We start from the raw sequence: 140,839 nt of genomic DNA, 5'->3' as shown, positions 1-140,839 counted from the left end.
GTTGGAACAAAAAATTGAATCAATTAATATATATGGGTTTTTGTCACTTATGAAAAAATGCATTATATTTACCAAATAAAAATAATCTTTTCAAAGTCAAAATATCAATTTACTTTTATCAAAAACTAATCTTTTAAAGACTAAGGTGGTCATTTACTTTTATTTTTATTATCAAATTTATATAATACGAGATAAATAATTTTTGGTTAATATGTAATCACTAGACTTATTTACTATATTTTTTCTTTTTTTTTCATTTTTAACTTATTATTTAAACGAAGGTATGAATGTTAATCTAATTATATAATGGTCAACGATCTATTGATCATCACCTAAAAAAATTCATATAAAATCATAAATTTTGAAAAGAAAAAAAAAATCCACAAATTAACCACAATAAACTATAACTTCCAATTTATTTTTCAGTCAACAAGCTGAACAGTGTTTTATTTTCCTAAATTTGGAGGAACACAACTGGGTAGATGAATTAAATTAAAAGCGAGGCTGATGGCAAAAGTTACAAGAATAATTAAAATGGTGATTAACATTTCAATTATTTTTATTTGAGCAAAAACTTAATATATATAATTTAATTCAAAGATGGAACGAGATGATAGAAAAGGAGGATAATAGTCCCCTAATTTTAATTTTATACATATAAATTATATATAAATTTTAGTTTAATTTTTTTAAAATTTTATTTTAATTTTAATTTATTGTATAAATATTTTTTGGCCTCTACTAATATTTTATTTAATTCTGCCCCGATTTAATTAGTTATGTTGTGGTGGTGTGACGATAATACCCTGTTGCAAAACGGCAGGTAATCTTGCAGCCAAGCTGCGTTTCAAATCAGGAGAAACGGCGTGCTCTCCAATCATGGTCTCCAACACCGCCGATGACAATGGCTTGTTCTCAATAACCGCCGCCTCTTTTTCCGGTATGTTGCCATCTTGGGAGAAACTAAGGCCCAAGTGTCCAAGTGGTGATTGGCGGTAGAAGACGGAGGCACCAGGTTTGAAGTTGACGTTCTTGAAGGCTTCAGCAAATTGTTGAATGGCTTCAGCTTCTGCGTCGCCATAAGTCCCAACGGATTTCATGTGTGCCACACAATTCTCCATCACCTTCCTTGAATACTCCACTCCACTCAGTGCCAGGATCTTCGATCCTCTAATCAGTTTCTCAAACGGCCCTGGAAATAAACAATTTGTTAAGGAAAAGTATAGGTACTAACATATTATATTTGTGTTTTATGGGAGTGTGTTCGTAAATGTGTCTAATAATTAATATATTTTAAATATATATATAAAGAAATACATCTAAAAAATATATCTATAAAGACATTTCTATTAAATATAATTATAAAAAAAATATTTTTATTAGACACATTCATGAACACACTTCTATGAAACACAATTATAAATAAAAGTTGGCAGAAGTTGGCAGATATGTTATAACATAGCGGAACCGATTTGTTAAATTAAGTTTATGCAAAAAATTACTACATACTAATTAACTAGTTACGTCGCCAATAAATATTATTATTTTAAATTAATAATTTGTATTTATATTTAAAAATATTTATACAGAAAAAAATATAATTTATATTTATATTTTTTAAAATTTATATACATAAATTTATAAAATTTATTTATTAAAAATAATTTAATATTTATACTGATAAAATAATAGACAAAATTACTAAAAAATAATAGTCTCTAAAATTTGTAATTTTTAATTAAATAATTAATCATTAAAATATTTAATCAAATTTATTTATAGTACAATAAATGTTTTTGATATATATATTTATATATATTATATTGTTATTAACTAATTTTTTTATATATATGTAATATGATTGATAATATTATTTAAAATTATGTCATTACTATAATAAAAATTAATTATTAAATTAAATATTTACATAAAATATACGTTAAAATATAAAAATATATGTTTTTATATATAAATATATAATAATTAATCACTAGTTTTTGGTTCGTCTTATATGTTATTTATTGCATTTCTCATATTTAGTTAGCATGCTTTAGTTGGCCTTAATTTTGTCCCACTTGTAAATAAAAGTGCAATCCAAAATAGTTTACGTATACGCAATATATTTGATGACGCCTTTTAATCCTATCAATATGATTTTTCAACGTTTAATAAGCAATTTCATCACGAATAAAAACTGATGAATCTAAATTAAAGACAGTAAACATGGCGTTTTAACTCAAACTTTCCATTACGGGTACATGCGTAAATAAAAATAGAGGAGTGTTAAAGACCACCACTTTTGTTAAATTTTGGTCACCACTTAACTATTAAAAAAAATTAAATAATTTTATACTATTATATATAATTTCACACCATTAAAAATAGGAAAAATTCCACTTCCCTCCCCTGTGAGATGTTAAAATGACACTCCCCTCCCCTCTATTTTATAAATGTACATTCTCCTCTCTTCTAACTTTTAAAAAACCTCTTCTTTAATCCATTTTAAACTTTTTGTGTTAACTTTATCCATTTTAAAAAAAAAATAAATTATTTTTTGAAAAAATATCCATTAACAAAAATTTTTATTTTTTATCATTAAATTTTACTTACCAAAATACCCTTTAATAAATTATTTTTTATTGATTAAATTGTATTTTTATTAAAATACTTTTAAAAAAATTAATAATTAAATTATTTTTTTTTAAGATATCTATCCTTCAACAATTTTTTAATTATTAAATTTTGATTTTACCAAAATTTTTATGAATAATTATTTTTATATTTTACTATTAATTTTTTGATATTAATATATATTATTTTAACATTAAATAAAAAAATTTTACCACTATTAATATATATAACAATTAATATATATTGATATTGAAAAATAATCTTACTAAAATTTTTTATTTAATGTTAAAATAATATATATACAGATATAAAAAATTAATAGTAAAATATAAAAAAATCGTTAACGAAAATTTTGGTAAAATTATAATTTAATAATTAAAAAATTATTAAAGGATATTTTAGAAAAAAAATAATATAATTATTAAATTTTTTAAAAAATACAATTTAATCAATAAAAAATAATTTATTAAAAAATATTTTAATAAAAAAATATAATAATAAAAAATAAAATTTTTATTAATGGATATTTTTTTAAAAAATAATTTATTTTTTTTTAAAAAATAATAAAGTTAACATTAGTTAATACAAAAAGTTTAAAATGGATTAAAGATAAGGTTTTTTAAAAGTTAGAAAGAAAGGAAATATACATTTATAAAATAAAAGAGAGAAAAATATTATTTTAACATCTCACAGAAGAGTAGAGTAAAATTTTCTCTTAAAAATATCATTAATAATTAATTGATAGCTAAAAACCACAATATCAAAATCTGCTGATATTTTAGGCTTTTTCATAAAGATAATTTGACTCTTACTTTGATTATGTATTTAAGCATACCGGAAATGATATCTCTGTAGAAGTGAAGGGTTTGGAGCAATTGTTGGGAGGACTTGTCCTTCCACTTTCCGGCGAGTGATGGCACCGCTTTGTCCTCCAAGTATACTCCGATTCCGGTGAACTTTATGAACTTTCCATCAATCGTCAATCCTCTCTCCCCTACTCATTCATCACCAACCAATAAACTATTTAATCTAGATTATTACTTTTTAATTCATTATGACAATTAATTATTAGTTAATTTGTTCTTCATACTATAATATAAAGGATAAACTTCCTTCAAGGAACGTATAATAGATTATAATAATACCTGCGCCGGCGAGGAAATAAGACTTAGAGGAGCCAGGAGGAGTAACCACCGCCGGGAAGACAAGGTTCTCGAACTGTATTGCCGTGATGGATGGTTCCGCCGCCATACTCAAACTATAAATTAAAGATGTCTTAACTGGCAAGCTACAATTTTCTTGTTTTACCCAGTTGGTATTTGGCGTATAGAATATGTTTATACCATATATATATATATGTGAGAAATGCTCAAAATTTACGTGTTTATATTTAAGAATGGTTAAATAATTTAATAAATTTGATTAAATTATTATTTAATAATTTTTAGTTATTAATTTAAATACAGAAAGAAGTGGTTTTTCACTTTTATATTTATTATTACATTATGCAACGAGATAAGATCAGTTTATTTAATTTATCACATTAATATTTAATAAAATAAAAATATTTAACAAATAATAAACATACTAATTTTAATTTTTTTTTGCAAATATTAAATTAAATACAGTGATTTAAATTATTGTTTTTCTAATATTATTATAATAAAATAATTTAACAGTGAAATTGAAGTAGATTATTTTAAAAATTATTGGATTAAATAATTTTTTATAAAGATTAAAACTAGAAAGAATAAATTATTAAAATATTTTATAAAAACTTGTCTTTTAATTAAATTAAATACAATGAAAAGTAATTTAGTTTAGCTTGACTATTAAGTTGCTTTACTAAATATTAATTCGTATAACAAATCAAATAATAACGTAATAAACTAAAACAATTAGGTTATTTTTATACTTATATATTATAATAAAAAGTGTTTTTATTCTAAAGATAAAAATAAGACTTAAATTCATGATCTCTAAATAAGTATAAAAATATTATGTCATTTGATTTATAATTTATTGGTATAAGTTATTCTATACCTACCCACCTAACTGGCAGTCATCATTACATTTTTAAAACGATATCACTAATCTTCTATTTTTGCATTATTAGAAATTTTATTATTCCAAATCATACAACCATCTCTGTTCATGCCCCATATTGGGTAAACGGTCTTGCCGGTCTAGTTTGGTTTACTAGTAGTCTTATTATTGGACTGTATTGAACAATGATCTATATATGAACATCAAAAATTCAAAACATGTGAAGTTCCTTGGCTATGACTATGACTACGCATATATGACACAATCTCTTTCTATTTGTTTTGTAATCGTAGAATTTGTCAAATTATAATGCTCCATTACTTAATCATTCTGCTATCTCCAAACTACGTCGTTTCGATCTCAATCATTACATGCTATCAAAACTTTAATTCAAAATAAAATGTCACATAATTAAAATAAAGATATAAAGAGGAGTGCTACACATACAAGTTATTTTGGCCTACAAATTTTATAAGTTAGGTCAAATCTAATACGCACTTCACTGAACCATCTTCGCGTGTTTCATCTTCGTTTCCTTTTTCGAGTTTTTTGTCAAATTTGTTCGATCTCCTTCGTGCGTTCTCTCTGCCTTCGATCTCCTTTTATTTTTTTCGATTTTCGTGGTTTCTGAAATCAAGTTTTGAAATTGTTTTGAAGACGATGGAACTTCAGAAATACACCCGAACGATTACAAAAATGCTCTCAAACGATTACAAAAATACATCCAAAGGATTACAGAAATCCACCCAAACAGTTACAGAAATAAATCAAACGATTACAAAAATACACCTAAAAGATTACAGAAATACATCCAAAGGATTTAAGAAATATACCCAAAGGATTTAAGAAATACACCCAATATAGGAGGGAGACAGTATATTTCTTCTTGAAATCTTTTAATGTTTTGCTGGTTAAAGATGAGGCACATAGCAGAGACAATCTAGAAAAAAAATTTAGAAGAACAGTAAAACAGTACCTTGAATAATGTTTCTTCGTTTTTTCTGGTGATTTTGATGAAGGAGAAAGAGAAAACGAAAAGAGGAGAAGAAATTTCAATAAAAAAAGAAGGAGGAAGAGGTGGTATTGATGATGACGATAACGAGATAACGATTTAAAAAAATTACGAAAAAGAGGAATAAGAGACACGGAGAAAGAAGAAGAAAAAGAAGAAGAAGAAGAGGAGGAAGAGGAAGCACCAAGAAAGAAGAAGAAGAAAAAGAGACAAAAAAAAAAGTGAAAATAGCGTGAATATAAATGACTTATATGATTTGTATAGAAAACGCTTGTACGTGGAGAATAATCCAGATATAAAATAGTTATACACATTTCTTTTTCTAAAATATTTTTCATCATTATTTCTAAGGCTCAAACAAGATCTTTTAATTAAGACATAAGATATTTATCATTTCGTACAACAACAAAAGATATTAGTCATTTTGACTAATTACATATTTATTATTTTAATACAAATTTAATAAATAAAATAATATACTTATTAACCCCCTCCCCCCGGGTTTGTGATATTTGCAGATATTTCTTTTTTTTTTTTTGTGCACTTCATTTTTGTTCGGTTGGAGAAATGAGCAGAAAGCCCAACCATATTAGCCCATACGATAAACAGGCTATTCTATTTCCGAAGCCCATTAACTTATGCTTTGGAATATACGTACGTATACGTATAGTCGTATACATACACATTGAAAACTGAAAAACGACAATCGAACGGCGTCGTACGTAGAGATTTGACGTCTTCATCGTCTCGAAATCCAAAAACTGAAGCTTTAGACACATGCTGGTTCTGTATCGATTCCAATTTCCAAAACCACCTTATTCTTGTTATCGTCACGACGTACCAACTATTCAAACCCTAAATTTGGTGCATGCATTTCTGTGTTGAGTGTTGGCATTCGTAATCTGAACTGTGAAATTAAAGGGAGTGACAGTGATAGAAGATGTCGTGGCTGAGATCTGCGATGACCAAAGCAGTGGAGGTTGGGAACAACACCAACCTCACTCGCGCCGTCAGGAACTATGCCGACACCGTCGTACAACACGCCGGCCAAGCCGTCGCCGAGGGCGCCAAAATCCTTCAGGATCGCATTGTAACTTCACTCTCCCCTCTTTCTGTATTACTTTCAATTTCGCCTGTGATTGCTACCCTAATTCCCAACTAGGTCAAAATTTGTGTCCCCTTCATGTTTCTAGTGACTTATTGACCTCCTTTTTATTCGTCTCAGCTGTTTGTTTTACGTATCTTCTAAACTGGTACTTGTTTTTCCCCATTTGTAATTAAATGAATGAATTGTTGTAAAGTTACTGTTTTGGAGCTAAATTAAATTGTAACTGAAGTGTTCTGACGTGAGGTGATGAGAATGATGAGGATACTGATTTCATGTTGTGTACTTGTGTGTATGCATAGGCTGCTCGGAATTATAGAAGTGTTGCGCAGACAATTAAGAGATTGGAAGAAGCTGCTATCACCTACAGGGGACCTGAAAGAGTGGAGTTGCTTAGAAGATGGGTTGTTGTGCTTAAAGACGTTGATAAATTGTCTCGAGCTGCGGATGAAGGTAAAGAGAAGACTTTTGAGCATCACCTTGGTGTTGAAGAGTTAAAAGATAACCCAAGGAAACCATCTCTGGTAAGAAAGCCTTCGTTCCTTGCCTTGCATCTGAACATTCTAGTTTGGTATACATGATTTTGGGATATAATACCTACCCAAGTTTTAGGAAATCATTTCGTTATACTTTTAGTCTGCTTAGCACTGACAATCTATTTAAGAAGTTCTTGTTATTTGTATTTTAGATGATATTGTCAGTAGAAAAACTGTGGTTAATCCTTCCCTGTTTTTGGTCATAACAGGATTCTTTGGTTGTTGGCTTGTCTTTCTCTCAGTTTAATTATAGAATGAGCCTGTCATTTCTGTGTTGCATTATATTAGAGCAGAGTGCTGGGGTGGCTGTTCTACCCTATTTCACTGCTTCCGAATTCCATGTTTCAGAGTTTATTTTTTATTTTCATTTTCGACAGTGTGATGCCTTATATTAGATTTACTGAAGTGTTGTGTACTTGTTTATTACTTGTTAGCTTAGCTGAGGAGCCATTATGTATCAGTGTTTCTATATTGTTGATGTAATGATATCTGTGTTCAGGGTATTATTATTATTATTATTATTATTATTATTATTATTATTATTATTTCCCAATGTTGATGTGTAAGTTTTTCAGTTATTGATGTAATCCTCGAAATAGTGAACATCTTGATTTAACATTCTCTCACTTTGTTGTTTGTGTTTTTCATACTTTTGGTTTTTTCAGGTTCTTTATTATGATAGTGATTTTGGAGGTGAACCGTTAAATTTCCGTGATGTTTTTCTTCAAAGTCAGGCATTGGAGGGTATAACATTATCAATGGTATGATAATTGATGTCATTATTAGGTACACTAATGCTGAAATTCCTTCTGGTATGTTAATGTTGTTAAGAGTTAGTAACTTCTTGTAAACTTTTATCAATGATATTTCCATCTAGTAAAACATAAACCCTTGCTTGTTTGTTTTCTCTTTTGATGTATAGTTATTTCAGCTTTATTGTTCTAATTCTACTAGTGTTTCATACTATCATTACAATGGTAAAAGAAGATCATCCTGCATATGTCAGTCTTTTAATTGCTGATGATGGAGGTTAACCGCAGGGTTAACTCTTTTCTATTCCTCAGATTATCGAAGCTCCTAATGAGGAAGAGGTTTCCCTTCTCCTGGAAATGTTTGGGTGAGTTTGCCTGTTTCAAATGGCTCATGGTGATTTGCAATTCTTAGCATATATTTGCTGTTTTACCTGCATGAAAATTCTTATTCGGCATGTTTGATGCGAGTATTTATATGGCTATACATATGACATTTAATTTAATTTGATTGAATCCTTCTGTTCCTAGATTTCAAGCCCTTTGGTGCATATTTGTGTGAGACATTTTGTAACGCTTTTATATTTCAGTTCAGCCAAACATTGGCCTGATCATGGTTTAATTTGTTTTATATAGGCTCTGTCTGACTGGAGGGAAAGAGGTTCATAATGCCATAGTAAGCAGTTTACAAGATCTCGCAACAGCATTTTCAGGCTATCAAGATGAAGTATTGGTAAGTATGATAGTTACACTTGCATCTATAGATAGAAGTATTCCTAGTACCAAAATGTTGCTGGAACTACTTGCAATTCTCACCACTTATAGGTATACTGCTCTAGGCAATTCTGCTTTTTTTTTTTTTTTTCAGCTTTACATGACATTATTATATATGTTTTGCCCGTTTTTCAGGTGAAGCGAGAGGAATTACTTCAGTTTGCACAGGGTGCCATTACTGGGTTGAAAATTAATTCTCAAGCTGTTAGGTCAGTATGAACCAAGGGTTTGTTCCTGTTGTCATTTTTGTCGTACAATTTCTGCTACAGATCACGAGGTTTTCTCTCTGGTTAAAAGTCACATTCTACTGGTGTCACATAAGATCAAAGCTACATAAACTTAAAGAATTCCCATGATATAATGTAAAATGGGAAAAGTAGGCTGCAATATAGCTGTCTTCGTTGTGAATCTTGTGTTGCTTTCTGGCTGCAGAATAGATGCTGAAGCATTTAGTCTTAAGAAAAAGCTCAATAAGATAACTTCACAGGGGACTGAATACCAAGTTGATTATAAATCTGCTGAGGAAACAATGGCAACACTAGAGGTATGTTATTTTATTTCTGATGTTTGTGTTCTATCATAATTAACAGAAAACTAGTGCACTTTCATAAGGAGTGCAATCTTTTCCCCCTAAACTTTCTTAAATGTGTACTATTTTCATAAGGACTAACACACACAAGTAAGAAGGCTAAGGGATCATGTTGCACACTGTTTTAGTTTAGGACTAAAGTGTATGTGATCTCTATTTATAGGGGGTAAAGTATAGTTCCCCCCCAATTATTAAAATATAATGTTGGGGAAGAAGCTAATTTGAGCCTTTTTGGAGTTAGTCTCTACCCTGTAATCAAATACTAGTCAATTTGGCTGGCATGCAGTCAGTGCACTGTTGTATTTTGTACTTATCTTCTTAAGGAAGAGTTGCTACCTGTCTCTAATATCTTGATTCTTTCTTGAGTTGAATGGGAGATTTTCATTCTCTGCTCTTTGCCCTTCTTCCTTTCTCCCTAAGAGCATATTCAACTATTTATTGTGTTTATGAAACTTTATCGATGTTTTGAAATTTGAAATATGGAGTATAACCAACCAATCACTTTGCAGGCTTTAAAAATAGCACTAGCGCAGATTCGGATATGCTCCAGGTTGGAAGGATTATTGCTGAAGAAAAAAGGTTTAACCAATGGAGACTCTCCTGATGTTCATGCCCAAAAGGTACAACTATTTCATAGTTTCGTTTGGAAGGTAAAGAGGTTGGAGAGCTAGAAAATAGAGATACAATATATTACCAGGCATTAAAACTAGAATGGTTTACCTTCATTCAACTAAGATAGATGATGGAGACTTGCTCTTTGCTAGTTATCAAATATCAATAATCTCAACTCTGAATGAAAACTGAAGAGGTAGTGGCTTGTAGGTATTTTGTTTTGTCACCATTTAGCTGACATCCACAAAAGGATGAAATTTTCTCTTCCGGTGATATACTTCCACAAGTACATGACTATATGTCCTACTCCTAGCTTTTGGTATTGGGAATAGTATAGGACTACAGAGTAGGACATGCATTTGGGGTATTTTGGAATGTTCAGTTTTGATGATCTTCTCTAATAATATTTTTAAATGTGTCTAGATCTGTTTTTTCTTTATATTCTAGTTTCTAACAGTGTTATCATTTTCATGTCTACAAGTAGGTTGATAAGCTAAAGGTTTTAACAGATTCTCTTGCCAACTCTGCTGCAAAAGCTGAAAAGCGTATTTTAGACAACAGGTAGACTTTCTGTATTATGAAATTTTCTGTTTAGTGCTCTCTCTCCCTGTATCTCATTTCATTTAGTCTGGTTATATCAAACTATAAATTGAGAATGGAATTCCTAGGCATGACAATATGACATGAAACTATGCAAGAAAGGCAGGATGGTTAATTATGAAATGTTTCATTTAGTTATTTTTGTTAATGCATGCAAAGAATCTTGTAGCTTCTAGATCAGGTGATTTTGAAGGATTTATTTTGCTGTATAATATTTTTGCTTCAGATACAGGGAAGTAACCCAATCCCCTCCCCCTTCTCTCTTTTTCTTACACTAAATAATGACAGAGTACAAACAGAGGAGGCATTAAAAGTTCGGGTGGCTAAAGATGGTGAAGTTAGTGAAAAGGAGAAGGTAATCTGTTCTGTTCAGCAAGGCAGCATTGTATTTATTGTGTAAATTTTGGCTGACAAGGAATTAACAATCTTTCACAAGGAAACTTCATAACTGACTAGGTCTGTTTTTGCTTTGAAATGTGTAATTTATGTCTAAATTGTCAATATTAAATAATGTATGGACAATATTTTATTTTGGTTTGAGGGAAGGATATCCTTATAGGAGCATTTTTGTTTCACCATCTGAAGTTTTTATATACACTTTGTCCTGTATTATATTTTTGTTTTATATTGTTTAGGTGACACTAGATTGAAAGAAGTTAATCATTGATCATTACTCAATAGATATAGAAGGGATTTCAGTATGCAAGCTCTATTAAATTTATCTCTGGTCTGGTGTGTGTACTAGGTGTTCCATCTTTTTCGTAGAGGGATTGCTGATTTTTTCCTCCCTCGCCCTTTTCTTTTTTAGGAATTGACAAGTGAGATATCAGGACTCCAACAGAGAAAGGAAGAACTTGAAGCTGAATTAAAAAAGGTATTTTGTTGCTATCTATATTCTCAATGCTTCAGTATTTTTCTCAGTTCTTGCAGAAGAATGGTTTCTCATGTTGTTAGTCTAGAAACCATTGAAATTTCTAACTGAAGTCTTTGACCCTTTCCTAGAATTTTCTTCTCTTACTATTCTGTCTTCAAATGTTGATCTTCATCTATAATTTCAACTAGTTACACCTTAAAGTAAGAGAGATTATATCATTCCGGGTCTTAATTGATAATTATTTGTATATGATTGATTTATTTAGAAACAGACATTTTATAATTGATTGATGTCTGGTTTACACCCTGTAGGTTAATACATCTTTGGCTTCTGCTCAAGCACGATTGTGGAATGTGAGGGAAGAGAGGGATCAGTTTGAGGAAGCAAACAATCAGATAGTTGAACATCTGAAGACAAAGGTTTGAACTTTGAAGTTCTCTCTTTTGTGTTTGGGTTATCATGCTAATCCACTTTGCTGCTTAAATAATTCTCAGCACCCAGTTACAGTTTTCTGAAGTATTCATTTGACCCAGTTGTCTTAAGTATTCATTTGACCTTGATTGACAGGAAGATGAACTTACAAAATCAATTAGGTCCTGTAATGTTGAAGCAGATGTTATCAAGACCTGGGTTAATTTTCTCGAAGATACTTGGGTTCTGCAGCGGTCAAATGCAGAAATTTACGAGAAGCAGGTCAAGTATGTATTAAACTTGCTGAACTTGAGTTGGTGGATTTTCTTATATGAGATTTATCATGAATTAATACTGTTGCTAATTGTTGTGTTTTTGAAGTGATGAATTGGAGAGCCATGAGGACTATTTTGTGAATTTGGTCATTCAGCTTCTTGCTGGTTACAAGGTATTGATTTTCCTTTACAGAATTGGATGTTGGATTTAAAATGGTGGATTCCTTTCTGCTTCCCTGCTTTTCCTGTGTAATATTACATGTTATGTAATTCACAGAAAGAGTTGGAGCCTTCCATCGACCATATTGCAACGTTCGTTGTGAACCTCAAGAATCTAAGTCAAAGGTAACCTTTCTGTGTTATTTCTAATGTCTACATGAGAATTTGGCTGATTGGAAATTTTCTTGAGAAATCAAATTATTTACAATTAAGAACGAATTTGAATTTTAACACACTAAATTTGTAAGGAAAATTTGAACCAAAATAAGTATGTGATCACATGAATAAAATTATATTTATTTTAGAAGTATTTGCCCTTTTTTTTTGTTTAATTTAGTTTTTTGAAACTAATGTTACAAGAAGATGGGGGTGAGAACAGATCCTCCAAGCAAAAGCAAAGCATAAACAAAAGATCAGTGGTGAACTGCACTTGTCTGAAAAGGAAATTCCTCTAAAAAGTACATAAGCTTTATACTAGATAAAGGCCAAATATCTAATTTTATCCCATAAAGCTTGTTTATCTAATATGTTGTTAAGGGTGCGTAAGTTTCACTCTAACAAAATACTCCAAATTGTGGCGTATACTGTGCAATACCACAAAGATTTTGCTCCTTCCGTATTCCCAAAACCAGCAAACTTAGTCAACAAAATCTAGGTTGCAGCATGTGCCTAAATGTGTGCATGTTTATTTTTCTTATTTTCTTAATTTTCTTGGGGAGATAGGTTAGAGAAGGTAGCCTCCAGTGGAGATGATGAGGATACAAAGCTATTAAGTCCAAGGAGAAATCTTGAGGAGGAATATTTAAGCTATGAAGCTAAGGTATACATGTGACTTGAGAATAATTTTAGATCACTGTCTTCTTTATCCAGCAGTTCACTTATTTGTCTTCTTTTACCTTGAAGCATGCCCAAGTGCCAATTCTTACCTAGACAAAAATGCTCTGGGGTGTTCAATTTGCTTGTATTTTTGAATACCCGGACTTTGGATCTTATTGATGGTTCTGTTTCCTTGTTTCAGATTATCACCACTTTCAGTGTAGTGGATAACATGAAACAGCAGTTTTATGCTCAACATGAGAAAATTTCGAGGTTTTGTATTTCCTTTAAAATCCACTGTTTGACCTTGTTTCAGTTGCTTCATATTTTCTTTCTAAATCACATTATGGGTTCACTCATCCAGGAAAGATGAAGAAAGAGTTAAAGAGCTTTTTGATGCCATTGAAAAATTACGGACTAAATTTGAGGCCATTGAAAGACCAAATCTGGAAATTGAGAGCCCGCCTGAAAAGTCTGAATCACCCCTTGCCGAGAAAAAGCTTGATGATACACCAGCTGCTTCAGCTCCAGCTCCAGCTCCGGGTACTGAGATTTTAAAGACAGAAACAGAGAAACGGTCAAAACCACCTTCAGCTAAGGGAGATGATATATTTGACCATGAAGCGGAATTAGCTAAGCTAGAATCGGAGTTTGGAAAGGTTAGCCAAGACTACTCAGGAGAGGAGATTGGTGATTGGGAATTTGATGAGCTTGAAAGAGAATTGTCCTCTACCAAGTAATTAGGTGAATCCTTTTGGACCTTAACGCTTGCTGTTGTAATTTTTAATCAAACATATGCAAGTATGATATGAAATTGTAAGCGTATATATAGGTTGGCTGTTAATGAACCTGCAGCATGGTCAGATTTCTTTGAATTTGTAACATAAAAACGTGCATAATTTCTTCATTCTTCTGTAAAGTACTGAACTTTAAGTTATAACACGCACTTATCAACTGATTTGTCAGAGCTTTTTTCAATGGGTCCAACTTATTTCAGGACCTTGATTGTCCATATGCCATTGTTTTTTTTTTTTATGAAATTAGAGGTATTTAACTGTGTTGTCTTCTTCTGCCGTTTATCATTTACTCTGTTATATTAACTAAGAAATATTCAAACTTTTTTCCAACCATTTATAAATGGAGTAAAAAATGTAGATTATCAAGACTTTAGAAGCATGTAGCGAATACTTTATTTTTTCTTTTGTTCAGATTTTAACTTGACCAAAAATGTAAATAACTATGGCCTAATAGCATAACCAAACTTGGATATCGTTTAGATACAATTTTATCACAACAAAAATTGTGAAGTAGTTTCAAACTTTCAATTTCTTATCACTTTCATCCGTCTTAATAGTTTATTATAATTATTCTAGGTGAAATAAATAGGTGTGTAATTGCTTGACAACCTAACTTTATTTTATAGCAATTCCTTATTACAAGTGACGTTGCAACTAGATTAGAATAGCTAGGGAGGGACCTAATACTATACTATACTATTAAGTCTATAAAAATCATAAAAGGAAGGTTCCTATGAAGCAATGCATGGTTTCTCAATGTTGATGATATACTTCACATTAGTGTTTGCAAACACAGGCTCTATTAATTAGCCAAATAAAAAAAAATGCTCATTGGAGGAAACAAATAGGACCTTGCACTGTCTTTTTGCCTCTAACTAGGATTTAAATTGAAAAAAATAATAAGGGAGAAAAGGGTAAACCCAAAAGTAGGTAAGGAGTGTTGAAAACCAAAGTCTAGAACTTTATTTTGCAGGCATTCCGGTCTCAGTTCCCTTATCCCACCAATATTTGTCGGGTCATTTTGTTGCCTTCATCTTGTTCAGTGTGTTATGATGCATTTATTCACTTACAATTTGGACTTTTTAAATGTTAATCTTAATTATTAACTAATAAACACAAAGAAAAGTAACATGAGTTATGTCATGTCATGTCATGTCACCACAACATAAAATTAAAAAAACAAAGGCATGTAATGTAATTTAAGTTAGCCATAAAACAAATGAAAGAATAACAAGAAAAGACTGGAAAAAGATGCTTATGTTCACAAAAAGGTCTATCAAGACTTTTCCCGTGTGTAAGTTTATATATAAACTAAAGTGTGTCAATAAAAGAAAAAAAAAAAAAAAAAAACAGAACCTCGAATCCGGTAAAAGAAAGTGCATTAGTGTAATCAGTGCAAAGTTATATATATTTTGCTGAGCTGTTATTTCAACATCAACTTGATTATGGTGCACAAATTACTTATATAAATGCAGAAAGAATCAAATAAAACATATCTTTGTTCAGAAACCCAATTTCTTGCATGAGAATGTATAAGATTTCAAAAACATGGATCTTAAGGCACAAGATTTTCCTTGAAGATCCTCTGTCTTATTCCTTCATTTTTTACCACCAATCACTATGAAGTTACAAGGATAACAATTATTCAATAAATTCGTGTAATATTTCTAGCTTTTCAATCATACTAGACTTTGCCATCCCTACTATTATTCTATTACAGCTAGTAACTAGACTATAAAGGGTGAGACAGATTTTCAGGTTAAAGTCAATTTCTATTCATCAATAGAACTCATGTTAGTTACCATTAGCAAACAGAGATACTAAAATAAATTAGCAATCCCAATGAGAAATAAATAATCCAGAGTTTATGTAATGTGGGTCAGTGCTTAACCCCATAAGAGAAAATAAAAAAAATGGTTTAACTTTCACATTTGGATGCTTGCTTGCAGACAAACTCCTTCAATAATGATAAATGATAAGAGACAACCATGAGATTAAAATAAAAAGAAGCAATAAATTAGAATACCACTAAACTACACTAACACTAATTAACACTGCTTTTTATTTTGTGTATTTTTTTAATATGGCATTGTCTAACCCTTTTAAAAGCAGCATTTGGTCTTCAATTCTCCATAATATACTCATAGGAACAAGAACTAGAGAAGTGTGCCTAAAATCAATGGCTTCAAAACTCATAGCATTTGATACTGCAGATGATGATTACATTGATATGGAAGTAACCTCATATTCTAACTTCTTCTGCCATTCTCATCCACAACCAGGAGAGTTTGAGTTCCAAATGTCCTCCATTGATCAAGAAAAGGATTCAACAACTTCCCCAGCTGATGAGCTTTTCTACAAAGGAAAGCTTCTTCCTCTTCACCTTCCCCCAAGGCTTCAAATGGTTGAGAAAATCCTCCAAAACTCTGACCCTCCTTTTGTTAAAGACAAAGTTGAAGCCTTTGAAGAGTTTTTTAGCACCCCATTAACCACAACCTACACAACACCAATCTCAGGCACCCCATTTGAGTCCTGCAACATTTCTCCTGTTGAATCATGCCAAGTTAGCAGAGAGCTAAACCCTGAAGACTATAAGCTTGAGTTTCCATCAACAGGCACAAGTGATGAAGGATTCACTGTTGAGAGTACTCATCATCAGAAGAAGTCTTGGACCAAGAAACTGAAGCATTCATCAATAGGATCAAAGTTGAGAGCTTCAAGGGCTTATCTCAAGTCCTGGTTTGGAAAATCCAGTTGCTCCTATGAAAACTATGCAACTTCAACAAAAGTTGCTGATGAAGGCTCAGTTTCAAAGGCTAATAATAATAACTTGTCCAAGAAGAAGAAGAAGAATAATAGTAGTAGCAATCCATATGGTCAAATTCGATATGAGTCCTCGAATTCTGTCATGAAGAACAATGGAGATGATCCAAGTAGCAATCACAGAAGGTCATTCTCTGTGGGAATCAAGATTCTTTCAGGAAACAAGTCGTCGCTGTCCACCGGATCATCTTCATTTTCGATTCCAAACAAGTCATCAAGGCAGCATCTTAAAAGGTGCAGCAGTGCAAGCTCAGATATAGAGAATGCAATCCAAGGAGCCATTGCTCACTGCAAGAAGTCTCAGCAAACGAAGAAGAATTCAAGTGAAGTAGGATTCTACTCATTTAGTGAGGATCAAGAAAGAGTAGTGCTTTTGAGGGGCTAATAGGGACAACTTAAGTTTTGATGAAAGATAACTCTAATTCACTACTTTAACCAAATTGTGATGATGAGTAGAAGTTCAATACTCTACTCTTTAATGTTGGTGATTAATTTGTATTATCAGTAATCTTAGTATTTTTATTTGAAATCAACTTGATCAACTTAATATGAGTTGGAATTTCAATTACTTGTGAATAAGTGTACTATGATATGCATGACAACATTACAAACCATGCATTTTGCAAGATTTCCTTATTTTAGTTTGAATTGCAACTGATTTGTGAGACATTTTCCAAAAGTTAAGAAAACCAAATTGGTGGTTATAGATTCAACCATAGACAGTGGTTTTCTTTGTCAAGAGTTGCTTCTTTTCATAAAAACTATTCAAAATTTATGATCCACAAGTGGGACTATTCAAAGAGTTGCATATATTTTCATTCAAAGACTTCCATCTGTTCAACAAATTCAAGATATGACAATCAAGTTGCATACCGCACTTTTCTTTTCATGAGCATATTTTCTAAATATATTTTAAAAATTAATAGTTTTATAAATCATCTAATTAAATTTATGTGTTTAGATAACTTTTTAAGTAGTAAATTTAAAAATTAGTTATTTTTACTGATATGACAATATACAATTGATTATTTGTATAAAATTCATTTAGATTAACGGTAGTGCATGAAAATAAAATCTATTTATAATATATAAAAGTTGATACTAACTTTTTTCGTAATAAGTTTAAGCAATCTTTTTTCTTGCTAATAATGTCACATGAGCAATTACTTGACAAAAAATAAAAATCAACTAATCATCCTTTATAGTAAACGATTTTTAAAACATTAAAAGAAAAAGCTCTTATCTATTATTTTAAATAAAATACTAATTAAATATATTAAATATACATTAAAAGTGTCATACTAATTATTATTATAAAAAATTCCAGTTACAAATATTCAAATTCTACAACTTATATATATATATTAAGACTCTTATTACTATACTATTTGGTCTATTTATACATTCGGCATAAGACTCTTATTACTCTTTGTTTTTTAATCTCTCATACCAATTATAAAAAGCTCCTCCAAATAAATTCAAATTTAATATATCTTCTTATTAGATTTATTCAAATATGTCATGATTATAAAATTAATTTATAATTTTATATTATATTTTTTATATTTTTCATTCTTATTCATTCATTTTCCTTTAATTATTTGTAAACTAAAGAATACTACATGAAAAGATAAAATATGACAACTAAAACGAATATAAAAATAAAAACAACAAATAAAAATGTAGCTTAGATAACTCTAATATAAAAAAATTTATGACTTTTTTAAAAATAAATGAATTCAAAATCTTAAAACAATAAACTAAATTTCAATTTGTATTATATTTTAGTTGAATAATTATATCATTTATATGGAATGATGTACAAATTATCAAATAAATATAATCAATCTCTAAATAACATAACATTTATTAGAATATATTATATAGTATATAGAATAAATAATTTATCTTTTTGCACATCGCGAAATCACACTATAATTTATTTTAGTTAGTGAGAACATATAACAAATTTACCTTTGCAAATATCATAAGAATACTTGCGCCATATAAATCTTATAGGGGTATCAGAAAACAAAACTTCGAATTATTATCAATATTAGTATTATTGTTTTATTGCTCAAATTCGATTATATAAATTAGGGATGGAGCTAGAGCAATTTTTAAAAAGGGATCAATATAAAAATATAATTCTAAAAAAGAAAAAAAAATAAAATTAAGGGATGCTAATATAAAAATTAAAAAATTGTTACAGATATTTATGTCTTCATTCATCTGCAACAAATTGGCAACAAGTTGCTGCAGATATAGATCTCAAAAAACTAAAGTAACGGTGAAGTGAAGAAACACATTAATGTAAGGGTAATAACTTGTGCAGAAATCTAACTGCTTTTAATTTTTTTAATGCTGTTAAGTGTCAACTATATACTATACAACATATATAAGTGACAATAATCATTTGATTCTGTTATCTATAAATTATAATTCCTTTTAACAATCATGAAAATAAATCTCAGGATAAACATCATAGTACATTATTTAGTACGAACTTAATGAGTGGAAGAATGATAATAATAATAATAATAATAGTGTTAACAACACTTAATTGACTTCTATATATAAGATTTTGATATTTAAATTAAACACCGTCTTAAGTATATAAATAAATTCTTCTTATTAGTGAAACAAACATCTTAAATATTCAATTCTATGTAGTATATATCACTTTAATTACTTAAGAAACTCAAATACAGAATTGATTATTATGGAATTATGTACCAAAATACACTTTCTTTTAGTAACATGAACATGAGGGAGCTTGGCATTGACTCAATCCAAGTGATCCCTATAGTTTTGCGAAATTTTTAATTAAATTTTTATATATAATTTTTTAATTAAGTCTTTGCACTAATTTTTTTTTAATTGAATCTTTATATATTTTTTTTATTTGAGTTTCTGCACCAATATTTTTTTTAGTTGGATCCCTATACAATTAAGCCAATTACTATTAAGAGGGACCTAATTGAAAAAAAATTGGTACAGGAATGAGGAATCCAATTAAAAGAAAAAAAAATATAGAGATCTAATTAAAAATTTCGTAAAACTATAGAGACCAATAGAGTAATTAAACCTATATTATATAAATATTTTAGTTAAATATATTAAATTATCTAACAATTTTTAATTAATATTTTCATATAAGAATATCTTTACATAAATAATTACTTTAAATAGATATTGCCTTTAATTTTAATTTAATGTCTGGTGGAAAAAAAAAATTCATGGATCAGGATAACTTAATTAAATTAAAGCAAAGGTATTCTATAATCTATGGTATTGACAAAAAAAAAAAACTGTCAGAGAAATAGAAAGACAAAAAGAAGTTAACTTCATACGTACGAGAGTTATGTTAAATTAATCACATTTTATTTGAAATATATATATATATAAATAGATATAGATATAGATATATATATCCTTCATCATAGCAGACAAAGTTAGGAACAGCTTTTCAGGTGATGCTTCTTTTCCGATTTGTTTCTACTTTGACAGTGGCTAGTTATATGATTAACCAAACATTAAACATTTAAACTTAATGAAAAAATAATAACAATAATAATAAAATGTTGTCATTAGTAGTTTCATAATATCTTGGAAGCTAGACAAAAACAATAGCATTCCCCAAGGATTTAAATGTTAACACTAAAAATCTTCTCTTTAATTATATTTAGAAGAACTTTATTTAAGGTGACAATGGGAATTTCTTTAATTATGAAATGGAAATAAAAAAGAGGAGAACATGGTTAGCAAGTAACGCAATAAGCTATAAGAAGAAGCAAGCATACATCATGATTTCCGTTTGCTTTCATGTGAGTGTGTTTTGAAATTTTGATAGTGCTTTCATGTGTGTCTCAGATTCAGTTAGTGACTTAGTGTTTGTTTAATTATGTTGTAAAAATTAAAAAAAAAAAATCCAATTGCTGCTCCTTATATTTCAATACCCGGTTCCAGTGGTATGATTTCAACCAATGTATTTTCCTTTAATTTCTAACTAATTCAGCTTCTTATCATGATCACTGATTTTTTTTAAATTATTGGCACAATTGTAACAAGTTATTTTTAGCTATATATTCTAGGGGTGAGCACGGGTTGAGTTGGTTCGGATTTAGGGCGAAATTAGAATCAAACCAATTGAATTGTAATTGGTTCGGTTTGATTCGGATTTATGTTTGTTTTGTGTATGTATCCGAATCAAACCAAGCCGATTAAAAATAGCTTGATTCGGTTCGGATTCACGGATTGGTTCGGGTTCTGCCCCCTAAAACCGTTATCTGAACCAATTATTAGAGAGAGTTATTGGTTTGGTTTGAATCGGACTCGATTACCCGTTGGTTTCAGAACCAATTTAATTGGTTTGATTCGGTTTCGGACAGGTAATCGGGTACCCGCTACCCGTGCTTACCCCTAATATATTCGCGAGTTTAATTTTGATGCACTGACAATGTAAAGCATTTTACACAGTCGTGCAATCAAACCTGTTCTTTTGGATGACTATTCACGCGATCAATGTAAAAGGTAGTTATTTTTATTGATGTGGCATTATGTAATTAGATGCACGTATAAAACTACTTTATACTAAGAATGTATTAAAATTAAATTATATATTCATAACAAAAGGGTGGTTTACTAATTTTATTAAAAATAAAATTCCTTGATCATGATATATATCAACTTTTATGTGATTTTGTCATTCTTATATCTACACATGCAATGATCTTCGCTTTGCAAGGGAAAAAAAAAAAAACAGCAAAACAACAAAAACTTTTCAAGTTACAACCACCCCAATTGGCCAGATGCCATGCCACCAATTCCAATCATTTAGACAATGCCAACTCAGAACATATGCTACTTCTGTTTGGATTGGAATTTCAAGTTCATAATTTGGACATGAGCTTTTTCTTAAACCATAATTTGAAACTTTTCAGACATAAAAACAAGCATGCTATCAGTAACAGACCCAAAATTTATATATTATACTAAGTTATATCCTCATCAGCCAACTGTGTACTTATTTTCGTATAAAGTTGCTACACATACAAATATTTTTGATATACAAGTTCATATAAGTTGGTTTAAAATTAACAAAAACAATTCTCAATTTAGATTGTGTGAAAACACGTGCTTCTCTAACTCTTTAATAGTGCAAACGGTTCTTCTCCTTCAATTAAAACTGCAACGCTCAAAATTTAAACAAGGATCAAAATCTCTGAAAAAATTTTCAAAATCATTGCAAAAAGTGAAGGAAGTTACAAAGCTGAATTCGAAAAGAATTATGAAAGGATGAAATAAGAAGATGAAGATGAAGAAACAACAGAACTTATCAGCACACATACACTAAAAATTCTTAAACAATACACTTAAATATCTTTGTGTTACACCGAAATTTGCTGCAAATACAGAAAAATATTTTCTTTAATGCAAAACTCTTACATTACATTCAATTCAAACCATCAACGATGAACAATTTTCACAAACAAAACAACATTATTCACCTACAAAATCATAAACTACTAACGAAAACATTAACTAGAATCGAACCACATCTCAGCCATTTGATTTAATTCAAAACAATAATCAACGAGATAATTGTTCAAAATTAATTTTAGAACTTGATTTCAAAAACATAGAGAACGAACATAAAAAAACGCAGAGAGATGAAAGAGAACGTAGATAAAAAACGTTGAGAAAATTTGAAAATGGAAATGAAATCCTTTTAAAAAAGGTAGTTATATATTCACACGATGATTGAAAAGTTGGTTAGATAGTGACGTTGAGGTGAATTAAATTAAAGAGACTTGTATAGATTTGTATGAAATAATAACTTAGATGTGGAGAATATGCTTTCATATAACCAACTTATCGATTAATTATTGTAAAGTTATATAGGGAAAAGTGTAGCACAAATATTTTTTAGCAAACATTTCTTTATAGTGAAAATATTTGGGTTAATGATCAGAATATTTGTTTAAAGAAATGATCAAAATAGCTCTTGAAAAATCATGAATATATCAATTTTTTGGTCCTTAGTAAAAATTAAATGCTTCAAATTTGTCTTTGAAAAATACAACATTTGTCAATTAAAGGATGACATATTGCAAACTAATTTATGTCATGTGTCATTGTTTAACTAAAGGATATGTATTGTTTTGGTCCCTAACGTTGAGGGTCAGAATCGAAATCGTCTCTAACGTAATTTTCAATTTAGAATCTTCCTTAACATTTTTTTTCGTTTTAAAATCGTCATTTTTTTTGGACAAAAATACCCTCACTACTACCAGCACAATTACTTCCTCCACCAACACCAACACCAACACCAAAAACACCAAACAACAGCAACAACACCAAACAACACCAAACCAAGAAGCATAAATAGAAAGCAAAAAAACAGAAAGCAGAAGCAAGAGGCGGCGAGACGGCGGCAGTGGCTTGCGTCTCCTCTATCCCTCGCGATCCCCAACGGCGACGGCCACGACGGCTCCAAGCTTCGCCGCCGCCGTCCCCCTTCCCCTCTCCCCTTCCCCCCACCCCCACCCCCGCGTCCTTTCCCCTTCCCCCCTCCCCATCCCCCTCTCCTCTTCATTTTCTTCCTCTTTTTCTCCGACTTCTTCCACTTCCCCTCCTCCCTCTCCTCCATCACCACCACCACCAGTAGAAGCGCTCGATTCACTCCCACTGCTGCCACATCGGAGCCATTCACCGATCTGGTGGGAACGTTCAGGAGGTGGGACTCGAAGGTGGGGTGCCAGCGGTTCAGGGAGAAATGGGGTAATGGGTTGGCGCTGGGTTTCCTGAGGGCGACGCCTTGGAGCCGTCCCCCCTCCCCCCTTCCCCTTCCCCCCTTCGTATACCCTTTTCCTCCCCTCCCCCCTCCCTCCCCCAAAATGCGTTTTCTTTTATTTTTTTAAATTTTATAATTTTTTTATTAAAGTAGGGTAGTTTAGGAATAAATTAAAAAATTTTATTAGAAAGAACAATTTTAAAATAAAATGCAACATTAAAGACGATTTTAAGTAAAAAATTACATTGGAGACGGTTTCAATTCTGACCCTCAACATTAGGGACCAAAACAGTACAGTGATCTTTCAAGGATCATTTTAACTATAAACCGAAAATAGAAAAAAAATTATACAGCATATTTCCTTCATATTCCCATTATATATAATAATAGTAAACTCGGAGAAACATATGTTGACTATGGCAGAGTTAAACCCCAAAATGGTCCCTGAGATTGGCGTTTTGCACTGAAGAGATTCCAATTGCATCAATTACGTTCCTGAGATTGAAAAAAATGCACCATAGTAGTCCCTGACCCATTTTCCATTAACGGCGTGATGACATGGCATGATGACGTGGACTGTAAGTGACACGTGTCACTAGTCACCGCATCATCCTACCATTACACGTGGCCAAATCATGAAGTGACACGTGTCACTTACAGTCCACGTCATCATGCCATGTCATCACGTCGTTAATGGAAAATGGGTCAGGGACTACTATGGTGCATTTTTTTCAATCTCAGGGACATAATTGGTGCAATTAGAATCTCAAGGACGATTTCAGTGCAAAACGCCAATCTCAGAGACCATTTTGGAGTTTAACTCGACTATGGCATCTAAAATTTGTGTAATTCTTTCTATGCACTTGTCTCCATTACAGGACAAAGCAGATAACTTGCATTACTATCACAACCTCTTGTCAGCAATACAACATTTTGATGCGGTTATGAAGTCTAGGTCAGGGGTGGTGATGACTTGTCCCCAACACATTTCTGGTAACAAACAGGGATGGTAACCATAGATATTTTGACAATATATTGATACATAAATTAGAATTAGAGCACAGTTCTATTGATTTTTCCCACAGGTACACACTCAGAAAAGTTGCATTGCTTCATGATCCTACAACAATTGCTAAGAGAATAAACAAAACTGTACAGTGTGCAACACAAGAAGCATTAGAGTTTTCTTGGTGAACTCTTACAGCATTAATGACTTGGAAGGTGCAAATTCAAAATACCGGTCAATGTCATCTCTTTTTCTTGTGATCCTCCGGGGTTGCCGGTTGCGAGTTCGAACTAAAAAAAAATCAAAGGGCATATATCCGGTCAACCTCGGAGTTGGAGAAATCTGAATGAGGCCAAGAGTTGGATCCGCTCCTCCTAGCTAGCTGCTTCTCCTTCTTCCTCATTGATCTGGTTCTCTTCGACCTCACGACATAGAAAGTCATGGTGCCAAGGACTCCGGATATTATCACTCCTCCAACTACTGTAACCAGGATTGCGGCCCACTCGTGCTTTCGACCCACGATAATGTACGAAGAGGCAATAAATGCCACTGAAGTACATACAGAAGCCAACCACATCAGCTTGTTAATCACCTCCACCACCCTTTTTTCTGCTTTAGTTTCACCTCTAACCAAGGTAATTTGGACAACCACAACAGCCAAAGATGTAAAAAGTGCAATAGCATTGAAGATGAAGAAGATTTTGAAAGTAGCATAACTTGCTACCACTGCTCGACCACTATCATCATCCCCACCAGGCACAGTGAATATCGCGGCGAAAGCAACTGTAGCGAACAATACAGCCACTACAGTCACCGAGTTTGTGGCATTGTTGATTCCTTCCCTATGGAGCTTCCTTAGCTCTTTGGAAATATTATGAACATTCTTGTTGGTTTTTCTGGTTTGTTCAAGTTGCGTGTGAACATCTTTCTTAATTTGAGTAACAGTTTTCCTCAGTTCATCCCTTGGTTGGTTGAGCTCATTAGCTCTAAGCGCACCATATCGACATAAACAGTCCTTCATGTCTGTTGACTCTTCAGAGAGGGGAAGATTTTCAGCAATGTCAAGGGCTGTTTTGTGGTCCCTGGTTAATGCGTTAACATTGGTGTCTGGCAGAAGCAATAACTCATTCACTATCTGTGGAGTAAAATGAACAACAACTTTGTCAGATTTTTCATTTGAGAAAATATCATGGATGGATGGATGGAATGTATGTAAATTCAAGAAAGAAAATTTAAATACATAAGACCCTATATTTCCAGACAAATTCAGGCCAAACTATACTAAATCAGCAGCTTCATTGGCATTTTTAACAGTTTATAATATTTGTACCCGATGTTCCAAGGTGGACAAGTAAGTAAACAGCTATAAGGCATATTCAAGTATCCTACTAGGGGGATAATAACACATTTTTAGTCATGTGTGTGAATCCCATAAAACTAAAATCATTTGTGTTTCTCATGACCTCATCTATACGTAAGGTGCTTGTAAAGTTGCGCCAGTTTTGACATACCTCAACTCGCTTTTTCCTGGTAGCTACATGTAATGCGGTGTTGCCAAACTTGTCAGGAAGCATAACGATGGCAGCATCTGCATCAAGAAGCAATTTTACCACATCACAGCTTTGCCCCTTTACAGCCATATGCAATGCCGTCTGTCCTTTCTTGTCGGTCCTCCGTGCCAATTGTGGATCTTTACTGAGCAACGCTTTTACAATCTCTACATGGCCCTGGCGGGCAGCTAAGTGCAAGGCATTTTTTCCATTGGACCTAGCAATTTCCAACAAGCTACAGTCCTTTGACAGCAATTCTTTCACCACTTCTGTGTGGCCTCTTGTCGCTGCTGTTATAAGTGGAGTAGCATTCGATGGACCAACTGTTTTGCTTAACCCGGGATCATAATCTAGTAAAACCTGGACGATGGCTGCAAAAGAAAAACTATATGTATTAAAAAGGATGAGTAAGAAAGGAGTACGCACATATAGAATTTATGTTTAGACAAAATACAACAATTAAACCCTTATAGGATTAGCACATAACCCATCAATTAACTTGTGAAACTTATCTAAACATTTGGCCTAGAAGGCTCCTCGACACATATCACCACAGAACATCGACATCATATACATTTCGTCTCCCACTCCCTCTCCTATTATTTTGTTTCTCAATTACCACAAGTGCCATAAGACTTACTTCCAATCAACCATGGGAGTCCAAGAGCTATGCAGTCTCCGAACAAGAATACCTTTCCTAGAATCAGAACTTCCATTGTTGCCTCAGAGGTCTAAATTACTAATTACTTCAACCAATTCCTTGTGTGAATCAAGAATATAACTATTGCTTTTCTTTAGTTAAATAGCCAGTACAACTCACTTCATAAACAAAAGATCTACCCTCGGATGCAAAACAACAACAAAACTGCTTCGATATCCTACACCTACTCACCTAATTGGACTAACCAGTTGTAGCAGAACAACTACAATTAAAATAGCATCTAACAATGCAATGAAATCACAATTCAGAATTCAGAAATTACCATGGTGGCCTTGACTAGCAGCAATATGCAAGGGATCAAAGCCAGATCGATTCTTCTTGGAAACAGTTTCTTTACTCGAATGCATCAACAACTCTTTGACAACATCAAGGTGACCCTTTTCAGCAGCAGTGAAGAGAGGAGTCTCTCCGAGCTCGTTCTCTTCGTTAACAACAGAGGCCCTCACCTCAGCGATCTCAGCGTTGAGTTCATCGCCGCTAAGAGTCCCAATAATCTGAGAATCGATGTCCAAAAGGATCTGCTTCACCGCACCAAGATCACCCTTTTGAGCCGCCAAGTGAAGCTCCGTGTCGTTGTGCCGCCCAGTCACCTGCTTCACATACTTCTTCTTCCCCGCCTGGTCGATTCGCTTCCCGGAGTTTGATAACACCAGCGCCGGCGCCGTCGCCGACGAAGGAGACGGAGACGGCGATATCTCAGAGATAGCGCTGTTGATGCTGTTCTCCCTTTGAACTTGAGCTCCTGAAAACAAAAACAAACACGAGGAGTAAACAAAAGAGGCAAAAGGGTCTCAGAAAAACGAAAGCTTTGTTGATTGAGAGCTGCAGATAGCGAAAAGCAAAGAACTTTGAAGTAAAGTAACAGAAGAAAGAGAAAAACCTGGTTGGTTGAGGTTGGAAGCCATGGAAATTGTGGAAGAAGAAGAAGATGAAGGAGAGAACGTTTAGCAACTCATACAGATGAAGGAAGAAGTGATTGGATTCTGTGATTAGAGAGAGATGGTAAAGAAAAATGATTTGGGGAAGCAGACACACAGAGGAAAGTGAGGGGAAAGAGAGGGAGACAAGAAGGAGAAACACATTTTGGATATTCCTTTTTCTTTTTTTTTTTCTCTTTTTTTTTTTTTTTTTTTTTTTGCTAATTCCATTTTTTTTCTGCAAATTATTCAACTCCGAAAATTAATCTGAGAAAGAATGTAACGTGAATTAGAGTTTTCAATTCTTTACATATTGGGATATTAGTATTATTAGGGTTTAGCTAACATATAATATATAAGGACGTATAATAAATTTATTATTAATAAAAAATTTTAAATTTTTTATTTGATAAATACAAAATAAATATATTAATAATTTAAATTTTGTATTTTTAATAAAAAAATAATTTATAATTTTAACATATATGAATAAGATACAAAATAAATAAACTCTTATTATTATTATTATTATTATTATTATTATTATTATTATTATTATCATCATCCTTTCATATTTAAGACAACTAAATATGATATTTTATTGAATAATAAAGAATATAAAAACTCTATTGGATAGTCATCAACATTTTCTTTCTAGCGATGAAGATTTTCAGTTTTATTGGTAACGGAAGCTAATATTTGTTACTCAAAGAGACAAAGACTCTACTCTGAGAGTGACATAATAATATAGAAATTTGGATGATTCTAGCGATGGCAAGTGAAGAAAAAATTATTGATAAATGGATGTAAATTTTCAACATAGATATTTATTTAATGTAAACTAGACAATATTAAAAATATAGAATCTGACCCCCAAAAGAAAAAGAAATGTACTAATATACATCAGCGTTAATTTATTTAATGTTAAAGAACACAACAATTAATTAATTTGATCATGATAACCAAATATATCTAGATTACTGTAATTTATTTTGTGAAGAAGGAAAGGAAAGGTGTTAATACTTAATAGTCAATAATCGGAGTTTGATGAGATGAGAGCATCAATTGAACTTAGCTGACCCATTTATAATGCTTTATGAGCGTGCGCCGTCACAATGGAAGAGTCTTAAGTCTTTTAATCTTTTAATTTACTTTATCTACTCCAAAACATCACAAATCACACATGCATATCCTAATTGAAAAATGAATATTAGTTGAACTCATGACTCCATACTCCTCACTCCTCAGCTAATTAAACATGACTTGATTTGTTTGTAGCTTGAACCAGATAATTACAAATATAATAAAATTATCCAACCGGTTTGGGGACAAAAGACAAGGAATAATTGAAACAAAACCTGTGGGCTGGAGCGTTAGTCAATTAGTCATACACTATTCATATTGTGCTCTAATTCTGCACATTCGACAATGAATTAATCATTAAGAAATTTAGTATTATATTTTATATTTTATATTTTATTCTTTGATATAGCCTACATAATTTAAAAAAAAAAAATCAATTTTCAAGTGCTAGTGTTATACAGTTTTGGAAAGCCCAAAAGCGACACTGATCACAAAAATTTTCTTCGAAGATTACGATTTTAATTTGCAATCTATTATGTCTCCGTAAAATATGGCGAATAAAGAATATCTGGACACACCAAAATCAATTGATATATATTATTCGTAATGTATATTTTATATTTCGATATATATTTCATATAAACAATTAATTATTAATTAGTAATTAATACATCTAATATGATTGATTTTGAATTCAGGTAACATATGAACATCACAGTTAATAATATAAAGTAAAGACTTAAAAAATATATTCAGTTATATATTCAAAATTTACATGCAAATTTTACTAGAATGCCTTATTTAACTTTAGGAAAGCTTCCAACCATGATTTACACAAAATGTTATATCTCTAGAAACTTCTTGTCTGAGCAAAGCCATAATATTGTAGTTCCAAATAAAATCCAAACATTTCTATACGCGAAATACTAAAAAAGAAGTAATGAAGTTCAATCATTTGCAAGAAGAAACAATGCGTGTGTATTTATATTTCGTGAGATTTACATGCAACACAAACCCAGGTTTGACTTCAATAGCACCACGCTTTCATTTTAGGGTGTTGGAGTTGGAGGGTTTAACAACATAACAAACAAACAAATAGAATATCATGTGTATCAATGAAGGGAACAAGTCTTCCAACATAAAACTGGATTCTGGAGATGGAGCTTTCATCCTTCAAGGGTAAAATCAAATGCATCTATAACTATTTCCTTATCTGAATAAAATATATAAAACTGCACCGTCATGAAGAGAAAGAATTAAGAGAAGTAATACACTCCAACATAAGAAAACTACAAAATGAGTGGATTTCAGTTCATAGAAATGGCAGACACCTGAAAAGCATGGAGTCAGATCAGGAGAGATCAAATCGAACGACGACACAAGTGATGTTGTCTGAGCTTCCTCGCGCATAAGCTTCTTTAATGAGTTCTCTGGACGCCACTTCTGCATCTGTGATATTTTGTACTAAAGACACCGCCTCCTGAAATAGTAGGGATGACGGCTAAATAATTGAAACTAAAACTGAAAATTCAAGTTTGAATCTACAGTGTTTCAAAATCACATGTGCCATGGGAAATTTCATGCATTGACTATGAAAAATTGTAAACACATATCCAAATTCCATCTCCCCTCTAAAATCAAGAAGGAAGGGCCTTGACGACTGCTACGAGTGCACATGTAGAGTAGAGAAATTTAAACATGAGACTGCTATAAACCTTAATACGAACAACTTCATTCACTTGGAACACAGCACAATTTTGGCTGATTGGCATATAAAATTATATCATAAAGGCCAAAAGCCTCCAAAATTGCATCTATACTTGCACTACCAAGGTTGTATGCAGCAAAAAAAGATGACACACAATGAAGACGCAAAGCATGGAGACTACCAAGTACAAGGTGCACACGCACATGTAAACATAGTTCAGCTTTGGTACAAAGTAGTGGCACTCAGCAGTGATTACCAAAAACATATGGAAGTTCACAAGATCAAGTGTGTCATTTATGGTCGAATATAGTATAGCTTGTAAGATGAACTCACCTTGTTTGATATGACATTCCAAAGACCATCACTGGCGATTATGATAAAATCCACACCATCTATTTCTTCTTCCTAAGCCAGAACAGTTGCAAGAAGGGGGGGAAATCAGCTGACATAATATCTATACATCACTGGAATACAAATGGGTGATAATCAGATGTATGAGGTTAACAACCTTAATCTCTGGGTCAGCAACAACGTATGGTTTGAGAAGTTTATCTCCAAATGCACGGGAAACAGCAAGAACACCACCAACCCTCCATGTCCCTGAATCAATAACCAGCTAGTAAACTATTTATTGCTATCATTAGTTTATTGTAAACCAAAATAAAAAGAATGGATGTTAACACTAGTGCATAATGAAACTCACCTGCCCAAATTATGAATCCCCCTGCCTCCTCAATCCTTTGACGCTCATCAGATCTATCAGGTTTGTGATCGATAGACAAAGGAACAGCTACAGTAAAACAATACACTCATATGTCATAACAGTGAAAAGCAGAAGAATAAAATAACGGGGATGAGGGAAGAGGGAATTATTTTGCTTGAGCTATTTTAGAGTGGAAATTTACTATGTATTTGACAAGCATATCACCAAAATTGGGCTAAAAGAAATACGCTGAATAATCCCCCTTCACTCAGCACCAAATTCAGATAAATCCCGCACATAAGTGACACAGTACCAACCTGTACCAGCTCTGGATGCAACTACTCTGGAATCGCCAACATTTGCAACAAGAATTCGGTCGCCCAACAACATAGCTGTTGATGCAGTGGACCCAGCATCCCTCTGATGGCCCTTTTCCTCATTGAGATAATCAACATCTGTTTGTTTAAATGCTTCAACTGCAATAACAAATCAGCAGGCAATAAACATACTATGTTTAGAGACCATCCATGTGGCAAATCAAACCACTATAGTGGCATATAATATTTTGCACTACAAGGTATATTTTATATGATAGTATTTCATACCAATAGCAGTCTTTGTGTCTTTGATAAAGTCAGGATGGCTACTTAAATTTTTAAACAGATTATCCTTCAGGTATTCTGCAGTTCGGGAACCTCCATGACCTAAAAAGAAGAAAAGAAATAAATTTAATAGATGCATGAAAAGAACATGTCAATGAGGCATAAACTGCACATTCTTCAATTTTAGTACAAAATTTTATCTACACAGGCTTAAAAACTTTCCAGTATTACAATTACTTGCTCCGTGCTACAATGAGCATTGGTGAATTTCTGTTGATACATGCTACTATTTAGTCTTTAATATGGGTAAATTCCTAATCCCAATCTTATAGGAGTCTTACTAGCTGTCTTTTGCCGGTATAAATAATATGCTTTTCTCCATTTGGGCTAACCTATACCATGTATAAGTCCTAATTATGCTGCTCACTAACAGTTCAAAATGGAGAATTTCAGCAGATCATCCAACTGGCTCATTTCAAGTACTCTACTCTGTCTCATCACTTAATAACTGAACCCTAAAGGCCTTTTCCAAAAGATTCGAGACAACAGTCAAACAACATCAAAGCTGTAAAGACACACCATGAGTCCATAATTATGACAACAACATCTCACCAACGGATAAAACCAATGGCCTGGACAAGATCGCAATAGTGAGCATACAAGTTATAAAGGTAAAACAGAATCACCAATTTCTTAATGTTATGTCTGACAAGTAAACATCCTACAATAACACTGCAAAATGGCTATATTGCAACCGAAATCAATAACGCCTTTGAAAAAAATGGAATGACATCAAGGCTAGGCTTCAGAGATATAGAACAGAAACATTACACATACCATCAAAAACACCAAAAAAGGCAACAGTCTGACCATCAACCTCTGATATCTTGGTCTCAAAAAAATCCTCCATTGAAGACCTTTTACCCTTGAAACTGGAATATCCATAGCTAAATCTTCCATTTCGACTTCCAGAGAGAAAGCTAAAATAAAAACCAAGCAATTCACTCGTTTAAATTTTTTATTTCCAATATTAGAGAGATCAAAGGCCATTAAACAACTTCACTAAAAAAAAAATAAAAAGATAAACAGATGGTGGCAAACAGAAATTAACTGAATTTCAAGAATCCCTAGTTTTTTCCTCCAGACCAAGATAACTTATAACTGTTGTCAATAACTTTGAATAATTGGACTAACTACCACTCCTTTCCATGACCCCTGCTCTACTCAGACATGCTTGCCTGGTATAAGATCAAATACCGTTTATGATTTAACCAGGAAACGTTTTCCAAATTAGATAACGATCTTTTCACATGAGCACTTACTAAATCGTCTGTTTTCCCAATTTTTTCCATCCTACATCCCTGTTTTGGATCATGGATACACACTATATATCCCATTTTAAAAGCAAAGAAACTTATGGCTTATCTTAACAGCAATAGAGTCTGAAGTCATTCTATACATGTAACTTACAAATATTGACCAGATATTTATACCTAAATATTGTGTGATAGAAAAATTGGTTTTCAATGCATCGGTTATTTTCTTGAGGGATTTGGCAAAAAACTGGTGCAGAATTTCTTAATTGCAATGACAAAATTGTAACAATAAAACAGTTATTAACAAGAAGCCTAGTTGCAACAACCCGTAGAAAATGCTATAACCTAACATAGAGTCACATACAAATGAAATAAAACGTCAATTCCTTCCATGAAATTTTCAGAATGGTGGATAGGCACCTATCTTATTACATTTGGATGCGGTGAATTATGAATACAAATTATTATTATTATTATTATTATTGTTATTGTAGACATGTTAATTCACGTCGAAGCCTTTTGTTTTTTGGTTTTATTTCAAAGTCGAAGACATAACCGGAAATTGAATGAAAGACGGGAATAGAATGAATGAATAAGGAACCTGATGCCACCACCGCTGAAGAGAGAATCGTGATCCTTCGACGACATCACAATGTTGGGTGCTGCCGGCGGTGCGGGCCGATCATCACTTGAAGAAGAAGAAGAAGAAGCTGCAGCTCGGGCCGCGGTGGCGGAACGGTCTCCGTTATTAGAAATCATTATTGTTACTATTCGCTATTTTCATCCTTTTTATTTATTTTTTATTTTTTTATTTTTTTGGTTCTGGTTGTTCTTTTTAGCACCACCCTCTTCCTACCTCATTCATTCTTGATTCTACTACCCCCTCCTCTTTTTTTATTCAACATTTTCCGGTTTTCCCCTCTTCTTTTCTTTCCTTTATTTATTTATTATTTTTAACTTTTTTTTTCTTTGTCGCTATGTTCTGTTTTTTTTTTTTGGGTCAGAGTGTCGCTCTGTCTAAAGCTAAGGCTATTACTGCTACGTGGGCCTCAGTCCGGCCCAATATTTGAATATGAGAAATTTTAGAGAATTAACATAGCATAATCTCTTTTTGTTACTTAAAGGTCTCGAGTTCGAGTCTCATATGTTGTAATCGATGAAAAAAACTCCTAACTACTACTATAAAGTGTGAATAAGTATGTGGGTATGTTATGGTATATAGGATTAAGGGTTGTCTAATTTATCTGACAAAAAAATAATTATAGTATAAACTAATTTAGTAAACTTTTTTTTATTTCTAATTTTAAAATTTAAAAAATAGATATAGTGAAGAGTTAAAATTAGTTAACTCGTTCTGTTTTTACGGTAATTAAACTTGACAGTTGACTTTAACTAAAAAAACTTGACAGTTGACTAATAAAAAGAAAAAATGTAAATATTAAAAAAATAATTATTTTATTTTATTTAAAAAATTCAGAGTAATTCCTAATTCCGAAAAATAAAAACGAAACACAATGTGATCATTTATATATAAAATTTAATATTGATGTTATATCAATATAAAATCGTTTTACATGTGTATTTAATTACATAATATCATATTAAAAAATAATTATCTTTTAATTATATTAATTATATAAATAATTATCTAAAAAATTAATAATAATTATATAAAATATTTTACAGCGTTAATACGTTAAAATTAAACTCTTTATATGTATATTCTTAGAAATTGTACCTTCAACGATCATCCTTATTCCTTGATGGTCGCTAGACTGCCTAGACATACATATTATTGGTCCATGCAAATTATATTTTAAGTCCTCAATTGCACATTGCACAACGTGCATGCCCCACTTTGTTGTGTTTTCAAACTTGTGATCATGAACCTAACCTGTGAGTCTCTCTTTGGGAATTTTTTTTTCTTTCTTTATGTTGGGTACATTTCTGTATATAGTCCTTGATATTTCGTCTAAAACAAATTTAAAAACAAAACTATATATAGTATACATTGACATTTTATAAATATATATATTTAGGCAAATGCCTATACAGGACATCAATCAAGCGGTGTACGTACATGGACATAGTACAATAGATTAATTTATTTCGCCTCTAAAATATGTAGTTAGTTGGGGTTTTAATTCACTCCAACTATAATAATAAAATATATTAGCCACTTATCCTTTTAATAGAAATATATATGTTTTAAGGGAATTAAATTAAAATGGGTGATATAGTGGTAGCAAGTAGCGATCGTACGTGGGCCCACAGATTCTACATGAGATAATTATAGTGCCATTCATAGGCATGCATAACCCAGTGAATCAGCAATAATAATCTATCTTCATTCATATTAATTGATTGGGCTAACAAATACATAGAAGTAGAAGCTATTAGATGCTATTTTATATCTTTCCCGGGCCACCCTCTTTTTTTAATTAAGTGGTGACACATGTATGTGATAATGCACAGTTGAAGTAGTTCTAAACCAATTAATTCGACATATATATATATATATATATGCTGAGTAATTATATTGGTCACATTCTGATGCCGAATCTATTCCATAAGATCTTCGAATAGCCATAGGCACATAATAATAGTAATAATAAAAACGAATAACAAAAAAGAAAGCTCCAATAAATGTGCCAATAGGGACATGTAGCCTTAATTACCTTTGTTGACTTGGCTTCTTTTTGTATTGTATATTTCTTCGTCAATTCATAGGGCCACCACGAAAATAATGTAAATGTGAATGAAAATTTATTGAGAGTTTCTATTGATCTTTTTTCCTGTGGGTAGTAGCAAAGTACGTACGTAACCCATTAATGCTTTTACCATTCTTTGGTAAAGCCGTAAAGGCAGTAATATATATACTGCGTGCGCCTCATCATGCTTGTATCGTCTTTTATTTCTTACCAATGATTTTTAATGTAAGAAATTAAAATATATAAAAAAAGAGATGTACACAAAAATAATATATATCATTCTACTTGCTTTCCCTTTAATTTGATGACCAACAATTACATATATATATAATAATAATAAAACTGTATGTTTAGTAAAAAAAAAACTACTCACATCAAAATATTTTTTCACGTAAAAATAATAGTAAAGAATCATTAGATGGATTAACATGTGCCATCTTTAAATTCTTAATGATCGTCTTTACACGAATTTATATTTTTACATGAACAGAAACTTATTTGAATAATCAATAATAATTAAGCGACATTAATGGTGTTTATCCCAAAGAAAACTTGGTATAATCAAACCTAACAAAGCTAAGATCCTCATCGTTGATCCAATCGTACTTGTCCTTGAAAGGGTTGGCGAGAGAAGCAGGAGGATAAGAATCAATGGAGTCCTTCCACACATTCTGATCCGACAAATCTTTCATAACTTCCCAAACGCAGTTATTACACTTGAAACCAGCACCAAGGCTTATCATCAATATTCTATCTCCCTTCTTCAACCTCTTCTTCGCTTCCATGTACCCAAGAACGTACCACAATCCACCGGCCGACGTGTTCCCCCACCGGTGCAGCGCCATCCTCGCCGGCTCAAGGTCATACTCATTCAGCCTCATTCCTTTCCCGACACCGTCGATAACCGCTCTCCCTCCGGGGTGCACGCAAAAATGCTCTATCCCCGCCTTGAAATTCAACCCTCCACCGCCAAGAACGTTGTTCATCAAGCTTCCCTTCTTCGTCTTATTCTTGTTTCCGAGAAGAATCTCGAAGACTCTCAAGGTTTCGCCTTTCTTGATGCTTTTACGAACACAAACCAGGAAGAATCTGACTCGTTCCCAGAGAGGGAGAATCTTTGGCGCCATTTCTTGGAGGTTAACGGTCAACGCCTGAGCTGCTGACTTGACCAGACTCTTGGTTAACCGGAAACCGGCGTGGCCTTGCTCGTCTTCTACCTGTATGCAGCAACTGTAAGCTTCGTCGTCTGCACCGTACTGTGTTCTCTGCATGTGCTTCAGTTTGAGGATTGCGCGGTTCTTCATGCTCGGTTTGTTAGTGAAGAGCATTGAACAGCCGCCGGATCGGAAGAGGCAGTTAGAGAGCATCATCATCTTGTCCCTTCCGCAGTACCAATGAGCACCGAGATCCTCCGTGCTAACCACGACGGCGATGGAGTTGGTGTATGACTTAAAGATCTGTTGCACTAAATCAATAGCAACCACGCTGGCACTGCACCCCATTCCAGAGAGATTGAAACTCTTAACATTCTCCCGCATCTTGTAGCGGTTGACGATTCTCGAGGTGAGGGAAGGTGAGGGGGAGAACAAGGAGACGTTGACGACGAGAACGTCGACGTCGGAGGGAGAGATTCCGGTGTTTTTGAAGAGGTTATCGAGGGTTTGGAACATGATCTCGTCGATCTCGTCGTGAATGTCTTTGAGAGTGGGGCATTCTTCTCTGCCGTCAAGAACGATTCTTGGGCAGTAAGTGTTCTCGCCGATGCCGGAGTTGACGATGGTTTTGAGGAGGAATCGGTACTCCTCTAAGCCAAGGTTTCTGTTGCGCATCACGATTCTTGTGCAGGAATCTGTGTCGAGTTTTGTGTCCTCTGGTGGCATGAAGCATTCATAGGCCACCATATAACATGATTTCCCTCTTCGATTGATAATGAGTAACTTGGAGAGGACATAGATTGAATACAACATTGGAACGGAGAGGCATAAGATGAGAAGAACATCCATGGCTGCTCAAAAAAGAACAATGAACAGTTGTGTATGTTCTTTTCTTTTTATGTATATGTGTGTTTTCAAGGTGCAAGACTGCTACCTCTATATATAATAATAACAACATGCAAAGAATTTTTAGATCATCTCCTTGCAAATTATATTTTTTAAAAAATAAATTAAACATTACATGTATTTAAATATAAAATAAAATTTTATGTATAATTATTTTTATATATAATTATTTTTTTATGAAATTAAGAATTTTAAGATACTTTAATAGGTTAGACTAAATTATCATCTAATGATTCTCACTTATCAACTTCACATGAATATTGATGGAAAAGTATGAGAAATCAATGAAATACTTGTATAATGTGTACAATGGAGGTTTATGAAATATTAGAGATATAACCATTAGTGTTATTTTTTTGGGGGATGCTCCCATAAACATGCGTAAAACGTCTTTTTGTAAAGACATTTACGTGTCGAATTATTATTGGACGTATTAATGAACCGGTTATTTTTGAATTTTTTAACAAATTAGAATAAAACCGTTTTTTTTTTAACAATAACAATAAATCAAATTTTTTTAAGAATTTAATTGTATTTTTAAATTTTTAGGGATTTAAATGTCCGAAAAACAAAAAAGTCAGGAATATAATTGTCTTTTTATCAAAAAATTTAAAGATATTCGGTTTAAATAGTATAATTCGATCGGATCAAATCGAATCTAATAATTATAATGCAGACAATTGGGTTTATTATTGTTGCTATAATAAACCGATTTTGTTCTAGTTTATTTTTATTAACCGGTTCAATAATAATGTCCAATAATAACATGACATGTGTAAACGTCTTTAAGAAAAGACATTTTTAATGTCTTTATTAAAGTGGTCTCCTATTTTTTTTCATCGACTGAAACTTTTGGGATAAGTGGTATCATGACATGATATTAAAGACCTAAATCCAAAAGGTCAAAAATTCTATCTTTGGTGAACCCAAAATCAGTTTAATATTTTTAGAAGATGTTTATTATTCTTAATACTCAAATAGTATAGGGGATCCTTTATTGATTATTACTCATATGATTTTTTTTTACAAGAAATTATGATATTTACTTGTGGAGTGTGCAATGCAAGTTGTACTATAGAGCCAATCACATTTCCTACACTCGCATTCACATGTACAAGTTGCATGAGTTTTCAACCAAAACAAATTAAACTCTCTTATTGGACCAGACGATATTGACTTCTGCCTATTATACCTCCATTTGGGAAAATATATAATTAAATTATTTGAATATAGTGCTAGTTATTATTCGTGCTGTACAAACAGGGTTCTCGTTGGAGTAGGTCAAAAAATTATAAATATTCTAGCAGGTGGACCATCCAACAAGGAGCTAGCAGCACAATTGTATTTGCACTGATCAATTTTTTATAATAATGAAAAAACTCTGTCATCTTTATAGTTCTTTACGGACACTTTTGATTCGCATCATTTCAACTAACATCATCTATTGGGGTTCAGAAAATTTAATGACTCCCTAGGTTAAAACAAGAATCAAATCAAAATAAATTAACCAGCTTCAATTCGATCTTATATTAGTCTCTAGCTAGGTACTTCAATTGTTTCGTTCAGTTAGACATGGCATGTGCCATCTTACTTAGCTTTTAATATTGTTTGCTCTCTATTAAATTACATATATAGAAGCAGAACACCTTCACCATTAGGGTTAATTAGTTCATTAAATTAAATTACAACTGATCAATGTCGCAAACAAAATCAGTTTATCCATTGGATCGAGAAATTAAATACATGAAGTTGATAAATGATTTAATTGATTTAACTAAATTTTTATTTAACAACTTTTAATTATCAACTTTATATAAAATTGATTGCAATTCAGTTTTCAGGTAAATGCACATGCGAGCAAGTTGTATTCATTTCATTTCTTGCAATAGATCTTACTTTTGTGTATAAATTAACGTTAGTATACGCTAGCCAGTGCATATATACTACTCACGTAGAGTTATATATATATATAAAAGACAAAGAAATGAAAACAAAAATGAGCAAGAATAATGGAAGAAATGGCATATGGCAGACAACTTGGCCTCAGTCACCGGATAAACACATTTATTACGAGTTATATGATCTTCGATAGACCAGCCCCGTCGGGACTAAATAAAATTAAATAATTATATATATAATCTATTATTAAATTAATTATTTATATAAAAGTATATATCTATGAAGCACGGACACTTTGTTGAGTTGCTGTGTCCGCGTGTCGGACACATTTCGGACACGACATTCGTCTGACACACGTGTCTACTGTGTCCAACTGTGTCTTAATAAAAAATAAAAATTTTTTTCCGAACACACTTGGACACACTTAAATACCATCACGTGTCTGCGTGTCCAACCTTATTCTTAACATATATCGTTGAAATGAGTTTAGAAATAATATATATTATTATTTATTAAAACAAAAAATATTTTAGATACTTTTATATAATTAAAAAAACATTAAAAACAGTTAGAAAATTATTTTATATTTTAACAGCAATAAAATATCAAAAATTCATTGTAATTTATCTAAAAAGTACTTTATATTCTATATATATGCCGTGTCCCGTATCTTATAAAATTTTAAAATTTGTGTGTTCGCGTGTCTCGTATTCGTGTCAGTGTCCATGCATCATAGGTATATATTGTCTAATTTAATAATTATTTTTTGTATATTATAATATTTTTGAAGATAAATACTCTTATAAAAACACATTTACGTGAAAATAATATTATGAATGGTTAAATAAATTTGTTAAATACATATACTAAATTATTTAACTGTTTCATAATATCATCTTTATCTAAAAAATATCATCAATCATACGAATATTCAACATTTTTAAATAAAATATATAACCATATTTATGTTTACTTTCCACCAGACACGCATCTAAAAAACTAAAAACGGTTTATTTTCGATATGGTGGAAATATATATAAAAATGTGAAAGACAAAGGTATCATGAACACTTGTCCAGTACGCCTAACTCTGCTTAAAAAGACAATAACTAAGACGATATTTTCTGATATTTATACATATATCCAGTAACAATAATTGAACTTACTCTTTCCTTTAAGTTAGTTTACATGCATTGAGATATTGATGACTTCGGTGTAAGTGTTAATATAGGTAGTTAGGTACCGCCAGCTACTCCATTATTAACAAGCTTATTCAAATTTTTCTTTTTCATTTTATTAATTAATAATATGGACCAGCATAATAAAAGTTACTAACATGTTCGATCATATAGTGAAGGACAATTAACATTAACAGCGTCTCCTTTAAAGGATGCATCAGATCATTAGAATAGGGCCCCTATCTCATATATAGCTCATGATGAGAATTATTGATTCTTTTCAAGTTTTAATTATTAAATTGGCGAAATCAAATACCTAGGCAGGTTGCATTAAATGATTATTTAATTAAATATATTAATAATTTCATTTTATTTTTTTACGATATTTTTTAATTTAATAAATTAAAAATTAACTCATTGTGAATCTTTCATTTAATTTTACGGTTTTTTTCTATTCGAATTTTCAACACTTATTTAATTAAATAATTAGACTAACTATTTAATTAATCCAAATTATTGATATTAATTCTATCTTGAAAATGCGTAGTTGGAACAGAAGATAATAATAATGTCCTACAATTCATCAATGTACATATGATGCACGTCGTACATCGCCAACTAAAGAAAGAAAGAAAATTAATTATTAAACACTGTACTCATTTCTTATATATATTCATTAATCGATCACTAGCTAGTAGGTAAAGAGCTTATATAATCAAAGAAAGGTTTGACAATTAAACGATTATGTCTGATCACTTAATTAACGGTCGTTATTATGAACTATAATGTACAGGTTGATTATTAACTTAGAATTTTTCTCATAAAGTTATGATGCATAATACAATAAACATAGTCATTATCAATTGAAAATTAAACTTTTATATTAATTAATCAACTTCGGTCCATATATATGCACGGGTAGTGACAAACACATCAAACACAACAAATTACAAAGTCATATATAGCTGTAACCATACATTATTATTATTGTGCATGCATGCAGCTTGAGTAGTTGTGATGAGGTTTAGATTGGAATCATGTAGGTGCAGTGGGTCTAAGAAAGTGTCTCTGTCCAGATGCATCAAACTCACTGAGAAAAGAGCTCACCCGATAAAATCAACCTTATGTATATTAAAATCAATCATTAATATATAATATATATTATAATATAAAATAAATTTTAAATAAATTAAATAGTATATATATTTATATATAATTATACAATAATTTATTATATAAATAACATTTTTAAATAATAATACATGTGCTTAATAAAAAAAATAGGTTTAATTATTCTGTTAGTTCCTATAATTTCGCAAAATTTTCAATTAGATCCATATACTTTTTTTCCTTTTAATTGGGTCCCTACACCAATTTTTTTTCAATTAGATTCCTACCGTAACAAAACAGTTTGATTTAACAGAATATTTCATTCCTACATTGAATATTCTCTCAATTTTTTCTAAATTCATAAATTGTGTCTCCCTTTTTGTTTTAAAAAAGACAAAATTAACCTTTTACTCTTCTTCCACCTTTCCGTCTCCCTCCTCTACTCCAGTCCCTCTCTCTCACCTTCATTCTCACCATTTTCGTTCTATAAAAAAAACAGAACAACGAGCTCTCTCTCTCTCTCTCTCTCTCTCTCTCTCTCTCTCTCTCTCTCTCTCTCTCTCTCTCTCTCTCTCTCTCTCTCTCTCTCTATATATATATATATATATATATATATATATATATATATATATATCTTTCAAGTTAGTAGTGCTTTTTCCCGACTAAATTTTTCAACCATAGTCAGAGATAGAAGCTCTGAAATGTCGCCATTATTTGGATTTTAGACATAGATTTGCATTTCTGCAGAGTTTAAGAACTGAAATCGGAAAGCTTTCTCCATTTCATGCAACAGCAGAACCAGATTTAGGTGAGAAACTAAATAAAGTTAATCAGAGCTAGAATTGTGTGCGTTTGATTCTCCTCATCGCAACTTTGCAGCGGTGAATCCAATTTTAATGTTCATTTCTATCTACTGGCTATAACTTCTCTGATTCATCTCTTTTTCTCTCCTTTCTTACGTTTTCTTCTTCTGTAGGAAATCGAAAACTCACTTGTTTATTTTCTTCGATTGCGGTAGTTCCAGAAGGAATTGATTGTTCATCAAGTGTAAGTTTACGGTGAGAGACATCGATTTTCATTCCCCTTTTTTGTATTTACAACTTCTTCTTCTACCTCCTTGTTCGATTTTTTCACATTGTCTTAGTTTCAGAATTGGGGGAAAACAATTTGAACTTGGAGGCTCCGATTTTCAATGTAAAACTGGATTACCAAAAATATTTCAATAATATCTGTGCCTCCCTCATTTGTTTGCCATCGTCCATCTTTCGATGCTGACTCAGTGAAGCTGTAAAATATGCTCACGTCTCACGCCTCACACAATTCTCATCTCTTTTATCCTTTTTCTATTCATTGAAAATCGTAGACACTTGAATGCACATCTCATAGACTATTAAGTTCAAAATCAAAGCCAATCTCAATTGCTTACATGAAAAAAGATGTAGCAAAATTGATTGTGTAAAAAAATTTTGATTATGAGTTCAGATTATATATGTGTTTTGTTTGTAATTAAATGATTATGTCATGACAAAAATTTTATTTTTGATCATGTTAAAAATTAATTATGACAAAAATTTTAGTTTTGAATTTGTGTTGTATGACTATTTCTGCCATGAAAGAAGGGAGTTTGTTAGTAGAAGAAGGGTAGAGATAAAAAAAGAAGGCAAAAAGATGATGGAAGTGAAGGTGAAAGAAAGAAGAGAAGGGATGAAGGTAAATTAGTAAATTTATATTTTATAAACGTTTTTTTAACTTTTACCATTAATAAAGACTTAATTAAAAAATTTAATATGATATAGGGACCAATTAAAAGAAAAAAAAAGTATAAAAATCTAATTAAAAATTTTACAAAATTATAAGAACCAACAGAATAATTAAACCAAAAAAATAATAGAAGAAAAAAGCAGCATATGAACTAATTTGTTGAAATTGTGGCATGGGCATTTAAACTCATCTTATAACTTTTAGAAAAAATAACACTCTTTTCTGAGAAATATTTAAATAATATTTTTTTATTTGTTGAATGTGCACTCCTCTTTTCTTTAAGATTAACATATATTTTATTTGACAAAAATGCCCATCAATTATCATTATAATTATATACATAAAATAATAATTATTATTTGATTAACTCAAATATTGATAAGAATTAATAATATTGTAATATAGATTTATTATTATTTCAATATATTTCTTTTATTTTTTATATTTTATCACATATAATATAAAATATGTTTACTTATTACAAAAATATTTAATTTAAAAATTTTAAATATTTTATAATTATTAACGTAATAAATTTTATTTATTTTAAATTAATCATGAGATATATAAAAAATTTAAATTATTTTATTAATTTTATTAGAATACTTTAGATTATGTAATAAATATAAATTTTACTTAAATACTTTATATCATGTAATAAAATATTAAAATAAACAGAATTTATAATAACAATAATAAATATAAATTTTGTTTCATCGTTATTATTATTATTATTTAAATCAACTGGCAAATAAATTATATATATATATAGAGAGAGAGTGATTTTGGTAAGTTGGACTAATAAAGTTAATGTATTTTAATTTTTCAACAAAAAATATATATTTTATAAATAAAAAATATTATTTAAACATAAAAAAATCTCATTTTTTCTATAATTTAGTTTGGTATTAGAGGCGCATTACATACATATACATATATATCATTTCAGGTTATAAGTTTCACTTTTCTTCATCAATCATCACAAAGAAAAATTATCAGATGCTTTGGATATAAATTATAACTCTTACATTGATATATTAAATAAACAATAGGTTATTAATGAATGCTTATAATAAAATCAATTATACTTAACTAGCATAAATTGATTATGAAGAATATTTCTTTTCTATTTTATATATGTTCACATCACCTAATAGTGACTTTATTGCAAATCTATAATCTATTACTAATTTTATAACGTCATATGTCATTTTTTAATTGTAATTGAAATTAAATAATTTTTTTTCAAAATTTAGAAAGTCTCCCCTCTTTTATCTTTTTCTCTTTTTCTATCTATCTCATTCTTTACCCACTCTATCTCTCTTATATATTATTATCAAAGACCAATTACAAATTTAATAATCAAAATATACAACATGACATTTTCTAATTGTATCCAAATCTATTATCTATTACTAATTTTATAACTAAAATGTATCACATGTCACTTCTTCATTGTAACTAAAATCAAATATTTTCTTCCAAAATTTAAAAGTTCTCCCCTCTTCCTTCTCTCTTTTTCTATTTATCTCTCTTATATATTATTATCAAAGATCAATTACAAATTTGACAATTAAAATATACAACAGGACATTCTCTAATTGCATTCAAATTAAATTAAAATTATAATTAAAATATTAAAATTAAAATATAACTATATTATATATTATATATTACTAACTAATTTAATAATCAAAATATGTCACATATTTTATTATTAAAATTGAAAGAAAATATTTCTCTTCAAAATTAATAAACTTTCTTCCTACATTCTCTTATTTACCTCTCTTTTTTTTTTATTTCTCTCTACCCTTTTCATTCTATATATAACTTATAATTTATATTTTATATTAGTAATTTGATAAATCAAAATATGTCATTAGATATTTCTTTTATTACAATTAAAATAATTTTTTTTAAATTAACAAACTTTCTCTCTCATTCTTCTTCTTTATCTTTCTCTCTCTTTTATTTCATTTTCTATTTTTCTCTATCTTTTTGCTCTACAACAAATAAAATTAATAAAATAATATAATTTAAATAAAAAATATTATTATTATTTTATGCATATAATTTTATTTTTTATTTAATTTTAAATTTTTACTGCTTATCTTTTTAATTTATATTTTTACTTTTCTTCTTTTAAATATTTATTATATATAATTTGGAGGTAATACTAATATTGTGATTAAAATTTAGAATTGAGATTAAGTTATTTAAAAAAATAATTTTGAGTTAATCTTATAACTATCAATATAATTTTTTTATGCTAATATCTAATTATATTTTTATATACATAGAGAGAAAAAATATTATTTTTAAATAGTAAGTATAAAAATTAAATATTTTTATTTATACAACAGACGTAATACCTAATCAAATGTAAAAGTATACACGATAAATTCTTTTAAATTTTAGATAGAGAATGTTAAAATTAATTATTAGTAAAAAATTAAACTCTTTCATATAAAAATAATAACTAAAAAAATTATTATTTAATTTTTTTATCTACAAAAATTTTGATCTTTTTAGTTAACAAACACTTTTATCTCTTATAATATTTTTATAAAAAAAAATTTAATTTTATAAATATTTATACCATAATCTATAATGCTAGATTTTTAAAAAAATTATATTTCCATAATTGAATAAAAATATTAGTTGTTACTTATTTATTATTAGAGTTGATTTCATAAAGTAACTTAATTAGCTTGCTTTGTTGCATGAAGATCACGCATACAAAGTGTCTAAATCTTATCCCCGTCACCCTTAATATATCCATCCACCATTATTGACTAACTAGTAATAATTGGAATTTGGAATTTAGTAGCAGTAGTTTGACGATCATACTGAAAATGATTCATACTAATACAGATGTAGACTTGAGAAGTAGCGAAGTATTTTATGGTGGAAGCAGCCTGAGGGCTGTGGCAACTTGATAACATTCCTCCACTCATTTATTTAATTAAATTTTGATCCCTTACCCTAAAATATCATCCTCTACCCTAAAAGAAAATATATAGTTAGGCAATTATATCAACTTAATTATGGATATATATATATATATATATATATATATATATATATATATATATATATATCATTTATTACTTGTTGACTTAGATCGCCTGTTAGTTGTAAGGTTTATCACATTAAATTAATTAAAGAGATGTTATTTGCATATTCGCTTGTTTTTGTCTCATGATATCTAAACAATGCTTTTGAGAAGACTAATTGTTCCTTTAAAAAAGGGTAATGCTAAAAAGATCACTAAAAATATAATATTTATTAATTGTAACAATAATTAATAAATAAGTTTGGATTGTTTTGACTTTTGATTTGATAATTTTTTATTGTTTTTTAAATATTTATTGTTTAAAAAATCACTAAAAGAATATTAGAAGCTAATATCTTTTGTATATTAATATTAATTAACATTATTTTAAATTAATATTTTATTTTTATATTACTAAGATTTAAGATTTATAATTTAGCATAAAAATATATTAATTGACCAATATTGACAAAATAAATCTTGGCAAAAAATATTAATTATTTAAACAAAAATTTACCACTTTTAATTTAAAGTTCTTAGCTATTTTCTTTTTTAAAAAAATATTGACCAATAATTTACTCAATTTAAAATTTATTCATAGTTAAAAATCTTTTTTCCTCCAACAAATAATATATTTTGTAGAAATAAAATAAATTTAAAAACTCTTTTCAGATATGGAACATATCTGTTGTTTGCCAACTAAACCAAACCACTGTGGTAACCAAATCATTAATGTTAGTTGTTGATGGTCGTCATAAAAATCATCATTTTTATAATATTATTTTATTGAAATAAGATAAACTAATTACAAGCATAAAATTTTTTTATATATAAACAAAAACTAAAAATCATTAAATAATAAATATTATATATTTAATCAAATTATTTAATATAATATATATCAAAACACTATATTTTATTAATTAATATTTTCATATAAAGATACAGTTTCATATGAATTAATAACGGTGTATGAAGAGCTTATGAATTATGATAGCTACTAAGCTGAAGGCATGCATAGAAAAGGAGACAGATAGGGTCACACACATGCATGAGTTTTCTCAATTTCCCATAATACTTATTTTCTTTGTTATTGCAACTAATCAATCTTTCAATCAACCACCACAACTTAGGCAATTATTGTTGTTGCAACCATTTCATTTATTTATATGTTACGTTTACGCATCAATTCTTCAATTTTAATTAGTCAACTCAACGTCAAAGCTGCCTCTTATCTAAGGAAATCTTATCCTGTAGAGCAGTCTACTAACAATTAATTCGGATTGGCCAGAAAATTAAAATAAAATTTTTATGTAAAATTATTAGTTAAAAATTATTAGGTAATTTAATATGTTATAAAATTTTTTAACTATTAACATCGCACTACAACAATATAAATTATTTTTTAGGGTTATATGTGTAAAAAAAGAATTAAAATTTATAAAAAAAAATTTAACACTATTTTAACTATAAAAATATGTTAATAAAAGTTTTGTCAAAAATAGTATTTTTAACATATAAGTAATTGTGAAAAAAGTTTGAATCTTATTTTGATAAATATTAGCTGTTAAAAATAATTTATTAAAAAAATTTGAGAATATATTTTGTAATACTTATTAACTGTCAAAAATACTATTTATTTTGACAGTTATTGACCATTAAATATTCTCAACAAAAATTTTTAACAAAGAATGAGATGAGATCTTAAACTGAAGAATAAATTAAGATTTTAAAGATAAAAAATGAGTAGTATGATCCCAAACTGAAAAGAGTGTGATGTCAAAATTGAGTCCAGAAAAGAAAAGAAACAGTGGAGTAAATTGAAAATAAATGAGTGTCAAAATTAAAAAGTAATTTTTTACAGTCAAATTATTTATCAAAAAACATAAAAAATTTGACATTTGTAATATTTGTCAAAAATATATATTAATTTTAATATTTAATTATAATATTAAAAAATAAAATATTAAAATAACTCTTTTTTTTGGTAGTGGTCTTCATAGAAAAATAAGTGCAGGTGAATATTTACTTTAAAATAAACGATTTAAAAATATTTCGAAGGCTCATTAAACTTAAACTTACATCTGAGATATTTTGTGATAGAATGAAGCACAGATGTTTTTTAATTAAGCCACCAAATTAGGTTGAAGTTGGTGTGATCTTCCAATAAACACATACATATATCTCAGGTAATATGTTATGTATTTATTTGTTTGCGTTCAAGGATATTCCAGCCGAGTTTTTAATTTTATTTTTATTTTTCCCTTGAATTATTGGTAATGTTCCTTAGTCTTTGAAACTATATATCTAACTAATTTTGTGGGCATTAATGATAAGGTTAAATGCATCTACTTAATTTAATGACGGAAATGATTTGTCTAGTAGACTAGTAGTACTTGAGAGAGTTGATAACATTAGAGATATTAAGAAAATATACACGATAAATGATATTTGCGTGTGTGTATATATATATAAGAAATTTTTTATCTTGAGAAGTGTTATATGCGTTATCTTTATGCATATTTCTATTTTCTATATTAAAAATAAGATAAATTTTAGCTAACTTTCTCTCAAATAAAGGATATGTTACTTTTTATAATATATAATATATTTCATGGTTATTAGAAGAATTTGATTGTTATCATAATTAATATTAATTTAATTAACTAGAATTTGGATAACCATATAGTCATCTATAATAAAATTATTGACTTAATCTTTTTGTTTTGAATTCACCATTAATTTATTTAAACAACGCTAATAATCTATTAGACATAAAATATGTGTGTGAATTACACAAAATTTTAATTTAAACAAATTAATGTGGATTTAAATTAGATTAGCCGTGAAATGAGGCTCCCATAAAATTTTAACTGCAGATTAGTTGGATAGATATCACTGAGAAACAAATTATTTTGGATGGTAAAACTTTTTTGGGTCAAAAGTTCCTTCAATAATCACGGTAAAACTTATGGCTTCAATTATATCTTGCAGTCATTAATATAATTAAAAGGATTATTAATTATACACAATTGTAATTAAATAATATTTAATTTAATGGTTAATCTTTTTGTTTCTTTTTTTTATTTTGGCTGGGAAAGATTAAGACTTAAGAGATCGGGTAGTTTGAAAAAAAAAATGGTGAAACTGCAAAATGGAATTTTATTAAAAACTTCTTGCAATTTGAACAAATTATTTTACTCTTATTAGATGATTTGGTTATCTAATAAACTTAAGTTAGAGAAATAGTTAATATTAACTAATAATTATGATGACTCAATCAAATTTTTTAATAATAATGAAATATGTTACAGAAGCTAATTAATCCTTTATTTAAGAAGAGGTTAACTAGAATTTTTCTTAATTTGATATACTGATATTGTAAAATATTTTACATATTTGTTTAATTTTATTTGTTTAAGTATCAACGCAGTTAATGTAAAATATAGTTATTTTTATTAATATTATATTATATAATTAAATATATTTATAAAATTATTTTATATTAACAATGCATCTAAATTAAATTTTATTAAAAATAATTGATAAAAAAATAATAAAAAATATTTCATACCATAAAAAAGAAGGAATATAAAAGAAGAGTTAAAAAAAAAAAACAATTCAAACATATTTTTATTTTATCTGTCACTTCTTATCAATAATTTTTAGTACTATTAAAAAATGTATAAGAGGTACATACATAAATAGTGTACATAATATTCCTTGATTTATCCGGTGTGTATATGTATGTTGCAATTTCTTCCATAAAACAGAAAAGGAAAGAATAGAGAAAAATACTTGTGTATTAAGAAATCAGATACAGTAATTGTGACTGAGAGTTGAACTATATATATTTGTTACCTTTATAAAGCATGCATGAGAGCAAGGGTATTCATAAATGAGTTTTGGAAACTTAATTCTCAAGAAGGTACCTAACAATATAATAAAATTGTGTAACAGACTTGTTTCTCTATTAATACTTTAAACTATAGAGAGAATTTGTGATTTGAAATGCATAAGATATAAACATATGTAAGGAACATGTGCAAAACTAAGCTTAAATAATAAGGCAAACTAGACCTAGATATAGTAGGAGCAAGAATCAAGATATCAAGAAACACAAGTTGTAAAGAGAATTTATATTCAATTTGGGATAAAAAAAAAACGAGTGAATATATGTTTGCGTATGGAATTTATAGGTATATTACAATGTTTTAAGACAATCTTAATTATAGAAGAAGAGAGATGTTCTAATCTCCTATGCCATAAAATAAGATTTATTTTACATGCTGTAAGAAAAGATTATACAGCATATTTATCATTTAAAGAAGTTAGAATACATAAATTATCAAAATTATTTCAGCCATTTCTAACAATCCTTAAAGAAGAGTTTGTTTGTTGACATGAAATTTGATAAAAACAAAAAATAGGTGAAATTCAAAGAACATATTGTTGTCCAAGTACTTATTAAAATTTAGCAATTTTAAATATGTACAAGATGTTTTTGAACAAAATATTTTATTATCATGAATATTACTTAGAACAGAAGCCATAATGAGTAATAAGAAAACCAAATTTTATTGTATAAATAATAATTTTGTTATTATACTTTTATAGAACTTTAAAATTATCAAAATCTTAACATAACTTTATCTATCATGTGTTCTAAGAGCACATGTTAATTTTATAAATTAAAATTTTTTTATTAAAAATATATAAAATTTAAATTTTTAATATATTTATTTTCTATTCATTAAATAAAAATATTTAAAATTTTGTACTAAAGATAAAATCTTTAAAATATTTAAAAAAATATTTTGAACATTTATAAACTTTAAAGCTAGTTAAGATACATATTTTATATTTAGTATTTACTAATTTAATTGTTTGAAATTTATTCCCAAAACCAGGTTTAAAAAAATAAAAGAATAAAATGAAGTAATGAACAGAATAGTTTAAAAAGTTAACCAAAAAAAAACAGCAACAACAAAAAAACAAAAACAAAACAAAAAACAAGAAACAAAAAACAAAGAAAACAAAAACAAAAAAAAAAAAAAAGAGAAGAAAGGTTGTATTGTGAAAGAGGGATTGGGTGTAGCAGAAGCATTGAAGACGAAGATGGTGTCGGTGCTGCCGTATGCAGATGTTGATTCCAGTTTGAGGGCCCTTGCTGGTTCCGCCGAGGGCTTCGGCCGCCACGCCATTGGTGGCCTCCACGGTTCTCTCTATGTCGTCACCACCCTTTCAGGTTCTTCTTTCATTCCCCTCTTCCCGCCCCATTATTCTCCTTTCTCTCTTTTCTCAATGGATTTGATAAAGTTGCACTCTTTTCCAATAGGGTATTCTTATTTTTCCCATTTGCTTCCATGTTTGTAGCTCAATTTTCAATTTTTGATCAATTTGACATGTGTGATCAGGTTCAGGGATTAACATGGTTTTATTTTTTATCTGGGAAAATAAAAATTAGGACTTTATTGAATGCCCTTGTTAGGTTAGATATTTTCAGAATCATTGTGTTGTGTGGTTGCTTTGATAATGAAAAAGGAGGTTCTGTTGACAGCAATGTGTAGAGATAGGCAATGGTTTGATGGGAGGGAAGTGTTGAACCCTTGTTCTGTTTTTGGTTAACATGATTGGGTACATCATATGCTGATGCCTGATTTATTTGTTCAATTCAGTGGAAGCTATATACATGTAAATTTAACATTTTTGTGTGTTCTTGTGTTGTTTATATGGATTTTTTTTTTCTAATAATCGATTTGTTTTGCTTTCAGACGATGGTCCGGGGTCCCTTCGCCAGGGGTGTCGTGAAAAGGAGCCACTGTGGATTGTTTTTGGAGTCTCCGGTACAATTCACCTTTCGTCGTACCTGAGTGTGTCATCTTACAAAACAATAGATGGCCGAGGGCAGAGGATAAAACTAACTGGAAAGGGTTTAAGGCTGAAAGAATGTGAGCACATAATTGTATGCAACCTTGAGTTTGAGGGTGGTAGGGGTCATGATGTCGACGGCATTCAGATAAAACCAAATTCCAGGCACATATGGATAGATCGATGCAGCCTTCGTGATTACGACGATGGGCTTGTAGACATTACAAGACAAAGCACAGATATTACTGTATCTAGGTCAGTTCATTGTCTCCACTTTAAAATGAACTAGATGATTAATTGATTGTTCTGTATTTATAACCAGTTACTTCACTTTTGGCACCAGATGTTACTTTGCGCAGCATGACAAGACCATGCTGATCGGAGCTGATCCATCACATGTTGGTGATAGGTGCATCCGGGTAACAATTCATCATTGTTTCTTCGATGGAACACGGCAAAGACAACCTCGTGTGAGATTTGGAAAAGTTCATCTGTACAACAATTACACCAGAAATTGGGCTATATATGCTATTTGTGCTAGCGTCGAATCTCAGGTCAGTTTCATTCTTTCATTCTCAGCTTTTAAAATTGCAAGCATGTCAAAAATTTGGTTGTTTAAATTTTAAAATCATTTACAGATATACTCCCAGTGCAACATATACGAAGCAGGAGCTAAGAAGAAGACTTTTGAATTTTATACCGAGAAGGTAAATTGATCTGCTCCTTACTTCATAATCCATATCCATGGCCTATTGTATTCTAGAATTTACTCCTTTTGAATCCATTTTCCATCTCTAAATTCAGATCACGATACGAATGGTTGTGATTGAAAACGGTTTTGTAGGCGGCAGATAAGGAAGTGGCGAGGTCTGGCACTATTGTATCTGAAGGAGACATGCTTCTGAATGGTGCTCAACCATGCTTACTAACACGAAACAATGAAGAAGCAATGTTCCATCCAAGTGAATACTATCCAACATGGACAATGGAATCAGCTGACCACTCTCTCAGAGAGATCCTCCAGTTGTGTTCAGGCTGGCAATCCATTGCTAGGCCAAAAGACAATCTGGTTCCCAATTAAGGTTAATTGCATTTACAGGACCTTCTGGTTTGTGTCACCATTGACATATTACACATAATACAAGGTTTAATAGGTTTCGTTAATGGTTCTTTATAGAGTCTAATACTGCTAACATCACTCTTGTATACATAAGCATGCGTTGTGCTTGACACTACTTTTCGTTCTCTGTATCAATCACTATTCAATTTTCATTAGTGAAATGTTATCCAAGCACGGACATAATATATAAGATGAATTTTGAGGTCTGACGTGCGTTTTTAGTTTCCCCCTCGCCATTTCTTTTGGCCACATCTCAAATTTCTTGACGTATATGGAATATATAAACCAAGTATGAAAATGAGGATGATTTTTCTCGGCTCATAATTTGAAAAGGTTGTAAAGTAATTGTTGTAAATCTTTTTCATCTTCATAAACGTGGTTAATGTCTACGCTGTCACCGACAGTAGTACATGAATTTTATCATCAAATTCACATGCCTTACTTTTCTTTCTAAATGATTTAAGTTTTCTGAAAAATTTTGAGTAGAGTATATAATTTTGGATAAACTATATTCAAACTCATGCATCTCAAATAGCACAACTAAAACCAGTGGGAACAACAATGTTCTATATTGCAGCTTATGTATACAAGTCTGGATCATTTGTAATTCAAGCTTACCTTTTGGATTGCTGCTTCCATTTCTGAAAATCTTAAAAATGGGATTTCATGAACTCAATTACTTTGGATACGGGAACCGCTTGTGTTAAGGGCATCTTTGCAATTTGCATTCAACCAAAGTAAATATATAACTCTTGCAGGTTATTGAATCCCATTTTGATGAAGGTGCTTTAACAATACTTGTACTTGACGGCCATGTAACCATATTTCAGATTGGAATTGAATTAAAAATGGCAGGCATCAGGAAGTTAAAATTCTAATTAAGCAGTTGACAAACGGTGCCTTGACACAAGCTAACTTTCTTATGTATTTTAAAATGAAGATTAATATAAAGTGAAAACTCATGCTATTGTCATCACTAAAGTTGCTAGTTAAAAATCATTAGATGATTTAACATAGTTGACTAAATTATTATCTACCAATTCTTCCAACTTCACATTAAGACAATTGCATGTGAATCTTCTTCACCTTAATATAAAGGTTAGAAGATATTCACAAGGTACTCATTACAATACTAAATCACTATAAACAACGAATATGTATGTCATATTGGATTTTACTCATATTTGAATATTTAATAATCAACGATAATCATTCCATGTTTCAAGTGTTGCAGGTTACATCAAGATAGTAGTTAAGCAATACTATGCATATGAAAAGACAATGCCATTTGGCTCACTTCTCAATGGTGAGTAGGAGGAAGTTTAATCTTTCATGCAGCGATCTCAACAAAACAGCAAAAAAAAAGAACAGAAAAAACAACAATGCGGATAAAAGTCATGACAAAACTCAATGTAATCCTCAATTTTGATCATAAATCCATTTCAAAGAGAAACAAAAGGTCCAAATAGGTAAAATTTGAAGACAACAAATAACTCCAACATGAAACTACCTCAAAATTTGCCAACTATAACTGGTAAATGCGCAATATAAAATTAAATATGCATAGACTCCTACACCTTGATGGCATATTTCCTCATTGGGAAATATGTTTCCTTCTTCTTCTCCCTCTCGGTCTTCAAAGATGCCTGTGTAAACAATGTCAAAACTAATGAGCAACCATGGATGGACAACGGAGTAAACAAGAAGGTGAAGAAAACCAACATATCAATGATTATAACTCCTTATCATAATAGTGAAACAAAGAACACAATTGTATGTAGAGGCATGTTTTATCTATCACAGAAAGGATGGTACTAGAAATTTCCAGGCATATTTTCCTCCGAAAGCAGCAAGTCCCTAACGTACATAAGCATAAACATATATTCTACCTTATACATAGCATATATTGGCTGCCATTTTATCAAACACTTCGACATCATGATTTCAGAAGCCAGACACAATAATTCATTAAGAACCATACAGATATATTTCTTTTGGTTGCATCTTACTAGAAATTAAAACAAGCCATCGTGTGACACATAATCCTCTTCAAAGGGGACAATATCTCGTTAGATTACAATACCAGTAAAAGAATATATACAAGAACAAATATCAAAGCCAATTAAAGAATTTAAACAGGCACAAAATGATACAAGGGGGATCGCATTACATCAAACTTTATAAAATCAAATCCAGAATACCTAAGAATAAACGAAAAATGAACACAAGGCAAGGCAAATACCTGGTGCTTGGTGAGCCTTCTGCGAATGGCTCTGGTCTTCTTAGGACGGAGATCAAGAGGTGTGTACTTCTTCTTCTTATAAACTTCCCTCAAAATAGCCTTCTGCTTCTGAGAAATCACAGTCAACACTTGTGCAATGGACAACCTCACAACCTTGATCTTGGAGAGCTTGTTGGGGGCACCACCAGTGACCTTGGCGACACGGAGCAAAGCAAGCTCGGCTTTCAGATCCTTGAGCTGGTTCAACAGCTCAGTCTTGTTCTTCTGCCTCAGCTCGTAAACCTTGATCCTCGCCATTTCTGAATTCTCGAGCTTCTTTCTTCTCCTGATGTGGCTGCTGCGCCTCTTTCTTTACAAACCCTAGTTTCAAATGGGAGGGACAAGGCTCTGTTTTGTGGTGTTTTAGGGTTTTATATATATAGGGTTGTTTGGGCTTCTCCCTTTGGGCTTCTAATGGGCCTTATTTTATTTTAGATTACTAAAGGCCCTTTTTTATAACTTAGCATATGCTTAAGCCGTATTTAGCCTGCTTCAGTCTATTTACCAAAACCCATAAAAGCCCAATTCAGCCCCCAATAACATTTTTTTATAACCATGACTAAAGAAAAACAAAATTTATACTCTGTGTTCTTGTACATTGTATCGATATCTATATTACTACACTTAAATTTTTAAGGGGAGTCCTATTTACTGAAAGAAAAAAATTTTAAGGAGAGTGTTAGGTAAACAATGACCATTTTGAACAACATGAACAACTACCAATCAAATAAAAACACACTACACCTCCAAAATATCTACTTAAATTTTAATATTAAAATAATCATCTATACACCTCCGATATATCTATTATTCACATTATTTAGTATTTTCATTGTCTATCTATACTTTTTCAATTTTTAATTCATGCTATACTCAATATTCCTTTAATAATTTTTTTTTTATTTCTTGCCATGTAATAATGTATATCTTTTTTATATAGACCAATAACATGAATATGAAGTATATGTCTTGTAAATATAACAAATTAAATATATAATATCATAATATTTAGAAAAATTGTTGATTAATATAGATAGAGTAATCGGCTATGGACGACATTTTGATTTTATATTAGAATATGGAATCGGATGTGTATACAGCTACTTTATATGATCTTGTTTGCTCTGTTGCATGGCTCAAGATCCATTTCTTTATTATATAGTTTAATTAGTTTGATATCAATAATTAATATTGTGTTCATGCATTGGAAGCAGGCTTTAGTCCACCAAATCTGATCTATTTCTTGACTTTTAAGACCTTTATTATTTGATTTCCCAAGATATCATTGGCCACGATACAAGAACATATAGTTGTATACAGATCATAGGGGAATAGTACATACTAATATTGTGTATATTGACAGCTATATAATATAATATATAGATAGAAGATGATAACAAATGTTGAGAGGCCATGATTACACCTTCGGAATTATTGAAACAATCTGAATGCATAAGTACAGAGGCAACAAGACTAAAAATCTCTTTAAGAATCTTTGTATTAATGTATTAAAAATAATAAATAATTGATGAATCAAATAATTCTATTGATATAGTAATGATATATAAACCAATATTGCCATTTCCATCTTGCAATTTTAGTCGTTATTGCAACATTTGACTTTTTTGTTCTCTTGACTTTCTGTATAAGCCATAGGACTTAAGTGAGAACTAGTGGGAATAAGTTTAAGTTTGATGTATTAATTATTTAAAAATTTTAAACAATTATTTAACTAAATTTATATGTTTAGATAATAGTTTAAGAAAATAAGAAGTAAATAGTTATTTCTGACTATAAAATATTCGAACGCTGCCAATAAAATTAAAGTTATATCCATGAAAGATCGACTTTTTACAATAAAATTATTCAAACCCTAAAAAATTACCCAAAAACCCAAAAATTACTCTTCCTTCACCCATCATTATCATCGTCATCACATTACTCTCACTCTCTCCCTCCTCTCTCAGAACAGGCTTGCGGCTCCAATTTCTTTCATCCTCTTCTATTTACCACTATTATCTTCGGGTTTATTTCCACATGTGCTCATTTTCACCACCGCTATCTTCAAAACCGATGAGTAATAGATTCCATTTTTTTTCGATCTGAGCTCTTCCTACAACCTCCAGTGACGACTTAGGCTTGCTTTGCGATCTTGTGAAGCTTGAAGAACTCGCCGTTGAAGCTAAATGTGAAAACTTTGAAGGAAGAGAAGATAGTTCTATTTTTCGGTTGGAATTCAGGTCAAGTCAGTTGGTATTAGGATTTTGCAAGTGGGACTGAGAATGCGTTGTTGAGGAAGGCAAAGGCGGTGGCTTTTTCAGTGCTCGAGACGGTGACGGCTCTGAATGCAAGTGGATTGAACAGTATCATCCCAACTGATCCTCTGTAACCAGCCTCAATCACATCCGCACCAACGTCAATTGAAGCTTCAATGCAAGCTCTGATCAGGGAGCTGCAGAGAAAAAAAAAACAAAATCAGCACCAAAAACAAATTTAAAACCATAATCCCGACAAAAACGAAGATGAGGACGAGTTTATTGTACCACGCTAATCCTAAAATTTGAGAATCAGGCTTTATCCTTCGACGAGGACGAGTTTGTTCTCTATCGCGCTGCTTGCTGACGTCAGTTTGGTGGTGGTTGACGACGACGGCCATCGAAGGAAACCTAAATCGGAGCTCTAATCAGTTGTCACTCTGGTTGAAGCTTTGCGGCGAGAAGGGTGCATTTGCTGCTCGATTACGCTCCTCTGATGGTGTTTTATGTTGTTGCGATTGTGAGATGATGAGAGATTTGAACGCTCGATGGGACCAGAGATTAGATCTGTCACTGTGGCCAGTGCTAGTAACTGTGGTTTCTCTTTGCTGCAAAATGTGCGGTGTATGCGGCTATGGCACAGCCGCAGCTCTGGAAGCAATGATTATAATGATGGGAGAGGGAAGAATAATTTGGAGTTTTTGAATAGTTTTTTAGGGTTTGGATAGTTTTGTCGTACAAAACTGATCTTTCACAGATACAACTTTAATTTTATTATTTTATGGTTAATTTTGTCAGCGTTTAAATCTTTTATAGTCAGAAATGATTTTTTACTCTAGTTTAAGTAATGAGTTTGAAAAACTAGTTAATTTTGCCAATGTAATAATATGGAAATCTTATATATATATATGAGTACTGCTATACATACAAGTCTTTTTGGCATACAAGTTATACAAGTCATTTACATAACGCACGCGTGAAATTATGTTGTTCCTCTTTGTATCCCGCGTTTCTCCTCCTCTTTTTTCTTCTCCTCCTTCTTCTTTACGTTTCTTCTCCTTTTCTTTCGTGTGTTTCATCTTCATCGTTGTTTTTTTTATTACTGTTGTTGTTGCTGCATTTTTTTTCTCCTCCTCTTTTTATTGATTTTGCAACATTATGTATTTTTTTTCTTTATTTAATTTTTTCCTCCCAATAAGAATTATGAGAATATGAAATAAGAAGATAAAAAAGAAGAAGCAGCAGAAGATGAGGAGGATGAAGAGAAAAAATTTTGAATTATGCGTGCAGAACTTATCAGTACACATACACCGAAAATTCTTAAACAATAAACTCAAATATCTTTGTGTTACACCTAAATTTGCTGCAAATACAGAAAAATGTTTCCTCTAATGCTGCATTTTTTTCTTCTTCTTCTTTTTCATATTTTTGTTTTCTTTTAGTTGAATGAATGTAAGTCCATCATCTTTCAAGTGATTTTATAGCATTATGTGTTTCTTCTTCATCTTTATTTGATTTTTTTGTTTTTATTCGTGTTAAAAGAGTAAAATAAGAAGATACTTGAGAAGGTAAAATAAAAAAGAAAAGATGAATAAGAAAAAAAGAAGAAGAAGATGATGATGATGATGAAAAAAAGAAAAAGTAGAAGAAGATTATGAGGAGAAATATGAAGAGTTTTGAGTTATGCAGTAGCACATACACCGGAAATTCTTAAATAATACACTCGAATATCTTCGTATTACATCCAAATTTTTTGCAAATATAGAAAAATATTTTCTCTAATATAATGTTGCATTTTTTCTTCTTCTTTTTCTCTTTATTTCTTTCTTTCTTTTAATTGAATGAATGTAAGTTCATCCTCTTCCAAGTAATTTTGCAGTATTATGTGTTTCTTCTTTTTTCTTTATTTGATTTTTTTCGTTTTTGTTATTGTTAAAAGAGTAAAATAAGAAGAAACTTGAGAAGGTAAAATAAGAAAAAAATATGAATAAGAAAAAGAAGAAGAAGAAGAAGATGATGATGAAAAAGAAGAAGAAGAAACAGCAGAAGATGAGGAGGAGAAAGAAGAAGAGTTTTGAATTATGCAGAACTTATCAGCATACATACACCGAAAATTCTTAAATAATACACTCAAATATCTTCGTGTTACACCCAAATTTACTGCAAATACAGTAAAATATTTTCTTTAATGCATAACTTTTACATTTTATTCAATTAAAACCATCAACGATGAAATATTATTCAGCTATATAATCATAAACTACTAACAAAAAAATTAACTAGAATCGAACAACACCTCAGCCACTTGATTGGATTTAAAACAATAATCAATTTCGTTCTGGTTTAATTGACAATCTGAATTTGAATTATTTATTATCTTCAATAACGAGTTAACTGATGATGAAGGAGAAATAGAAAAAGGAAGAAGGAGAAGAAATTTCAATGAAAAAAAGAAAGAGGAAGAAGAGGTGGTGTTGGTGACGACGATAACGAAAAAGAAAAATAAAGAAGAAGAAGAATAAATATCCACACCAAAAAGAAGTGAATATAAATGACTTATATAGATTTGTACATGGAGAATAAATATCCCTGAGATTGGCGTTTTGCACTGAAATCGTCCCTGAGATTCCAATTGCACCAATTACGTCCCTGAGATTGAAAAAAATGCACCATAGTAGTCCCTGACCCATTTTCCATTAACGACGTGATGACATGGCATGATGACGTGGACTGTAAGTGACACGTGTCACTTTATGATTTGGCCACGTGTAATGGTAGGATGATGTGGTGACCAGTGACACGTGGCATGCTGACGTGGATAGTTGTGCCACGTGTCACAATGTTATTTGGCCACGTGTCCGGTTGTGCCACGTGTCGCAACAGTATTCGTCCACGTGTCATGCATTATGCCATCGTTGTATATGCACCAAATTAGTCCCTCACTTTGCATTAAGTGACTCATTTTAGTCCCTAAAATTGAATGTCGTGCACCAAACTAGTCCCTTCACCAATTTTTTCTCATTTTTTTTTCAATTTAAAATTTTAATATCTTGGATACACTAATTTCAATTCTATTTTTTCATATATCGTTTAAATACAAGAGCTTTTATAAAAAATTTTAAGATTTTAATTTTAAATATATAATTTTTTTAATAATTTAATATTGGTAAATTTTGTAATATATAAGTATGTTATTATAAAAAATAATTATATGATTGATTAGACACATTTTTTTCATAAAAAAATATATGTTTTTAACAAGAAATTAATAATTAAAATAAATATTTTTTTCTTATGAAATACACGTTTTCGTTATGTATAAATGAGCTAGATTGAAAGCACTTCAACCACCCTCACTACCACTTTTGATCTCTGCAATCTAGATGAAAGAAGTCAGAGATGATAATGAGGGAAGCTTGAAATGCCTTCACGTCAACTCCAAGGCGGTGGCTATTAGAGGTATCCGCAAGAAAAAAAATATTTTATAAAAGTACTGAAAGAGGTTGGAGATGGTAGTGAAGGTGCTTGAAAAGCCTTCACTTTAACTCCAAGTCGGCGAATAGGGTATTCGCAAGAGAAAAAATATTTTATAAAAACACTTTTATTTGAAGAACGTGTGAAAAAATAGAATTGAAATTAATGCATTCAAAAATATTGAGAATTTTGAATTTATAGAAAAAATGAGAAAAAATTGATGAAGGGACTAGTTTGGTGCACGACATTCAATTTCAGGGACTAAAATGAGTCACTTAATGTAAAGTAAGGGACTAATTTGGTGCATATACAACGATGGCATAATGCATGACACGTGGACGAATACTGTTGCGACACGTGGCACAATTGGACACGTGGCCAAATAACATTGTGACACGTGGCACAACTATCCACGTCAGCATGCCACGTGTCACTGGTCACCACATCATCCTACCATTACACGTGGCCAAATCATAAAGTGACACGTGTCACTTACAGTCCACGTCATCATGCCATATCATCACGTCGTTAATGGAAAATTGGTCAGGGACTACTATGGTGCATTTTTTTCAATCTCAGGGACGTAATTGGTGCAATTGGAATCTCAGGGACGATTTCAGTGCAATACGCCAATCTCAGGGACCATTTTGGGGTTTAACTCGTTTGACGTGGCTCTTGTAATGTGTCAATTAGGCAACGTGTTGAAAGAGTAATCCAAACAAGTTGGCAGTGAAGAAACTATATGGGATGTGAACCGTCCACATTACATCATTTTAATAATTACATTAAATTTCTTTTTCAAAACCATTATTATTAATTAATGTTAGTCTTTCACATCAAAATTCTTCAAATCTGCCGTCCTCTTGTCAAGAAATTTTGAAAAGTGTAACAGTAATGGAGTTCACACAATTTCAGAATTTCTAGCTTACTTCTTTTTGTGATACCTTTACTATTGTTAATAAACTTAACACCTATGAATGCTATCTCCTTATTCATCCAAATTCCTAACTACGACCAAGTACAGCAGTTTAATTGTGTTAGGTTTCACCATTTTCTCTCACAATAATTCAAAAAATTAATATTACGAATAAACAGTAGAGGGAAGAGTGATACTATATTGTATAGAGTATGAACTCTGAAAAATAAATTAAAGCAGATATATGTTGTGAAAAATAATAATACAAAAGGAGAGAGATTCTATATATTATGTAAATTTGTACTCTACATTATTTACCAATCGTTTCTTTATTCATTTTTTTATTAAAATTTATATTTTTTATAATAATTTTATGATAGTAAGTTAATATGAACTCTACAAGGATTTTAAAAAAAAATATTATATATATATAAGAAATTAATTATTGAATCAATTATTATATATATTTGTGTAAATATATATTGTTTAATTTATTAATATATTTTATGCTTTATTATATATTATATATATACGAACAATAATAACTTATTTTTCGTGTATAATAATAATAATAATAATAATAATAATAATAATAATATGAATGATGTTTTCTAAAAGTGTACAGTATAAGAATAGTAGAAGTAGTAGATTTAAATCGTATATACGTCAGAAAACTTTTTGCTGATCGGTGAATGATGTCTTCATTCTTGTGTGAAAGCTTTTATTAGTAAACGGAGAAAACGAGTTAAATTTTTAAAATGGTTTTTGAAATTATATTTAAAATTAAAATAATCTTTAAAATTAATAATTATTTAATTATATCTTTAAAATTATACTCTCAGGTTTATAGTAGTCTCTCACGTAAATTTTGTCTGAAATTGACAATAGAAAAATTGAAGTGTACTAATTTCAGAGAATAAAAAAAGAATAGTAAATATAATTTGAGAATTAGAATTTTAAAAAGAAAAAAAAGGATCAAATATAATTTTTTTTTTTGTAGAAATTCAGATACAGTCGATTTTATGTGAATTTAATATTTAAGAGCTGCTAGATAATTTAACTGATTTGACTAAATTTTTATCTAACGACTATCAACTATCAATTTCAGATGAAATCGATTACACCTGAATTTATACTGATTTCTTTTCTTTTTCTTTTTCTGGGTACAATAATGTTGACCCGTATATACTTTTAGTTTTGAGCTCTTGGTCGTTCTTATCCATTCACACACGGCTTGCACGTTTAAAGTTGTAAAGTCAAAACGATCAAGATTGACCAAAAAGGTAAATTTGAAATTTTTTTATTTCTTTTTCCTTTAAAGAATAAAGAGCCAAAAAACTCGAAATTATTCAGGGTTTTTAACGGAATAACGGCGTTAATTCAAGAACAGCTCAAAGTCCAACGAAAGAATCACCTCAAAATTAAAACAAGTTGAATAGTTGACCAACAAACAAATTAGAAAGAATTGATGAATAATTAAAATTAAACTAACTCCAAGTTGCACATAATAAAAATTACAAGAACGAGTGAGCTCATGCCAAGATTCAACTACTATTCAAGTTAGCAGAACAATGTAATAAAATGTTAAAATAAATAAGTACACAAATATTCTTGTTCCTTTATATTAATTGGTCAATTCAACCATTCCTTGATTTTCAATATTATCTTTGGGTTCAGATAATGTTAGTTTATGACTCAAAAATTAATTAAACTAATTCTTAATAATAATGCGCCCCCAAATATTAAAGAAGCAAAATCTATCTTATCCTATTAGACGTAGTCAATTATATATGGGTAAAATTGACTGATTTATTTGAATCTTACAATTTATACTAAAAATATCTGAAATAATATATATAAATATACATAAATATATAATAATTAATTTTTAATGTGTAGATATATCTTTTTAATTAATGAACTTTCTCAATTTTAAAATATTGATTACTCTAGTCTCTAACTAAATTGATAACATCATTATATTATATATTAAATCAATGAATTTAAGTACAATTTAAATACTAAATTAATTGGCGTATCAACTAAAAAAGCCAAGGTAATAATTATTTTGAACCGATATTAAAATATATTTATGGTAGTGCATATAATAATTGACTAACTAGAAGATATTTATATATATCTGGAGTCATCATATCAAAATTTTACCTAGATATTTGATTGTGAATTAACGTACAAATAAAAAAGAATATTTTACTTAATTATAGTATTTTATGTGATTTGTTTTCCGTAAATGTTAGATTTATAAACAAGCAATACAATGTTAAGTGTTTGTTTAGGTAACATTAAATTAATAATTTTTTTAAATTTTTTAGTGTGTTTGATAAATTTTTAATAATAAAAATAAGAATATTAAAAAAATAAAAATATCTTTTTTGAGAAATTATAATTTATATATTATTTTTAAGAAAAATATTTTTTACATAATAAATAAATAAAAAATTATTTTTATCTTATTTTATTCAAACATAATTAAAAAATAAAAAGATATTTTTATATAAGTTTTTACAAAAAGATCATTAAAAAAAGATCTTTTTAAAAATAACGTTCAAATAAGTCCTAAGAATAAATTATTTTTTTTAATTTGACCAATGAAAATACTTTTATATATAATATTTTAAGAAAATAAATTGATTAAATTTTAAATTATAATAATAAAAAATAAAATATTAATAAAAAATATTATAAAAGGTGCATATTTTTTCCTAATGAAGAGATAACAAATTGATGATGAAATTGTGGAAGGTGGTTGTTTCATTTTTGTTTGAGAATCTGTTTGTCTCTCCCCCTTATAAATAGACATAAGTTACGCCATCCTTATTATCTGATTCATTCCCTATTTTTCATGCACCAATATCTCTCTTTCTCTCTCTCTAATCTAAACCCCTCACCCTCCCTTGTACTTCTCCAATTCTCACATAATATTTTAGGACCCCAAAACTCAAAAATTCTCCATGGTTTGTTAATTTCCATCTTTCTCAGCTTAATTATGTAAGTAAAGTTATTGTATCATATAATTAATAACATTCTTTTTATTATTTAATTTGCAGGCAGGCACAAATGATGAAGCAAATATCATATATGAAGAGGTATATAATTATAAAGTATATTAATTGAATTGTTTTATTAATTAAAAATAAAAAAATAAAATTGATGATTTGAGCATGCAGGAATATGTATTGAATTCTCGAGGAATGAAGCTTTTTGCAAGCAGATGGTTACCGGCGAATGGGAATCCAAAAGCGATCATCTTCATGTGTCATGGCTATGCCATGGAATGCAGCATCACTATGAACAGTAATTAATAATTTCAAATAATAATTAATTACACTAAATAAACATGCTTAATTAATTAATTAATTAATGAATTAATGCAGGCACAGGAAGAAAGCTTGCAAATGCAGGATATGCAGTGTATGGTGTGGATTATGAAGGGCATGGAAAATCAGATGGGCGTCAGGGTCTTGTTCTTGATTTCAATTCTCTCATCAATGACTGCTGCCACTATTTCACCACAATTTCTGGTAATTTTGATTTGTTTTGAGCACAAAATTTTCAAAGGCATGAGGTGGACTATTTGTCTGGTTGCTTTTGATGGCATCATGATTCATTAATAATAATATAATTGAATTACAGAAAAGAAAGAAAACAAAAAGAAGATGAGGTTCTTGTTAGGGGAATCCATGGGAGGAGCTGTGGCCCTGCTTTTGCACTGGAAAAAACCAGATTACTGGGATGGTGCCATTTTGGTTGCACCCATGTGCAAGGTTTCTTTCTTCTTTCTTTCTTTTTTTTTTCTCCATTCAAAACTAAATTTTATCTTTTTCCAACAAAATATCTGCATCACATATTACATATCTTTATTACTGATACAAAGAATTGAGATTTAGTATTGTATTTAGTGGTCGAATTTTAAAATTAAAATTTTAGATATATGACTCATAATTTTAGTGTCTTTCGAATCTTCAAAAAATATTGGATTTTTTAAAAAAAATATAGACAAGCAATGAAAATATTAAACAATGTAAATAATAGAAATATCAGATGTTCATTTTACTAGGTGTGCAGATATTTATTATAATATTAAGATTTAAAAAAATAATTTAAAAATATAATATATTTTGATTTGATTAGTTATTGTTTATATTATTCAAAAAAGTTATTGGTTACCTAACATAATCTTTTTTTTTTAATATCAAACATAATACAAATTTAGTTTCAGTTTTGCACCTCTGTCTCCATTTCACAGTTTCTCTTCCATACAAAAATAATACATATACTATTTTTTCTAAAAACAGATTTTTGCACATTTTATCAGATAAATTCTTAGCTATTTTTGGGCCACACATGTATCACTCACATAATTAATATTTAATAAGAGTAAATCATATAAAATCATCATGTATTACAAAATATTATTATTGTACGTCTTGTTGTTACTTTCGTTCCATGGCCTTATTATTAACCCCTTTACCTTTTAGTATTTTGCCTTTTTTTCTGGATTACTTTTTGTTTTTTCCTTTTCCTCAACAATTTGGTAATTTTAGGCGTAGTATGATGCATACAGTCTCCAGTAAATTGGGATTCAATCACATTCAGTAGACACTAACGTACAATATTCTTTACTTCTCTCTTTGTATAGTTCCAGGGAATAATACTGTTACTTCTTAGCCTAATATTCAATATCTACTCCAAAAAAAAAAAAAATCTTTTGCTTATCTTTTGTGTAATTGAGAATTGCATCAGATTCCTCCATATTACTTTTTGGTACAATGAAAAAAAAGATGAATATTATTAAATTGCGTAAATTAGAGACTCTACTTTTTTTTTTTCTAGTAAGGTATCAATATGGAATAAGAAAAAATATTGCAAAACTTTTTTCTTTGTACGCAATAATCATACCTCGAGAATAATTATGAATTAGTGAAATTGTGTAGTAGGTGTGCTTTTTTGACATGATCACATGATATATAATAATATAATTATTAGTTATTACTTGTTAGTTAATAAATATTTTTGTTTGACCGATACAAAAGGTTAGGTTACATTTTCCACGATGAACTAAGAATTTTGTAATCTAAACCGTTGCAATAGCTGCCGGGTATTACGTCACTTCTAGAAGGTCACCTTGCCTCTAGAAAGTGACTTATTATTTGTTAATTAATATTAATTTGCTTGGTAAGTAGATTTGTTTAGTGTAATAATGTGTTTGGTTGCAGATTGCAGATGATTTGAGACCAAACGCAATGGTGGTGGGTGTATTGAGTGCACTGAGCAGAGTGATTCCATCATGGAGACTAATCCCAACCCAAGATATCATTGATGTCGCCTTCAAGGAACCCCAAGTTAGACAGCAGGTACCTACACTCGCATGAAGTTGATATTTAAAAATCGTTAAATAATTTGACAAGTTTAATTAAATTATCTTCTAACAACTTTTAAATATAAACTAAATTATTATTTAACTAAAATTAATTATTTTTAAAATTAAATATAAAAATATTACTTAATTAAAAATAATTGTAGCCTTAAGTACATAGAAAAATATAATGATCAATTTATTGAGTGAGTAATCAATTTATTCGTCACCTTAACTAAATATAAAAAAACAGAAAATACGGTAACATAAAAAAGGAATAGCTGACAAATTCTTTTATTTAAGTTATATATAATTATTGATCACTGTAAATTCATGCAGTTGGTAACATGTGTGATTTAACATGAAATGAATTAAGAATTTAAGGTGGAAACCCATGTGCAGTCGACTTCACATGAAGTTTATATATGAGAGCTGTTAGATAAAAATTTAGTCAAATCAGTCAAATCATTTAACGGCTCTCATCTATCAACTTCACGTGAAATCGACTGCATCTGAGTTTTTACCATCTAATTATAGGTGATTTGGTGTATTGTTGTGCAGATTAGAGCTAATGAATACTGCTACAAAGGGAAGCCTCGGTTGAGAACTGGCTACGAACTTCTAAGAGTTAGTACAGAAATAGAGCAAAGACTAAACGAGGTTTGTGAAATTTCAAGCAATATTCTCATCGGTTGATTGATTAATTAATCAATTATTAATTATTAATTATTAATTTAGGTGTCACTACCATTTCTGGTGCTGCATGGTGAGGAGGACCAAGTAACCGACAAGGCAGTTAGCAAGCAACTGTATGAAGTGGCTTCGAGTACAGACAAGACAATAAAACTGTACCCTGGAATGTGGCACGGTCTCTTGTACGGAGAGCCACCGGAGAATTTGAACATTGTGTTTTCCGACATCATCGGTTGGTTAGACCACAAATCTCAGTATGGCAACACAAGGATAGAGAGGGAGCTCAAACAACAGCATGAGGATAATCTAAAACCTTAAATGTACAAAGGATTTATTTATTAGGATTTAGGATTCTCAAAACAAAACATTACTGTTAGTATATACTGAATTAATTTATAATTTATAATGAACTTCTCTAGTTCAATTATATATCATGCATTAATTAGTTTAACGCCAAACAGAGCATAGTAGTTCTACTCATTCGTTCATGATTCACCTTATCTAAAGGCTAAGTCAAAGCAAAGATCCAATTAGAAGAGTAGCAAAGTTGTTTAAGGTTCTTGAATTGATTGAAAGTTTAAAACTGATTATTATTATTATTGTTATTATGTATTATATGTGAACCGTGAGAAATACATGTCGTTTTCCTTTTTTTGGTTCCAAGAGTTATCTATCCATAGAAGCATGCTTTCTGACTCGGCATTGAGATCTTTATGGTTAGTCCAAAAAAAAAAATTAAACAATTAATGCATATGGTTATTACTTTGGATTTCTGATAAAGATGTATTTATCTATTTTTATTTCATGGTAAGTTTATATGATAATATGGCTACTCGATTTACCAACTTTTATTCATGAATTATAAAAGAAAAAGAAAAAAAAAAACGTTGAACATTTACTTCTATATTTAATTATAGTAAATTCTATCTAACTCTCTATAAAATAAAGGATAAATTACTCCTTAGAACATGTTTAATGATTAATTGATTATTGGTATCGGTGACACCGGAAAAGAGGAGCTCCTTGGTCTCCATGATGACGTTTCCAAGCCGGAACATATTCCAGTACAAGCCGGAACACAGTTGGTCTTAGTAACTATGAATGTAGTTTCAGAACAATGCATGTTATCCTTTTTGGAAATTTTGATTATGTTAAGAAAATGATTGGTATTTTGAGACTAATTGCAATCTTCTTCTTTTGTTCGGTACTATGTGCAGATAACTAATTATGTGATTTGGAGATCCAATAATCTTCTATTCTTTTGTACTTTTTCTTATATGAATGTTCTAACACACACACACACACGTTATTGAACAATAAGAATAAACAAATTGAAATAATGTATTCAATTGCTTTCATGTTACAAGCAACTAAACTCATAAAGAAGTACAAAAATTTTTAAAAATTAAGACTGATACGGTTTGTATAACTTAAAGTACACTAATAAGCCTTAAACTATGAGGTTATATGTTAATATCAGAACTAACAAAAGCAATACGTAACACCTAGAAGGAGAGCGAAAACCTAAAATTCATAGAGATACACCCTGATTTAACAGCCATACCAGACGAATTCATTAATTGAAGCATTGACATATGGAAACAATTACATAGTTTTCAGCTTTAAATAAGGTACACTAGTATTGATAGCTATTCTTCTACATTAATACATCACCATTATCATTTTTATTTATTTAAAGGCGTAGATTTTCTTTTCCGGATTATACAAATTCCACACCAACTTAAACATATAATTGAAGGTTGAATATGGGTGCTGGGATATGTTACGCGTTATCACAACCACAATGAAAGTGAAAACATTTACTAGCAATTAATTACAACAGAAAATTGCAAAACTAAGCTTATGAATTTCATTTCTCAACAATACATAATACACTCTACAACTACAAGTCCTCCCTCTTAACATTAAGAAATCACTGCTACACGTATCAATGAGATAACACAAGTTTTCTTTACTTTGTTAGTGACCTGACTACGGGCAAATGATCCAAAACTAGAAAAGAACAACAATTCTACGACCTGCAAGAAATACCAAATCACATTATGAAGAATTTGTCAACTCAAATGTTACTAACTGAACATACAATACAGAAACATCAAATGGATAGAGGTGGAGAATAATCAAAGGGGAACTAATACCCTTCCAAATGATGATCTCTTAAATAATCTTGTTCCGTATTTCCTCTAGTTTCTTCATTATCTCACCAGGGGTTCTGTCCAATTCCTCAGCAATTTTCTTTTGCAAGTCCATTGGCAAAGTTGGGAATTGTTCGCATAGATCCCCATCAATTACATCCTGGATCATTTTGCAGGCATATCAGAAATTAGTCAACTATGAAAGCATAAGGAGGTGGAAGGCAAGCATTAAATACTACTATGCAAGAAAGAACAAAGTCATACTATTCATTAGTGTACCTTAACAGGAAAATAAGCAGATCTATAAGCCATGTGGTCTCTTCCGCACAAAGGCGGATGATCCTGCCTCAAATGCATCTCCAAATGAGAAAAGAAATCAACATCGTCACGAGAAGTAAAAGCATGGAGTGCCCCGATACTTCCCATAACTGTTCCGTATACAATGCACTCTCCACCACCTGGTATAAGAGATGCCTTTTGCAAACAACTGACCACATCACCAACATGAAATTGTACAATCTCCTCCACCTTATTGGGAGCTCCATTCAGCTTTCCCTGTTCCCATTTGATCCTCCCACCAGTAGGATCTTCTTCGATCTCATCTGAAACATCCTGTGGCAACCGCACAAAATAGACATTTCCAAACTTGTCTGCCCCGGCCATGGTATCAAAATCTATGTGGTACGATGCAGTGAGCCATCTCGGAACACAATCATCGGCAAATATGTAGAGTTGATTTTCATCTCGTCGATACTTGCAGTAATGGAAAGACTGGAGAGAGAAAGAGAGAGCATATAGGTCATGGTTAGCTGAAAAGTCTATATAGTAAGAACGAGACATGGATAGCAGCAGGACATTTGATAACATTGATTTACTACCCCAAAAAAAAAAACACCCTTTTGTCTAAGAGTCTAAATTCAAGCCTTTCCTAAAATAAGAATTCCTCATGAATCTTTCTAACAAAACCGCAGCAGCAAAAACCAAAAATTATAACTTGCTGGACACATACTAAATTACTATAACAAGGCAACTTAAACTGAAACTAGCTAAGCTAAAACCAGAAGCCATGGGGAAAAATCATTGTCAGACCCAATACCGAGATGTTTAACAAATACAGATATGAATTATAAACTAGGAACATACCTCTTGGATGTCACCCACGTAAATTCTATCACGGTATGCATGAATAGAAACGATTGAGTTGGGGAATAACTTATTCTCACATTTTCTTAGTAATCGTTTTTTCCCCAAATCATAGAGTCTGAGCACAGGCCCTATTCCTGCAAGTAATCTTCCTTGGAACTGACATAAAGCAAGAGGAACACCCTCAACCTGAGTCTTGTGAAGAAGTTCAAGAGATCTCCCTTCCTCTACAAACCTATATATATGAATAAATCCAGCAGTCAAACTCATTTTCGGAAAAAATTGCAGTCCTTTTGCTGTGCCAACAGCCAAAAGAGTTCCGTATTCCTTATCATGGAAATTTACAGTGCATACGCTGAATGCAGCCTCATTATCCTGAAGCTCCAAAAGACAAGTTGTGTTTCCAGTTCTTGGATCAAGAACCCTGATGCAGGAAGCCCACTTATCTGTCTCAGCCTTTGGATAGCCATAGTGTTCATCAGATAGTGGATCATCTTTATCCTCATCCTCACCACCATTCTCCATCTGGTCTGCACTTCCAGTCCCATTTTCCCCTGCCTGAGCAGCTTCAAAGCATTCTTTCCTTGCAGCTTCACGTTCTTCCGCAGTCAATGCTCCTTGATCACTCTCAATCATCACCAGAAGTTTCCGTTTTGGTTGTAGCACAAACTTCCTTGGCGTGTATCTTAATGGGATTACAGTCTCATTAAATGTTTCTCCTAATCTCTCAATGGTAAAAATCCTTAGTGCCTCACCAGCAACAGCAACAACACCTTCCACACACTGGTCAGATGAAAACGAGGCAGCATATTCAAGGGTTTCATATGAAAGGGGCGTTAAAAGGAAATGCCCTTGGTGAATGTAACCAAGCCATGGCCTACTTGATAAGCACAGCATTGCTCGCTTGCCCCTCACAATAATGGGGAAGAGCTTTGGGGCTCTCAACCCTAAGAATCGGGAACGAGAGTCGGAAAGCTGACCTGTAACCATGTCAACCACAGTTCTGAACAAAACACCATTCTGCAAGCCAGCATTCAAGAAAAGGCTAGCAGGATGATCTGCACCATCCTCACCACCAATCGATGCTTGAACCTCAAGGAAAAGAAGAGACTCTGGAGCTGAAGAGACACTTTGCACACTCAAGGCCTGCATACAATCATCAGGATCCAATGACAAGATACGAATGGTCTTGTCATATGAACCAACTGCAAGAAAACGGGATCTTTGTCTGCCTTCAGGTACTGGTGCAATGTCCAAACAAGCAACATCTCCAGACATTTCATGCTTCTCGACTTCCATCAACTGACCTGTTACATCCACTTCAAAATAGATAAGCTCCCCTCCACTCAATGCAATAACCACCTGAAGTCTATTTGATCCAACTTTAGAAATTGTCCTCTTTCCAGGAGTTCTCCATTCATTAATACGCCCATCCTCCCTAATATGTCTAATACCATTAGGGTGAACCTGCATGAGAGAATCCTCACCTATCAAAGAAACAGCTAAGGAGGGAGTTGTATCAAGAAACCCACTGTCACTGACTTCTTCAACTGTCTCACCAATGGAAAGCACAAGCGTAGCGTTTGTGAATGACACAACAATATATGCATCAAATTCATCAATGACATTCTTCTTCACAGTCCAAACAGCACTAGGTATACCAGGAAGCTTTGACACTGCCATCTCACTAACCGCTAAACCAGTCCTCAAAATCCTCAAAGATGAACGCGGACCACGGCCGCAAAGAGTGAAAATTTGAGGAGTTTCCTCTTCAAAGATATTACTAACCTTCATATCCATTATTGGCATTAAACTCTCAACCTGGTCAATTCTAACAAGGTTTTTCAGTCTCCTCGGCTGGAAAAATACCGGCTGAAAACCTTCTTCAGTTTCCATCAGCGTAGCAGATGACGCCTCCACATCGTCGTCATCTCCTATAGCCTTGAACTGATACAGAGCATGATTTCCAAACTCTGAGGCTGCAAACAAGAACCCAGACTTCAATACACACATGGAAGCCGTAACAGGGATAGTATCAAAATACTTAATCTTCAATTCCGAGACTCGGTCACCATCATGCTCCAACGTGACCTTAAAAATATCTCCATACTCAGTCTGCAGAAGGAAAAAGAACATGGACTTCAGCTTATGCATAGCGGCCGACACAATAAGTACTCCACGCTCAGCAGGCAAGTCAGCACGCCTAGGAATCACAGCCCTAACATCAGGTTGCCCCTGATTCTTATAAATAACAAAATTTTCGGCACAAACAAGCACGCCGCTAGGGCCGTCAGCACCCCCAGGAACAGTGACAAGCAAATTAGCACCATTATCAACCTGTTCAGACCACTTCCTAGAAACATGATTGAGCCCTAAATCAAGCTCATAAAAAGTCAAATGCTTCTGAGCTTCACTAGCAGCCTGGCCAGTAGAATCCTGATCAGCCTCAGAGTAATCCAACTCTATGGCAGCAAATATAGGGTTCTCAAACCCACAATCAACACCGCAAATGGAATAAACTAGAGTGTGCGACTTGTGAGCTTCTAAAGGCGAAGAAATAGTTAACCTAGCAGCAGTGTCCCTATTCAACACATAAACAAGCTTCTGCTTCTCACAAGCACCAATCATTACAGCCCTACCTTTTGGATCTATGGCAAGGTACTGACCTGGAACGATGCGGCGGCAACCAGATTTGCCGAAAGTTTCTTGGTGAATTTTATCGAACACGTTTTTCTCCTTGTTGTAGTCAAGGATTACGATCCTACCGGAATCGGAACCTACGACGATGTAGTCCTTCTGAGCTCCGGTAAGCCGGAACTGAGCTAAGGACCTAATGGCGCCGAAGATTTCGACGGAGAGGATGGTTTGGATCCTGCCGTTGTCATCAGGACGAAGAAGGTCGAGAACTTTGCCTCTGGCAACGACAATTTCCTGGGTCTTGCCGCCGGAGAAATTGCCGTTAATGGCACAGACTATGCCGGTGGGGCGTTGGAGAGTGAGACTGTAGAGGTACATGGCGGTGGCTACTACGAACTCAGGAAAGTGCAAATTAGGGTTAGGTTTTTCTGCCCTTAACTAAACCGACATTAACAAATGGAGAAGAGAAAGTAGTGAAAAGGTTTGGGTTTTCCAGTGACACAGCGAGAGAGGATATAAACCCTAGCTCAGATTTTTGGTATCAATTGAGAATGATGTATTTATTTAAAACATTAAAAATTATAATTAGTAATAAAATGTATTTGATTGAATCTAAATAAATTTTGTAAAACAGAAACGATATTTATATGATATTATTATTATTATTATTATTTAGTATAAAATTTATTTACATGATGATTATTTAATCATATATTTGTTAGCTAATTAATCTCTCAAGAAAAAATCTATTTATTATTGTTTTTTGTTCCAACCAAAATATCTACCATTCATGGTGATAATTATACTTTCACTAATTTGTAAACTTGTAGATGGAATTTCTATTTATTAATTAAAAAAAATATAAACAGACAAGACAATGAAAATATTAAATAATATAAATAATATATATTGGATATTTAATTTATTAGATGATCGGATGTTTAATTCATTAGGTATACAGATGGTTATTCAAATATTAAGATTTAGATGAGTAATTTGGAGTGTAGTATATTTTACTTGAATTTGGTCTATTTTAAGATCCATTATTTATATTGTTCAAAAAAATTATTGATTACCTAATATTACCCTATCAATTATTCTTTAGTTTGGTAAGATTGAGATGTTTTTTTTTAAGAATCATTAATAAATTTCTAAAAAAATAAAGTTAAAAGAAAAACAAACACTAATAAATGATTATCTGGTAATCTGGTATGAGTCATGTAGCGGTTGAGTTTGAATGCATAGACAATTAGACATAACAAATTCACTATCCTTAAAAGTTACTTAATTATTGAAGTTATTCTAAGTTTCTAACCACTACACTTAAATCAAACCATATCTATATATGAACCAAGCATGCAAGCTAATGCAAAAAGAAACCATGAAAGAATTAGCCATGTTACTTTTGTTCATGACCACCATAAACCAATGTTCCTCAGCCAGAACTCTTGGCAACTCAACTCAAAATCACAACCATGCCCATCATCACAGAATAACATTCTTGATGAGGGATATCCTAAACAATGTCACAGATTCTAGGCCTCCAAAGAAACCTGCCACCACTAAGGTCACTGGTCAATTACCCTTCCAAAAGCCCTTAGGCCTTTTCCCTCCCAATGGAGCCATTCCAATACCACAATCCACACAACAAACACTTGGTCTCTCTAATTTTGGATTCTCTTTCCCTACTAGAGCCACACTTCAAGAACTCGAGTTTGGATCGGTAACCTCGATAGACGAGGAATTGCTTCAAGTGGGAGCTGAATTAGAGAAACTTGGACAAGTGCAAGGTGTCTATGTCGCGAGCTCAGGAGACAGAACTAGCCACATGATGGCTATCACAGCAAGATTTTTGAAGGGTGATGAGTATCAAGATGGCCTCAAAATCTTTGGAGTACGTAGGACCGACGTCTTAGAGTCGCATGTTGCGGTCATTGGAGGCACTGGAAAGTATAATGGTGCTAATGGATATGCTACAGTTAAGGTTGTGGACAGAGTAGGGTCTAATGCAGAAGGTGGAAAAGTCACAAGTTCTAAGTTCCTTTTGTTTGATGTGTATCTTAGTTAGTAGTTTCTAAACTATCCAGATAAATAACATTGTAAGCTGAAATTACATTTTCTTTACCATGTTTTAATTCTAATGTGTCATACTTTGAGTACAAGTTTCTAATATATATTGCTATAAGAGTAATTATTTAAAGAAATTCTGATGCGTTTTCATATATCAGTATTTATAAAAAAGATTTTAAGTATATAAAGCAATATTATAGTGTCAGTTAATCAGTTAGTTTTTAATCATATTATATATGCATATCCTTAAAGTCATCAATAATAAAAGAGATAAGTATATAACTAATTGAAAATAAAAGAAATTAAAAAAAATTAATCATAAATTATTTCCAGCAAAGTACATATATATGCTGCATATACTCTATAAGTCTTAATAACTCTATCTAAGTTCTATAAGAAAAATAAAAAAGAATCAGTAGAGAATTCTAGTAATCTATTTTGTAGGAGGTGCACATGCAGGTGCATTGAAATTATTGATTTGCACAAAGACTATTGAATGAGGTGCAACTTTAATTGGAGAAGAAGAAGAAGCATCAACAATCTTTGGTTTAAGTTCTGGGATTTCTTTTGACTTGGTAAGTTTCAATGGAGTTCCATTCAAAAGCACAACATCACTTTGAATGTTTCCATCTTTAGGTGTCAAGTGGTACTCTTCCCTTTTCAATGAATCCATCAAATTCATCGTGTTTACTCCTTCTGATGCTAACTCCTCCGGATAAAGATTCATGTCATTCACAAGGGACACATCAAAAGATGTTGAATTCTCCATGTTTATTAGTAGCAATGTGATTCCACTCTGAGACAATAATTAGATTGACAATATGTTATAACTTTTAAAAAGTTATCTTAAAATAAAAAAAAATTAAAATGTATAAATGAAATTATTAACTTACCCCTTGTTTAGAACAATGAGCATATGTACGTAGATATGGTGAGCTATCATGAGAAATAGAAAGCACATTGGTTCCCATAAGCCGATGCCACAAAAGTGCTCTGTTTAAAGAAAATAAATTTGTTATTCATTCAAAAATGACATTTAATTTAACTACTTATATGAATATAAATGAATATATGTGACATACCCATAATAATCTGGATTAGGAATGAATGATGTTGTATTTAGCAAAGCATAATTTCCTCCGATCAAAGCTTGTCTACAATAAACTTTGTGGTTGAAGGTTGATGTCATACCCAGTTGGTCCAAATACCTATAGTTATTATTAATTAAAAAAATTATTAAACAAAATATAGAGAGCTAAAATCCAATTTAAAAAAAAAAAACTTACCAAAAGCCATTAACAAAAGTATGTGATACATCTTTGCCTCCACTGTTATAAGCTCCACCAGATTCTCCAACCCATGCTCCAGCCCATGGTGTGAATTCTTTCACTGCTGTTGAAACATCCTTAAAAGTTTGTGCAATTTTGCTCAAGAAATATGGGTCTTGAACCTTGCTAATAAGATCACTGTCAACACCTATATAATATAATTTTATAATACAATTATATTCTTAGAATTAAACAAATTAATCAAGCAACAAAAAACATTCAACATTCTGAATTATTATACGTACCAGCACCAAGGTTATAAATGTGATGGGTAACTCCATCAATGACACCAGGTCCAACATGTTGCAAGAAGCTATCAAACCATTCTTTACCATAAAATCCAGCTGGACCCAACACCTTTGGTCTTGTTGTGGCATTTGGGTATAATGAGTTAATTATGTGCCTTAGTTTTGTGATATCTTTTGCATATTGAACACTATCTATTCTTGCTGATACTCCTTCAGAGCATAGCTCGTTTCCTATATGATTAATTAGCATAAGATATTAAATTTATAAAAAATCATGGGTAAAAATTAAATTAGTTAATTATAAAAATTAAAGGGTTTTAATTTAATTTGGTACCTAATTCATATGAGTCTATATTGTATCCTTTTGAGACAGTGTACTTCATGAGGCTTATGGCATTGTTTGGATTCCAATCTCCTTTCCAGTTTAACTGGTCTTTTTTGGAATTTTTCTTGCCAATAAGTGCGTTTAAACCAAATGTAAATTTGACACTGCAAAGTTTAAAGTAAATAAGAGAAGATAAGATTAATTGTTTGTGAAGTAATTATAATAATATTGAGAAATTAAAATAATATATATTAATTAATTAATTACCCGGTTTTGTTCAAAAAGTGATTCAATTCATCCCATCTCAACACTGAATCCAAACAAGCCGTTATCTTTCTTTCTCATAATTGGGCACTGCTTTTGCTTCCCAAATTGGTAAATAATTTGATCTTGTAGTGAACCTCCTAATCTAATCCTCAGAGGATTGAATGCTGCAGCAATTTTAAAAGTAATTAAACGGTTGGATTAATTAGAATAATGCTATATATTCATTTTTTTTGTTAACCAAGTTCAATCAAGTTGGTCTAATATAATAAAAATTAGTTATAATTAGTATATATATCAATTAAAATGGTTTGACTTTAGAAAAAATATGGCTTACCTTTGATTGCATTTGAGAGTATCGTGTTATTCAAGTCCTGCAAAAATAATAATTAATTATCATTATAATATTTAAAAAATACATACAATATTGTGAATGGTAATGTACAACAATAATATCGAACAAAATAAATAAAATACCAAGTTGAGAATCCCAGCTTTTCCCCATGGACATTGGTTATAGTCACATTTATTAGATGGCCACCAATCCAATGTTGCACATATGAAATTCTCATCAGTTGTAGCAATGTTTGTGACTCCTTTCACTTTAAGCTTCACATCTTCTGAGGAAGAAAAAGAAGGACAAAATAATACCAAGAGACCTAAAAAGATAGCTACTTGCACACACTGATTCACACCCATTGTGGAACAAAAATAGAAGAGAATATACTATGAATAATTTCTATTGATGTTTATGGTATGATTTATAATTTTATATCATGGTATCTACTATTTATAGTGTTAGTACTTAGTAGTACGGTTAGCTATAACTACTTTTAAGTGAAAAGATAATTTTTTTAAATCCAAAGATATGTTTATCTTAAATAATTTAAAGTTTAAAATTATCTAATTCGATCTTTGTAGAAGTTAAATTTGATCTTTTTTGTTTGAGTTTTTTTATTATTTTAAATACTCGCTTCTTAAATTTAATTTACTATCAAAAGATAATTGCTCTAATCTCCAATTTATTTATTTTTGTATGAGGTGCTATTTTATATTTTTTATTATAATATTTGGGCTCAAATTTAACTTTTTTTAACAATATTTTTATTTCATTTCCAATTTTTTTTGTTTAAAGTTTAAACAACTGGAAAAACGCAAAAAACAAAAAAAAGAAAAATCACTTTAAGAAGAACTTTTTTGATATAAAGATATATTTTAATTAATTTATTTATTTATAGTTATATCCTTAACTAATGATCATGAACTATATAGTAACCTAATATGTGTTTTAAGCATTTAATCTTTGTTTGGGTGAACTTTTAAAAAAATATCTTTTTTAAGTTATTTCTTTCAAAAGATCTTATAAAAAAATAAAAATAATTTTATATTTAAATAATTCATACAATTTTTTTTTATTTATCAATTATATTTAAATATAACCATATAAAAGTATTTTTTATTAATTTATTACGTAAAAAATAATTTTTTTAAAAATATTTTTAAAAAGATATAAATTGTAACTTCTCAAAATAGATATTTTTTTAATTCAGAAAAAAAAGTTAGGAAAATAATGAGAATTGAGATCCAATACTGGGATGTTTATATATATGCCTAAAATACTTCAAATTTTTTATTAAAATAAAAAAAAGGTGGGAATATCAATATTGGTGTATATAATATCAAAAAAAAAAAAAACTGATACTCTTTTACTCTCATTCAGTCACAATGTCGAGGAATACAACATTTTTCACTATATATACGTCAGTTCAGAGGAATACATGGTACTATAGTAGATGGAACTCTCATATCCAACAGAAGATTAATTTATTGAAACTGGTATCACAGCAAACAGGCTTTGAATCCCTTTTCCAATTCCTGAGCATCCAAGTTTTTCCCAATAAAAACAATTTTGTTTACCCTTGGTTCATCCGGTCTCCACAACCTTTCAGGTGAACCTTGAAATAAGTCATGAACTCCCTGATACAGAGAAAGATATGCTTAATCCAGCCGGATTGAACTTAGAAAATCATGACAATTAAAATGGCGGAAATCAGAGCTCGAACAGATGGGTGGCAAAGGGGTTCAGATTAAAATATACATACAATAAAATTAGAAGTTTTAAAGGAGTTAAATTCACCTGAAAAACAAATCTTTCGTCCATTCCTTGTACGGAAAGAAGACCTTTCATTCTATAAATATCATCACTACGTTCCAGCAAGAGTGTACCGAGCCATATGTTAGCCTGAAAGGGTTAATAACTTATCCTTTCAGTACATAAGTGTCAACATTGACTTTTCGCATGCACATAAACATTGAATACAAAGCATCCAAATGTAAAAGTGAAATTGGTATAAACTAGGCATTAAACTACACTTCAAGTATAGAGAAAATGCAATACAAACCTTCTCAAGGTCTAAGCTTCCTTCACAAACTATGCTAACAGACGAAACACCAGGATCATGACTGTGACTATGAGCATGGTGATCTGCATATAAACAAAAATCAAATTTATCTCTCACTTCATTGCACAACTAAACAGTAAAAGTTCCAAGATCTAGAAGTTATGTCCTTGAATGTTAGAAAGCATTGGATTAACAAGCAACGGGGAAAATATTGATCCTACTCTAAAAACTAATCAATAAGTACCATGCTTGTGGTCATGAGAATCATCATGGTGATGATCATGGTCATGGTGCTCATGATCATGGTCGTGGCTGTGGCTATGCACATGATCTTCCTTTGCAGGCTCATCATTGACAGCACTCTCAATCCTTGTCCAAGATGAAAAAATATACAAAAATTGTTTAGGTTGGCTTGGACAGCAGAAACATAATAAGACCGTGAAAATTCAAGCAGTAATCAGTAAGTGACTAAAAGGACTTGAGAGAGTGCGTGAACTAAAATTCTGATTTATTTTTAGATAATAAAATAATAAAACTTAGAAAGTAGGAAACAACAACAAGAGCTACCTCTCCAAATCAAAGCCACCAATGCCCAGAACATAATCCAAGTCAACTTTCCCAAACTCAGTCCGCTTTAAATGAGCCAAGCTGTTTATATTCTGGATTAAAAACGCAAATGCTTAGAACAATGAAAAAAAGCATGAAACTGAAATAAATGCTCAGCACTTAGATTCAATAAGAAGAGAAGGATACCAACCCTTATGCGCTGAACCAAAGAACCGATCTCAGATTCACCGACAAGGTCAGTCTGGAACAAGACAGACAAGAATATTAGCAACGTAAAAGTAGTCATTGCATTCCATAACATTGTATCTATAAAAATTATTATGAATAATTCAACATGGAGACCATAGGTGACTGTATCCACAAAACAAAACCTTTCATTAGCTAGCTAACTAGTTAGTCAATGAGTCAACACTAGCAGGCCCTTTCCCCAAATAATCTAAAATTTCAAGTTTTACAACCGAACTGAAGCCATTCTGCTCGCAGAATAAATGAGTGATAGTGAATACCTTATTTACAATTATACGATCTGCGTAGGCAATCTGTTCCACTGCCTCATTGACAACACCGTCTGGCTTGACCTCATCAAGATGACGATGAACATGTTTTGCATCGACCAAAGTGACAACACCATCCAACTTTACATCTTTGAAAACATTATCCTCGGCATAAAATGTCTGAATAATTGGTGCTGGATTTGCCAATCCTGCAGAAATGCAAGTAAAGTCGCATTACGCCCAACCGTTATCCAGAAGTCCACCGCATCTTTATTAATTTAATTAACATCTTAAGTATCTTAAGCATTAGTGAAAGAACTCTATGGAAAGAAATACAGGGCAACCATTTCATACATTCAAAATTCAATCATTCACTTACCCGTAGTCTCGATAACAATATGGTCAAATTTGTCTTTCTTCCTAGCAACTAATTCAGAAATCATTCTAACAAGATCACCCCTGACTGTGCAGCAAAGGCAACCATTGTTCAACATCATAATATCTTCAGCTCCGGCAGTTTGCGCCGCAACTAAAGAACCATCGATGTCAACTTCACCAAACTACAAGAACAAGTTAATCGAATATTCACATAAATGCTGAAGAAACGAAGGAATAGATTCCAAATTCCAAGGCATAGATACATACCTCGTTCTCAATAACCGCGATGCGCTTTCCATGCTCAGCAGTCAAAATATGGTTAAGCAGCGTTGTCTGTACAAGTCCACAAACAACAAATAAACTCAATTACAGCAAGAGTTCCGAGTCTGCAGATTCCGTATGCGTAGAAAGTAGAAACAGAACCCTACCTTGCCGGAACCGAGAAAGCCGGTGATGATAGTGGCGGGAATGCGATTGTCGGGAGGAATCTTGGTGGAAACATCGGAGCTATCGCTCTGAGGCGGAGCAGTGGTGGTTGCGGAAACGGTAAATCGGCGGCGATAGGATGTTAACGGGAAGTTGAGAGGGAAGGTTCTAGAAGTTGAAGTGGAAGAAGAAGAGTAGGTGAGGAGTTGGGAGCAACATTTACTCTTACTCCTGGTGCACAGAATTGTAGAGGGAAAAGGATGGAGGGGTTTAGGATTGCGATAAGCAACGGTTAACAAGCTGGAAGCAGCGACCTCCGCTCTCAAACTCAAACAACTCATTTTTTCCGATGCAAAGAAATGGAAGCAGCGGAATGAATTGCTTTCAATTATCCGATTGTGTCTCCAGATTTTTTTGTTTTCGTTTTTGGTCCACTGGAGGTCTTTGCTGTCTTGGGCCCGTTAATGGGTTTGGGCTCATTCCGGCCCAACAGAATTCTAAAATGACTTGGCTTTGGCCTTTTACAAATGGTGATGATGATTCAAATGCATTGATAGGTCAAGACCAAAAAAAAAAAAAATGCATTGATAGGTGTGTGTCCTTGTTGATGTACTAGGAGAGAAATATGTCATCCCCTAATCCCACCAACCAACGCAAAAGTGAGAGAAAAAAAAGGAAGGGGTTGGTTGGCTTTAAAAAAGCATAAGCATGGAAGAAGAGGGGAGCAGAGAATATGAGAATGAGTGGTGGAACTTGCAAGGTTCCCCACACATTATAATCATTGCCCAATATGCGGACCACTTGGGTGCCCATGCTGCCATGCATAAAAAAAATGTGCAATACTCGCACACAGGCTTTGAACCACAAAAAGTTAGTATTATTGTTGTATTGTCTTTAAAACCATCTCTAGTTGAAAACTCATTCCAGTTTTTATTTGTAGTTTATCTATCATAAAAAGTAATTCCACATCAATTTTTGCGTCATAAACAATAAATAGGAATTCAAAACATCTCTCTTCTTCATTAGGAGGAACTAACTTTAGTCCCTGTTGTGATCTCACTTAATTAATTAATTAAAATACTTAAAATTAATGTAATTTAATTTTTTCAATATTATTATTTAAATTTATAAATTTAAAAATAATTCACTATTAAAAGATATTAATATTAAATAAATTCATATATAACAATAATACACAATATAAAATTTGGGATAGAAGTAAACTTGGAAGAAAATAAAAAAGAGTAGATGAAAGTGTGAGAATAGAAGTATATGTAAGTGGTATATATAAAGTATTAAAATATTAATTTATTAATAATAACGGTAACATATTAATGGCTAGTTTGCAACGACTAATTTTGCAACGGCTAGTTTTACAACTACTAATTTTAATAATGTGCATTTTAAATTTCAAAAATAAAAATAACCAACCCAACCAAAAATTATTTTGTAAGGTGTAAAAATTGAATTTATTTTTTAATATAAATAAATTTAATTAATTATAATTTAATATAATAATATAAATAATATTTAATATTAATTATAATATAAATAATTAATATAAATTATTAATTAAATAAAAATTTAATTATTTAATCTAATTAATTATTAAAATTAATTATAATTTAATTGTTTAATATAATTATCTATTATAATTATTACTAACTTAATTATTATTTAATTATTTAATATAATTATTTAATTATTTTAAATTTTATATAATTATTTATTTTTATAATAACTTGCCAAGTGGCAAGTTATTATTGGCTTAGTTGAGTCCCTGTTCAGAGAGATCCTTCACCTTGAATCCTGTACAGGAACTCATGTCTTCTCCCCCTTCAACAGTTTCTACTTGTTTTTGTCAGTAACAGGGCCTCAAAATTCTGCCCATTGGAATTGCTCTAAAGTCTAAACTTGATGCGAATTTTGCCTTGGCAAATCAGATAAGCATTTTGAACTAAAGATGATGAGCTAAAGTTGAAATTTTTTTTTAAAAAAATGGGATGATATCAATTATATTGGCTAATCACTATCATTATACATCTAGTTTAATAAAAAATTCATTATTCTCCTATAGCTCTTTTATTTTTTGCTTTATTTTCTATTCTTGCAATGTTTGCACTTGTTTTTTTTTTTCTGCTCAACATTAAATAGGTGAGCTTTATTAGAATTTTCATAGTAATTTTGATATTTGTATATCATCAAATTTATACAGACTATTACTAAGTCTATTATAGAACAGAATCTTCCTAAATTTCTAGTATTTTTTAGCACATAAATGAGGTCAAAATTCAAAGAATATCTTATTATCTAATACAAATTTTGAGACACTGGTTAGATTCTTAGAAATAGTGGGTACATGAAACAAATTTTGAAGTTAAAAGGAGGTTTTTGACATAGAGGCATGCATAATAAATCTCCCAATGTTAGCAATACTCATACCTTTGCCAGTACCTCCAAACACTTGTTCGGAACCTGAGTACTCAGAGTTGTTGGTTAGATTCATCTGATCAAAGGTGATGTAGTGAAATGCTCCGGAGTCTGGATACCACCCTTAGTTAGCACAGGTGTTGGCGGCTAGTAAGGCTTGGGGATGGTTCTGATCGGTGTTGTTTGAGTACTGAGTTGGTTGAAACGAGGGTTGGGAGTGCTGAGCTTGCTAGTGAAAAATCAATATTTGGTGGAGGAGGACTACTGTTGAAGGTTTACAACTGTGAATTTTGGTAGTTTTGATTGAACTTGTGAAAGCACTCCCAAACAGTGTGCCCAACTCTACCACATAGCTGGCATTGAGGTCTGTTTCTTTGCCACCATGACCTTCCTTCTCGAAAGCCTCTTCCTCTACTCCTTATGCTAGATTGCCCTCTGCTGTAGTTGTTGTAGTTCTGATAGAACTCCTATGGTGAAGACTCATTTCTAGTTTTGCTTGTGCTGGATGCCTGGATTCCCTATGAGCTAGATTTGCATGCACCAGAGTTAGATCTGTCTTTCAAAATCTCTCATTTACCTCTTCTTATGAAAGAAGTTGAGACTCAAACTCACTAATAGTCATGTGATCAATTTTTGAGTTTACTATGGTTATGAAGGTGTTGAAGTCCTCATCTAAATCCTGTAGCGCAGTTTCAAAGTGTTTTTCGTTCGACAGTGATGCTCCAAGAGCAGATAGGGAGTTTGCAACCTTGTTGATCTTGGAAATATATTCAATTGCAGAGGCACCTTGTTTTTTGATAATCTTTAGCTGAGCTTTTAGCATTCAAATATTTGATTTTTGTCTAGCGACAAAGTACTCATCCAACGCTTCCCAATTTTCGTGTGCGTATCCAAATTCTACAACTTTGTTGACAAAGGCTTCGTTCATGACAGAAAGCATCCAGGCTACCAAACACTCATCATGTTGTTTCCAATCTTCAAACTCAGGTGACACTTTTCCAGCAATCTTGTCTTGATCCGAATTGAACCTTCTTGGGATTGATAGAGTAGTAATGTGACTTTGAAGTTTATTGGCCTTAATGCACGCTAGTGCTTGTCGCTTCCGAAGTTGTCTTCATCCAATTTGATCGTTGCTGGAAAATTTGCTATGGATGCCATTGACACTGAGAGTTGCAGCTGTGGAGCTCTAGCTTCTTGATTCTACGAACCGAAAGTCACAGAGTTTTTCATGGATCTGAACCGTGTGCTCTGATACCATGAAGGTATCAGTAGCGTGTTGATGAAGAAAGGATTAAAGTGCAGCAAAAACAGTTAGCAGAACAGAGAGAGAAGAACAGAGAAAATGATGGAGAGAGCATTGTTTATCAAAGAGCTGAAGTAGAATTACAAGAAGATAACATGGTCACTGGACTGATGTGCATATATATAGAGAGTAAAGGTGTGTGTGTGGTGTGATGGCAGAAGTTAGTTAGAGAGTTCTAACAGATTGGGGATGAGCTGACATAACGTAACTAACTAGGCATACTTAACTTTCAGATGATTCTAGAGGTGTGTACTACACTAACATAGGTCGTGTTTGGTTTTGAGAACTATAATTGTAAGAATTAAACTGGTGATTGAATCGGTTAGGCTATTAATTTATTGGTTCATTAGTTCAACTGATGAGTCATTGATTAAACTGATTCTATATAAATAAAAAATATAAAATAATAAAAAATCTAAAATTAAAATTTAAAATTAAAATTTAAAATATATATTTTTACTAATATTTAAAAAAAATCAAATTTTAACAAATTACAATTAACAAGTTATAATTCGATTATTATTAAATAAATATATAAAATTATATTTTTTATGATAAAGATTATTTTATTTTATTTTTATATTAAAATATTTTTATATTTATTATATTGTTATTTGCTATATATATTTATTAATAATATCATATAATCATAAGAAATAATTATATTGTAATTAAAAAAATATAATTAATTTAAATATAAGTGAATATAAAATTAAAATAATATTAAAAAATTTATTATATAATTAATAATTAACATATGAAATAACAAAGAATAACATAACTTAGTGATAAAGAGAACATACAATTCAAGAAAAATTTAAATTTAAATTACATTTTTATTAATTTTAAAATAATTTAATTCAATATATTATACACTAGATTTAATACAAAATTTTAATTCAGTCTCTAAATCTTCATATTCTTTCTAAACTTTAGAAATGACTTTAAAAGTTCACTATATTAAAAAAAAAGAAACCTCTGAAATACATACGAATATAATTGACAATTTTGCGTACAAAATAAGAAATGATTCTTATTTTTAAATGTTACTTAACAAATATCACGAATGTGGCCAAATTGATGTCCATGTTCATAGTGGGGGTTAACTTCAAATCATGAACTCTAAAATGCGGTTCAACTCGATTCAAGACTGTGTTTGACCAATCAACAATATTAATAACCAAAGTAACGTTCATGTAACTTATCAAAATCAAAATACTCTATAATTACAAAATCATTCTATAACAACAGCAACAAGCCTAAAAAAGCGTCAGAGGTTTTAATTTTGATAGAACAAAATCTTATACATTATGTAATTAGTTAATTACTCTATATGCTGTTATTTATTCAATAAGTTTTAAGGATTTACTACCTAATATATATCTGAGAGACACATAACAAAACTATTATTGTTAAAGTTTTTAATTTTTAATAAATATAAAAAATATAAATTAGATTTATCAATGTATGAAAATTAAATTTATTTTTTTATTTAAAAAATAAAAACTATTTATTGCTAATTTTTTTTTTATTTTCCAAAAAAAAAGAATGAAAAAGAATGTTCGAGTGAGTTGAGTGGTAAGTATAATAATGGTGTGAAGCAATCGCAATCTTCACATTACTCACTCACTCACTCCCTCGCTGCGATTTTTGATCAGAAATGGCTCTGGAAGTTGCTGTCAAAGCTGCTGTCGGTGCTCCCAATGTTCTCGGAGACTGTATGTTCTTCTTTTTCATCATCATCATCTTCTTCTTCTTCTTCTTCTTCTTCTTCTTCTTCTAATAACTGTTGTGTGTGTTTGCAGGTCCATTTTGCCAGAGGGTGCTCTTAACCTTGGAGGAGAAGAAAGTCCCTTACTCCACCCACCTCATCAATTTCGACGAAAAACCCCAATGGTACCATCCAATTTCAATTCCATTCTCTTTTCTCTTTCTCTTTCATCGCCTTTTTCTCAACATTGCTGCTTTTTTAGGTTTTTGGATGTCAATCCTGAAGGCAAGGTTCCAGTGATCAAGTTTGATGACAAATGGATTTCCGATTCCGATGTCATTGTTGGAATCCTTGAGGAAAAGTACCCTCAACCCTCTCTCGTCACTCCCCCTGAATCTGCCTCCGTGTAAATCCTCCTACTTTACTTTCATTTACGCTTTTCAAAATTCCGTTTTGACCTAGGGTTTTGTGCTGTGTGCTAATTGTTATGAAGATATGTGTTTTCACTTTTGAATTGAGAGACTTTTTCTTTCACAACTTTGCAGGGGATCCAAGATATTTGGGGCTTTTGTGAAGTTTCTCAAGAGCAAAGATCCAAATGATGGATCAGAGCAAGCATTGCTTGCTGAGTTGAAGGATTTGGATGAACATCTTAAGAACCATGTATTTATAATTGAATAGACTAATTCTTTTGTCTTTTGTGCTTACCTTTTTCTTAATAGCTATGCTCATGTGCTTGAGGTGTGGTTTAGGGTCCATTTGTTGCTGGGGAGAAGGTCACTGCTGTTGATTTGAGTTTGGCTCCAAAACTCTACCATCTAGTCATAACACTTGAGCACTTCAAAAACTGGACTATTCCTCAGGATTTGGCACATGTCCACAACTATACCAAGGTTTGCAGCTTTTCTGCAATGCCATGTTATGGCTTTTGCATTATCATTGAATAGTTGTTTAGAGCACACTCTGGCATTGGTTGATATATGAACATTTTGTGTTGCAAATTTATCATGCTAACTGATTTTGTTGTGTTGTTTATTATATGTTTAAACTTGCTTTGCAAATTGCAATGACCCAAGAGTTGAAATTTCAATATCCGCAACCTTTTTATGTTTCTAGCCATGTTAAAGTTTGTGTAGGAATTGAACAAAATTTGAAACCATCGGTCTTTGGTTTAAGTTTTAACCAAATGAAAAGGTCATCTGTAATAGATTGAAACTGTCCTGCCATTTCCTATTAGTCATATTTACAGGTCACATGTTCTGTTAGCCTGTTATGTCCTTTTGAACACTTTAGGTAAAGTTTAAGAATCTTTAGCTGCAAATCAATCTAATTTTTATTGTGCATAACAATAATTAAGGATTCTAGGATTTCCAGGGCATAAAAAGCGTGCTATAGTGCATGTGTAGTCGCAATCTGCAATCTATGATTCTCTTGTGAATTTGTCTTGTGTGGGTTTTATTATGATGCAAAAGCTTGCACTACAGTGTACAGTAGATCCCCATTTGAACAAAAAATTGATTATTAGAACATCAGTGTGTTCCTCAAAAGATTACTCTATGAATTTGATAGTTAATTGATAACTTTTCAACATCCAAATACCCGTAAGGTTACCATTTTTGTGACTAGGGTTCAAATTTGTCATTTGGTGACCAAAAAGTTTCATTAGGGAACCAATTCATATCACTAATATTTGAAGATCACATTGGATTTCACTGTCAGACATTCTGTTGCTGCTATGAAATAAACCACTGTGGATTGGTGCTTAATAACCCCGTACCTCATCTTGCATAGAATACTTTATTAGATGCACATTGCTGCCACCACTCTAGTATTACTGTATTAGACTTCCGAGTTCCAACTTACTTTGTTATTTCTGGTATGTATCCATGAATAAATATTCGCACTTGCTCCCCTCATTGTTACCCTAAAATCATGCATGTGTATAGGTGTAAACAACTTTTAGAGATCCTATCGTATTAGATGCTCCTACATTATGCTGCTATGATTGACTATTTGTAGCTGATAATCAAGTGAATAGAATGTCTTGATATGTTAAGTTTTATTCCTCGAGCTCCTTTACTTTTGCATGTCCAATCTCTCTCGTGTTATTGCATATGCTGCAACAGATTATCAGCTCAGTTGGTGTTCATCACATTAGTGTTAGATACAGAATAGTATAATTGATAAACTTATTTTGATGTTTAAATCATTACTATTATATTATGTTCGATAAAGAAAATATGTTAGCTTGTTTGAGTAGTGCAACTTGAAATGATGGAAAATGATGGTGTGATGCAGTTGTTGTTCTCCCTGGAATCGTTTGAGAAAACCAAGGCTGCAAAGGAGTATGTAATTGCGGGATGGGCACCCAAGGTGAATGCATGAAGTAACTCTAAATTATGATGTGGTGCTATGAACAATGAGAAATATCTGTACCTGTGATTTGAACCTTATTGAGATTAGGAAGGTGTAAGGGGTTGTTCCCTCCTATATAATAAAATATGTGGTTCGTTTGTTGCTGCGCTTTAGTTTATGGAATAGACATAGTCTCTCTTAGGAATCTTTTTTTTCCTACTTACATAAAGATGTCTTCGTGTGAAGATAATAGTTAAAAATTATTATACAATAATTTAGTCAAATATATCAAACTAGGTTTTTACATGTAGTCTTCACAGAACGATAGTTTCATGTGAGTAATCACCTTTCTTTTAATTAAACTCAAAGGTGAGCACTTAAGCCCATCCTAGAGAGCAAGTCCTGAATCGAAGGCGTGGCCTATATTCAGCCAAGTCAATGGTCAACCGTTGCCTCCTTTGGGATATAAAACAGGTCTAATTTTTCAAGGTGAAAACTCAGGTGCAGTTGATTTCACGTGAACTTGATAACTCAGAGTTGTTAGATGATTTGATTGATTTGACTAAATTTTCATCTAACGGCTCTCAGTTATCAACTTCACGTGAAATCGACTGCACCTGAGTTGTCACCATTTCCCAAACATACATGATACCACAATTGGCAAACACATCTAGAGACTTAGAATCGGGTGAGATGTAGGTTTCATGTCCTATTTTTTTATCTCATTACCAACTTTACACTTTGGTTGTCACTATTATAATTAATTTCTTTTTAAAATCAAGTCATTTCTAACATTTTATTTTAGGGGGCTACTTTCACTTAAGATAAATTTATATGAAAATGATATTATGAAGCATTAGATAATTTAGGCAAATTTATCAAATTATTTAGCGGTTCATAATATGATTTTTATAGGAAGATGTTTTTTTAGGAGTAAATACTTTTATTTTATAATACGAATGAAATGAAACTCTGGTAATTTACTCAGTAGCCCAGGTAGTTAACTAGTTATCATCTTACCTCTCGAGTTTTCCTGGCATGTAGTCATGATCAACCTGTAGCAGTCAACAATTCCTTACTTTTCTCGAAAAATGATCTTATTAATGTTGTTGTTACTTGCCAAGCGTGATTTCTTACTTTACAATATCATTTCTTACTGTATGGTTAGAGATTATACTTGATAATACCAATTGAAAGAAAAATTAAAATATTCATTTTTCTTAGTCAGCCACTCAGATTATCTTTATGGCAGAAATTAGAAAGTATGCATAAGAATGTGTTCCACAGGTTTGAGGCATATATGATGATCACTAGACTAAGGACTTGCATGTCTTATCCCTTTTTTTCCCTTCACATATTTAACAATTTCTGTTCACAGTTTCACACTATCAGGGCAAAGCTTAGTATAGTTGAAGGGGAGCAATGGCCCCCCTAAATTAATAAATTTTACTTATGAAGTCCTTTATTTTTATGATTAGTCCTTTTTTAATTTTATCTTTTGTCTTATATTTACTTGTATTTTTTGTGTTGGTCCCTTTTTAAAAGAAATTCTAGCTCCACTCATGCACATTATATTTAGCACAATTGCTTTATTATTATTATTATTATTATTATTATTATTATTATTATTAATCCCACATGAATCGAAAATTCGAAATTGAAAGGAGCATATTACATTTTTCTTATCATATATTTATATGGAAATTAAAAGTTGTATTGGGTAGATAAAGTGATAAACAATATAGGAGAACCCTATATATATATATAAGAAACAAATAAACAGTAAGCATATATAATACTAAAGGATCCATGTGGACGTACGAAAGTAGCACACATATATACAGTAGAGTAGGAGACTATGAAGTACGGACGTTTTATGAATTGTTGTGTATATGTGTTGGATATATTTCAGACACGAATGATAATTGTTTGATATGTGTGTCTGTCGTGTTCAACTATGTCTTAATAAAAAATAAAAAAAATTTGGACACATTTAGTCATTTAGACACACCTAAATATCATTATGTATCAGTGTGTTCAATTCTATTTTCAGTATTATTAAAATAATTTTAAAAATAATATATATTATTATTTATTAAATAAAAATATTTTAAATTTAAAAATATTAAAAACAGTTAAAAAATTATTTTATATTTTAATATTAATAAAATATTAAAATATCATTATAATTTATCTATAATAATATATATATATATATATATATATATATATATATATAAGATTTTAAAATCAATGTGTCTGTATATTTCATGACGTGCCGTAACAATGTTGGTGCATTATAGACGGTAGAAAAACCACACAACAATTAATACTATAAATTAAAGTTCACCCTAAATTAAAATGTACAAACTAAATAGTTTTTGATGTGGTTGCATCATTATGGAACAAACATACATAGATGCGAGAAAGCGAATTAGTACTGAAAATAGGTGAGATCGTTTTCGATGGGTATGTTACATTATTTGTTCATTGTTGATCTTCTTCATTATTATTATTATTAAGTGAATCATGAGAAGAGTCTGATATCATGTTCTGTATGATCCTTGTTGTCTCTTCTTGCGACATGATCTTCTCCTCTTTATTACTCTTCAACTTCAAATATCCCTCAAAGAATTCCTTGTTTTCCTTCTCTAGCTCATTCCACACTGCATTTTTATAAAATAAAAAATATCCATCATGCAACGTTACAAATTGTGTTTCATTTTTATTCAACATACCTCACGTGCATGCATGTCTCGTCTATTTTGGTTGTTTCGTGGGAGGTTTATAACTTTATATCCTATGATATAGATATTCATTCAGTCATGTTTCATTTTATATAGGAAAAACGAAAAACATTACACAAGTTTGTTATTATTGAACATTCGAATTTAGATACAACATGGCCGTCCATCATTATTGTCTCGATCTTTCCATTCAAAACATGGATTTTCATTGCCTACCTTCACGGAAAGGGATTTCTATAAATAGGTTGGAAGTATATGCATGGCACTACCAGGAAAAAAAAAAAAAGGCTACTCGCATAAAAATATTTTTGTGTGAAGATAATTCTGAAAATATATGGACATGTGATGTCAATCAATTTGTTAAACAAAAATATGTCAGACTATCAAACAATTTTTAATTATCATCTTTATGTAAAAACAAAATAATAACGGTATATTTTCTATGTTTATCAAAATTATGTCTTAATAAATTTTTTTTAAAAAATTATCAAAATTTATTATTTTTTGCTATCACTTTTAGTCATTAATATATACAATTTTTTTAATTTAGTAATTTAACAACATATTTTAGCTCATATTTTTAAATATTAATGACTAATTATTAATTAAAAACAATAAACTTTTTATAATCTTCTAACATTTTTCGTATAAAAATCCGAAGTTTAATTTGTGATCCATAGCACTACTTATTCTAATGTGTAGTAACATGCGGACATGATTAAAATAAATAAATAAATTCGAAACAAAACGAACATCATGAAAAGAAAAGCTTCCTAAGCTCTTGTAATAAATCTAATAGAATTTATAAAACACGGTGTTAAAGTAGTGTTTGTTGTAATATAACAAATTGGATTCAATTATCAAGTATCGCCTAGCTACTTTCTACCAACACTAGTACTCTTAAATTTGAATTCTTAAGTAAAAAATATATTAACAAAATAATAATTATTGGTCAACTTAGCTTAATTAATCAAATTCTTATTTTTGAAAATTTTATTTTAAAAAACTAAATAAAAATATATAAACTAAACGCACCTCACTTATTCAACAATGTTATTTTAATAATTTTTTAGAGAGAGAGAGTAAAATTGGAATTGTGTAACTACATGTTGATTAAAAAATGACTGATACCTAAAGTTTTTAGTAATTAAAAAAAGATGAAAATTCGGTAACTTTATGTAAAGTTGATTTTTTTTTTAAACTGTAACAATTTAAACTATATTTTTCTCTTTTTACTCTCTTGACTGAAATACGTTGTGCTTCCTTTTTTTTTTTCCTACTAAAAATATATGGTAGTAGATAATATGAATTGAAATGAATTATATATTACCAAAATTGATCTGCTTTTGCAAATTTTAAAGGTGCTATATATGAATAAAGATGCTCGATCGATGATTGTCTTCAATTATTTAGGCAAATTTGTCCATATATATATGTGTGTGTGTAGGTTCTTATTTATTATAAAAAATGAAGTTGTAAGATTATTAAAGTAAATGTTGTATATATAGGATGAGAAATAGTATTATTTTATATTTAGTTATATACCGTTTGATACAGAGTTTTCATTTATTTAACTAGGTATATTGATTATTGGTTCTTAGTAGTGGGCAGTGATGAATTTTGACGCAAGAAATTGAGATGTTGCATGAGTGCATGTATGTAATTAATTAAAGAAGAGATGAAGAACGTAACATACCAGTGGATGTTATAACTGGATTTATGTTAGCATGTTTAGAGAGAGCTTCCATGCATTCTTCCTTTGTCATGTCAAAGATCAAGCACTTCTCGATCAGGTGCTGCACCTATACATACATATATATACTTGTCATATAACATCATTTCAATTTTACTATTGCATCTAACATCATCTATCATAAACATATATATACCATGTGAATGTATGAAGCAGGAGAAGAAGAGGAGGAGGAGGAGGAGTCACCCATGATCATAGGATAAAGTAATTACTAGGGAATGAAGTTGGTATTATCTATTATGTATATGTAATGTAATAATAACCGTCCAAGCTAGTTAAGTGAAGAGACGAGGGTATAGGTGATAAGAAAGATATACATTACAAAATTTGTAGCATTGCAAATATAATGTGATCATATATATATAAAAAAAAACGGATATGAATTAAATTTAGAAAATATTAAAAAATTGTTCGAATTTATTATTTTTAGTTATTAATTAATTATATTAAACTACTCTTCTATATTAGTCCATGACAACAATAAAGAAGTCTTGTGACCCACAAATTCAGCCCAACAGAATACATAAATTCAGTTCTAATTTTAGTCTTTATTAATTTATTTTATCTTATCTTTATGTTATCTTCTCTTTACTTTTATCTTTCATAGGACAATGCTCTACATATATTTAGTTTTACCCTCATAGTTTACAACACATGTTCAATTCAATCAATCCATAATCAATAAAATTTTTTTTTTTATTTTTCCTATTCTTTCACAATTTTATCAATTAATATTTAAAAGTATGAGTTAAAATATATTATTAAATTATTAAACTAAAGAAATTAGATTATAATAATTTTTAATATTTTTTTATAAATTAAAAGGAATTAAAAAAAAAAAAGTGGAATTGGTGGGAAGGGGGTGGTGGGGTTGGGCACGTGGGAGATAAATGGTAATTGGTTGGGAGGAGATTAGAGAAGATTGTAAAAGACTATTCCTTTGTTTGTACAAATGCAAATAGGGCAAACCCAACCCCCTCCACGTGATTTATGGGACCCACCGTTCCATACGGACAAACCCTATTTCATTTCCACCATAATTAACCCTCGTTATCCTCTCTTACTTTCTATCAACTTGCATTCTAACTCCTAACATCAATTCAATTTGGATTTCCGTATATATTTTATATTTGAGAAGATTTTCGAATCATATCTTCTGTATACAGTAATTTATATTGATATACTATGAAATACGGATACTTCTTTTTATTTGTTATATTCGTGTATTGAAAATAAGACACCACATTCCTCTCCTCAACTTTTATTTGATATGCGTGTTTTTGTATATAATTGTGTTTTAATAAAAAATAATATTTTTAGATATATTTAGATATATTTAAATATTATTATGTGTCAGTGTGTTTAATTTTATTTTTAATTTGTATTTTTAAAATAAGTTTAGAAAATATTTTATATAATTAAAAAATATTAAAATAATTACAAAATAATTTATATTTTAATATCAATAAAATACCAAAATATCATTATAATTTATCTAAAAAATATTATATATATATATATATATATCATATTCTCATATCGTACAAAAATTTTAAATTTGTGTATTTATATATCTCATATCCTATGTCATGTTGTATCTCGTGTCCGTATTAATACTCGTACATCATAGTTGATAAGTAAAAGATCTTTAACATATAAATATAATATGATAATTTGGATGGATTATTATTATCTTGTTAGTTTAACACAAATATTAGAAATCGAATTATATTTTGTGTATATAATAATTTGTTAGTCAATAATATAACCATAATATGTAGTAAGATGTAATAATTTTATTTGATTTATGTGGCTGATGTCAAATAGTGAAATAAGATTTTTGTTGTATTATTATTTGAATTTAATTTTGATGAGTGTATAATAATTTTATAATATATCTAATTATATAATACTATGTCAGTAAAATTAATTATTTTTTATATTAATTAGATGAATAATTATATAAAAAAATATAATTAAAATTTATTTGGATGAATTTCTATAAAAATAACTTTTTTAAGTTAAGTATATTTGATCTCCCTAAAATTATATATATATATATATATCTTAATTTACTCCATTATTGAAAGATATATAGGATACTTTTTCTATTAATTTTTTAAACTATTTGATATTACATGTATGTATCCTTTAGAAGAAAACAAAAATAATTAGCACCACTAAAATCATTTTCTATAAATAGTAAAATGTTGTCAATACTTTATTTGTCATGTCCATGCAAATTTTGCATTGCCATAATCCAAAAACTGTGCATGCTTTGACATGGCATTCAGCCATTGGTGGAGCAGCTTATATGAATTTCTTTCATCCGTTTCGCTGCTAATTCTAATAACTCAATAATAAATAATCCATATTCCTCCTTTTTTTTTAATCTTTGGACTCACTTTGACTGTGCAATATGTGTCCAATTAGCATTAGTGCTGAAATTGAGAGGAAAAGCAGAACAATATGGATGGATGACAGTTTTCACCGTATAATAATGCATGATCTGTGAATAATGCAATCGATGATGTTGTTTGATTGTATCACAATTTCTGTCTTTTTCCAAACATTTTCTTGACAGGTTTGTTTTTCTTTCGTTTTCTATATATCATTGTCTACCATATCAAAATATTCTCTCTTAAAATTCAATAAAATTAAAATAAACATTGAAATTTATAAATTTGAGTATAAATTGTCACTCATATTTTAAAACATTATTTTATAAATAAATGTATACAAATATATAATATAAAAATTCATACGTTATTATATATAAAATAACATAAAATTTATTTATTTTTTTATGATATTCCTAGTCTGGCAGGTTAATGACTAATTTATCGTAGATCAAAACTTGAGTTTATCTTTAGCCAACGAATTGCTGCATACACAAGACAACAAATTTAAATTACCATATGTTACGGTGGATAACCGGAGATTGATGGGCTAGATGGGCGTTGGGTGGCCCAAACGTGTGAAGGAGGAGGATCCCGAATGGGTTTACAACTCGGGGGTCTCCGTCCGACTTCTTCGTGTGAGGAGATGGGGGTGGTACCTGCAAAGACACTTCGATGCCTAAGTTAGCAAGAGTGTGAGCAGGTCTAGAGAGTATTGGACTTAGAGATACCTGAGGGGTGTCAGTGTATTTATAGTGGTGAACCAATAACCACCGTTGGAGTAGTGCCAAATTTTTAGGGTGTTAACCGTCCCATTATCTTAGGGAGGTTAGGATATGGCTCGTGGAAGCGGTTAGAGAGATTCTAGGGGCAGTTACTCATTTGAATGAGTGTTTATCTGCCAGCTAACCCTCGTGCCCGACTTCTTCAGAACAATTCGTAGTGAGTACTGACTTCATAGGACGAAGATTGGTACTGGTGAGACCCAACCCTTTGGATTAGGTCTTTTGCTTGATCCTGGGCCTTTATTATTGGGCCAGGGTATGAACAATGCCCCTACTTGAGCCCAATTTCTCCAAGATTTGGGGTTCGAGTATTCTACTCGGGGTCGTAGCCGACTTGTTGGAGGATCGACGTGATGATCTGAAACCGTCGTGACTTTTCGTGTCCTTTTGGTTCTGACAGTTACGTCTAATCAAGCGTCGTGTCCATTAGGGATGTGCGTAGGTCTTGGTAACGGTGCATTCTCATTAATGACTGCCCCGCTTTTACCATTATGCCCCTTAGCATGTTTATAAATACTTTTCCTCTCTTTCATTTTTTCGTTTCTGCAATTTTTCAATTTTCCTCTTCCTTCGTTCGTGCTGTACTCTTGTGTTTCGGAGACTTCTGCTTCTTCCAACCTTCATTTTTGGATAAAGGTTAGCTTTTCTTCTTTCGTAACATGCCTTCATGCTTTTATTTTGTAGATAGATAGGTTGGTTTGTGGACTTTAGTTCCGTATTCCCTCCCTTTAGAGACCGTGTTTTTTATTTTCCTTTTCTTTTTCTTTTGTAGGTTTTTGTCACCCTTTATAAGAAAAGAAATGGCTTCCGTAGATGTTCTTTCTCAATGGGTTGATGTCACGGTCCTAGGGGAGGAACCCTTAGTCGATGGTGAGTTTATCACCCACCTTCGTACTCACCACAAAATTTGTACTTCTGAGGAGGACGAGCCAAAGTATGAGTTAGTAGTCCCGGGTCCGGAAGACCGGGTTTGTTTTGGGAGGGCCAATGAGGCGGCCCCTCATTTTTTCTTTATGTATGAATGTATGATCACTCGTTTGGGTATTTTTCTTCCTTTTTCAAATTTTGAGATGTCTGTTTTGCACCACTGTCGAGTTGCCCCTACCCAGCTTCACCCCAACTCTTGGGATTTTTTGAAAATTTATCAATTTATAAGTCACGCTTTGGACTTTCCGACCTCTTTGAGGATTTTCTTCTATCTTTTCCACATGACTAAGCCCTTCAGTGGGCTAAATAACAAGCAGCAATGGGTGTCTTTCCGAGCCATACAAGGTCGGAGAATTTTCACCCTTTTTGACGAATTCTTCCACGACTTCAAAAATTATTTTTTCAAAGTGCAAGCTGTAGAGGGTCACCATCCCTTTTTCTTGGATGAGAATTCTTTCCCTCGCTTTCCCCTCTATTGGTTGGAGGCCTCCCCCTGTGAGAAGTACGGTCTGGACGACCTAGACGAGGTGGAGGCGGCCATTGTGGGGTTTTTCCGAGAAGTGTGGGGGAGGGCCCCATACTTGGATACTAGAAAATTCCTCCAGGGATCGCCGACTTTTGTTCGGTCACAACTAGGTAGTTTTTATATATGTATATACATTTCTTATTTTCGACTTGTGTCTGCCGACTTGTTGTTTTTGCTAATTGTTTCTTTTGCAGATATGGCAAGGAAGAATGCTCAAGAATCTTACCAAAGAGTTCAGGAGGCTAAGGCAAGATCTCGGGCTAGGACTGGTGGCACCAGGGCAATCATCTCTCCTCCTCCTCCTCCTCCTCCTCCTCCTCCTCCTCCTCCTCAGAACGTGGGGACTCCTTCCCAGCCCATTGTGATTTCTTCTTCAGTTTTGTCTCGGCCGCTCCCCTCCGCCCGACTTCTTTCTGAGCCAGAGAAGAAGAAGCGCAAGACTTTAGAGTCTGGCTCTTCTTTTGATGGTGGGGTTAAGGCGGATGCTCTTGCATTCGTCCGAAAGAACATTTATCCTCATATAAATATGGATGATGTCTCTGTTCGAAACCACCTTACCACTCTGGCTGAGGAGAGTTTTATGGCGGCAGGTGTTTGTGGCAAGCTCTTGGATATTTTTGAGAAGACTCCTCTCAGCTCTTTGGGGTTAACCTCGAAGGTTGAGGAGCTGGAGGGAAGGCTTCTTTCTTATCAAGAGCATGAGAGGGAGTTGAAGGAGGAAGTCGCCAAGCTGAAGGCGGAGAGAGATAGCCTTCGGGAGAAGGAGAGTAAGTTGCAAGCCCAATGCAACATGGAGGCGGGTTTGAGGAAAACAGCACAGGAGAGTTATCAGAGTTTATTTCAAAATCTTGTGTCTGTGAGGAAGGATTTGCTAAATTCTCGAAATGCGTATGTCGAGTTGGAGGACTCTATTGCTGATGGTGCCGAGGAGGCCTGGAAGATTTTCAAGGAGCAGGTCGGAGTTATTGCTCCTGACTTGGATCTTTCTCCTTTAGATCCGGACAAAGTCGTCATTGATGGTGCTATTGTGGATCCTCCTGCCCCCGTAATCGTTTCCAAGTCAGAATTGAAGACTCGGAGGCAGAGGATTATTGAGTCCCCTCCTCGTTCTAAGGACGCTCCGAGCTCTTCTGTTGTTCCTCCGACTTTCTCTTCATCTCCTGTGGTTGCCTCTCTTCCCGGTCCTGGTGGCGCTCTTCCTGACTCTGGTGGTGGTGATCTGTCTATTCCTCTGCAGAAATAACTTTATATGGCTATATGGGGGCTCGGCCTGTGAGCCCCCCCCTTTTTTAAACTCTTTATATCTTGTTTGTTGGTGGTGTTTGGACAATTTCTTTTGGCCTTTTAAGGCCGTAAACAAAATATTAAAAAGTACCCCTTTTTAATAAGGGTTTTAAGTTAACAAAATAGATATCCTTTTTTGGATAAGGGTTTAAGTTACCTTATGTGTGCATGCTTTTCTGATTTTGATTTTTCGAAGTCCCCTTGATCTTTTTCTGAAAACCTTTCCCTTTGGCTTGTCTGTTTTTCTGAGCCTTTTTGTTCAAGGACTTTAGGACAGCCTTTAAACTTTTTCCTAGGTTTTTTCAATCTCTTTTTTTGTTATTCCTTATACTCAACTTTGTTTTATTGAGTTCTTATGACTTAGGTTATTTTTGCGATTCGTTTTCTTTTCTACTCGGTTTTCCTTTCGGGTTGTCTCCGAGTTTCTCACGATCAGCTTTTATAACCTCATTACACCGACTTGTACCTCGTCGTTTTATCCTGACGACCATCTAGGTCGGTTCATGGGATTTTCACGTTTTGTCGAGCTTAAGTCGGCGCGTTTCGTAGAAAGACTTATAAAATAGAAAGGAGTTTATAAGAGATATTGTAAATGAAAAAAGATCTTTATTGATTGGGGAAGTACCTTGTTGCTACTAAGGGTTTTTAATAGCCTATTTTCCCTTAGCCTCTACTATGATGCCTCGTTAAAAACCCTTCTCCAGAAAAAATCCTTTGATTTTGGGAAAAAATCATGAAGTTGGGAAAAGAGTACATCAGGGAGTAGAGTTCGCTTTTTAACTGTAGTACCTTTTCATATTACAAGCATGCCACGACCTTGAGAACTCGGTGCCGTTCAGGTCGGTCACTTTATAATAACCTTTTCCTAAGACCTCCTTGACTTTGTATGGTCCCTTCCAATTAGCAGTAAGTTTTCCTTCCCCCGACTTGTTGACTCCAATGTCGTTTCTGATTAAGATCAAGTCATTCGGGGCAAACGTTCTTCGGATGACTTTTTTGTTGTACCTTGTAGTCATCCTTTGCTTCAACGCTATTTCTCTTATCTGGGCATCTTCTCGGACTTCGGGGAGCAAATCGAGCTCCTCTTTGTGCCCCTGTATGTTTCCGATCTCGTCATGGAGAATTACCCTTGGGCTTTGTTCATTGATTTCTATTGGTATCATTGCTTCTACGCCATAAACTAGTCGGAAGGGCGTTTCTCCAGTGGCGGATTGGGGCGTTGTCCTGTAAGCCCATAGCACTTGGGGGAGCTCTTCGGCCCAACCTCCTTTTGCCTCTTGTAATCTTCTTTTTAGTCCTGCCAGTATGACTTTGTTGGCTGCCTCGGCCTGCCCATTAGCTTGTGGGTGCTCTACCGAGGTGAACTGGTGTTTTATTTTCATACCGGCTACTAGGCTTCTGAAGGTAGAATCAGTGAATTGGGTTCCATTGTCTGCAGTAATGGAATAAGGTATCCCATATCTTGTGATGATATTTTTGTAGAGGAACCTCCGACTTCTTTGTGCAGTGATGGTGGCCAATGGTTCTGCTTCTATCCACTTTGTGAAGTAATATATTCTCACGATCAGGTATTTGACTTGTCCTGGCGCTTGGGAAAAAGGACCTAACAAATCCATTCCCCATTTTGCAAAGGGCCATGGAGAAGTGATACTGATGAGCTCCTCTGGGGGAGCCACGTGAAAATTTGCATGCATCTGACATGGTTGGCACTTTTTCACAAATTCTGTGGCATCTTTCTGCAAGGTCGGCCAATAGAATCCAGCTCTGATTACTTTTTTGGCTAATGACCTTGCTCCGAGATGATTTCCGCATATTCCACTGTGGATTTTCTCTAACACCTCGGTGGTTCTTGAGGTCGGTACGCACTTTAACAATGGTGTTGATCTCCCCCTTCTGTAGAGAGTATTTCTCACCAAAGTGTAATGTTGTGCTTCCCTCCGAAGTTTCCTGGCCTCTTTTTCCTCTTTTGGGAGGATGTCAAATTTTATGTATTCGACCAAGGGGTTCATCCATCCGAGGTTTAAACCGACTACCTCAAGTACTTCTTGTTTGTCTTCTATTTTTACCACTGAGGGTTCCTGGAGGGTTTCTTGGATCAGGCTTCTGTTGTTCCCTCCTGGCTTGGTACTTGCTAACTTGGATAGGGCGTCCACTCTGCTGTTTAGATCCCGAGTTATGTGTTTAACCTCGGTTTCTGCAAAGCGCCCAAGGTGCTCCAGAGTTTTCTCCAAGTACCTCTTCATATTTGGGTCCTTTGCTTGATACTCTCCGCTTATCTGGGAGGTCACCACTTGTGAGTCGCTGTATATCATCACCTTTGTAGCACCGACTTCTTCTGCCAGCTTCAATCCAGCGATCAAGGCTTCATACTCTGCCTGATTATTTGAAGCTGGGAATTCAAATTTTAGGGAAACCTCTATTTGGGTTCCTCTTTCATCTACCAATATTATGCCTGCACCGCTTCCTGTTTTGTTGGAGGATCCATCTACATAGAGTTCCCATGTAGTTGGTTTTTCCTCCTGATCCCCTGCGTATTCTGCAACGAAGTGGCGAGGCATTGGGCTTTAATCGCCGTCCGAGTTTCATATCTTAAGTCGAACTCGGAGAGCTCTATTGCCCATTGAACCATTCTTCCTGCAATATCCATCTTTTGGAGGATTTGCTTCATGGGTTGGTTCGTACGGACTCTTATTGTGTGAGCCTGAAAGTAAGGTCGTAGCCTTCGTGAGGCTATTACTAAGGAGTAGGCAAATTTCTCTAGTTTGTGGTACCTTAGCTCAGGGCCTTGTAGAACTTTACTGATGAAATAAACTGGATGTTGTCCGACCTCATCTTCTCTTATCAGGGCTGATGAGACAGCCTTGTCTGCTATGAATAAGTACAGGACGAGGTCTTTTTCAGATACCGGTCGGGTCAGAATAGGAGGTTGGCTTAAGAACTTTTTGAACTCCTGGAACGCCTCCTCGCATTCAGGAGTCCATTCAAACTGACATCCCTTTCTCAATAAGGAGAACAGTGGAAGGAATTTTAGTGCTGATCCTGCCAAAAATCTGGAGAGTGCTGCAAGTCGGCCATTCAGCTGCTGGACCTCTCTCAAACAAGTCGGGCTTTTCATCTCTAGGATGGCTCTACACTTATCGGGATTGGCTTCGATCCCTCTTTGTGTTAGCATAAATCCTAGAAATTTCCCTGCCTCCACCGCGAAGGCGCACTTTGCAGGGTTTAGTCTCATCCCGTGCAGCCTTATGGTGTCAAAGACTTGTGAGAGGTCTGACAAGAGGTCGACTTATTTCTTGGTCTTTACCAGCATGTCGTCGACGTATACTTCCATTAGGCTCCCAATATGAGAGGCAAACACCTTATTCATCAACCTTTGATATGTGGCTCCTGCATTTTTTAAACCGAATGGCATGACCACGTAGCAGAAATTAGCTCTGGGTGTGATGAATGATGTCTTCTCCTGGTCTGGCTCATACATTGGGATTTGATTATATCCCGAGTAGGCGTCCATGAATGATAAGTATTGATATCCCGAGCTGGAGTCCATTAGGGTATCAATACTTGGCAGTGGATAAGGGTCCTTGGGACATACCTTATTTAAGTCGGTATAGTCGACACACATTCTCCATTTGCCATTTTGTTTTTTGACCAGCACTACATTAGCTAGCCATGTTGGGTACTTGACTTATCTGATGAAGCTAGCTTCCAGGAGCGCCTGCACTTGTTCTTCTACTATTAGGGCTCGTTCTGGGTCGAGCTTGCGTCTTCTTTGTTGTATAGGTCGGGATCCCGGATAAACCGAGAGTTTGTGGGACATGAACTCAGGGTCTATCCCAGGCATGTCGGAGGCCTTCCAGGCGAAGAGATCGGAGTTATCTCTTAGGAGCTTAGTCAACCCTTGTTTTAGGGTTTCCCCTAGGTTGGCTCCTATATGAGTATTTTTCCCTTCCTCTTTGCCGACTTGTATCTCCTCGGTTTTTCCTCTCGGTTGTGGTCGCAGCTCTTCTCTGGCCCTTGCACTGCCGAGCTCTATTATGTGAACTTCTCTGCCCTTTTCTCTCAGATTTAGGCTTTCATTGTAGCATTTTCTTGCCAACTTTTGATCTCCTCTTACCGTTGCTATCCCTGCTGAGGTCGGGAATTTCATGCAAAGGTGGGGAGTGGATACCACGGCTCCGAATCGATTAAAGGTAGCTCTGCCGATTAAAGCATTATATGCTGACCCCACATCAATGACTATGAAGTCTATACTCAGAGTCTTTGATTTTTCTCCTTTTCCAAAAGTGGTGTGGAGGGGCAAAAATCCCAGTGGTTTTATTGGCGTGTCCCCTAATCCGTATAGGGTGTCGGGGTAGGCTCTTAATTCTTTCTCATCCAACCCTAGTTTGTCAAAAGCGGGCTTAAAAAGGATGTCCGCTGAGCTTCCTTGGTCTACTAGGGTTCTGTGGAGATGGGCATTTGCCAGGATCGTAGTTATTACTACTGGATCATCGTGTCCAGGGATTATTCCTTGCCCATCTTCTTTTGTGAATGAAATGGTAGGGAGGTCGGATGACTCCTCTCCGACCTGGTAGACTCTTTTGAGATGTCTTTTGCGAGAGGATTTGGTGAGTCCCCCTCCCGCGAACCCTCCCGAGATCATATGGATATGTCTCTCCGGAGTCTGCGACGGTGGGTCTCTTCTATCCATATCGTCTCGCTTTCTCTTTCCATGACTGTCCGACCTCTCTATGAGATACCTATCAAGCCGACCTTCTCTAGCCAGCTTTTCTATCACATTTTTAAGGTCGTAACAGTCGTTTGTGGAGTGACCATATATTTTATGGTACTCACAGTAGTCGCTGCGGCTCCCCCTTTTTTTTATTTTTAATGGGTCTAGGGGGTGGCAGTCTTTCAGTGTTACAAATCTCTCTGTATACATCCATTATAGAAACTTTCAGAGGAGTATAAGAGTGGTATTTTCTTGGTCTCTCGAGACCGAGTTCCTCCTTTTTCTTGGTTTCCCTCTCCTTCTCTTTTGTTGAGGGAGGGTGCCCAGGTCGCCAACTTAGGTCTCTCAGCTTAGCGTTTTCCTCCATATTGATGTACTTTTCAGCTCTTTCCTGTACATCACTTAGAGAAACGGGGTGTCTTTTAGATATGGACTGTGAGAAGGGACCTTCTCTGAGTCCATTGACTAACCCCATTATGACTGCCTCTGTGGGCAGGTCTTGAATCTCTAAACATGCTTTGTTGAACCTTTCCATATAGGCTCGTAAGGATTCTCCGACCTCCTGTTTTATTCCCAGGAGGCTCGGTGCATGTTTCACTTTGTCTTTCTGGATAGAGAACCTCATCAAAAACTTCTTTGAGAGGTCTTCAAAACTGGTAACCGACCTCGGGGGGAGGCTGTCGAACCACTTCATCGTTGCTTTCGATAGAGTGATCGGGAAAGCTTTGCATCGCGTAGCGTCGAAAGCATCAGCTAGGTACATCCAACTCTTGAAATTGCTCAGGTGATGCTTTGGATCCGTGGTTCCATCATAGAGGTCTATATCGGGGCTTTTGAAGTTTCTCGGAACTTTTACCCTCATTATGTCCTCGCTGAAAGGATCCTCCCCTCCTAAGGGCAGCTCTTCTCGTTCGTCACGGGAGTTGCGACCTTTGAGGGAGGATTCTAACTTTAAGAGTTTTCTTTCTAACTCTTTTCGTCGCTCCATCTCCTCTTTTAGGTTCTTTTCAGTTTTTTTTTTGTCGCTTCCGTTCTTGTTCTAACTGTTCCAGGCGACTGTGGACTAATCCCATGAGTTCAGTTTCATGGGATGGTTCTTCTTTCTCTGATTCGCGCCCTTCTGAAGAGTTTACCTTCGGATTTTTTACTCCAGAGGTACCTTCCCTGTGTTGATCATTAATTCCCTGGTGGAGGGTGAAGTCTGCATCATTATTGCCTGTGTCCAGATTCTCTTGTTCAGAATCTGTCTCCACATGGCCCTCTTCGAGGGATCTGTCCGCCATTAGTGGTTGATCTCTCGGGTCCCCGGCAACGGCGCCAATGTTATGGTGGGTAACCGGAGATTGATGGGCTAGATGGGCGTTGGGTGGCCCAAACGTGTGAAGGAAGAGGATCCCGAATGGGTCTACAACTCGGGGGTCTCCGTCCGAGTATTGGACTTAGAGATACCTGAGGGGTGTCAGTGTATTTATAGTGGTGAACCAATAACCACCGTTGGAGTAGTGCCATAGTTTTAGGGTGTTAACCGTCCCATTATCTTAGGGAGGTTAGGATATGGCTCGTGAAAGCGGTTAGAGAGATTCTAGGGGCAGTTACTCATTTGAATGAATGTTTATCTGCCAGCTAACCCTCGTACCCGACTTCTTCAGAACAAGTCGTAGTGAGTACCGACTTCATAGGACGAAGATTAGTACTGGTGAGGCCCAACCCTTTGGATTAGGTCTTTTACTTGATCCTGGACCTTTATTATTGGGCCAAGGTATGAACACCATACTTATTTAAATAGATAGATAAAATAACTACTAGAACAAACAAAGGTTCATTTTTTCTAAATTAAATCCAAACTAAAGTTAGGATGGCCAGCAATTTATCGATCCAGTAGATATTTTTGGTCCCCAAGGGCGTATTCAAGTTTGGTATTCCCTTTTGGGCCTTGGGCCTCTTTTATTGGGCCTTCTAAGACTTCCAACGCGGAACCTATTGAGCAGTTGCAGTGGTTGATTGGAATTTCAGGCCATAACATTAAAATCCATGATAAATAATTAATTTGGGTTGATCGAGTAGTCAGCTCACTTGTCCGCTTAAATAAGTGTCAAGGATTTGAATCTTACCATGTGCATGCAACAATTCATTGACCAGTGACAGACCCTTAAATGGAACTGACCTGTTGAAACACTGTAATTTCTTTTATTTTCTTTTGTATAGGAGTTTAATTTATAATATTAAATAGAGGTATATAAACAATAAAAGAATATTTTAATTTTTTTTTTTCATGCACCTTAGTGCCTTATGTGTGAAAGCTATGAAACCAAAAATACCTAACATGTATAGCTCTTAACGCAACTTGTAACTAACCTCTAACTGTGGTTAGCCTACCAACCAACTCAAGTAACGCACATTACGGCTATTTAATATTCATAGAACTAATTTATTAAAAAATATATATATGATCTTGATTGTAAAGAATCCCTACCATTTGCATCCTTTTGGCGATTTTTGTATAAGCCATAGCTACCACTAACTTACCAAACCTATATTCATCTTTTTCCTTTTTTTTTCTTTTTTTGTATACTAAACATTTTAATGCGTATGGTTGTCCTCTTCAATTAGAATATATTCTTGCTTTGCTTTTATGTCTCGCCATTGACTAAACAAAGATGGGGAGTTAGGTCACCATACCTTACTTTGTTTTGAGGAAAATAAACAAGGATTATGACTAAGTATAGATAGAAAATTAAAAATTAACATTATAATTGATAATTGAGAATCGTTAATAATATTGTAGTTAAATATATTAAATTATTTAATAATTTTTAATTATTAATTTTACATAAAAATAATTCTTAATAAAAAATTAAACAAAACAAACCCTAATGAAGACTAATAATTGAAGTTATTATAATTACAGCATCTCAAAACTACTAAAGTAGCCTTCTTATACAGTAAAGCGAATTTCAATCTTTCCCGTGACCCGTGACAAAAAGGAGAATATACTCCAAAAATATACAAATAGACAAATAGTAACAATTGTAAATTAGAAACAAATAATAAATATTTAATTTCAATGTTCCGTAAACATATTGTTATTAATTAATAATTAATTAAACAAGCAGTAAGTTCGACAAATCCCACAAATAAGGTTTAGTGTGTTTCACCATGATGTAAAGTCAAATATTAACAAATCTAACTGCTAGATTTTAGAGCATCCAAATTCAACTCTTAGATTTGTAGTTTTAATTTTTTTTTTTAAATATATAAATTTAACCTTTAAATTTATGTTTTACTAAATTTAAACACAAATTAGAGTCTTCAATTTATATATCTACAAAATTTACAACTCAATTATTACATCTATAAATCTTGATTAAAGTATAATAGAAAAAAAAAACCACTTTACTATTACAGTATATTAATATTATACACTCTTGATTTAAGATATTATAAATAAAAAATTAGTAAATTATTTTAAAGTCCTTATAAATTTACTAATTTCATATACTAAATTGATACAATTAAAATATGGGATCACGTGACTGCTTAAAAAGAAAAAAATAAAAAAAGAAACAACTAATGAGTGATGAGTTATGAGATTATGACTAATCAGTGTTGATGTTTCTTGTTTCATCTTTCATGTATTTTCAGGTTCAGATTCAGATTCCTCTTCACTTTCTAAGTTCAACAACTCCACTAATCACATGCCATTACCATTAATGTAGTTGGTTCCAGCAACTCAAAACCTCATCCACATTCTTCTTCTTCTTCTTCTTCTTCACAGAGCCATGAAGCTGTGGCCCCTACCCACGTGGCACACGGCATTTGCATGCGCACTCTTCTTCACTGCTTTAACACTTTGCGTTTCTGAAGCTGTTGCTGCTGGAACACTCAACCCAACACCGCGCTCTTCGCCTTCGCTACCTTTCATTTGGCCACTCCCTGCCGCATTCACCTTCGGCAATCACACTCTCTCCGTCGACCCTGCCCTCTCTCTCGCCGGAAATGCCGCCTCCTCCGCCATTCTCAGGGCGGCGTTTGATAGGTACAGAGGGATCGTCTTCAAGCACTCTGATCGCTATGGTTTTCTCAGAACTCTCAGGACTACCTATGATGTTTCCAAATTGCAGATCAATGTTCAATCTCACAGCGACCAGGTCTGTGAATGTGCCTTTTTATTTTGTGGGTTTGGATAAAGTTTTGATTTTTCTGAGTGGGAACTTTGATATCTTGGCCTGTGTTGCAGCTTCAACTTGGAGTGGATGAAAGCTATAGTTTGTTCGTTTCAAATGCCGAGTTGCATTCCGGAGTAGTCACAATTGAGGTGTGTTTTTTGGGTTTTAACTTTTATTTGTTGTTTGAGTTGAATTTTAGTTGTGTAATCTAATATATATATATATATTTGCTGTTTTGATTTATTGTAGGCAAACACTGTTTTTGGTGCATTGCGTGGATTAGAGGTATGAATAGATTATACAACTTGCAACTCAGTCCTGGTTCTCTATACTGATGCTTTGATGAGATGGTTTCTTGTCTGATTATAGGAGTTGTATATGTAAATCAATGTTTTAAGTTTTAACATCTATGTAAATACATACTTCATACTATAGGCTTGCATTTTCTTGATACTATTCATGGAATTCGTTACCTGCTCTGCATATCTCTGCAATTTGATTGAATTTATTTGTGAAATTCTAGCATTTATGCATATTGTCTATGGATAATGCACCTTGAGTATGCACCCAACATTATAGATGATTGACAAATTTGCAACTCTTGTTGAGTTATGTGTCACCTGTTTCATTAATTTTTTTGCCTCTTTCATGGTGCACCAGACATTCAGTCAGTTGTGTTCGTTTGACTACACAACTAAAACGGTACAAATAAACAAGGCGCCTTGGTCCATCCGAGATAAACCTAGATTTGCATACCGTGGGCTTATGTTGGGTGAGCCAAGATTTTGTAACTTAGGAAATTCTGTATTCTGTTTGTGTCTATATGCTATAATATGAGGTTATTGATACATTTCTTGGGTTTTTGTTAATTTTGCAGATACATCGAGGCACTATTTACCAATTGATGTGATTAAGCAGATAATTGAATCTATGTCATATGCTAAGCTTGTAAGATAGATGTTACATTTTTTTTTTCATTTCTTCCCTCAAAGTTGATTGTGAAAATTTGAAAACACAGGCATCTGCTAACTAGCACACATTGTTATTTGTTTCATGCACTGTTGATATGAAAAACTCATGCTTGCTAGAATGTTCTGCATTGGCATATCATAGACGAGCAGTCATTTCCTCTAGAGGTGCCGTCATATCCAAATCTGTGGAAAGGTTCTTACACAAAATGGGAACGTTACACTGTGGAGGACGCATATGAAATTGTCAAGTAAGACTTACCTTCTTCAGTGTCGTACCAATAAGTTAGATTTAAAGGCTTCTCCTATATATATTTTTGTCTTTTTCATAGTCGTACCTGACAAGGGGATGTATGACTGGGAAAAAACATGTTCAAACTAGCAATATACATGATATTGCAACCATCTAGTTCCGCAATCTGAATAAATTTTGAACTGGAAATTTAGACAGTGAAATTGCTAGAAACCAGTCAAAGGAAAGGGGGTCCAAAATATTTAACTGCCTTCTTTGAGTCATCTTTCTTTCTCTACAATTGACTAATATTATGCTCTTTTTCATGTTGCGCTTGTCTTGCCATAAAGCTTTTCAAGAATGAGAGGTGAGGTAGCTTCAAATTCCTTTTGAAGTTTCCATTTCATATTTTTTGCTGCATTTATCTATCTGGATCTTGATTTTGGAATTCTCTTTTTGGTTTTGTTTTTCCTATGTTCCTTCCAAGTTTCGTCTTTCTATCAATCTAAATATGTTTCATAAGCACTTTCATGGAATATTACAGGTATAAATGTGATGGCAGAAGTGGATGTCCCTGGTCATGCAGCATCATGGTAATGCTAGTGTCATGCTAATGTTTTTTAAAAATCTGATAGCTTGATAGTATTGTGTATCAGAAATGTTTGATTTTTTAATCTTTTTTTAGGGGTGTCGGATATCCTAGTCTTTGGCCATCACCCTCATGTAAGGAGCCACTAGACGTTTCAAAGGATTTTACATTTGATGTCCTTTCTGGAATTTTGTCAGGTTAGTTTTCCTATATATATCATGAATAAATTACTCATATACTCGTATGCATATTTTGGCTAAATGCTTCTTCTACTTTATCCTTCTTCCTGTAATACCATTTACATTGATCTCGTGAATTAATGTTATGTCTTTCTCTTGTTCTGAATTTTACAGATATGAGAAAAATATTTCCATTCGAGCTATTTCATTTGGGTGGTGATGAAGTTAATACAGGTCAGCATGAATGACTTTCTTCTTGCAAGAACTACTTGACCTAATATAGTAATATCTTAAGCTAATAAGCAAGGGCCCAGGAACCATTTTCAACAACAGCAGAATGTAAAGTTGATTTCTATTATGATAACATGTTTAACAGTGACCGTGTGTGCAGCTTCAAGATATTTCCAAGTATTAGCGATTACAGTAAATGGTATAGGGTTATCTTAAGCTATTTTGTTAAAGTGCTAATTGACGAAAATCCGATTTATTTTGGCAGATTGCTGGAGCAATACTTCTCAAGTGACTCACTGGTAACAACCTTAACCTGTCATATTCATACATTAATTTTATGCCTAATGTAGTAATTCCATTAAAATCCAACAAATTTGTGAAACTCAAACAAAATGCCAAATGTGATGATGAGATATAATAATTACCAAGGGATTGTGTTGCTGTGTTTGATGGCATACATTGCAATCTGGTGAACTAACTATCTTGATTCATGAATCTGATTGATTGTCAATGTATTAAGCACAATGTCATGATTTGAAAAACCTTTTTGTATTTTGACTAAATCTCCAATTCAGGCTTTCTCAGAACCGCTTGACTCCCAAAGCTGCATATGAATATTTTGTACTGAAGGCCCAAGAGATAGCTCTTTCGAAAAGATGGAGTCCTGTAAACTGGTAAGATCCATATCTAGATGGCCTTGTTGCGTAAACTCATTTATTACTCTTATTTTTTTCATATCATGGATGCTTCTCATAGTTCTGTAAACTCATTCTCGTATCGAAAATATTTATATATTTAACAAGTGTTTCTAATTTATGCACATTTATATGTTTACAACATCATCTTAAAATGTAGGCACATATTTCAACTTGACATTTTCTTTTCTCTGACTTCTCAGGGAAGAAACCTTCAACTCATTTCCAGCTAAGCTCCATCCGAAGACTGTAGTTCATAACTGGTGAATTTTCATCTATCTCGTTTTATTTTGCACGAAACTCAGCTGTTGGAGTCTAAGCATACCACGCTTCACTTAATGACTGTAGGTTGGGCCCTGGAGTTTGTCCAAAGGCAGTTGCAAAAGGTTTCAGGTGCATTTTCAGCAACCAAGGTGTCTGGTATTTGGACCATCTAGATGTACCATGGGAAGATGTCTATACTGCCGAGCCACTAGAAGGAATCCGAAAAGTTTCGGAACAAAAACTTGTACTTGGAGGAGAAGTTTGCATGTGGGGCGAGACGGTGGATACATCAGATGTTCAGCAAACAATATGGCCTCGAGCTGCTGCTGCAGCAGGTTAGCCATTCAGTTTCTCCATTGAAATGCATTTACTTTGTCTAGATGGTTACCAAAGTTACCATTCTAGCTAGCTCATTAACCGGTCCGTGTTTTCGCGCAGAACGCCTGTGGAGTCCGAGAGATCATACTACTAGAAACATAAATATTACGACGCTGCCGCGGTTGCAATACTTCAGATGCTTGTTGAATAGAAGAGGGGTTGCAGCTGCTCCTGTGACAAACTTCTATGGTAGGACTGCACCTACTGGTCCTGGCTCATGCTTTGATCAATGATCTTATTCTAATAGCTATTGAACAGTTGATGAGCTAGAATTGTAACTTTATAATTGAGTTAAAATCCATGTTGTAAGTTATTGTTGAATGAATAAATAATAGCCGGTTATTTATCTTTGGAATCAAAGCTCAAGTTTAGTTGTAAAAATATGATACATAACCAACGATTATTCAACATGATACTTGTAAAACATTGCATTATTATTGAAACTATTGAATCTTTCTGTTGATATTATTATTTCAAATTTTCACTTGCTACTTTTCAATAATAATCTTATAGGCACAATTTGAGTCCTTATTTTTGTTCTTTTAATCAGATACAGCTCACAACTCTTATCTGTTTTATTCTTCTAATATATTATAAGTATATAGTTGTATTCTTATGTAACCAGTAAGTTTTTGAAGGTCCCTTTCTTGCGCTTATCTTTCAGGTTTTAGTCATAGGGTAGGATCAAAGGGGAATAAAAGAGAAAAGAAAGCTTCATGTGTTAAGAAATGAATCATAGAATATCAAAAAAGAAATTCAACTTTATTTGTCCCAAACTGCAATTTCAACAAATTTATTTTATTATTTATAAAAGAAATACAAACTTTTAATGAAAATTTTAGAGTAAATGTCATTTTTGGTCCTTAACTATTTGTTCGATAGACTTTGCACCCTCTAACAAATATAAAAATCTAAATCGGTCTCTGTCCACTTTGATTTATGTACATTCCAGTTCTTCGATCAGTTTTAAACAGATGTGTCAGTCACTTATTTCGCGACCTGCTCGAAAGACTGGAACGTACATATATAGTAGATAGAGACCGATTTGAGCTTTTATATTTATTAGAGAGTGTGAAATCCATGGACAAATAGTTAGGGATCGAAAATGACATTTACTCAAAATTTTACAATAAGAAAATAAAAGTTAATTACAAAACTTACCCAGTTAGAAAAGCATTTATTCCCCCAAATAAATACATTATGATGCACCTTCTTCCTTCATGAATGTCGATAATGGCGTCCACTACAAAACTGAACATGAAGCTCCTCGTTGACACAAAGCGCGAGAAAGTTCTCTTCGCTGAAGCATCCAAAGAAGTGATAGACTTCCTCTTCCACTTTCTTCAGCTGCCACTGGCCACCGTAGTGAAGCTCCTAACCACCAAAGGAGCGGTTGGTTGCATAGGGAATCTATATCAGAGCGTGGAAACCCTAAACGACACTTATTACTTACAACCAAATCAACCTAAACATTTTCTCTTGAACCCTAAGATTCCTCTCTCTTCACCTCTCATCTCTGCTCTTCTCCCTCCAAATGGCGGCGGCGGTGAAGGTCAATCGGAGTCTATCCCGTTGAAGCTGTACAGATGCGGAAGTTGCAGCAGTTATACGGTTACAGATTTGTATAACTCTAAATGCAGCGCGTGTGGGTTTGGTTATATGACTAGAGAAGTCAAATACATAAGCAAGAATGATCAAGTCAAAGATTCTTCTTTTAACAGCAACAGTAATGGATTTGTGAAGGAGGTTGTGACATACACGGTGACGGATGATTTGGTGATTGAGCCAATGTCAACCATATCTTGCATCACCATGCTTAATCAGTTCAGTGTTAAGGATGTTGGTGTCTTGAAGGAGAAGGTTGTTGAATTGGGGATGCCAGAGGTAATAATAATAATAAGTCATAGCAGTCAAACATGAAGTTTTTATATACTTATTTTTTTATTTTTTTTTTGGAAAATTTTGATTGATCTCTTGAGTTGAAGTTTATGTTTTGTTTTATAGGGTGTGAAGCTACTGAGGGCTTCGCTACAGTCAGAAATGGTTTTAACCAATGTTTTTCTCAAGAATTCTGAAAACACCAGCTTTCATCTAATATGACTATGATTAATGTCTTGATTTAGGATATGCGCACTCTTAATCTTAATGTAAGTAGTTTTTATGAATAACCAGAGCTTGTTATTTTTTTTAACAAGCTTTGTATTTTAATTGTATACCATAAATATCATGATATGTGTATTGGGCCAAAGTAATAAATCCAATAATTCATTATTCATGTCATTTGTTCACAATATGATAAAATCAATCCAATTTAAACTTTTGCAAATATACAAGTTACCTATTATAAAAGCACACACATTAAGATATTATTAATTTAAAAAACATTTAAAATATTTAGACTAATTTAATCGTAAGAGTTTTCTTATCTCTCATTCTAGATTAAATGCTTAAAACACATATTAGGTTATATATTCATGATCATTAGTCAAGGATATAAACTGTAAATAAATAAATAAATTAAAACATATTTTTATATTAAAAAAGACAAAGTTCTGCCTAGAGTGATTTTTCTGTTTTTTTTGGCGTTTTGCCCAGTTGTTTAAACTTTAAACAAAAAAATTGAAAAAATGAAATAAAAATATTGTTAAAAAAAAGTTAAATTTGAGCCCAAATATTATAATAAAAATATAAAATAGCACCGCATACAAAAATAAATAAACTAGGAATTAGAGCAATTGTCTTTTGATAGCAAATTAAATTTAAGAAGTGAGTATTTAAAATAATAAAAAAAGCTCAGACAAAAAAGAACAAATTTAACTTCCATAAAAATTAAATTAAAATTTGTTTGGACGTCATTCTTGAAAAGATATTTTTTTAAATGATATTTTTTAAAAAAATCTTTTACAAAAATAAAAGTAATTCTATATTTGGATATCTTATATAAAAATATTTTTTTATTTATCAATTATGTTTGGGTAAATTAAGATAAAAGTATTTTTCATTTATTATGTGAAAAATATCTTATCTTTTAAAAAAAATATAAATTTTAACTTCTCAAAAAAGATATTTTTTATTTATTATGTGAAAAATATCTTATCTTTTAAAAAAAATATAAATTTTAGTTTCTAAAAAAAGATTTTTTTTTTATTTTTCTAGTACTTTTATTTTTATTATTAAAATATTGCCAAACACACTAAAAAAAGTCTTTTTTATTAAAAAAATATCTTTTTTTATTCATTTAATGGCATCTAAACAAATACTTATATAATTTTAAACTTTAAATTATTTAAGATAAACATATCTTTTAAATTTAAAAATATCTATTTACTTAAAAGTAGTTATAGCTAACCACATTACTAACACTATAAATAGTAGATACCGATGATATAAATCATATAAGAAACATCAATAGAAATTATTCATAGTATCTTCTCTTCTAGTTCTGTTCCACAATGGGTGTAAATCAGTATGTGAAAGTAGCTCTTTTTTTAAGTCTCTTAGTATTATTTTGTCCTTCTTTTTCTTCATCAGAAGATGTGAAGCTTAAAGTGAAAGGGGTCACAAACATTGCTACAACTGATGAGAATTTCATATGTGCAACATTAGATTGGTGGCCATCTAATAAATGTGACTATAACCAATGTCCATGGGGAAAAGCTGGGATTCTCAACTTGGTATGGTATTTATTTTGTTGGATATTATTGTTGTACATTACCATTCACAATATTGTATGCATTTTTTAATATCATAATGATAATTAATTATTGTTTTTGCAACTTTTTTGCAGGACTTGAATAACACGATACTCTCAAATGCAATCAAAGGTAAGCCATATTTTTTCTAAAGTCAAACCATTTTAATTAATATATACTAACTATGACTGATTTTTATTATGTTAGACCAACTTAATTGAACTTGATTAATAAAAAAATTTGAATGTGTAGCATTATTCTAATTAATCCAACCGTTTAATTACTTTTAAAATTATTGCAGCATTCAATCCTCTGAGGATTAGATTAGGAGGTTCACTACAAGATCAAATTATTTACCAATTTGGGAAGCAAAAGCACTGCCCAACTATGAGAAAGAAGGATAACGGTTTGTTTGGATTCAGTGTTGGATGCCTTCCCAGAAAGAGATGGGATGAAATGAATCACTTTTTGAACAAAACCGGGTAATTAATATATATTATTTTAATTTCTCAATATTATTATAATTACTTCACAAACAATCATTCTTATCTTATCTTATTTACTTTAAATTTTGCAGTGTCAAATTTACATTTGGCTTAAACGCACTTGTTGGCAAGAAAAATTCCAAAGAAGACCAATTAAACTGGAAAGGAGATTGGAATCCAAACAATGCCATAAGTCTCATGAAGTACACTGTCTCAAAAGGATACAATATAGATTCATATGAATTAGGTATCAAATTAAATTAAAAATTTAAAACTCTTTAATTTTTATAACTAACTAATTTAGTTTTTATCCATGATTTTTTTATAAATTTAACATTTTGTGCTAATTAATCATATAGGAAACGAGCTATGCTCTGAAGGAGTATCAGCAAGAATAGATAGTGTTCAATATGCAAAAGATATCACAAAACTAAGGCACATAATTAACTCATTATACCCAAATGCCACAACAAGACCAAAGGTGTTGGGTCCAGCTGGATTTTATGGTAAAGAATGGTTTGATAGCTTCTTGCAACATGTTGGACCTGGTGTCATTGATGGAGTTACACATCACATTTATAACCTTGGTGCTGGTACGTATAATAATTCAGAATGTTGTTTGTTGTTTGTTGCTTGATTAATTTGTTTAATTCTAAGAATATAATTGTATTTTAAAATTATATTATATAGGTGTTGATAGGGATCTTATTAGTAAGGTTCAAGACCCATATTTCTTGAGTAAAATTGCACAAACTTTCAAGGATGTTTCAACCGCGGTAAAAGACTTCACACCATGGGCTGGAGCATGGGTTGGAGAATCTGGTGGAGCTTATAACAGTGGAGGCAAAGATGTATCACATACTTTTGTTAATGGCTTTTGGTAAGGTTTTTTTTTTTTTTAAAATTGAATTTCAGCTCTCTAATTTTTGTTTAATAATTTTTTTAATTAATAATAACTATAGGTATTTGGACCAATTGGGTATGACATCAACCTTCAACCACAAAGTTTATTGTAGACAAGCTTTGATTGGAGGAAACTATGCTTTGCTAAATACAACATCATTCATTCCTAATCCAGATTATTATGGGTATGTCACATATATTCATATAAGTAGTTAAATTAAATGTCATTTTTGAATGAATAATAATTTTATTTTCTTTAAACAGAGCACTTTTGTGGCATCGACTTATGGGAACCAATGTGCTTTCTATTTCTCATGATAGTTCACCGTATCTACGTACATATGCTCATTGTTCTAAACAAGGGGTAAGTTAATAATTTTTATTTATACATTTTAATTTTTTTTAATTTTAAGATAACTTTTTAACTGTTATAACATATTGTTGATCTAATTATTGTTTCAGAACGGAATCACATTACTACTAATAAACATGGAGAATTCGACATCTTTCGATGTATCCCTTGTGAATGACATGAATCTTTATCCGGAGGAGTTGGTATCAGAGGGAATAAACACAGTGAATTTGATGGATTCATTGAAAAGAGAAGAGTACCACTTAACACCTAAAGATGGAAACATTCAAAGTGATGTTGTGCTTCTGAATGGAACTCCATTGGAACTTACCAAGTCAAAGGAAATTCCAGAGCTTAAACCAAAGATTGTTGATGCTTCTTCTTCTTCTCCAATCAAAGTTGTACCTCATTCAATAGTCTTTGTGCAAATCAATAATTTCAATGCACCTGCATGTGCACCTCCTACAAAATAGATTACTAGGGTTATCTATTGTTTCTTTTTTATTTTTCTTATAGAACTTAGATAGAGTTTTTAAGGCTTATAGAGCATATGCATATATACGTATTTTGCTGGGAATAGTTTATGATTAATTTTTCTTTTTAATTTCTTTTATTTTCAATTAATTATATACTTATCTTTTTTTTTATTGACGACTTCAAACATACGCTTATTATTTACATAATTAAAAACTAACTGATTAACTGACGCTATATATTCATATATAACAATTTAAATTAACAATTGAATAAAACTTAGAAATATTCATGATAACTTTTTAATATTGTTTTATAATAAAAATCTGGTATATTAGTAACAGAATTAACTTTCTTAGCTAAGTCAAATAAGTTATCAGTAATAGAATTATCTTTCTTAGCTATTTTAGGTTTTTAACTTTTTCATTGTAATAAATATTTTTTGCTCTGCAAAAAAAAAGAGAGAAAAAAGAAAAAAAAATTGAATAAAGAAAATCTCAATCAGCTAAACACGAGAATTTCATGCTTGGATGCAAATTTTAATAAAGATTTACTTTGTTTACAAGTCACTGAATGATAATTGAATGTTTATACTATAGCAATTTGCTGATTTTCTCATTGAATTAGTATAAACTCTTTTTTAAAAAAAAGTACTAGTTTCATATATATAGTTGAGTTATCGACTTGTTGGACCTAAATATCTGTGTTTCAAACTGTGTACAGTAGTATTAAATATAATTAAAAAATAGGTTTAATTACACAACAAGATTTTTAATTAATTTTTTTTATAGATAATATAAAATTTAAATTTTTAATATAATAGTTGTATATTTACTATAGTTATAGTAATTTGACTATTGTCAAAAATGAAAAATCATAAACTTCTTGTGTTTACCAAAAAGAAGGTACTGTGCATATTAAGGTCTTTGGCCTACAAGAAAGATATTAACATAAACTTTCACTAATTCACAAGATAATTGTCGCACAAATCTTTGTTCACTAATTTATCTTAAGCATTATATTCTCATGCATACCTCAAATTACTGGTTTTACCAATAATGCTGAAATGTATACCATTCATTCTTCTGAACCCCATCATGATGAAGCTTCCTTGCAGCATGCCATCTAAGTTTGTTGAACCCAACTCTATCAAACATTGGCAAATAAGTTCCATTAACCTGTGATCCAAAGCAGAAGAAATGTTCAAACCAAAAAATTTCCCCTGGCCTCGATACCCTATGCACATCATATAGCAAAAACTCAAGCATAGTTTCTGGCAACCAATTTCCTATGAATTCCATGGAATGAACAATATCAAGTGTGTTCTCAAAGAATAGAAACCTCTGAGATATGCTGAGATGAATTAGAATCAATCCCCTTGACGCAATGAAGTGGCTGAATAGACCGTCCAAATCCAGTGTGCTTGTGATGATTGTCACATTCCTTTCTTTCATCCTTGCAGCAAATGTCCCTGTTCCACCACCAATGTCAAATCCGATATGGATCGTGTTGTCGGATCTTTTCGTCCCAAGAACTTGGTCTATCCCAAAATCAAGTCCACCATCATCAAAGATCCACCTACCCTTTTTCCTTCCTTGCAGATCAAAGAAATCTTTACAGTACCCTTTGTTGTTCTTCCTCTCAATGAGGCACTTGTGGCTCTTACAAGTATAAGGATCCCAAACAATGTTGCTATCTGGTGGAATTTTCCAAAAGCTATCTTGCAAATCTTGATTTGGCTTTTGGAGACTTGGGATGGCACCTTCTTTTAGGGAGTGGCTCACACCCTTTTGACACAAGCATTTGTGCAAACACCTCATCTGCAAGACATTCACCTCCTATGTCATATGACATTGCATTGGTTCAACTCATCTTGGAACCTCAAACACACCGCGCCAATTGGAGAATAAATCTCATCTAATCCTATCCATTGCGAGTATCCGAAAGGGAGCTTGTAAGAGGCAAGTGCAAGATTAAGCTTTTTAATCGAAGACCTTTCACCATTGTTGTTTCTAGAATATTGCTTGTCTTGTTGGACAAGAAGGTTAGTTGAGTTGAGCGTACGATGAAGCTCAGCCAAAAATGAATGAATAGCAACAAGTTGAGATTTTGTGGTGTTAAGTTATTGCAAGATTGAGTTAAAGTTATTATTATGATGAGGAGGATGATGATATAAAGAGCTAAATGGGCAAGTAACAATTTATATGGTGACAAGGTTTGTGACTATTACTAGCACAAGGGGATTCAACTTGTGTTTTAGGGTGTGACTATAACTATGTCTGTGTTGATGCTTTTTTGAATACTCTGCTTACTTGAGCTTCAATTCCCATTTCTTTCTTCCTTCAAAAGGCTTAGAAACCATGGAAAAAAATTGCAAAGACAAAAATAAAAATTATCAACATGAAACTAATGATGCTTTACAAATATATATTGGTTTTCACACTATCCTCTAACTCAAAAGTTTATTTAATGATTTATCGGTAGTCAATAAATTATTGTACATTAATGAGAATTGATTTAATTGTATTTTGATAGTTATACAATAAGATGGTTTCTTTTCAAATGCATCAATCATATTTGGTTCTCACAAGGATTTTTTTAGATTCATGAATATAATTTCGGAAGCTTGGTTCGCTTTGATTGGACCAATCAACACTAAAAAAGATTGTATCGTCTAAGTGTTATTAGTCATGATATTGTTTATATATTATGTAAAAAAGAGGTAGAGCATATATTTTAATTATATGCAGCTTCAGGTAGGTTTCAACTTTATGAAATGTTACGACTTACGAGTTAATTTTTTATCCATTCCTTTTTAATTTTTAATCTTTTGTTTAGTTCTCATATAAATTTTTAGTAATAGTATCACTCTAGTAAGTTGATAGCTAAAAATAATACCAAAAAATTAATTTTAATCGTCTTTTAATTATTTTATAATTAATTATTAAAATTATTATTAATATATTTATATATAAATATATGTGTAATTTAATTTATTTTTAATATGTATTTATATTTTAATATATATTTTATAAAAATATTGATATGCGTATTTTTTTATAACAGTGTCTTAATAAAAAATAAAAATATATACTTTAAATATATTTAGATACATTTAAATACCATCACATATCAGTATGTATAATTTTATTTTTAATATTTATTTTTAAAATAAATTTAAAAATAATATATATTATTTATTTTATAAAAAAATTTAAATATTTTATATAATTAAAATAAGATATTAAAAATAATTAAAAAATTAATCAATATTTTAGTATCGATAAAATAATAAAATATTTTTATAATTTATTTAAAAAATATTTTATATTATATATATATGATAAGTATATTCTCGTATCTTATTAAATTTTAAATTTTGTGTATTAATATATCTCGTGTAGTGTTGTCTGCCTTAGTATCCATACATTATAACTAATGTATATGCATTCAAATAAAAATTAATTTCAATTTTTTTTATTTGATCATACATATTCAGGCTCAATTTTTTCGATATGGAGCATGTATGTGTGTTTGGCATTGATATGGAGATAAGGTGGGTTAGACATGTATGTGGGGCAGAGTTTTGGCAGCTTTAGGGAGGGGTTCTCGGACGGTCCGAGTTCTGGGTTTCTAAGTTCTAAAAGTGGGAGACGGACGGTCCGATTTGTGGTGGGGAGGGAAAGTGTTTAGTTGCTGAGGAATCGGACCCTGCGAGATGGCTGGGGGAAGAGAAGACGCACGGTCCGATTTGCTTGTAGTTGATGGAGTCGGACCGTCCGTTTTGGCTAGGGATGGTCGAACCGGTTCACGAAAACGCATGGTCCGATTTGGTTCTTGAATATATTTTTGAATGAAGTTAACCAAGTCGGACGGTCCGAGTTGAGAATAGAGTCTATATAAAAGTGCAACGAATTAGTGTTAGGTTATCCCTCTTCTTGTCCTTCCTATGCGCCGCTTCCTCCTCTGTTTCGTTCTTCTGGGTTATATTTCATGGTTATTCAAAATCAAAGAAGTGGGTAGTTAGTGTTATGTTTTTTTTTTGTGAGTAGGAGAAATGAGTGATAGAGTACTAATAAAGGTGTATTATTTTGGTCAAATTTTATTAGAAACATCTGAAGGGGTAAAATTTATTTGTGAAAATCCAATAGATGTTGTTATTCCTTTTATCATTTCCTTTGAAGAACTGAAAGGTTTGATCTGTGAAAAGATTGATTCTGAGAGGGCAAAAAAAAATATCCTGTGTTCTATACAGATATCCCGTACCGGTATTTGGTGGGTTTGTCCAATTTCAAACAAGATATGTGACGGACGAAGCGAGCATGCAGGAGATGTTTTCAATGTATATTGAAAACCGGGCGCAGATCTCGTATATCGAGTTGTATGTTGAGTTTGAACAATCTGAGGCAGACCGAAACATTCTACGGGAAGATTATAATAGTGACAGTGAAGAAGAGTTCGAAAGCAACTACGAATGTGTTGGTGCAGATGGAGATGAAGTTCATGGTGAGGAAAATATGGATGCAGATGTGACAGAGGTGGCAGATGCACTCGCAAACGATATGCCGTTTGCGGAGCCTTCATTTATGCGAGTTCTGGACTTGGAAGCCATGCATGTGCCGGAGTTTCCGGAATATATGACTGCAGGTACGTTAATAAAAAATAATTGTCTTTTTTATTTATTTTTTGAATTATTTATGAATGAATTATTATTTATTACCCATTATTTACGCATGCGTTGATGTCATGTATGTGTTAGACATTGAACCGGTTGAGCTGATCATATGTTAAAAAAAATTAAAAAATAGTAGGAATTTAAAAAAATAAAAGTCAACATATGTGTTCAGTAATGTTTGAAACATATAACGTTATTTTAAACGAATATAGAACATAGAATTTAATATTTTATTATTATTTACGTTAGGGTCGGATTTATGTCATACTTGATGCAGTTAATATTGATTTAGTATGGTTTTGAAATATATATGTATTTATTGAAATTTTTTCCATGCTTGGTGTCCTGGCAGAAGTTCCTTTTGTCGCAGATGGTGAATTTGCTGTTGGGATGGAGTTTAGTTCCCGGGAAGCTGTTATTAAGGCAATAAAAGAGTATACCATACGACGAAGCGTAGATTACCGGGTGTATGAGTCTGAGCCTTTGACATTTTACGCCAAGTGTACACAGTATGGGTCAGGGTGTGATTGGCTTATCAGGGTTAGTCTGATCAGCAGGAAGTATTGTTGGGTTATAAGGAGGTATAATGGTAGTCACACTTGTACCAGAGCCACCATTTCACAGGATCATGCGAAGCTGGACTCCATCACAATTGCAGAAGCAATAAAGCCATTGGTTGAGGCTGATCCCTCCTTAAAGGTAAAGTCCGTTATAGCAGAAGTGCAATCGAAGTTTAACTATACTGTTAGCTATCGGAAAGCATGGTTGGCTAAGCAAAGGGCAGTAGAAAAAATATTTGGAGGTTAGGAGGCATCGTACGAAGCGTTGCCTATATGGTTTCAGGCCATGTGTCACAAGGAGCCATCAGCTGTTGTCCATTTTGAGACTATGCCTGCATACCAAGGCGATGACTTGGTTGGTCATATTCGGGTACTGCATAGAGTATTTTGGAGTTATTACCCCTGTATCAGGGCATTCAGACATTGTAAGCCAGTTGTCCAGGTGGATGGGACTCACTTGTACGGGAAGTATAAGGGTTGTCTCCTAGTCGCAGTTTCACAGGATGGCAACAACAACATCGTCCCAATTGCGTTTGCTATTGTCGAGGGAGAGACTTCTGATGCGTGGCACTTTTTCCTTAGTAACTTGCGTCAACATGTTGTCACTCGGGATGGTGTGGGACTCATATCCGACCGACACGAATCCATCAATGCAGCTGTGGAACGGAGTAACGGAGCCTGGTCACCTCCTAGAGCTTTTCATATGTTCTGCATCAGGCATATAGAGTCGAATTTTCTGCGGAAATTCAAGGCACCGTACCTCCAAAAATTGGTCGTCAACATTGGTAATAATTTACTAAATTTAAGTAACTTATTAACAGTAGTTAAATATTAATATTTGTTTTTGAGTTTTATAATTTTTTTTTTTTGCTTTCCTCTAGGATATTCCAGGACGGTGCGGGAGTATGAAGTGTGTTACCAGCGATTACGGGAACGGGGGGAAGCGTATACCAACTGGTTAAACCGAATTCCTCGCGAACAGTACGCATTGGCGTTTGATGGTGGATACCGATGGGGTCACATGACAACGAATCTAGTGGAATGCATCAATTCAGTGTTGAAGGGTGCACGCAATCTTCCTATTACTGCTCTTGTCAAGGCAACATTCTACAGGCTAAACGAGCTCTTCACCAGAAAAAGAGCAGAGGCAGAAGCGCGGATTAATGCTGGCCATGTGTTCTCCGAGGTCGTGACCTCGAAGTTGCATGCAAACCAACTTGCATCAGGAAACATACAGGTCAGTTGCTTTGACCGGCAGAATGAAGTCTTCGAGGTGCGTGAGATGCCAAGCGGATTGGAGTTTGCAGTCGATCTACGCGCCCTTCGATGTGACTGTGGTGAGTTCCAGGTGGACCGGATCCCCTACAGACATGTGTTCGCATGTTGTGCGAACCAGCGACTGGATTGGAAGCTATATGTGCATGATGTGTATAAGATGGACCAAGTTCGGCGGGTGTACCGAGCAAGATTTAGGCCACTAGGTAACCCGACAACGTGGCCTGCGTACAACGGTCCTCGCTACGTACCGAATCCGTATCTGAGACGTGTCTCGAAAGGGCGCCCCAGGATGACGCGTTTCTTGAATGAGATGGACACGCGAATGTTACGTCGTCCTAGGCGATGTACGCTTTGTGGGGCTGAGGGACACAGTCGTAGTAGATGCCGTCAGTCAGCTGGTAGAACTGTCGACGGAGATGCTCCGTAGGTTCACATTGTGGTAGGTGTAGGACGTCAGTATTATGTCATGGGTTGTCTTTTTGAGAGAACTTGACTTGATATGTGGAACATTATGTAATGCTTTTCTGATGTTTTTATGTTACAACGGTTTATGTATTCTAATGTTAATACGGTTTATGTTAAAACGGTTTATGTATTCTGATGTTTCAATCGCGTTGTGTAAATGAACCGGCCGGTCCGGTTCAATCGCATCGTATAAATGAACCGGCCGGTCCGGTTCAATCTGATTTCATGAATGAACCGGCCGGCCATGTTCAATAGGATTGTGTAACTGGACCGGCCGGTCCGGTTCAATCGCATCGTATAAATGAACCGGCCGGTCCGGTTCAATCTGATTTCATGAATGAACCGGCCGGCCATGTTCAATAGGATTGTGTAAATGGACCGGCCGATCCGGTTCAATCGCATCGTATAAATGAAACGGCCGGTCCGGTTCAATCTGATTTCAGGAATGAACCGGCTGGTCCGGTCAATAGGGTTGTATAAAATTAACCGGCCGGTCCGGTTCATTGGTTCTTCAAAATTAACCGACCTGTACTGTGCAATCTGATTTTATGAATGAACCGGCATTTCAGGTGCAATCTGAATGTATAACTGAACCGGCCTTTCCGGTTCAATCTGATTGTATGAATGAACAACAATAATGCGTACGTATGCAACACCTGTACCGTAATGCGTACTCAAGATTAACAATACCTGAATAGTGCATAAATACTCTAAACATACAACATAGAGACTCTGAACATACAACATAGATACTCTGAACATACAACATAGATACTTTAAGCATACAACATAAATACTCTCAACATACTACATAAATACAACATGGTCCACGTGATTACTAGTTAAATAAATACGTTACAAGACAACTACTTTCTCATGGCCCACTTCACATCCTTGACTAAATTCTTGCATTTCTTGGCCGCCTTTTTGAAGACAGATGGAGTGTAGCGACTAGCACTGCGACGTGGTGGATCAATCCTCAGATTGTAACATTTGGAGGTTTCATCCGGAGTGCGTGCATGACCTGTATAGAAATTATAAAAAACAATTAAATTATGCGCAGCAGGTAATCACAGCAAGACATAAACCACATAAGATTTAGTAAAGGTAAAAAATAGATGCCAGTTATGAACAAAAAAATAACAAAGTAATGCAACATGTAAAGTAGAATACAAAACATAATACCATCATTACGAGATTCTTCATCTTCGTCAAACTCCTCTATTTCATCGTCATCTTGATCCTCCTCGTCATCCGGGTCATCTACTAGATACGCATCTGTCTCCCTCTCGAGTGCATTAGCATCTTCTTCAATGAGTCCCATGGATACACGGTTAGGATTCTGACTAAAAAAAGCTCCGCGTCCGTCATCATTCCTACTAGAGTCAACGGACACAAACCCCCCAGAAGCAACCGATGATGTATGGCCCGGATACCTCGCATCCAATGAATACCTACCAGCCATGAGGTCAGGCTGTTGGCCATATTGTGGTAGTCCAGGATCTGCAGACATCAACCCAAGCAACTGGCTAAAGGAACCTCCTTCTCCTGTTTCAAATTGTGAGGTACCCCAATATTGTTGACTGATTGGAACTGATGGGGGGAACTGTGTCTGAGGTACGTAATGGCTTGAGGACTGAGGTTGTTCTTGTGGAATCGGTGTTGGAGGTAATATATGCGGCGAAGGTGGCTCTTCTACTTGATTGTCAGCATCCATATCCTGACTACCCTCATCGGTATCCTGATTATCCTCATCCAAATCCTGATCACCTTCCTCCATATCCTGATCACCTTCTTCATTATCTTGACCCACAAGATTTGACAAGTTCAAGTGGTCCCCATATTTTGATCGGTACCAATGCATGTAAGTATCTAGTAGATCATGTGAAGGCATCGGAAGCTCAGATAGAATGTAGTTATACCTGTTTGACCAATGCATCACCCATTTTGAATGACTCTCTTCCGTGGCCCAATTAAGATTCTTGGGACCCTTCAGGGTTTCTCCATGCGCCTTCTCTAGATTCCGCTCCTGACTTGGTGGTCCCTGAACCAAACCAAACTGTCGCCTAAATCTATCGGTAGCATGCCACTCGACACATTCAAATGATACCAACGGAACTGTAGCACTCCAAACCACCGACTGCATGTAGATTTCAGGAGGAATGATGTTCGGATCCACCCGATCCACAGCATAAGCAACCCAAACAAACTGGAAAAATAAAGGAACCTCAACATAACAGTCCACAAAGCCAATTACAAAGACAATGCTGTATAATTATGTCTCAGACCCTAAACATAAAACTAATACTACTTTCATTGAAACATACCTGCCCTTCCTGAAGTTCATCAAATGACTTCCTAAAGTGAGCTAACTTCAAGTATCTAAATCGTCGGTCACCACGCTCCCAGTTCCGCCACCTATGATGATATATTCAATTACCTCAGCTACCATTAAATGAATCATAGATATCAACATACGGGTACATAACTAACAAATTATTACCTGTTTGCTAGTGGAAAACTTCGAGGTTCCCTAGGTAGCGGCGATAGGTACGGCATCCTGATCCAAGCCCAACAGAGTAGAAGTGTTAGTGGACCATCTATTTCCTTGCAGTTAAAACGGGATGCCCGGCATAATGCCCTGTAGAGATGTGCCAGGCATGCCGCTCCCCAACTATACTGACCAATACTACCAAAATCACGTAGCAAGGGTAGAAATTTCCAATGCACTCCTGCCCCAGACTTATCCCCAAACAAGATCGTCCCGATCAACAACATAATATGGCACCTCACATACCTCTGTATACTGATATCATCAATCAACTGTAAATTTTCTTTTAAATCACGCAGCCAGGTAAGTTTTATGCAACTAGATCTACAGTCGGACATACGCGGTGCAACTCCAAATTGAAGCAAACACTCCGCCTCCAACGCTTCATAACTGCTCATTGTCATCCCTGTGACCGGAAGACCATCTGTGGGAAGACCAAGAATCATAGCTACATCTTCAAGTGTCACAGCACATTCACCAATGGGAAGGTGGAACGTATGTGTCTCCGGGTGCCAACGTTCAATTAGAGCATTTACCAATGCTTTCTGACACTGCACTATCCCAATCTGAGATGCATGATAGAACCCGGTAATTCGCAGATGATCCTCCACCCTTTCGTTGTACCGATCCGGAGGAAGTGGATGGTTACATGTCAACATTCTTGATTTCTACAAAAAAACATAACAAATTACTAATCAAATTATTAAGAATTGCTAACTTACCATCATAAAGTTATTCACCGAATCCTTATACAACTAATTCTCGTAACTTCTAAATTTAACTAGTTAATCCTCAAAAGTATTCATAACTGCTAATGAAACTCATTACAAATACATATATTCCTAATCATAAATCTCAACAATATTTACAACATCCACAATAATTAAGAACATTAATTAATTACTCTTTTCTTAAAAATTTTTCCCCTGCAATACAAAATATTAATAAATCTGTATATGCCATCATTCATATTCTAACAACGCTAATAATTAACTTGCTAATAATAATTACTACATTTAAATTATTAAAATTTTTCCATAAAGAAATATCTAACATGCCTTAATTAAAAAAACCTTTCTGATCAACTCAGCATTAACACTTTACCACAATAATAATAATAACATCTAACCAAGATCGATAACAGTTACACTTAATTTCTTAAAAACACATTCAAATACCATTGGCTTACAAATAATAATTATACTACAATTAAATAAATTTATTAAAAATTTACATTATGTTCTACTTACTGCTACAGCCAAAAACACAAAACTAAAGAACAACAACAACATAACATAACCATAACAAATTATCTTATCATGATATATATAATTTATAATCTGTAAAAAAATATTTAAATAGAACCTAACAAATATTCAAAAATTAGTCATAATCATTCTATTTATATTCTTCAACTACATATCCCTAACAACTACTTAATCATAACAAATTTTCTAATGATGATTTATATAATTATTAATCTGTAAAATAATTTTAAAGAAATCTAACAAACAATGAAAACTAAGTCATACTCATTCCATTTACGTTCTTCAAATACATGTCTAAGAACAATATAACCATATAAAAAATTTTATTCATCATAAATACAATTATTAATCTGTTCAAAATATTTTAAACTAATCTAACTAATACTAATAAATAAATCATCCATAATCATTCTATTCTTCAACTGTGTATCTAACAACAACCATAATATTGAAATTTTATATTTTAATAATTATAACTATAAAAAAATAAAAAAACTAAAAAAAATTCAAAAAATACTTACATAGTCAGGATCACTGAGATAGTGAATAATATGAAGCTCAGCTCGATCAACATCTTTAATTTTTGATTTTTTCCCCATTAATGTTGCTCCTCCACCACCATGCAAAGTTCAGAGACAGAGAAATGAAGAAGAAGGGTTTGAGGGAGAAAGGTTGTTGGGAGTGAAGTGGGGATTCGGACTATGGGAGAGCAGGTTTTCTTCTTTCAAACGTTGCCCACCGAGGGACTCAACGGGGAAGCGCCGCGTGTCCATAGCAGCATTGGACTCGGACGGTTCGAAAACTCACACCAAACTCGGACGGTCCGTGAAGCAGCGGTATCGGAGGGTCCGTGTCCCTCACCTTCTTCTTCCCAACGCACTGGACTCGGACCGTGCGTTTTGTCGCCTGAACTCGGAGAGTCCGAGTCCCATCCCCCTGACACCACACGCAGGTTTAACACCCCCCACCCCCATATCCGTTGAAAACACCTGCAACGGTACAATATTAAAATTAAAAAGCGACATATTCACACTCTTCCAAAATTACTATGTAACTCAAACTTTCTTAATTTATATAAATTTGATCGCTTTTCGTCTAAATTAGTTTTGACTTTCTTTACAAATATAATATTTTAAATAATTAAAAAACATTTAATCTTTTGAAAAAAATAAAAAAATCGTGAAGAGATCGAAATACACATTTACTGTTGTATTTTCTTTGCAACTATATGATTTTTTCCTCTTTCTCTCGTTTTAGTTATCCATAACCTCTCTTCTTCTTTTTTTTTTTTTTAATTTCTTCTGCAAACCATTTGTTTAATTTAAAAAACAAAAAAATAAAAAAGAAACTAAGTTGGTTGGAAATGAAATTCCGAAACTAAACAGAGAAACCATATGAGAGGAAATGATTATCCTATTCTCTAGTATCTTGTACTCGCCGATTCTTGATAAGACAATTCTCTGATCCTCTCTCAAATCAATACAATAAAGAAAAGTATAAAGAACTAAAAGTTTATCAACCAAAAATTAAATAAAATTACATTAATTTATATTAATAATTAATTAATTTTAATTTTTTTAAATTCAAAATTTAAAAAATTTTAAATTGATTAAGTAAATCTAATTAAAATCTATAAAAAATTTTCTTTTTTTTTTTTCTTACATTAATCTATCTACTTCCAACAATCACAAATTCGAAAAATATATAAAAGAACATCCATTTAATATGAAAAAGAAACATTCTGATACTTAGTAGAAGAAACATCCATATATATTAACTCATAAAGATTTTAAATTTATCCAAAAATATTTGGCTGAATTTTGGCTGATATACTTTTGGTTCCCTAGCTTTACTCATACAATAATCTTTGGATAATTGCAAGCCTCCTCTTCTATTCAACATCACTTATAAATGAATGCATACCCCAATAAAATTTAATTTATAATTTTAATTTGTATTTTTAAGACACAAATTAATTAAAATTTTTAATAATTTTTTAATTATATTGTCTATTTATCTTATAGTATGAAGTGATGCATATCTTGAAACATTAAACCATGATTAATATATAGCTAATTAATAAAAATAAATTCGCAAAATTATCTATCAGCATATATACATGTAAATACACAAAATATTAATTACTTGCAGTACGCATGTAAATAATGCAACTTGCATTCATAATTTTTCTCTAATTTAAGAGCATGTTTGGGCGCCATTATTTTGTTAAAAAAAGATCTTTTTTCAATGAAAAAAGATCTTTTTTTATTTTTTAACGTGTTTGACAAATTTCTAATAGTAAAAGTAAAAGCACTAGTAAAATCAAAAAAAGATCTTTTTTGAGAAGCTGTAATTTACATCTTTTTTTAAAAGATCTTTTTTCCTTAAAAAAAAGATGTTTTTCATTTAATAAATAAATAAAAAAGTACTTTTATATTGTTATACCCAAACATAATTGATAGATAAAAAGACATTTTTACATGAGATATCCAAACATAAAATTACTTTTACTTCTCTATAAGATCTTTTAAAAAAAGATAACTCGAAAAAAGATCTTCTCTTAAAAGCTCACCCAAACAAGCCCTAAAAATGCAATCAAATCACTAATCAATTTTATGAAATACAGATATTTTACTGAGTTGTTGTGTTCACATGTCAAACACGACATTCATTCGACATATGTATCTTCTGTACACAACAATGTATTAATAAAAATAAATAATTATACTCTGAATATATTTAGACACATCTAAATACTATTACATATGAGTGTGTTTAGTTTTATTCTTAACATATATTTTTAAAATAAATTTAAAAATAATATATATTATTATTTATTAAAAAAATATTTTAAATATTTTATATAATTAAAATAAGATATTAAAATAATTAAATATCATTATAATTTATTTTATATATATATATATATATATATATATATATATATGTGTGTCCCCGTATCCTATCAAATTTTAAAATTTGTGTATTAATGTATCTTATATCCTGTGATATCTCGTATCTACTTTAGTGTCCGTATATTATAGCTAATCATATATGTATATGCATTCAAATAAAAATTAATTTCAATTTTTTTTACTTGGTCATATATATTCACACTCTTCCAAAATTACTATATAACTCAATCTTTCTTAATTTATTTAATCAAAACTTTAAACATCTTTGATAAACATTCTTTTTCAAATCTTCTGACATTTATATATAGTTATAATTTGATCACTTTCCGTCTAAATTAGTTTTGATTTTCTTTACAAATATAATATTTTAAATAATTAAAAACATTTAATCATTTGAAAAAATAGTTAAGAGATCGAAATACACATTTAATGTTGTATTTTCTTTGCAACTATATGATTTTTTCCTCTTTCTCTCGTTTAGTTATCCATAATCTCTCTTTTTTATTTCTTTCTGCAAACCCTTTGTTTAATTTAAAAAACAAAAAATAAAAAAGAAACTAAGTTGGTTGGAAATGAAATTCCGAAACTAAAGCAGAGAAACCATATGACAGGAAATGATTATCCTATGCTCTAGTATCTTGTACTCCGATTCTTGATAAGACAATTCTCTCATCAATACAATAACCTTTGGATAACTGCAAGCCTCCTCTTCTATTCAACATCACTTATAAATGAATGCATACCTCGAATCTCAAAGTAAAACAGAGCAAGCTGTTGTGGGATCATGGCATCATCCGCATCCACAAAAGTGAGCATGAAGCTTCTGATCGACACAAAGTGCAAGAGAGTTCTGTTCGCCGAAGCCTCCAAGGAAGTGGTGGACTTCCTTTTTAACCTGCTTCAGTTGCCACTCGGTGCAGTGGTGAAGCTTCTAACAGAAAAATCCATGGTGGGTGGCATAGGTAATCTCTATAAGAGCGTGGAGGGTCTTGGTGACACTTTCTTGCAACCAAACCTATCCAGAGATGTTCTGCTGAATCCAGCTTTCCCTTCATCGTCAACCGCCATCTCTGGTCTTCTTCTTCCATCATCAGCTTCTGCCACGGGAAGGGTACATGGGAGTAGTGGCTTTGTGAAAGAGGTTGTGACGTACATGGTGATGGACGATTTGGTCATTCAACCCATGTCAACCATTTCAAGCATCACTCTGCTGAACAAGTTCAATGTGAAGGAGGTTGGTGCCTTGCAAGAGAAGGTGGTCGAGCTTGGAATGAACGAGGTATCTTATCTCCTTATTATTTCTTTTCGTTCATAATAAATATTTATTTGTTGGTCCCTTATTTCCTTATTATTTCTTTTCATTCATAATAAGTATTTATTATTGTTTCTTGAACAGGGCTTAAGGCTACTGAAGGCCTCATTGCAGTCGAAGATGGTGTTGACAAGCGTCTTCCTCAAGAGTATGGACACATAAAGATATTCAACTAGTATACAGTAGTTTCATCTAGCTATGAGCCTCGCGGTTTCAATTCAAATGTTAAGAATGGCTCTATTTTGTGCAGTTAATATAATGTTTCATGTTCAACGATATGGATATATGTAGGTGTCTGTGTTTTGTTAAAGGGAAAGTATGTATGTATTTTGAACGATGCATCCTATCCTTATGATGAGATGCAATGCTCTCTAGTTAGTTATTTGACTCGTTATTATTAATATGTGCCATTTAACATTTCCTTGTTTGAATTTACAATCCTAAAAGGTTATTATTATTATTGTTGTGGTTGGGTCGATATATAATATTATAAGTGCTAGGCAGACCAAAAAAAATTAAACTAATGTTCTGAAATCGGTTCGAATTGGCTGGTTGAACTGGTCGAATTATAAACCGTTGATAAATACGGTTCGAACAAACTTTATAACCGAAAAGATTGGAAAATCGGAATTGGACCGTGAATCGGTCAAAAACCGGTTGGTCGAATCGAATCGTGATCTGACCGGTTTTTGAATCTTTTCAAGAACCGGCAGCATTTCCTTCGTGCAACCCTAACACCCTAAGTTTCCTAACCATTACCCCTCCAGAGTCTTCCCTATACTCTCATGCGCGAAGCAGAACTCCCTCGAGCTTTTCCTGTCCTCCGTCGTCTCACCATCATCGAAGCCACTGGCGCAACTTCCGTCCAACCACCGTCACCGCCGTGCCTCTATCGCTGCCAATCCATCACCGCTGCTGCTAAGGTTTGTTGGAGCTGCACAAAGCCGTCGTCGTTGTCACATGAGGAAGGAAGCGAGAGAGACCGAAGCTGTGAGAGAGGAGAAGTCACCCCGCCGAAAGCCGCTGCTGAAGACCCATGATAAAAGCGGTTCTACTTGAATCTTTGAAAGTTGTTCTGATTTTCCCACTATTGTTGTGATCTGCTACTTTCTTTGCAATTGTCTCTAAGCGTACCTGATTTTCTGGATTTAAAGTTATTTTATATTGAATTTTTGGATTTGAATTTTGAATTCCTGTTTGATCCGCAATTTTTATTGATTCTTCTGATTGTTGTTGTGGTTGAAATTCAAAATTGAAATATGATTCTTCTTCTTCATCAATTTCATATTATAGACTTGTTGATTTGTGAACTGATCTTGTGAAATTGAATTTGTGATCTGTTGTTGGATTTGTTGCTAAATTGCTTGTTGAATCTGAATTTGCATTGATTTTGGCTTCTCTTTTTTTCTTGAATTTCAGTTGATGCTGCTGCAATTTCTTGTTCTGTTGATAGCTGAGATTTGGTTGCTTCTTGATCAATTTGTGGTGGTTGCTGTTGTTGCCTTAGTCTAGCTTTAATCTCTTCTCACTCAATATTCCATTTTGCAACTTTATTCCAGCAAATTTTTGGCAAGATTGGACGCATATCCGGTTGGTAGCAATGATAGAACACAATTTCGAATGTTTTCAAATTCGCAAATGGATTGGGCGCCTTCCATAACTGAAACTATCTCTTGAATGTATCTTATTTATACTCTTAAGAGACTAAATAATTCTGCTGGGCATAACTAGTTCCATTCCTAATATTAAATTGTAACATGTAGTGGTCACTGTTTATGAATATTAGAAGTAGGTAAAATTAGCAGATGATGCTGTTGCTGATGTTCTCAGAGCAGGTGTTTTATTTGCCATTTTCATTTTAAGTGGATGAATGATTTTACTTAATTTAATACACAATTTTTGTTATTGGTTTATTTTTAGGTGTGGACATTAATTGTGGAACATACATGCTTAATAAGGGAAGGGATTGTGAATATGAATGAATGTGATAAAATTGTGAATATGAACAAATATAATTGATGATAAACTTGGATGTTGACATTTTATGTTTGGTTTATGTAGCACTTTTAATTTGGATAATATTTTAAAGTTTATATTAAATTATAATTATATTTTAATGTGTTTGTTTATATTTTATTTATTATTTTATTATAAAACGGTTTTTTTGATTCAATCCTAATTAAACCGATTGAATTTATAAACCAGTAAACCAATAACTAGAACGGTTCGATAATCAGTTCGGTTTTTAGAACTTAAAAAAAAACCGTCAGAACTTACCTTATTTAGTATTAATTAATTGTCGCAACAATTAATAAATGCTAAATAAGGCAAGTTATGGTTGTTTTTGGCTGATTTTCTTTGTTACCAAACATTTCCGATATCATAACGTAAGAGGTTTAATTATTAGAAGGAGGTGAATAAGATGACAAGCAGAGTAGTGATGAATAAAACATAGAATCCTGCTACAATGTATACAATGGTTATTTAATGGGCTATTTATTTGGCAACAATGAAGCAATTGTTGAAGATATTTTGAAGAGTAGAGATAACTATTAGTGGTATTGGAAAGGGAAGTGGTGTGGACTCTCGAGGCGTATGCATGCATGAATTGATGAATGGTGTGGACTTTCCAACTTCCCTCCATCTCTCTATATATAGCCTTTCAAAAATTGTGAATTATTACTCCAATCAGATTCAGATTTACTCTATCTTTGAGGCATGACGAGCAAGACACCCCCTACAAATAGTTTGAGTGTGAAGCTTCTGATACACACAAAGCGTAAGAAAGTGCTGTTTGCAGAAGCCTCTAAGGATGTAGTGGATTTCCTCTTTACCTTGCTTCAGTTGCCACTTGCTACAGTCGTCAACATTTTAACCAAGGAAGCTGCCTCTGGTTGCTTAGGAAATCTCTATTCCAGCGTTGAAAATCTCAACCGTGTTTACATGCAACCAAACCTATCTAAGGATCTTCTTCTTCATCCAACCATTCTTCCCTCCTCACCTTCCATCACCGTAATCCTCCCTTCAGCTGCTAGAAATCATTCCGACGAGACAACTCCAAAAATGTACAAATGCTCGCGCAATTATGGTGCTTGTAGCACCACTGTAACAGATGTGTATAACTCTCTTTGTCGTGTGTGTTACTCTGGTCGTACGACGACGAAGCTGAACTATATGAAGGGTGAAGCCACCGCCACGGCAACGGCGGGAACAGCACCAGCTACTTCTGGTCATAGTAATAACGGGTTTGTGAAAGAAGTAGTAACTTACATGATCATGGATAATCTTCTCATTCAACCCATGTCAATCCTCTCCGGCCTCACCATGCTTAACCACTTCAACGTCTATGATGTTGGTGCCTTGAAAGAAGCTGTTGTTCAACTCGGCATGAATGAGGTATGAGGGAGTGATGAGTAGTATTTTTTATTTTTCTGTCTTTTATCCTGTAAATTATACTCCTAAGTCCTAATTAAATGATGGGAGCTACTCAAATGAAGATACAAAAAATATTTTTTTATGAAGATAATTTGTATAAAAGTGTAATTTATTGATTTGGCCACATTTCACATAAAAATAACAGTTTTATAACATATCAAAATTTAACCCTACAATCTATAGTCTAAGAGTCAAAAAAAAAAAATTATCACATGAAGACAATTATAATATCTTCATCGGAATACCCACCTTAAATTATTTGTATTTGCGTTTGTGTGTAACAGGGCTTAAAGCTACTCAAGACATGTATGGAAAAGTCCGACAAGGTTCTCACCAGCGTTTTCTTAGCTTAGATTATTCACGAGTTTCCGTTATTAAGCATTTATATTAGTGGTTTAACATTTTCAATTTCTACCGGTGCTTCGATTGTTAAGAATTATGTTTGTCAAATTTGGATTTGTTATGTTTCTTGTTGGCTTTGCTTAAAATGTTAAGACTAGCTTGATGCATTTGGGATCTTTTAGCATTTAAAGAGACACAAAATTATTGTTTTGGTGTGGGCTGTGATAAACATGGATCAAACAAGCTAAGATCCAAAGGTAAATTGGGCTGATAAATTTTATTGCGAAAAAAAAAGGGAAAATTTTGTCCTTTTTTTAGCATGATCGATCCCAATGGTAATGTATATATGTTGGGTTGGGTAGTTTGGACAACAGGAGAGAATAAATGAATAATAAGCAATGCTATTCCCAATTTACTATTTTTAGCATGGTTCTGAAAATCGAATCGGACCGACCAGTTCAACCGAATTAATCGAAAACTAATTATTTGTCCGATTCGATTGCTGTGAAGAACCGTCCTATAAAAAATCAACTTAAAAATTAGTCAAACCGACGATTAATCAATAAACCGTTCGAATTGCTCGATTTTTTTCCGGTTCAATATATATATATGTTAAAGAAAAAGAAAAATTCAAACGTTCAGAACTCTCATACCCTCACCCACCCCTCCCCCCCTCTCTCTCCAACCCCATCCCATTGCCGAATTCTTCTCTTCCGATAGACGGTATTGTCGTCGCCGGCAGAGACAGACTTGGGTACCGTCTTCGCTCGTGGAAGGTCTGCTCGCTTCTCGATCCTCTTCTCCTCGACGTCGAGTGCTTGTTCGGAACTGTTGGCGACGCCGCTGCGAAGGGCTTCTCTATCGTCGTCTGTGCTCGATTTGTTGGTGTCCATCTCTCTCTTCGAGTTCTCTCTCTATTCGAGGCTCCGAGCTCTCTCTGTCTCTCTCTTTCTCACTGCGACGTGTCTCTCTGCTTGGTTGTGGAGTATTCACCGCGTCGTCACCTTCTTTTCTCCCTCGCCGCCAGTAAGCACTACTGCCTCAATTTATTTTTGGTTATTTTGTTAATTTTATTTATTCTGATTTGAGTTGTTGGCCGTTGATATTTCTGATTCTGCGTTGTTAATGAACATTGTTAATGCTAGATTTTTCTGATTCTTAGTTGTTTATGTTAATTCTGAGTTGTTTATGTTGGTTTTTATGATTCTTAGTTGTTAATTTTGATTGCTGATTTTCGTTGAATCTGAATTGTTGATGGTGGTATGGTAAAATTGTTTTTCATCATTTCACATCTTTCAGGAGCACAAATTACATTTATTTCTTGTACATTTTTTGTTCAAATTTATACACTTCATTGAACTTTTGAAGTATGCTGAAAAGAGTGTTTCAAATTATTTTGCATTGAAAATTTCAAGCAAGTTCCTCTGTCCTGGGTTCGTCAAAATTTCTAGTTTCAATGTTGGTGAAATTCTCAATGCAAGTGGATAATAATAATAATAATAGCTCTTGCTTTATATCATTTATAATTATGAATATTTAGTTTATTTGTTGTTATTCTTTGTTTTTGTATTGATTTTCTCAATTGATGTGATTTGAAATTTTGTAGGAGAATGAGAAGGAGAACATCACAAACAATTGTATTCAACAAATTTGATATTGTTATTGTAGAACATTATAATTTTTATTGTTAATTTTTTTATTCTATTGATATTTTTTATTTTTATAATTTTTATGAAATTGGAATAATTGTTTGTGGTTGAACATTATTTCTTTGTGGTTTAAGTGCATTTTGATTTTTATTAGTTATAAAGATTGATGTTTGAAGTTATTTATGAACTTTTAATTATAAATTATGGATAATTTATTATGTAATATTATAAAATTTTAAATTTTATTAGTTTAAAAATTATTGAATTTAAATCTTTAAAATTATATATTAAGAATTTTTAATAATTTTATTTTATATTTATTATACCGGTTGAACTTTTGAATTATTGAACCAATCACTTGACCGGTTTAATAATCGGTTT

The 140,839-nt window shown here is 32.4% G+C and overlaps 21 protein-coding genes and 1 pseudogene across 25 annotated transcripts; 12 read left to right on the top strand and 10 right to left on the bottom strand.

The window, feature by feature from the left end:
* Positions 1-387: 387 nt before the first annotated feature.
* LOC130948818 (chalcone--flavanone isomerase 1A-like) lies at positions 388-3,968 on the bottom strand. The gene is made up of 3 exons (XM_057877691.1): positions 3,777-3,968; positions 3,467-3,625; positions 388-1,192 (listed from the first exon to the last, which is right to left on the bottom strand). The coding sequence occupies exons 1-3, from the start codon at positions 3,880-3,882 to the stop codon at positions 774-776; spliced, it is 684 nt and encodes a 227-aa protein (XP_057733674.1). The 5' UTR covers positions 3,883-3,968; the 3' UTR covers positions 388-773.
* A 2,444-nt stretch (positions 3,969-6,412) lies between these two features.
* On the top strand, positions 6,413-14,261 carry LOC130950510 (uncharacterized). The gene is made up of 18 exons (XM_057879032.1): positions 6,413-6,779; positions 7,097-7,318; positions 7,996-8,091; positions 8,395-8,447; positions 8,716-8,812; positions 8,989-9,062; positions 9,286-9,397; positions 9,952-10,062; positions 10,539-10,615; positions 10,943-11,009; positions 11,463-11,528; positions 11,840-11,947; positions 12,096-12,226; positions 12,321-12,387; positions 12,492-12,559; positions 13,157-13,253; positions 13,452-13,522; positions 13,614-14,261. Exons 1-18 carry the CDS (start codon positions 6,630-6,632, stop codon positions 13,987-13,989), a joined length of 2,043 nt encoding a protein of 680 aa, XP_057735015.1. The 5' UTR covers positions 6,413-6,629; the 3' UTR covers positions 13,990-14,261.
* A 1,956-nt stretch (positions 14,262-16,217) lies between these two features.
* On the top strand, positions 16,218-17,367 carry LOC130951779 (probable membrane-associated kinase regulator 4). The gene has a single exon (XM_057880501.1). The coding sequence runs from the start codon at positions 16,226-16,228 to the stop codon at positions 17,252-17,254; it is 1,029 nt and encodes a 342-aa protein (XP_057736484.1). The 5' UTR covers positions 16,218-16,225; the 3' UTR covers positions 17,255-17,367.
* Positions 17,368-24,675: 7,308 nt separating this feature from the next.
* Positions 24,676-28,050, bottom strand: LOC130948337 (ankyrin repeat-containing protein ITN1). Its single transcript, XM_057877060.1, has 4 exons — positions 27,823-28,050; positions 27,205-27,684; positions 26,183-26,592; positions 24,676-25,806 (listed from the first exon to the last, which is right to left on the bottom strand). The coding sequence occupies exons 1-4, from the start codon at positions 27,845-27,847 to the stop codon at positions 24,973-24,975; spliced, it is 1,749 nt and encodes a 582-aa protein (XP_057733043.1). The 5' UTR covers positions 27,848-28,050; the 3' UTR covers positions 24,676-24,972.
* Positions 28,051-29,962: 1,912 nt separating this feature from the next.
* Positions 29,963-34,168, bottom strand: LOC130951996 (probable protein phosphatase 2C 11). Of its 3 annotated transcripts, none has more exons than XM_057880759.1 (9): positions 33,873-34,168; positions 32,793-32,935; positions 31,959-32,057; positions 31,671-31,829; positions 31,354-31,440; positions 31,159-31,250; positions 30,984-31,055; positions 30,274-30,422; positions 29,963-30,174 (listed from the first exon to the last, which is right to left on the bottom strand). In XM_057880759.1, exons 1-8 carry the CDS (start codon positions 34,028-34,030, stop codon positions 30,294-30,296), a joined length of 939 nt encoding a protein of 312 aa, XP_057736742.1. In that variant the 5' UTR covers positions 34,031-34,168; the 3' UTR covers positions 29,963-30,174; positions 30,274-30,293. The 3 variants fall into 3 exon arrangements, with proteins under 3 accessions (XP_057736742.1, XP_057736743.1, XP_057736741.1); XM_057880760.1 differs by having other exon boundaries at positions 29,963-30,155; XM_057880758.1 differs by having other exon boundaries at positions 29,963-30,422; positions 33,873-34,167.
* A 2,163-nt stretch (positions 34,169-36,331) lies between these two features.
* Positions 36,332-38,037, bottom strand: LOC130951474 (3-ketoacyl-CoA synthase 19). Its single transcript, XM_057880128.1, has one exon. The coding sequence runs from the start codon at positions 37,983-37,985 to the stop codon at positions 36,519-36,521; it is 1,467 nt and encodes a 488-aa protein (XP_057736111.1). The 5' UTR covers positions 37,986-38,037; the 3' UTR covers positions 36,332-36,518.
* A 5,797-nt stretch (positions 38,038-43,834) lies between these two features.
* LOC130949721 (probable pectate lyase 4) lies at positions 43,835-54,333 on the top strand. The gene is made up of 6 exons (XM_057878368.1): positions 43,835-43,938; positions 52,146-52,292; positions 52,819-53,170; positions 53,259-53,469; positions 53,554-53,622; positions 53,760-54,333. Exons 2-6 carry the CDS (start codon positions 52,163-52,165, stop codon positions 53,994-53,996), a joined length of 999 nt encoding a protein of 332 aa, XP_057734351.1. The 5' UTR covers positions 43,835-43,938; positions 52,146-52,162; the 3' UTR covers positions 53,997-54,333.
* A 1,100-nt stretch (positions 54,334-55,433) lies between these two features.
* On the bottom strand, positions 55,434-56,650 carry LOC130949723 (60S ribosomal protein L35-like). The gene is made up of 2 exons (XM_057878369.1): positions 56,278-56,650; positions 55,434-55,681 (listed from the first exon to the last, which is right to left on the bottom strand). The coding sequence occupies exons 1-2, from the start codon at positions 56,572-56,574 to the stop codon at positions 55,607-55,609; spliced, it is 372 nt and encodes a 123-aa protein (XP_057734352.1). The 5' UTR covers positions 56,575-56,650; the 3' UTR covers positions 55,434-55,606.
* Positions 56,651-65,702: 9,052 nt separating this feature from the next.
* LOC130951305 (caffeoylshikimate esterase-like) lies at positions 65,703-69,694 on the top strand. Of its 2 annotated transcripts, none has more exons than XM_057879958.1 (8): positions 65,703-65,936; positions 66,030-66,068; positions 66,150-66,276; positions 66,357-66,503; positions 66,616-66,746; positions 68,199-68,336; positions 68,900-68,998; positions 69,077-69,694. In XM_057879958.1, exons 1-8 carry the CDS (start codon positions 65,934-65,936, stop codon positions 69,347-69,349), a joined length of 957 nt encoding a protein of 318 aa, XP_057735941.1. In that variant the 5' UTR covers positions 65,703-65,933; the 3' UTR covers positions 69,350-69,694. The 2 variants fall into 2 exon arrangements, with proteins under 2 accessions (XP_057735941.1, XP_057735940.1); XM_057879957.1 differs by having other exon boundaries at positions 68,876-68,998.
* Positions 69,695-70,836: 1,142 nt separating this feature from the next.
* LOC130948530 (spliceosome-associated protein 130 A) lies at positions 70,837-75,511 on the bottom strand. Its single transcript, XM_057877289.1, has 4 exons — positions 72,331-75,511; positions 71,467-71,958; positions 71,191-71,347; positions 70,837-71,070 (listed from the first exon to the last, which is right to left on the bottom strand). The coding sequence occupies exons 1-3, from the start codon at positions 75,343-75,345 to the stop codon at positions 71,210-71,212; spliced, it is 3,645 nt and encodes a 1,214-aa protein (XP_057733272.1). The 5' UTR covers positions 75,346-75,511; the 3' UTR covers positions 70,837-71,070; positions 71,191-71,209.
* An 846-nt stretch (positions 75,512-76,357) lies between these two features.
* LOC130951755 (dirigent protein 18-like) lies at positions 76,358-77,124 on the top strand. Its single transcript, XM_057880474.1, has one exon. It carries the CDS (start codon positions 76,364-76,366, stop codon positions 77,033-77,035), a length of 672 nt encoding a protein of 223 aa, XP_057736457.1. The 5' UTR covers positions 76,358-76,363; the 3' UTR covers positions 77,036-77,124.
* Positions 77,125-77,470: 346 nt separating this feature from the next.
* Positions 77,471-79,901, bottom strand: LOC130950321 (heparanase-like protein 2; annotated as a pseudogene).
* Positions 79,902-80,881: 980 nt separating this feature from the next.
* Positions 80,882-83,844, bottom strand: LOC130947392 (uncharacterized). Its single transcript, XM_057876086.1, has 10 exons — positions 83,472-83,844; positions 83,311-83,376; positions 83,045-83,225; positions 82,678-82,874; positions 82,362-82,412; positions 82,172-82,263; positions 81,849-81,973; positions 81,605-81,687; positions 81,340-81,444; positions 80,882-81,179 (listed from the first exon to the last, which is right to left on the bottom strand). Exons 1-10 carry the CDS (start codon positions 83,808-83,810, stop codon positions 81,042-81,044), a joined length of 1,377 nt encoding a protein of 458 aa, XP_057732069.1. The 5' UTR covers positions 83,811-83,844; the 3' UTR covers positions 80,882-81,041.
* Positions 83,845-88,752: 4,908 nt separating this feature from the next.
* LOC130947769 (glutathione S-transferase DHAR2-like) lies at positions 88,753-91,441 on the top strand. The gene is made up of 6 exons (XM_057876471.1): positions 88,753-88,920; positions 89,008-89,098; positions 89,176-89,319; positions 89,459-89,576; positions 89,666-89,806; positions 91,212-91,441. The coding sequence occupies exons 1-6, from the start codon at positions 88,863-88,865 to the stop codon at positions 91,296-91,298; spliced, it is 639 nt and encodes a 212-aa protein (XP_057732454.1). The 5' UTR covers positions 88,753-88,862; the 3' UTR covers positions 91,299-91,441.
* A 2,140-nt stretch (positions 91,442-93,581) lies between these two features.
* On the bottom strand, positions 93,582-96,104 carry LOC130951713 (uncharacterized). The gene is made up of 3 exons (XM_057880420.1): positions 95,905-96,104; positions 95,712-95,817; positions 93,582-93,934 (listed from the first exon to the last, which is right to left on the bottom strand). Exons 1-3 carry the CDS (start codon positions 95,962-95,964, stop codon positions 93,756-93,758), a joined length of 345 nt encoding a protein of 114 aa, XP_057736403.1. The 5' UTR covers positions 95,965-96,104; the 3' UTR covers positions 93,582-93,755.
* Positions 96,105-110,016: 13,912 nt separating this feature from the next.
* Positions 110,017-114,526, top strand: LOC130951166 (beta-hexosaminidase 1-like). The gene is made up of 15 exons (XM_057879792.1): positions 110,017-110,548; positions 110,638-110,715; positions 110,816-110,851; positions 111,227-111,338; positions 111,444-111,514; positions 111,655-111,785; positions 112,117-112,133; positions 112,311-112,359; positions 112,452-112,552; positions 112,709-112,768; positions 113,031-113,064; positions 113,341-113,439; positions 113,664-113,723; positions 113,809-114,059; positions 114,163-114,526. The coding sequence occupies exons 1-15, from the start codon at positions 110,180-110,182 to the stop codon at positions 114,333-114,335; spliced, it is 1,641 nt and encodes a 546-aa protein (XP_057735775.1). The 5' UTR covers positions 110,017-110,179; the 3' UTR covers positions 114,336-114,526.
* An 810-nt stretch (positions 114,527-115,336) lies between these two features.
* Positions 115,337-116,336, top strand: LOC130951167 (uncharacterized). Of its 2 annotated transcripts, none has more exons than XM_057879794.1 (2): positions 115,337-115,986; positions 116,088-116,336. In XM_057879794.1, the coding sequence occupies exons 1-2, from the start codon at positions 115,360-115,362 to the stop codon at positions 116,175-116,177; spliced, it is 717 nt and encodes a 238-aa protein (XP_057735777.1). In that variant the 5' UTR covers positions 115,337-115,359; the 3' UTR covers positions 116,178-116,336. The 2 variants fall into 2 exon arrangements, with proteins under 2 accessions (XP_057735777.1, XP_057735776.1); XM_057879793.1 differs by having other exon boundaries at positions 116,107-116,333.
* A 1,218-nt stretch (positions 116,337-117,554) lies between these two features.
* Positions 117,555-120,094, top strand: LOC130950320 (heparanase-like protein 2). Its single transcript, XM_057878830.1, has 9 exons — positions 117,555-117,776; positions 117,890-117,926; positions 118,096-118,276; positions 118,372-118,526; positions 118,639-118,872; positions 118,970-119,159; positions 119,242-119,367; positions 119,447-119,546; positions 119,645-120,094. Exons 1-9 carry the CDS (start codon positions 117,555-117,557, stop codon positions 120,005-120,007), a joined length of 1,608 nt encoding a protein of 535 aa, XP_057734813.1. The 3' UTR covers positions 120,008-120,094.
* LOC130951714 (probable methyltransferase At1g29790) lies at positions 119,887-122,286 on the bottom strand. The gene is made up of 2 exons (XM_057880421.1): positions 121,043-122,286; positions 119,887-119,996 (listed from the first exon to the last, which is right to left on the bottom strand). Exon 1 carries the CDS (start codon positions 121,826-121,828, stop codon positions 121,058-121,060), a length of 771 nt encoding a protein of 256 aa, XP_057736404.1. The 5' UTR covers positions 121,829-122,286; the 3' UTR covers positions 119,887-119,996; positions 121,043-121,057.
* Positions 122,287-124,330: 2,044 nt separating this feature from the next.
* LOC130950319 (uncharacterized) lies at positions 124,331-126,948 on the top strand. The gene is made up of 4 exons (XM_057878829.1): positions 124,331-124,655; positions 125,036-125,427; positions 125,527-126,028; positions 126,125-126,948. Exons 1-4 carry the CDS (start codon positions 124,331-124,333, stop codon positions 126,946-126,948), a joined length of 2,043 nt encoding a protein of 680 aa, XP_057734812.1.
* A 7,556-nt stretch (positions 126,949-134,504) lies between these two features.
* Positions 134,505-135,194, top strand: LOC130950318 (uncharacterized). Its single transcript, XM_057878828.1, has 2 exons — positions 134,505-134,999; positions 135,117-135,194. Exons 1-2 carry the CDS (start codon positions 134,505-134,507, stop codon positions 135,192-135,194), a joined length of 573 nt encoding a protein of 190 aa, XP_057734811.1.
* Positions 135,195-137,750: 2,556 nt separating this feature from the next.
* LOC130950317 (uncharacterized) lies at positions 137,751-138,820 on the top strand. The gene is made up of 2 exons (XM_057878827.1): positions 137,751-138,428; positions 138,752-138,820. Exons 1-2 carry the CDS (start codon positions 137,751-137,753, stop codon positions 138,818-138,820), a joined length of 747 nt encoding a protein of 248 aa, XP_057734810.1.
* Positions 138,821-140,839: the final 2,019 nt, after the last annotated feature.

The sequence above is a fragment of the Arachis stenosperma genome, chromosome 9, assembly GCF_014773155.1.
Source record: "Arachis stenosperma cultivar V10309 chromosome 9, arast.V10309.gnm1.PFL2, whole genome shotgun sequence".
NCBI classification, from domain to species: Eukaryota; Viridiplantae; Streptophyta; class Magnoliopsida; order Fabales; family Fabaceae; genus Arachis; species Arachis stenosperma.
This window is presented reverse-complemented; position numbering and strand designations above follow the sequence as displayed.

Coding starts and splice junctions, on each gene's coding strand:
- LOC130948818 (XM_057877691.1), bottom strand. CDS start 3,882: ATGGCGGCGGAACCATCCATCACGGCAATACAGTTCGAGAACCTTGTC. Junction 3,626..3,776: donor TTATTTCCTCGCCGGCGCAG/GTATTATTATAA, acceptor ATGAATGAGTAG/GGGAGAGAGGATTGACGATT. Junction 1,193..3,466: donor CTACAGAGATATCATTTCCG/GTATGCTTAAAT, acceptor GTTTATTTCCAG/GGCCGTTTGAGAAACTGATT.
- LOC130950510 (XM_057879032.1), top strand. CDS start 6,630: ATGTCGTGGCTGAGATCTGCGATGACCAAAGCAGTGGAGGTTGGGAAC. Junction 9,063..9,285: donor ATTAATTCTCAAGCTGTTAG/GTCAGTATGAAC, acceptor TTCTGGCTGCAG/AATAGATGCTGAAGCATTTA. Junction 13,523..13,613: donor CAACATGAGAAAATTTCGAG/GTTTTGTATTTC, acceptor TCACTCATCCAG/GAAAGATGAAGAAAGAGTTA.
- LOC130951779 (XM_057880501.1), top strand. CDS start 16,226: ATGGCTTCAAAACTCATAGCATTTGATACTGCAGATGATGATTACATT.
- LOC130948337 (XM_057877060.1), bottom strand. CDS start 27,847: ATGGCTTCCAACCTCAACCAACCAG. Junction 26,593..27,204: donor TGCTAGTCAAGGCCACCATG/GTAATTTCTGAA, acceptor TTTCTTTTGCAG/CCATCGTCCAGGTTTTACTA. Junction 25,807..26,182: donor CCAGGAAAAAGCGAGTTGAG/GTATGTCAAAAC, acceptor TTTACTCCACAG/ATAGTGAATGAGTTATTGCT.
- LOC130951996 (XM_057880759.1), bottom strand. CDS start 34,030: ATGATTTCTAATAACGGAGACCGTTCCGCCACCGCGGCCCGAGCTGCA. Junction 31,441..31,670: donor TGCATCCAGAGCTGGTACAG/GTTGGTACTGTG, acceptor GTTTTACTGTAG/CTGTTCCTTTGTCTATCGAT. Junction 30,423..30,983: donor GGAATGTCATATCAAACAAG/GTGAGTTCATCT, acceptor CTACTATTTCAG/GAGGCGGTGTCTTTAGTACA.
- LOC130951474 (XM_057880128.1), bottom strand. CDS start 37,985: ATGGATGTTCTTCTCATCTTATGCCTCTCCGTTCCAATGTTGTATTCA.
- LOC130949721 (XM_057878368.1), top strand. CDS start 52,163: ATGGTGTCGGTGCTGCCGTATGCAGATGTTGATTCCAGTTTGAGGGCC. Junction 52,293..52,818: donor TGTCGTCACCACCCTTTCAG/GTTCTTCTTTCA, acceptor TTTTGCTTTCAG/ACGATGGTCCGGGGTCCCTT. Junction 53,470..53,553: donor GTGCTAGCGTCGAATCTCAG/GTCAGTTTCATT, acceptor AATCATTTACAG/ATATACTCCCAGTGCAACAT.
- LOC130949723 (XM_057878369.1), bottom strand. CDS start 56,574: ATGGCGAGGATCAAGGTTTACGAGCTGAGGCAGAAGAACAAGACTGAG. Junction 55,682..56,277: donor GAAGGCTCACCAAGCACCAG/GTATTTGCCTTG, acceptor TTGTTTACACAG/GCATCTTTGAAGACCGAGAG.
- LOC130951305 (XM_057879957.1), top strand. Junction 66,277..66,356: donor ATGCAGCATCACTATGAACA/GTAATTAATAAT, acceptor GAATTAATGCAG/GCACAGGAAGAAAGCTTGCA. Junction 66,504..66,615: donor CTATTTCACCACAATTTCTG/GTAATTTTGATT, acceptor ATTGAATTACAG/AAAAGAAAGAAAACAAAAAG.
- LOC130948530 (XM_057877289.1), bottom strand. CDS start 75,345: ATGTACCTCTACAGTCTCACTCTCCAACGCCCCACCGGCATAGTCTGT. Junction 71,959..72,330: donor ACGTGGGTGACATCCAAGAG/GTATGTTCCTAG, acceptor TTCTCTCTCCAG/TCTTTCCATTACTGCAAGTA. Junction 71,348..71,466: donor CTGCTTATTTTCCTGTTAAG/GTACACTAATGA, acceptor AAAATGATCCAG/GATGTAATTGATGGGGATCT.
- LOC130951755 (XM_057880474.1), top strand. CDS start 76,364: ATGTTACTTTTGTTCATGACCACCATAAACCAATGTTCCTCAGCCAGA.
- LOC130947392 (XM_057876086.1), bottom strand. CDS start 83,810: ATGAGTTGTTTGAGTTTGAGAGCGGAGGTCGCTGCTTCCAGCTTGTTA. Junction 82,413..82,677: donor ATCGTATAATTGTAAATAAG/GTATTCACTATC, acceptor GTCTTGTTCCAG/ACTGACCTTGTCGGTGAATC. Junction 82,264..82,361: donor CTTTGGTTCAGCGCATAAGG/GTTGGTATCCTT, acceptor TTTTTAATCCAG/AATATAAACAGCTTGGCTCA.
- LOC130947769 (XM_057876471.1), top strand. CDS start 88,863: ATGGCTCTGGAAGTTGCTGTCAAAGCTGCTGTCGGTGCTCCCAATGTT. Junction 89,099..89,175: donor TTCGACGAAAAACCCCAATG/GTACCATCCAAT, acceptor CTGCTTTTTTAG/GTTTTTGGATGTCAATCCTG. Junction 89,320..89,458: donor CCCCCTGAATCTGCCTCCGT/GTAAATCCTCCT, acceptor ACAACTTTGCAG/GGGATCCAAGATATTTGGGG.
- LOC130951713 (XM_057880420.1), bottom strand. CDS start 95,964: ATGATCATGGGTGACTCCTCCTCCTCCTCCTCTTCTTCTCCTGCTTCA. Junction 95,818..95,904: donor CTGCTTCATACATTCACATG/GTATATATATGT, acceptor ATGTATGTATAG/GTGCAGCACCTGATCGAGAA. Junction 93,935..95,711: donor TCCAGTTATAACATCCACTG/GTATGTTACGTT, acceptor ATAAAAATGCAG/TGTGGAATGAGCTAGAGAAG.
- LOC130951166 (XM_057879792.1), top strand. CDS start 110,180: ATGAAGCTGTGGCCCCTACCCACGTGGCACACGGCATTTGCATGCGCA. Junction 113,440..113,663: donor AGATGGAGTCCTGTAAACTG/GTAAGATCCATA, acceptor CTGACTTCTCAG/GGAAGAAACCTTCAACTCAT. Junction 114,060..114,162: donor TCGAGCTGCTGCTGCAGCAG/GTTAGCCATTCA, acceptor GTTTTCGCGCAG/AACGCCTGTGGAGTCCGAGA.
- LOC130951167 (XM_057879793.1), top strand. CDS start 115,360: ATGAAGCTCCTCGTTGACACAAAGCGCGAGAAAGTTCTCTTCGCTGAA. Junction 115,987..116,106: donor TTGAATTGGGGATGCCAGAG/GTAATAATAATA, acceptor TTTGTTTTATAG/GGTGTGAAGCTACTGAGGGC.
- LOC130950320 (XM_057878830.1), top strand. CDS start 117,555: ATGGGTGTAAATCAGTATGTGAAAGTAGCTCTTTTTTTAAGTCTCTTA. Junction 118,527..118,638: donor TATAGATTCATATGAATTAG/GTATCAAATTAA, acceptor TTAATCATATAG/GAAACGAGCTATGCTCTGAA. Junction 119,547..119,644: donor CTCATTGTTCTAAACAAGGG/GTAAGTTAATAA, acceptor TTATTGTTTCAG/AACGGAATCACATTACTACT.
- LOC130951714 (XM_057880421.1), bottom strand. CDS start 121,828: ATGAGGTGTTTGCACAAATGCTTGTGTCAAAAGGGTGTGAGCCACTCC.
- LOC130950319 (XM_057878829.1), top strand. CDS start 124,331: ATGCAGGAGATGTTTTCAATGTATATTGAAAACCGGGCGCAGATCTCG. Junction 124,656..125,035: donor TCCGGAATATATGACTGCAG/GTACGTTAATAA, acceptor GTGTCCTGGCAG/AAGTTCCTTTTGTCGCAGAT. Junction 126,029..126,124: donor AAAATTGGTCGTCAACATTG/GTAATAATTTAC, acceptor GCTTTCCTCTAG/GATATTCCAGGACGGTGCGG.
- LOC130950318 (XM_057878828.1), top strand. CDS start 134,505: ATGGCATCATCCGCATCCACAAAAGTGAGCATGAAGCTTCTGATCGAC. Junction 135,000..135,116: donor TCGAGCTTGGAATGAACGAG/GTATCTTATCTC, acceptor TTTCTTGAACAG/GGCTTAAGGCTACTGAAGGC.
- LOC130950317 (XM_057878827.1), top strand. CDS start 137,751: ATGACGAGCAAGACACCCCCTACAAATAGTTTGAGTGTGAAGCTTCTG. Junction 138,429..138,751: donor TTCAACTCGGCATGAATGAG/GTATGAGGGAGT, acceptor TGTGTGTAACAG/GGCTTAAAGCTACTCAAGAC.